A 144179-nucleotide genomic window follows, 5' to 3' on the forward strand; every position below is an offset into this window, starting at 1 on the left:
ATTTTTATGTATTAAAGTTTATTATTTAAAGCATGTATTTAAGATGCTAATTGCAACCATAGGGGGAGGGGGCATTCACAAACTGTTATTGAACTTTGGAAGTGATTTAACATTAAGAATGTACTTAGCACCATCATAAAGTAATGTTAATATATATTGCCTGCATAGAGTCTGATGGAAGTTCCTCCCTGAGTTCCTTCATGATTTTAAAGAATTTGAAACTTCAGAAGAACTATTTAAAAATCAAAGAAAGTTGTGTTATATTTGCAAAAGAAGTAGGGTTTGAAGAAATGGAGAGGGAGGGTGTTCAGAAGCTGCTGTAGTCTTCTTTACAGGACCTCACAACACTGAACTGCAACTTGCAGCTGAGAGGTATGTGGAAGTCCAAGAGGCTACATTATAAGAACTTTCCACTTTCATTTTATATTCAGTCATAAGCGAAACTGAACATCAGTCACAGCACTTGCAATATACTGATTATAGTGCAGAATGCAACCAGATAATCTGCAACACATGGCCTTTTGTTGATCTACATAAATAGCTTCTTTAAGGAAGAGAAGTTAAGTCAACAGCAAAGAAGGAGTTAAAGCACAGAAACTCACAGCCATCTACTTTTGATAATACTTTTTGTTCTATGTCTCTACCAGCTCCTCCACTCTAAAATTTTGATGACAACATATTTTTCTAGTCTCTGTAATTAAGAAACTCCAAGGCCTACCTCTTCATCTTTCAAGCCTTCATTTTACAAAGTTATGAATTTACTTCAATACTTGTTTATTTGTTATAAACGTTATATGTGTTAAAAACTGTAATAACATTTCTATCACAGTGCTTACTAACACTGGAAGAAATTGGTAGATGTTTGGTTTGGTTTTGAGTGGTCCCATAACCATATTTTTTATAGTGACCACTATTATTCTTGTGTGATTTTATATAAAGTGAAGTTTTACGGGAATACATCAATCACATTACTGCAGAAATGGCTTTATATAGGTTGATGTATTTAACTTTTATAAGGACCCTTTATTTAAATATCTTCTGATTTATGTCTGTAGCTCTTATCCATAAATTGATGAATTCCTTATGCCACATTCAGTTTTTGTTGAAGATATTCATATTTATTTTCATTCTCCAGTATGTGATATACCTAGAAGTTTAGAATGTTAAAATCATTTCAAAACTTTCTAATGATAAGCTTAATCTAAATAACTTTACCATGTTCCCATTTTAGGATGATTATATTGCACTTAATTTTTTTGAACTTTCAAATGTTGCAACCACCGCCAAACCAAATTCTTGACATAAGTTTTACCCCAGATAATGTAGACTACTGTATTTGCAATTTTCTAAAGTGTTAGAATGCAGTGAATCAATATATATATATATATATATATATATATATATATATATATAATATATACATATTTATATATATATATATTTATATATATATATATATAAATATGTATCTATATATATATATATATATATATATATATATATATTTATTTATTTATTTATTTATATATATATATATATATATATATATATATATATATTGAAAGAAACACAAAAATGAGGTTTTCTTTACTTGCAAAACAGCAACACTGAAAATTAATATATGTCATCTAGCATTTTACATAAATTATACATCAAAATAATATATGTTGTTAGTTAAGAGATTACAATACTTGGTAAAACAGATATGGTCACCAAGATCTGTACATGTTGCCTATGGCAGATGAGTTACTTTCAGTATATCAGATAGCCCTAACTTATCAAGCTTTTGTTTTCTTTTTTGTTTAAATGGCCAGATTAGTCAACATTTCCAGGCAATTGAAAATACCACAACTGGACAGTAGGGGACACCAGCCTGGTCTAATATTTGAGGAAAATTAAAACAATAAGTGAATACAGCTGTTTGGCTTTATTTCTGAAGAAGAAAACAGCCAAACTCAAAATTCATAAGTTATTTTGGTTGCTTTTCTTATGTAAGTTCAATCTTTTTTCCTGAAGTGTCAGCACTTGACATTTGGATTGCAAACATTTCAAGAGGGAGCCATTTGATAACCATTTTAAATGTCATGACCTACTAGAGCAAGTCCCAAAAAGACAGGCTGAATAGCTCAGTATTCCCTTTTCTCTGAAGTATGATAATATCAGAGTAAGTATATATAAGTCTGGGTAGTGAGGGGGTGGGGCTTGCTTCCTACAGTGATAGTGCAGGGGTTCTTGTCCCACTGCAAATACATACCTACCTACATACATACCTACATACATACATACATACATACATACATAAATAAATAAATAAATACAAATAAAGCAAAACAACAATGTTTGAAATTCTCTCTTCTCCTGCCATTTTGATCTCCTTTTTTGGATATTTTGGCATTGGTCACTTGGAGTCCTGACATTTGCAATCACAGCTATTACTAATCGTATTACAGTTTTACATCCTACTCTAAATATATCTCCATCTCAAACTATAATAACATATTTGTGGATTAAAGACTTTCTGAAAGAAAAAAATTCTGATTATGAGTTATTTGATTATACATGATTTTGGTGTAAAAGATTGTATGTCTGCCAAAGTGAAAAGTGATCATTATAAATTACCAAGACAAAATGCTACAATTATTACTTTTATCTCAATATGCATTAACACAAAGTCTGTCAATTCCCTTTATAGTTAGAATAAAATGTGCACATTACCATATCTCTAAACAAGTAGTAGTCTGAAATAATTGGATTTCTAAAATTTATAGTTTAATTTTAAAGATTCATTTTCATGATATGTTTTTGCATTCAAAATTAGGAGCAATTTTGCTTGATAATGAAGTCCTGTGGAGAAACCTTTGGTTTTGTTTACAAAATTATATTCTATGCATTAAATTATTTAAGCTCAGTATATGATTTGACACAATTCTTATTTTACCACCTTCAAGAAAGCAACCTATTTCACTAGATTTTATCATAACTATATATTTTTCTGGACCGAGGAAACAGATAATTTGTACATTTTTTTAGTTTTGCCCATATATTAAGATAAATTGTATATTCATAAATTGGAAATTGATGCAATTTGTCATTATCCAAGATTACTTAAGTTAGTGATAAGCATCTCAATGAAACTTAAATTCCATTTAATAATGAGAAATCTGTTCATTATTTGCCTTTTTGGTTTGATTTTATTTTATATCATCGCTCAATGGACTTATCTGAAATCCATAACAGAAAATATCTTCAATCTTTGTTAAGTATTAGAGCATACCCATATTCACAGACATTAAGAAATATTTTAGATGGGCACACTTTTTGCAAAATTTAATTTCAGATTATTAGTATATAATATCTGTATTTTTGAATTATCCATTCAGGGTTCCTACAATCAAATTGTATCAACTGAATTAACTGTTTTTGCTTCATGGCTAAATGTCTTTTCATAAAATCAGATAACTATGGGGGGAAAGCCCTCAATATTTTGATTGGGTATTCTATGCAGTCCATATTTTGTGTGCATTCTATGTTTTTATACATTCCCTGGGAATTATTGTTTTTGTGTATATATGTCCTTTTCTGCATATGGTAATAAAGCATTATTCTTTTCATGTTTTTTATTATTAACAATAAAATAAATAGTTTTGGGAAAATGGCACATTTAGAAGGTGCCAATAATTATATTTCTTCCCAAAGAAGGGTGCTGTATCTGTCTTACCTTACATCACCCCACTTCTATTATTTCTTCATTATCAAAAACTCTAGAAAGAGTCATTTCCTGCCAACTCACACTTCATCTTTATTCCTTCAACCTTTTGTATCTTCTAAATGGTGGCTTTTGAAAGGGACACAGTAGTTTACCCAGCGTACTCTCCCTCAATAATCATATTCTTTCTAACCAGAAGCAAGAAAAACCCTTTTGTGCAGTCTTTAGTGACTTGACCAAAACCTTAGATTTAGTGTGGCACCCTTTACTGAATGTCATGAGAACTGACGCTATGCTGAAGATGGAGGAATACTGGTCACAGGAGAGTATCTAATAGCAACAGTCAATAAAGTAGAATGAAGAAAAATAGATACTACTGATGAAGTAGAAATGAGTGGCATTAGTTATTGAAATAGCCACACCTAACAAATATTATGTCCTGCATACTGACAGACAGAAAGTTATACAATACCAAGACAAGTAAACAGAAACTAAAGCAATGTGAAATCAAGACACTTGGATAGTTCCAATAGTAGTAGGTACAACAGGAATAATAAAAGGGGATTTTCTAGTATTTTAAACATGCTTCCAATACAGGTAACTCCATATGAACTGCAGAAGGAAGCAATACAGAGTACATTGAACATGCTGAGAAGAACATTGTAAGCAAACAAAGATATAAGCAATACTAATTTCATGAAATGTAATTATACTCTGACTTAGGAAACTGATCAATTACTTTCTCAGTAAAACACTTGAAATAAAAAGGCAAACATTTTGAAAGCCAAATTAGTTTTAATGAAATAAAGCATCCTTATCCTTAATTACTGACCCCCTACTAGGTTTCTTCTTTAAAATAACCAGGCTTGAACTGATGGGTTCAGTCCTTAGATACCAGCATTGTCAATCTTCTCACACTAAACTGTTAATTACATAAGTATTCTCATTTTGTGACTCTAAAATATTGTATAGAGTTCTGTTTATCATCAAGTCCCAACCCACTGCTCACTAATAAAAGTCTCTTCTTAGCACCTGTCATCAAGAAATCTTCATAAGAAACTATCAGGATAAATTAAACATTTTCTATGACCTATTTCAAGGGTGAACTTCAGCTGTCTAACTAGAGGGAGGTTTTCTTTATTATCTACAGAACTATGCACCATTTTGTTGTAAATTGTCATTGTACTGTGACTGTACTATCTGAGGATACTACTTCTACCATTTTATTTATAGATACACTGATACGTCCATTTTGTAACAAGGCCGGACTTGAGAATGGGCTTATGGGTCCAGCCTAACTTACATAAATAAATAAATAAACTATTCCCATAGATATGTATAAATGTGTTAGTTTCCGAGTGGCACTTCACGTACAGAATTTTAATGAGCAGTTTAAAAAGTACCTTAATTAAAGGATTCTTTACTCCATTACAGAATATTAGTAGCTTATAACGACCTTTTGAAGCAGATTTGTCTATGCTATTAGCTTCTGCAAAAAGTCCTTATCAGCTAATGAAGAAATAGTTTCATAAATTATTCATTTCTGTTGATATTAATTTCTGAAGTTTGCATGTTAATTATTTCATCACTGTTAATTCTAATAATGAAAACACTGCTGTGTGCAAGATTTGAAGATGTGTAAAGCACTGTATACTGTACATTTCATCTGAAACCTGGAATGATTGCATATGAGTTTGTTTGACCAAGTGCTTACAAAGACCTGTGCCATTATGCTGAACAATTTAACTGTTAGAATGGAAACTTTTTCCATTCATTCTTACATATGAAAGTGGGAGCATGATATGAACTCTACACTTAACAAAACAGCACTATGACTACATGAAAGTTGAAACATTGTCAGAATGCTGAATGAATAAGTATATTATTTAGTGGATGAAACTGGAAACTCTGAGGGCATGTGTACTTAAGGCCTAGTTTGTTTGTTTCTGTAATTCCAGAAAAGTATGTCATTTTTTATTGCTGATACTGAAGCAGCCCAGCATATTGTGGCTCAGTGACAGAGAAGGGTGAAGCCACAACTGTAACAAGTGTGACCTGTGTTTGACAAAGGATTTTTGTGACCAGAGGAGCAGGCCAGCAGTGTGGGAAGATGTGAGATCATGCTGCAGCTGTCTGTACTGAGAATGAATGCATCAGGAGTGCTAACATGCTGAGTGACCAAAGGTAGCAGCGATTTGTGTATGTCCTTTGCTAGCACTTCCTGCCTTATACAATTGCTATTTAGGGACAGTAGCAGGTGTCAACAAACACCCCTCTAACTACCGTGTATCTGCCAATAATGGTGACCTCGGGAAGTAGTGTCAGTAATGATGACATTTGTCAGTCAGGCTACCATTTAGAAAGTTAAGTGGTAATGAGCAAATTATGGTGTGGTGAGAAGAGGTTTGGAAGTTGGCACAGCATCATGAGAAAATAATTTATAAAAATACTTTTTTTCCTTTTGCTATTAATTCCACTGTGATGCAGTAAATATGTGCCTATTCCTTGATCAGCTGCCAGCTAAAACTAAATCAGAAGACCACCAGCATAGGTAGCCCATTGGGGAAGACAGAAATCTTCCATTTTTGATGCCAGAGACCTGGACACATTTAATGACTCTGACGGTGGAGTGCTGGATTGTGTTGCATGAGACCATCAAGGGATTTAAAATCAAATCTCATTACTTTGCAACAGAAGGGCTATAAAGGTTTTCAAAATACATCTCACCGCAACACCCCATGGTAAGGGCACGATAGTCTCTGTAGATCAATGTGTATGTATACACCTTTAGAAAGCTATCCAAGGGCTTGCACAAGTGTATAAATACTGAGGATGTGTGAGCCTGACTGCTGTTTTGTAGTTAGCTGTTGAGATGTAAGCATGTATGTATGTAAGGTCTGTCTGTTAACTAGTTTGTTCATATTTAATGATGCTGCTATCCATCCTGATTTGTTTCTATGTATTAAAGTATCTAAATAAACCCCCCGGCCTTCTTGTCATATGTGTTAGAGAAGAATGGGTGGCATATCCATAGGGCATGAAGTTAGAGGCAGCATGGCTAAAATAACTTAAAGCACTTGCTTAGAACTGGAGGAATATACACAAGTGGATCTTCCCTAAAATATGAAAACTTTTCAAAACAGACCAGAAACAAATTTCAGATATTAAAACTTGCTCAGCAATATTTCTTTTTTCAAATTGTAGTGTTCACTGCTGTGGCAGGTTAGCGCTTTGGTTATAAGAATACTGAATATAATCATAAAGCACAAATAAACCAAAGCGTGAGCAGGAACTGGTCACTAAATGGAAAAAATCCAGTCGGTCAGAAGATAAAAAATCCAAACTTTAATCCAGAAATCAACAGGAAAAGAAAATCAGATGAGCGCTTTCGCTATGTAGCTTCTTCAGATCTATTACATATTCACTAAGTATCACTGTAATATATACTTGTTGCAATTCAATAATTAAGCAATTAAATAAACAATCTATTAATTACAGCATTTAAAGAAACAGAGCATTAGGTCATCAAATGTGTATACTGGAGTATGTTAGTGTAAGCACTTGTAAAAAGCAGCAATGGAAATAGAAACATATAAAAACAAATAAATAAATAAATAAATAAAACACACACACACACATATATATATATATATATATATATATATATATATATATATATATATATATATATATATATATATATATATATATATATACTAATGCATAGCCATGAACAAATTACCATGGATCAATACATTAAAATTATGCTGAATTAAGATAAAAAATGAAGATGTCTAAAAGCTTTTTATTATTTGATGTTCCTCCTTTGTCTCAATTTCGGTTTAATTGAGGCCCTTTCATTCAGCCCACAGCCTTTATCGGCTTTTTGCAATATAATCCATTCTGTTTCCTTTCCCTCCGTGCAGGTTTTTATATAACCTCCCCTTGGATTAGGAACTATAACTTCCAATACTTTAAATAAAAATGTGTGTTCAGAATCATGAGTTACAAAGTGCTTTGCCAGTGCATTATGCAGTGTGCCCTTCTTCATATGATATACATGCTCTCTCATTCGGTCTCTAAGTGGGCGATTAGTTTTGCCCACATAGAATGAGGAGCATGATTGACAAATAACTAAATAGATGACGTGTGATGTCATACAATCAGCTTCAGCATATATATTAAATGTCTTCTGCAGATCAGGATGAAAAAATGAATTGTGCTGTCAATAAGTGAACAAAAATTACAATGGCCACATGGCTTAGTGTAACCATCATTCTTATCTTTAGAGCTAAACATGGGATAACAAAGCTTTCTTTTTAAGTTATTCTTATTTTTGTATAGAAATTTTGGTTCAGCCCCAACAATTTGCTTAAGGTCACTATCAACATGTAGAATATCCCATTATTTACCAATCACTTCCCTAAGCTCTGAATAATCAGAGGAGTAATATGTGGAAAATTTAACATATTCTTTATGCTTAATACTTCTGTCAATGATGTTCTTAAAATTTCTAGGTCCAAAATAGTGTTCAGCCCTTGAGGATCGTAATTGATGTACGTCATTTAATTGTAAATTAATTTCAGTAGTGTTGTAACCCCTGTTCATCAATCTATCCTTAAGACCCATTAATTCAGTTTCAAAGCCTTCGTCTAGGGGATTCAACCTAGAAGCTCTGATGGCTTGGCCTCTCATAATATTTTTAAAAACATGAGGTGGATGCATACTAGATCTAAAAAGTAGAGTGTTAGTATATCAGGACTTCCGATGTACCCCAGTGTTTATAAGATTGTTGTCTAGCCTCTCAATATACAAGTCTAAAAATTCAATTTTATATGATGAGTGATGCATGGTGAATTCAAGATAGGGTGTGAGGCCATTCATAGTAGTATGCATGAGTTCAAGTTCCTCTAGAGATCCTTTCCAAAGTAAAAACAAATCATCGACGAAACGTCGATAAAATATTACATGTTGTTTAAACATATCATCACGGAACAAAACATGTTCCTCCCAGTATGCAAGGAACATGTTTGCGTAGCTATTGGCACATGGCGTGCCCATAGCTACGCCTTCTCTTTGCTTATAGATGCTGTTCATAAACATGAAGAAGTTGTTCTCCAATACTAACTCCAAAAAATGTACAATTAGATCAATAGATACAGCAGAATAGTTACTGTGTTCCTTTAAATATTCTGTGATGTAGATTAATCCCAATTCATTAGGAATTACAGTGAAAAGGGATTTTATGTCAAAAGTGACAAAGATATATTCCATTGTAATTGTTACATTCTTTATGCATTCATAAAATTCAATTAGAAATTGTTTGGAATCTCTCAGTACCACCATATTACTATTTAGTACAGACCTAAGATGTTTCTCGACATAAACGGAGAGATGTTCAGTGACCCAACTCCGACCTGAGACTATGGGTCTCATTGGAGGGTTCAATTGGTCTTTGTGTATTTTAGGTTGACCATATATGACTGGTATAACTAGAGATGAAATAGTGAGGTACCCAAACAAATCTTTGTCTATTAAATTGCTCTTAAAAATGTCATGAATTGTATCATGCACATATTTAACAGTATGTTGTATATTCTGTAAGGAAGCAGATTCGTAAAAATCATCCTTTAACATAAATATCATTTTCTCTATATAGTCAGACATATTCATTACAACAATTTTACCCCCCTTATCAGCAGGTCTTACTATAATATTGGGGTCATTCTGTAATTTTTTAAGACTTAATCTTTCTTTGTATGTAAGATTATCTCTTCTTTTAAATGTTTTATTAGCTGTTTTTTTACTGCTATAATAATTGTATAGTTCTTCCTCAGTGAGTTTCATATAGGCCTCTACCAAAGGGTGATGTTTCTACAAAACAGTAAGTATCACTGTATTATATACTTGTTGCAATTCAATAATTAAGCAATTCATTCCCTTCTTCATTTTTTATCTTAATTCAGCATAATTTTAACGTATTGATCCATGGTAATTTGTTCATGGCTATGCATTAGTATATATATATATATATATATATATATATATATATATATATATATATATATATATGTATATATATATATGTTTTATTTATTTATTTGTTTTTATATGTTTCTATTTCCATTGCTGCTTTTTATAAGTGCCTACACTAACATACTTCAGTATACACATTTGATGACCTAATGCTCTGTTTCTTTAAATGTTGTAATTAATAGATTGTTTATTTAATTGCTTAATTATTGAATTGCAACAAGTATATATTACAGTGATACTTAGTGAGTATGTAATAGATCTGAAGAAGCTACATAGCGAAAGCGCTCATCTGATTTTCTTTTCCTGTTGATTTCTGGATTAAAGTTTGGATTTTTTATCTTCTGACCGACTGGATGTTTTCCATTTAGTGACCAGTTCCTGCTCATGCTTTGGTTTATTTGTGCTTTATGAATATTTCTTTTTTGTAAAATATGAAATGGGGCATAGACAACATTATAAATAATATTCACATAAATCAATATGTATGATATTGATAAAAATATTCAAATTACTATGGAAAATGTTTGAAATAAAGTCTGAATTGCATAAATCGAATAAAATGTGGGGAAACGACTGCATTTTCACAAAGCATGTATTGTTCATATTAAGCAAAAATACCTGCATTATCAGAAGTGTATTAAGTGCTTGCATGATTGTGCAGTGTCACAGTAAAGTTATTTCATAAAGTACAGCCATTACAGAGCATATTTCACAAAGTACAGTATTTCGAAGAGTTTATTGTGCATTTGAATGTTGATACAAGCTCACAGAACTGTTTGTATGTAATTAAAAGGATCATATTTTCAGTGTGTTTGTGTATACTTTCTGGGTATGACAGATGGATTTCTAAAACCCAGTGCACTTATGTTTGACTGGAGAGTGTTTGAGCAAGAGTATGACATTTTCATACAGGCTGCATTTTCTGATAAAAATGACCATGCAAAGGCATTTATTCTATTTAATATAGCTGGGTCAGAAGCTATAGAAAGGGAATGCTCATTTGCGTATGCACCCGCTATGTATACAGGAGAGGGGGAAAACCATCATATTGTTCTAAATTTAAAGAAATGTGTGACTCCTAGACAAATGTTAAAACGGAAAGGCACTTATTTTACACAAGGGATCAAAAGCCTGGTGAAACTTTTGCAGCATATATAACTGATCTGAGGAATATGGCTAAAATGTGCAGATTTGGTGACTTAAGGGATGAGTTGATAAAAGACAGACTTGTGTGTGGTATAAAAGATAATGCTGTGAGAAAGATTTTGCTTCATGACAGTGATTGAACTTTGAATAAGGCCATTGAGCTCATAGAAAAGCACACAAATATAATTACAAATGAGAATAGCTCTAGACGGTACAGTGATAAAGTTCATGTTGATAGTATGCAGTAGATAGTTAAAAGAAACAGGCCCAAGCACATGGCAGCAACTGCAGCCCCTGCAGCACTCAATGGTAAACCCCAGAACTTTCCGGCAAATTTCAGAGTCTGTACAGTGTCAGTGAAGCATAAGAGTGAGCCCGCAAGCTCAAAGCATGGGCTCCAACCTAGTTTCATTGCCAACTGTCATAACTGTGGTGGAAGCCATGAATCTAAAAGGAAGAGATGTTTAGCTTTTGGTCAATAATACCATAAATGTTATAAATGGAATAACTTTAAAAGATTTTGCAAATCAAAAGGCCCACATTATTTTATTCAAAGGAAACAGTTTGAGAAATGAGTTGATCAGTTAGACAGTGTTGATGGTATGCCAGTGCTTCATGAAACATTCAGTGCAGTAGATTTAAGGACAACAAATGAAGTATTTTGTACTGTTTGGATAAATGGCAAACCCATAGAGTTCAAAGCTGACATTGGTTCCCATTGTAATGTTATGTCAGCAAAAACATTTGCCAGAGTGTGTCATGGTGAAAGGCTTGATTTGGCAAAGTGTGCAAAGCTTGTCGCTTATGGAGGTAAACAAATTTAGACTGAAGGCTCTGCTGTGCTTTCATATTACTCTGCTGGAAGAAGCTATGACTTGTTATTCTATGTGGTCAAGAGGCATGTCCAGTCATTATTAGGGCTCAGAGACAGTTTGAAAATGGGACTGCTTTCATGTAATAAGGAAGTCCACCATATTAGCTTAAAAGACCACTACTCTAATTTTGCCCAGCACATTTTTTTCTACCTATGCAGATCTTTTCCAAGACAAACTAGGCAAACTTCCAGTTATATACTCCATGAAATTAGACCCAGAGGTCAGTCCAGTTATCAGGCCAGCAGTCCAATTATCAGGCCAGCATGAAAAGTTCCAATAGCCATGCAGGACAGAGTCAAAGCCAAGTTAGATAAAATGGTGTGACAAGGTGTGGTGGTGTGTGTCCAGTTGAAACTCCAACTGAATGGGTATCTTCCATGGAGGTAGCTCATACAAAAAGCTCAGATGACATCAGAACATGTATTGACTCACGAGATTTGAACAAAGCACTAAAAAGACCTCATCATCCAATGCACACAGTCGAAGAAGTCACAGCCTTAATGCCAAATGCCACTATTTTTTCTGTCTTAGATGCAAAGAGTTAATTTTGACAAATTCAACTTGACAAAAAATCTTCATTGCTCACTACTTTTAGTACTCCGTTTGGCAGGTACAGATTTTTGAGAATGCCATTTGGAATAAATTCTGCAAGTGAAGTTTTTCAACATGCAGTGGAGCAAATTTTTTCTGGGTATCCTTGTGCTATCGTAGTAGACAACATGCTAGTAGGAGGTGATGGTGAAACAGAACATGACAGAAACCTCAGAAAAGTTCTAGAAAGGGCACACCAAGTGAATATAAGCTCACTCCACACAAATGCAAATTCAGGCTACAAGAAGTTACTTATAATGGTAATGTATTTACTAGTACAGGCCTATGACCAAACCCTTCAAAACAAATAGCCATTCTTGACATGCCAGAGTGAGTTGTCCAGTGTTCCAATTCCAGAGGAAGTTCCAGATGGCATTCCTTCTCCTGTGATGAATCCAGAAGTTCCTGATATGAGTTGTGCACTGCAGAATGTCTCTGTTTCTAAATTTGGTCCCAGCTGCTATGTTACGAGATATGGTCACATCTCTAAACCATGAAGCAGATATGAAGCAACTTAGACATGAACATTGTGTTTTGTTTCTAATGTATATAGTAATGCATGTCTAACTCTAATGTTGTTTTTCAAAGGGCAATCTTTTTAATAGGGAGAATGTAGATCAATGTTTTATTTTTATTTATTTTACATTTGTTAACCGGGCTAGTCTAGCTGGATATATGTCCATTTTCAGTAGAGGCCCGAGGAGAAAAGCTCCACTCATACTATATTTCAATGGGACAATTTACAGAGTACATAATTAAGTACAAAGTGAATTATCATTTAGTAACATTAAACAAAAAATAAATATACATGAAGTATCTAAGGAACATAGTATAAAAAAAAATTGTTGTTCAGTAAAAAGCATTACAAAAATTGTTGTTCAGTATAAAGCATTATGAAAATTTAGGATTAGCAAGAAGGTTTCAAAAGAAATAAGAAGAAGAGAAGTAAAACAGGAGATAAGAAGGGAATAAAAAGGAGGAAGAGGGAAAGAAGAAATAGTCTGGAGAGGAGAAGGGTAAGAATGTGTATAAGAGGACAGGGGAGAGAGAAAGGAGGAGTAGGTTAGAGCATGAGAGGATAGTAACAGGGCAATAAGAAGTAGGAATAAGTATATTTACTAAGTAAAGTGTAGAGTTCTAGTGGTGGAGGGGAAAGAAGAAATTAGTCAGGAGTCCAACAGGAACAGAGCCAGTGATTTTGGAAATACAGTTTGATTTTTTGTTTGAACAGAGGTAAGGAGGAGGTTAGAGTGATATCAGTGGGTAGCTGATTCCATATCCTTCCTGTAGTATTAGTGAAAAGAGAGTCACCAGCTAGGTTATGGGACTTTACTGATTTAGTCATGAGTTTGGAAGAAGATCGAAGGGAGGTAAGATGAGGTCTTTTTAGTGTGTGCATATACCTTTAAGAAGCTATCCAATGGTTTGTACAAGTGTATAAATACGAGCATGTGCCAGCCTGACTGTCAATTTGTAGTAAGCTGTTGAGATGTAAGCATGTATGTATGCAAGGTCTGACAATTAGCTAGTTTGTTCATATTTAATGATGCTGCTATCCATCCTGATGTGTTTCTATGTATTAAAGAATCTAAATGAAAACCTAAGCCTTCTTGTCATAAGTGTTAGTGACAAATGAGTGACAGTATCCAATGGCAAGCAATAGCTGAAGTTACCAGTATATATCTGCAGCAATGAGACTGAACTGAGGCATGGAATGACCATGTTCTTGCCATTGCATATCTGGTATCAGAAGAACAGGAGAGTTAAATGGTAAAGCTTAAAACGTTTGACTTTACTTTAAGGCAGTCTTTATTCCTAGTAAAAATTAACAGGCAGCATGTAATATCAGATAGCTCCCATAAAGCTTTAAATAAAACCGTGAATCTATAAAAATGAAAAAAAAAAGAATGAAAAAATAATGACGGACTGAGCATCTGTCATGTGCCTTTTCATAGAAGGAGAAAGGCTTAGAGCTTAGTTGTCATGTGACAGAAGTAACCTTTTTCAGAAAGTTTTATTTACTCTAATGGAGAGAATCAAAATGTCAAGCCAAATATCATTCAAAGTGATTTAAAAGGCAACACTGAAATGAGTTATTAATTACAGTAGGCTTAGGAATAACCTTCTGAGAAAGTTGAGTAAAGATATGTTTTAAGTGTCTAAGAGAAGAGGAAAAGACTGAAGACTTTAACACTAATTTTCTAAGTTTTAGGGGCAATATTCAGTAGTTTATAAACATGGTAACCCAAACATACTGCAAGATTAGTTACCACCTCTGAAGGAAGACCTGATCCTAGGCAGTATTTTGAAGTCTGATAACTCCTATAAAACCCCAAGGGAAGTATGTTTGTCATAGCATGCTGAAGACTAGCAACACTAGCCTTTGCACTGTGTGGGCTTGAAAACTGCAGCTTTTAAAACTGTCTGCTCATCTGGCATGACATACTTTCAGTTAGCACTGGGTGGACAAAATGCACTCATGGGGTACTAAGGCTTTTCAAATTTTGGAAAGTCCTATAAGTGTCCGTTTTAATTGCACAAAGGCTGGTATTCATAGTTCGGGGCTTCATAAGTGAGTTATGGTTATGTGCGATTAGCAGCTCTACACTGATATCCAAAAACAGTCGGCTCCCTCTTATCTGGCCCCTCTTTAACCAGCCTCCTCTTTAACCAGCCATCAAATTTCTGCCATAGCAAAAGACTACAGAAAAGGACAACACTTCCACCTCCTCTTGGCTAAATAATGACAGACATTAAAGTGTTAGACTTCATTTTAATTAGAAAAATGCATACTAACACAAATCCTATTATTATAGCTAATTTATAACCTATAAATGATATTTTGTATGCTTTTTCTGATTAACCAGCCATTCCTTTATCCAGCCTAAGGTCTGGTCCCACCGAGACCGGATAATTGGGAGTCTACTGTAAGGTCAGTGAAAGGCATTTGCAATGAATATGGAAAAACAAAGCATTTTTTTAAAAACACCCACACTTTTTTGGAAAACAGTAAGTTTTATAAAGTTCAGCACTATGTACATGCAAATTACTTTGCAAAATCACAAGCTGGTTTTACTTTTCCTTTATTTTTTTCCTTTTTCTCATATTGTGGGAAAGATTGGTTGAATGTAGTCATGCTCGAAATGTTTTAGGAAAGCTGTAGACTACAAAGCAGCTAAGATCAAGACTGATTTTTTTAAAAAAAGAAAAGGGGGTTATAATTTTTTATATAGAGGTATCCTTTTTATGGACAACCTGATGGCTTCATTAAAGAACAGAAAGGGGGTGATAGGAAATATGGAAAAAAGGAAAACACTAGACAAACAGGGGAACACAAAAGGGGGAATATCATACTGGAGGAGGTGGGAGTGTATGGCCATTAAGTTTTTGTCTATTTTTCAAATTATTTTATAACAGGGTAGTGTAGGTGAAAAATAGGGAAGAGGGTGAAGCTGAAAGGGTAAAAAAAAAGGGCTGAGGAAATGCCAGGTGAAATCCTGCTGCACAGAGCCTCAAACATGTCCACTGCCAGATGATGTTGCAGTGGTGGACCTTGATGCTGAGATGGTAGAGGCCTGGGTCAGCACCAACTGGGACAGAATGTCCTACATGGTCAAGAAATGTTTTGACTGACTGAATTCTCCTGTTCATTATCTCCACCAGTACATCTTCAAATAAACTCTGAAGTCCCCTTTCTGTGAGGCTTCTCAGTCTGCCATATGCCAGAGTGCCTGCAGGACTGGTGCCTCCACTATGACCCTGAGAGGACATCGCCGGGCTGGCAGAAGATGATCTGTCCCTAGCCTGGGAGGTACACACCTGGTCACCTCCTGAGAGATTTGAACCCATAAAAAAAAAAAAAACACAAAATAAATGGTAATGAAACAAAACAAGAAAGGAGAAAAGAATGTATTAAGCAAAATAAGAAAAAAAAGAGAGATAAAGGGTGGAGAGTGACAAAACAGAAAAAGCACAATAAATCCACACAATACTGTTTTAATGCAATTCAACACAATATTGAAATGCTGCAGTAAAATGTTTACTGACATAGAACTTGTATATGGGAAGTGCTTATGTATACAATGGGGGTAGTGATTTGGGATGTCCTTTTGTTCTTGGAAAGATTGATAAAAATAGTGCTTGTGCACACTTGTCATGAATTAAAATGACAAGGGCTTTTGACTGTCTGAAGGGACAAGCATTGCTCTCAGATTATGTACTTTCCATACATGGAATACAATATCGAAAAAAAAACTAAGTAATTATTGCAATTAATCAGGTTAAAAATCAGGTTATAAAACATTTCCTTGATCTAAGCCTTCAGTTAGGGTTGCCACCTTCCTTTGTGGCAAAAACCAGAGTAAAGCCACATCCCTTGCGTCACCAGTAACCCCGCCCATCCTACCTAATCTCCCACCCACATTTCGCCCATTTTGTGATGTCGCAATGATATTACTCGCCGGGGAACAACCTCTTTTTTCATTTCTGCTGCCTGCTTTTGGCTGATTTACTGTGCTTTTCTGTAAAAAAAGCATAGTAAATCAGCCGATTTACAAACTCTGATAGTCTGTTTCCTTTTTGAAACAGAATACCGGAGTTTGTACAGTGTTTTCTGGACTACCGGAGAATCCGTTTGATTTCAGGATAGCCCGGAAAAAGACGGAGGGGTAGCAACCCTACCTTCAGTTGCTTTTCTCTCATCTGTGAAGCTATAACAATATTTTCCTAAGGAGTAATGCATAAATGACTTCAAAAACATGTTGTTTTCACTTTTATAGTCACCATTACATTAGTGTAATGATTTTCTATACATACTAAGAAATAGTAAGACAAAAACATTCACTTGGACACTTCTCATACTTACCAGAAGATTCCGCCACTTGATGTAATCTTCTCTTTTGCTGTTGCTAAAGACTTTTGGCTTTTCCCGATTAGGGGTCGCCACAGTGGAACTCCGGTCTGCTCATGATTGGCAGTGGATTTTTACGGTGCCGAGTTGCCAGCCCAACGCCCAACCTTCAAAGAAGGCATGTCCATTCACGCTCGCACCTACCTGCATGTCTTTAACGTCACTCGACCACAGGGCGGGCATGCAGACTCCACACAGAAGGTGCTCCAGCCGAGAATTGAATGGGAGAACCTCTTGCTGTGAGGCAACAACACTAACCGCAGCACCACCGTGGCTATTATATCTAATTTCTTCCTCAGCTATGATTAAAAGAGAGATCACTTTTGTCTACCTGTATTTGAATTTCTTCTATGTGTAAATATAAAAATATAAATATAAATATGCCTGCATTCCTTTAAAACATTAATTCTTTTTTCTTTTCACTTGCATGTGCATACCTGTATGAATTAGTCCAATATTGTACTAATATTTCCTTTCATTCATGAGGATAATATTAAAATATAAAAGGTGTCTTAAATGTTGTTTTTCAACACTGTGTTCTGGTATAGCTAAAGTACAAATACTGAAATGTATCAATCTATGGAAGTGTGCATTTCCTTTCCTGTCTGATTTAATAAGTGATAATAAAGTAAAACATCATATTCTCAGAAAAGTTTGTGCTGGTCATTCACTTGGCACAGAAACCCACACCCCCCTCCCCAACACGCAGTCAAAGGAGTGAGTAGTATGTGAGATTTCAGCCATGTTGTATGTGCAGCTAGAAATACTTCTGAACAAACAACTGTGTTAAGCAACTGTTTTACTTATATTTGTGAGGCCTACACAAAACTGGCTTCATGTAATGTTACATATTACAACTCTTTTCCTGCAATGGTAAAAAATTATAAATGTGTAATTGCAATTCTTACTTCATAAACTTAATATATCCAGTTACAATTACTGATACCTATAAAGTAGTACATGATTTACACAGTTAAATATACAGATTAATATTTTAATAGTCTTATCTGACATTTCTATTTATTATTATAATCTCTTAACACATTTGTAATATTCCTCTTTTATTCAAAGATGCATGTATGATTACAAACTTGTTCCTAATTTCCTATGCATTTCATAATAGCAGTACAACTAATATGTTCAGGTGCACAGCTCTGTCTTTGAAAATGCCTATATTTCTGCAAATTTGTTAACCCCTTTTCTATATATATGACTCAGTTAAGAAAACAAATATTTTACTTACTATAAGACTCTGGCCTTCTTATCATAACCTGGTCTACCTAATCGGCGAACTGGTCAGCCCTACGCTTCTGCAAGCCTTCATACTTCTGATGGCACTGCTGACTGGAGCTAGTTAAACCTGTTAGGGTTGACAGGTGGTGACCCCCAAACTCATGCCAGCAATCAATCTTTTTTCATGTGCTATGTCCCATGCATGCATCTTCTCCAGGTATGAATCATGCAAAAGGGAAGACATGATCAAGGTGTCTTTATCAAACCATCTGGGAGCACAGCTTCATGTCTTCACATGAGCTGTCATCTTTCCAAGAACCAGAACAAAGAATGCTGAAATGTTGCAGTAAGCAGGGTTAGAACCACTGCAAGTTGGGTGTGACATTACCTTAACAAACCCCTTTTTACTAGAATGTTCATTATAGCAGACATTGCTACTATTGCTGAGTTTGGTATAACCAAAATTGCTTTGTTAACTGATTTTCTTTAAAGGGAAACACTTAACTTTCCTTTCTGTGTGTCATAAAAATTTTAAATATATTGTTAATAATTTGCATTAATAATGCTTAATGGTGAAAATTATTTGATTTGTACTCTTAACATCAATATGTGCCATGTAGTAAAGTATAAATGTTATCTTATCTTTCTTTTTCTTTTGAGGTGGGGTGAAATAAATGTCAGTATAAATGTGATTTTTTTACTTTTATGACTTATGATTTCCTTCAGTTGCTAGGGTGTGAAAGAAAGTTTTAGATGGGCAGGGAATGACCTTTAGGTTGTTGTAAATGTAACTTTCAGAAGACTAGATTTTGATTTCTTAAGCTACATACTTATTTTGGATAGTCTATGGCCATTTGCAAATTCCTGCAAAAAGCTTGGTGTAGCTGCAGTGTGCTGTAGACTTTGTAAATCACTGCAGTGTGTCCTTGTCTTTTTGAAATCAGCTCTTTTAACATTGGAGGCATGTTCACAATTGACAAAATGCCAGATTTCACTTATTAACCTCGGGGAAATATTTGTGTACTACTACGATTCATAGAGATGCATATAAATTAGCCTCATTTTTATATGATGCATATAAATAGTCCTGATTTTTCACCAATAAGTTTAAGCATTGTCATATTAATTCACAAAGGTAGGAGGCAAATATACCAGAATACTGCCGACATAGTAAAGTAAGGAAAACTTTTAAAAATTATTATTATTTTGCAAGACACACTTTAAAACATATTTTAATATTGCTTTAAAGCTAATCTGGAATGAATCCTGATGTATACTGTACGTGTTGATACCATTTCCTAAGTGGTGATTTTCTTTGTCATTTTGAAGTTCTATTTCTTGACATTAATTGTGGAATTCAGCAGTGATTATAGAACATGAACATTACAGAAGTGTAATTTACTGATTGTGCATACATGGGAATAACTGCTTTAATTCACTACAAAGATTTGACTGTGCAAAGGGCATGAATAGGTATGTGTGATGAATCTGAGGTTTTGGAACTAATAGTGAGGGAAAAGTACATGACAATGCCAGGGGATAGGGAGAGGTTGTTTTTTTGGTTGACTAGTATGATTGAATGAACTGCAGTTGATTGCACTTTACATGGATATATTGAGATTTAGATTAGTTATTCATATCTGTTTTTCTTAAATAATATTTACTGTGGGTGGCAGGAATAGCTGACCAGTAGTTTGTCCTTTATCAGCTGATTACATCCAGACATCACTGTCACAGTGTTTTACTGTAGCCATTTATGTTTTCCTTTTTTACATTTTTTTTACATAGTACTGATGAAGAATAAGGGATCAAAGCAAAGAAAGAACAAACTTCAGGCATGAGGAAAATCATGTCCTCATAGCAGTACTTAGGTCACATAGAACATTTAGTTTTGGTAAAGGGGAGCTCAGACAAACTGAGACGAACAAGGCCTAGAATAAAGTAGCTGTTGAAATCAATGTAGTTGGAGGCAGAAAGTGAGCAATTGCGCAGTACAACAAAAGGGCAAATGATTAACACCTGGCAGAATGCAATTTCTCATACCACTACAGGGGGCCTAGGAATCTTAGCAAGTTAACAGCAGATGATAGATTTATTTGTTTATTTAACATTTGTTTACCAGGAAAGTACAACTGGGACAGAGCCAATTTTCAGCAGAGGCCCAAGGAGAAATGCTCCAGATACACGTCCTTCTGTCCATCTGTGGGAATGACTATGATACATAAGATGATGTAACAGGAATAATTATAGGTTGTGTGGGCACTGCTCCATCTAACCAATGTCTGCAGCAATAGTTACATTCATCAGCTCATGAAGGTTGGATTAAAATTACTCACACATAGTTATACATCGAGAGAACTGAATGACGACAAGGAATCATATCATTAAACACACCACGATTCTTTATTATTAGGTGAACATTTAAAATCAGCATATAATAAAAATGAAGGCAGTGTGCATGGTAGGTTTCCCACTCACCCCTTTGTAAGTATACTGCACTGTATGTTGTTGCATTATTAGTGGTATTAATGTTTTGTAATAATTTTTTTCTACAGTCAGCATCAGAAACAAACAGTTCAACTATACCATTAAATATGGATGCAGTCAGCAGAAGAATGGGTGATGCTTCTGCTGATGATAACATAGTTATATTTATGAGGTAGCCTGAGGGTAGTGGCAGGTAGTCCCCAAATTTAATAGCAAGGTCTCTCAACTCATAACATTAGTAAATCTGCAGAAAGTGACAGTACAAGTCAAAGTCAAGCTCAGCCTGACATAGCATTCATGATTGTACCGGAGGAACACCCCTGCACTTTTATACTAGTATCTCTACACCCAGAAGAACACTTTGAGGATGATGGCAGACATTCAGAGGCCATGGTGTCCACAGCAACACCTTTACAAAGGGGAGCCCGGCACAGAAATTACTTACAACTACTCCAGGAAAGATGTAAAGTATTGAATGCCCAATAAGAAATGTGCTGTGACATTGCTAGGGCTCAAAGCACTGCCACAGAAGGTCACTGGAAATGGTTAGAGTCCTCTAGGTTATGAGTGATGATTTCCAGCACTACTTTGAACAGGCAGAGAGCAGGGATAATGCCATGGTCACAATGATGCCTTGTATGGTGGCACATCAAACATTAGAGGTCGTGTCCATCCAAATACTAGTTAGGACATGCTAGAGTAAGCTGGACTCAAGCAGCAGGGGACAAGGAATTGTCTGGACATGGTGGCATCATCACATGATACTATTGCTGCTTCTCAAGACAGCAATATCAGTAGTCATAGTGAACAATCACAACACATTTCACAAAGACCATGTAAATGTTCATCTACACCTAGCAGAACCTCATGTTCCAGGTCACAATCACAGTCATGCAGCAGTGTCAGGTCAGTGACAGCAGGATCATCTTCATCAAGTAGGTCACAACATTGGACTAACTCACCTTACAGGTCTCATGGTAGCCCAACGTCCAAATCAGTGGCAACATCACCTGACCTATCAATAGCAGCTGTGTATGACTCATCTGATTTTGAACTATTGTGTTCTTTTATGCGAGCAGAAAGTTTTCGAGTGGTTTTCTATATAGAAAAAGTAACACGTTTTGCAAATGCCTGCATAAATCACATTCAGGCTGTGGCAGTCAAAATATCTATTAAACGTAACTTTATAGTTACAATGTTTGAAAACATAGTGGGAGCCTCTGCAAATGTTATTGCAGACCACACAGTCTTTGAAAGTGAACATGCCTTGGGGCTTATTGTCAATATGCAGTGTCTGAAGTAAAAATGGGGGGTCATTTCCTTTGAATTTACATTTAAGAGTTTTGCTTTTTTTGTAAGAGAAAGGAGCCACACTTAGAGCTTCAGACAGGTCTCTGTTGCTAGTAATGAATTCACAGTTTCTGCAACCTATCTCTCTGATTTTTCATGTGTCCATGCTAATAGGTAGGGGAAGCTTAATGTTCTCTTTGTGTTTGTTGAATTGTTCCTGGTAGTTGTTTGTCTTTTTGGCTTTTCCCGGTTAGGGGTCGCCACAGCGGAACTCTGGTCCTCTAATGATTGGCAGTAGATTTTTATGGTGCCGAGTTACCAGCCCGACGCCCAACCTTCAATGAAGGCACACCCATTCACGCATGTCTTTCGAACACCACTTGACCGCAGGGAGGACATGCGGACTCCACACAGAAGGCACTCCAGCTGAGAATTGAACAGGAGAACCTCTTGCTGTGAGGCAACAACGCTACCGCTGTACCACCGCAGCTTCTGAATTGTTCCTGGTAGTGTTGAATCCAAAACGAATTTAAGGTTGGAATTTGTCACTTCTTTTGCTAAGAAGTTCAGTCAAGCACCTGTCTAATACATGTATTGGTTAGTTCCTGTGAATGAAGTTACTTTAAAAAGTTAGCTTCTTGCACAAAGTTTTCGTCGCTACTGATCAGCCATGACAGTCTGATAAACTGACCCCTTACAATGTTGTTTTTCATAAAAGTGAGGTGTTTATTGGTGTAATCCAAACAGTTATTTTTATAAGTATCTTTTCTGTACACAGTGTAATTTAACAGTTTGGTGTTAGGATCAAGAGTAATTTCTGTATCCAAGAAATGTACAGTATGTCCATAACTAGCAATGACAAAAGAAAGAAACCTAATACTTTCAGACATTTTTTTAACAAAACATTTCATTTCAGTGACAGAGCTCTTCAAAATGAAAAATAAATCATCAATATAACGTCAGTAAAACAACACATTTGAAAAGCCTGCAATGTTTGTGAGTGATACCTTTTTCCAGGCACTTAAAACTAAATTAGCGTAAGCTGGGGCCATTTTAGTCCCCATGGCAACTCCTTTTACCTGTTGAAAAATTTTATTAAAATAAAAAAAAAAAAGTATTAAGTACAATAGAAATGAGTAGGCAAACAGTTTCTATTTTTGTACATGATAAATTAGTGTGTTGTGATAGGAACAGTTTAACAAATGCAAGTCCCTGTTCATGCGGTATATTAGTATGCAGTTGTTCAATATCCAAAGTCATTAGAATACAGTTTGTGTCCTGTAAATCTAAAAGGAACAATTGATTTAAGAAAGCCCAAGAGTCATTTAAGTAATATTGGGTGGACTGGACAATGAGGTTAAATACAAAATCAACAAATTCTGCAATTTTCTCCGTTTTGTTTTGTTTTTTTTTTTGTTTGAGATGATGTGTCAGAGGGGGGGGGGGGTTACCAGAGTTTTTATGGATTTTCAGGATCCCAAATAATTTGCCCAGTGCAGGATTCATGATTCACAGGTTCATAGGTTAATAGGTTGGTACTAGGCTATCAGCCCTAGGGCCTATACAAGCCTAGCCATAACAATTCCCTGGCTATTTCTTCCCACACTATTTACTTCCCTGGACCCCTGTCTAGCAGGGCGACTGACGTGATCCCCAGGGTGAATTTCCTTTCTCCCATCCAATCGTCAAGGTTCCTTTTGAAGAGGGCCAAAGAGGCACTCTGCTTGACATGTATGGGCAGTCTATTCCAGAGTCTGGGGAATCTCTGGGTCAGGAATCTATCTCTCCAGCATGTTTTGTTTATTGTGATGACAAGGTTTAGATGCCAGGAGCATGTGGCTCTGAGAGATTTGGATTTCTTTAAGTGTAGCATGTCCAACAGCTCTGACTTTGACATGGCCTTGTATGTTAAGCAGAGATTACCTCTGAGTAGACGATATGCGACAGAGTATAGCTGGAGTTTTTTAAGGCGGTCAGTGTAGGGCATCTGCTTTAGGCCTGTGGTTCTTTTAGTGAGGTATTTCTTCGGCCTTTCCAGTTGTTGCAGATGTCTTGAGAGGTACATACCAAATGGGGCATTGTATTCTATAATGGGTCTAATGGATGAGTACAGTGGGACAATGACCTCCTTTTTTCTGGATGAAAAGCCCTTAGTGATGAGGTGTGCCACATAGAAGGATTTCCTGACTGTTGTGGCGATGTGATTATCGAAGGTGAGACCACTGCCTACCTGTGTCCCTAAGTCTCTTATCACACTTTCTGTGTTTAGTGTACTGCCACCTATGTGGTAATTCACGGGTACATGTTTTTTCCCAAAGGGGATAACTATACATTTCTTGGCATTGAGCTTGAGCCCATGGCTCTGGCACCAAGCATCTATTTCTGTAAGGCCCTTTTGTAGAGTATCCACATCATTTGGGGATTCAATAATGGCTCCTAGTTTGCAGTCATCTGTGAACTTTGTTAGCCAGAGTCGCTTAGTGTTGGCCTGTACCTCAGAGAAGTAGATGCCAAACAACAGCGGTCCCAGGACTGAACCCTGAGGTACTCCACTTGTCACTTGTCTGGAGCTGGATTTGGAGTCGGCTACTTTTACAGTGTGGGTTCTGTCAGTAAGCCAGTTGGCAACCCATTGGGTGACTTAGAGATTAATGCCCAGCTTAGTAAGTTTATCTATGATTCCAGAGTGGGGGATGGTGTCAAAGGCCTTGGCGAGGTCTAGGTAGGCTGTTTGGACCACCTTATCCATGTCCATGGCTCTGGAGACTGATTCAAAGAAGTCAATCAGGTTCAGGAGACAAGATCGGCCATTCACAAACCCAAACTGGGTGGGGTCCAGTGTTTGAAGGTTGCCAATGTCTTTGTTTATAAGTTCCATGATAATACGCTTCATGGCCTTGCAGATAAGGCTCATCAGACTGATGGGACAGTAGTTTCCGGGATCCAAGGTGGATCCCTCCTTGTGGAGTGGGATAACTGTAGCTCTGCACCACTCAGTGGGCACAAAACCTGAGGTGAGGCTATGATTAAACATGACACTTAGGTGAGGTGTCAGTTCATATTGTAGTTCATGTAGCACACAGCCCAGGATGTCATCTGGTCCCATGGATGCTAATTTCTTAGCTTTGGAGAGTGTGTTTTTTACCTGTGTGGCCGTTATTACCAGAATTTGCAATCTTCCGGTATTCAGATGGGCCGTTTAGGGGGTGAGAGGGGGGGTGAAGTTGGCACTGAATCGATTTGCCAGGATATTGGCAATATCCTTGGAATCAGTATATTTAATGCCATTCTGTTTTAGCTCAGAGCAGATCTGAGCATTGACATTTAGATTCTTGACATAGTTATAGAATGCCTTGTGGTTGCCTTTGGAATATTTGGCAATTTTATTTTCATAACTAGCTTTGGAGGATTTTATGAGGGATCTCAGTTTCTTACTGAGGCTGTTAAGGGAGTTTTTTGCATCCTGGGATTTTCCTCTTTTCTGCAACAGTTTCTTCCTTTTGTTGTAAAGTTTGTTTATAGCAGGGGACCACCAGATTGGCTTCCATTTTTTGGAGGAGAGCATCATGTAGTCATATTCTTTATAGGTAATCAAATTATGTTTCTGTAAAGATAACAAGGTTTTGTCAATAGGCTTAAATTGTTTTAAGACAAAATCGTAGCTGACAGGTTTATAGAAGGCATGGACATTTAAGGATGTTTCAATTTTGAGAATATATTCTTGGTGCTCCACTAGTACTACCCCCGTGCCATTATTTGCTTTCATAATTCTTAAAGATTTGTTTTTACTCAAAGTTTGTAATGCCTGCTTTTCTGTAGGGCTGAGATTAAACCATTTGGGGTAGTCATTGGCACGTATTTGTTTGCGTATATCTCATTCACAAACTTTTAGAAACATTTGTAAGGTGTTGTTGAGGGTGGGGTTATAGCAGCTACTCTTTTTTGGCAAAGCAGCTGAGTGTTGGTTTCCATCTCTGAGGTATCCTCACTGGATTTGTTGTCATCCTGTAGTAAAAGTTTAAGGTTAAGTTTGCATACAAAGAGCCATAAATCTAAGAGTGTCAGTCAGCTGGGCTTCCTGTATAGGTATGAATGCGAAACCTTTATTAAAAGCCTGCATATGTTCAGCAGAAAATGATCTTATGATTAAGTTAATTACAGCACTATTTATTAGTGCTAATTTATTGGACAAAAGAAGCGGGAGTTAGTTCGGTCTGTAATTCTGGGTTTCAATGGTGCATGGAAGTAGTTGTAGAAATCTCTATCCCCATCCACGTCCGTGACCTCTCCCCCATTGTCTCCCTTGGGAGGTCTGTGTTTCATTCAAGTAGTCCTGCTAGTGTGGAGATAAAAAAGGAGATTGGTTGTCACGTTCATTGCTCTCACTGGGTATATTTACCGGATCTGTTCTATTTATTGGTCCATTTTGCTGGTTGAAACATGGAGGGGATAGGTATAATTGGTCCAATGCTCCGGTTTGGTGTAGAGTTGGATTATTCCTCTGGTTCCATTATTGGCTTCCTCTTTTCCAGTTAGACCAATGGTGTTTCAGGGGGTATGCCATTTTGTTGTTATACTGATTTAAGTCTCTCTGTAGTTTATGTTTTTTTCTTTGGATCACAGTAGCTGCATGTCTTGTTAGCCATGGTGACATTCCATCACAGAAATGCATTTAATGAGGAAAATCAGGCTGATGTAAAATAGAGTAGTTGAGTTCTTCAATGTCAGGTTTCAGAGTTTCCATTTGTCATTGATTATTAATGATAAGCACCCTTAAAGTTTGTAGACCTGCATCGTTTTGGTGAAATCTTTATATCAGTTAGAGTCTGAGGTCGTGCGGTTGGGGAATTTGTAGAAGCGTAACCCTTGTGGCACAATACTGTGATGTAAATAGGACTGGAGAAACAAGTTGTCATATTCAAGATTTTTAAAAGTAGTGAGTTGCCTCTCCAGTTTTGAAAATTAGTGAATTGCAGTCGATCTGCGGTGTGGAAGTTGTCCTGGGTTTGCTTGGTTGTCAGTTAGGTTTCCAGAACTTGTGTTCTATAGGAATGGGTTTTCGTTTGCATTGTTGTTAAGAACATGTGAGACATAATCTGTCCTTTGTCTCTTGGCTTGTTGGTTTGGGACATTTGGTTGGGATATGTGTGCACTTGATTGCAGCAATGTATAACTTCTTGTGCTCTATTTGTAGTTTCCTCCAGAGTTTGTAGTGAGATATTTTGTTGGGATGCCAGGATTTGGTTGCAGCGAAGTATAACCCCTTGTGCTCTGTTTGTAGCATCCTCTGGAGTTTGTTGTGGAATATTTTGTTGAGATGCCAGGATTTGATGAAATGAAATAGCACTTCTTGAGCTCTATTAGTAGTTTATTTGAGTGTATTGACTAGCGTTACAAAGGTAGAAGGCACCGTGTGCATGGTGAGGTTGAAAAGAGTTTGGCTACCCGAGCCATGTCTGTCCATAGAATTTTCAGCCAACGTCATACTTGGAAAAAGAAATATACACCAGCAACAACCTTTAGAAGAGACTTAATAACAAAAAAAATTAAAAAACTTCAAATTACCATGCTGAAAAAATAAACAGACTTGGACTAGTAGTTTCATAGGTTCATAGGTAGGTACTAGGCTATCTGCCCAAAGGCATTTATAAGGCTAGCCAGAATGTGTTGGCTGTCACCGCCCCCTTAGATTGGTTCCCTGTGCCTCTGTCCAGCAGAGCCACTGAAGTGATCCCAGGGGTAAACTTTCTGTTGCCCATCCACTCATTAAGCTTTCTCTTGAAGAGTGCTAGCGAGGAGCTCTGCCTAATGTAGATTGGAATCTTGTTCCAAAGCATGGGAAGTCTCTAGGACAGGAATCTATCCCTCCAGCACGTCCTATTTATTGTTGTGGTGAGGTTTAGATCCCTAGAGCATGTGGCTCGAGGGGATAAGGTTTTCTTTAGGTGGAGCATGTCTATCAATTCTGGGTTGGACATGGTCTTATATGTCAGGCAGAGATCACCTCTGAGCAGGCGGTATGCAACCGAGTACAGCTGGAGTTTCTTCAGTCGAGCTGCATAGGGCATCTGTTTGAGGCCAGTGATCCTCTTGGTGAGGTACTTCTGTGGTCTTTCCAGCTGTTGCCGGTGTCTTGTAAGGTACATCCCAAATGGGGCATTGTACTCTATGATGGGTCTGATGAGTGATGAGTAGAGGGGCACAATGATCTCTTTTGATCTGGATACAAACCCTTTTGCGATTAGGTGGGCCACATAGAAGGATTTTCTAACCACTTTGGCAATGTGATTATTAAAGGAGAGATTACTATCTACTTGGGTCCCCAGATCCCTTATTATGTTTTCTGTATTTAGTGGACTACCACCTATGTGGTAGTTTGTGGGTACCTTGTTATTTCCAAAGGGATTAACTATGCACTTTTTGGCATTTAGCTTGAGGCCATGATTTTGACACCAGGTATCCATCTCAGTGAGACCCTTTTGGAGGATGGCTGTGTCAGCCGGAGAGTCAATTATAGCCCCTAGTTTGCAGTCGTCTGTGAACTTGGTCAGCCATAGTCCCCCTGTGCTTGTCTGTACCTCTGAGAAGTATATGCCAAACAGGAGGGGACCTAGGACTGAGCCCTGGAGAATGCCACTTGTAACCGGTTTAGAGTCAGACCTAGCTCCCGCAGCTCTCACCATGTGGGTTCTGTTCATGAGCCAATTGGCAACCCATCTTGTGACATAGGGGTTTATGTTCAGGCTGGTGAGCTTGTCTATAATACCAGAATGGGGAATGGTGTTGAAGGTTTTTGCGAGGTCTAGGTAGGCTGTGTGTACCACCTTTCCCTCATCTATAGCCTTGGTAACTGTCTCAAAGAAGTCCACCAGGTTTAGGAGGCATGATCTTCCCTTAACAAAGCCGAACTGGGTAGGGTCCAGTGTTTGGAGGTTCCCAATGTCTCTGTTAATGAGTTCCATGATGATGTGCTCCATAGCCTTGCATACCAAGCTAGTCAGGCTTATAGGGCGATAGTTTCCAGGGTCTGTTGTGGCTCCACCTTTGTGGAGAGGAATAACTGTTGCTGTGCACCACTCTATGGGTATGTAGCCTGTGGAGAGGCTGAGTTTGAACAGTGTGGTTAGGTGAGGGGTTAATTCGTCTTTGACCTCGTGTAGGACTCAGCCTGGGACACCGTCCAGTCCCATTGATGCTGTGTTTTTGACTTTGGAGAGGGCTATTTTAACCTGAGTGTCTGTGATTTCAGGGACTCTACATTCTTCTGATATGGTTTTGTGCCATTCTGCACTAACTCCGAGCAGATCTGAGCATTGCCACTTAGATTCTTGACATAGCTAAAGAATGCCTTGTGGTTATCTTTGGAGTCCTTGGCAAGTTTTCTTTCAAAGCTTGCCTTGGATGATTTTATGAGGGATCCTAGTTTCTTGCTGCTACTGATCAGGGATGTCTTCCCTTCTTGGGATTTTACTCTTTTCTGTACTAGTTTCCTCCTTCTATTGTATAGCTTGCTTATGGCAGGGGTCCACCAGACTGGTTTCCTTTTCTTGGAGGAGTGAGTCTTGATTTTGCTTGGGATAGCATGATCCATGCATTCTTGTAGGTGCCCGTAGAATGTGTTAGTAAAGGATTTTGCAGCTTGGCAGCGTTATCCTTTAGCATAGGGCTTTGAAACTTTCCACCTTCATCTTAAGTAACGTGAAGTTTGCTTTTGAAAAGTTTTTCATGGTGGTTTCCTTGTCCAGGGGTGGGGGTGGAATGTGGATATCCAAAGTGATTTGTTTATGGTCAGTTCTAAGCAGCGAGGGGTGGACCACCAGTGTGAAACACATGTCACCCATGCTGGTGATGACCAGGTCCAGCATGTTGTCACCTCTGCTGTGAGTGTTGACCAATTGTTCCAGGGCATTTGAGTTTATAAATTCTAGGAAATGTTGGGCAAGGGGGTTAGTACTTGAATAGTTCTCCCAGTTAATGTTTGGGTAGTTGAAATCACCCAATATTAGGGTGTTTGCTAGGACCTTTATGTTACCCATTGTTTTCAGAAATGCAGAATGGGGGTCCTGGGACATGGTAGGTGATCTGTAGCACGCTATAATTTGAATTGCAGTTTTGCCCATTGTTAGTTGCATGTGGATAATCTTTGAAGCATCATGCTGTGCCACTAACCTGGAGGTGTTGGTATCCTTGATGAATATGGATACTCCCCCACCTTTTGTATTTCGGTCCGGGTTCTGTGGCTGAAATGTAAGGTATGAGTTGTAGCCTGGTAATGCTGGGGTGCTCTCTATAGCCTTAAACCAGGTTTCTGTTACTGCACATATATCGATTTTCTCCATACTGAGGAGTGCCTTGAGTATGTGCATTTTGAGGTTTAGACTTCTGGCATTGAGTAGTATTACCCTCAGATTTTTGTTACTTGTGCTATTTACGGTGGTGGTTTTGTCTTTTGAACCTTGCCTAAAAAAGGCAATATGGGGGTGACAACAGCCTTGGCCAGTATTCGAAAGCCTAAGGGTGACAGGTGCAAGTCGTCTCTAGCTAAGCAGCGTGGCTTATCAAGCATGTCATCCCAGACAGACAGACACTGGATCCCCTTTGAATGACACCAGAAACTTAGTCAATTGTTGAAATTGATAATTTTTTCTTTATACTGTGGTATCATTCTTGGTGAGGGCAGGATGCTACTCAGAGTCAGGGTCATACCGGCCTGGGCTACATGATCAAAGAGCTCTTCCATGTCTCTTTTCATGTAGTCCAGGGAGGTACGGCTTAGGTCATTCACACCAACATGGACAGTGACAGAGTCCTATTTGTACTTGTTCTGAAGTGACCTGAGTGCTTGTGTTATGTGGCAGATCCTGGCACCCGACAGGCAGCTAACAGTAACCTTCTCCTTGTTCAGCCTAGTGAGTGGGACACCAGTGTGCCTGACTATAGAGTCACCTATTACTAGTGTGTTGGGTATGTTATTTTGCCTTGAGGGCTGTGATTGTGTGGCACACTGGTTTTGTGAAGTATGTGTTTCATGGTTTGCATTGGGGGGTGGACGTTGCTTGGATGCCTGCTTTGGAGGGCTCTGTTGCTTTTGCAGATTTTTATTTAGAGCCTCCGAGTATGTTTTCATGTATTTACGTGTGCTTTTTACCAGTTCTGGTTTAATGGGTCTATGTGAGAATGGTGGTGTGATGCCAGTATTTCCCTTCTCCTCTTGACTGTCTGATCCAGTCTTGGGTTGAGAGAACTTAGCCTCCACTTTGGCTGTATAATTGCATCTCTCACATGTATTAGTGTTTGGTGGTAGGAGGAGAGGGTTGTCTGTGTACATGAGACTGTTGTTACATTACCTAAAAATGCCCAGATTCACTAGTTGGACTGGAGAGTACACCTGAAACTGCCCTTTGGACATGCCTGGATAGGTACAGTAAACTGTTTTACTGAATGGCTGGTAAGGTCGAATAGAGAACCTTGTCCTTCTGTAGTGCTAGGGTTTATAAGTTCTTGCTATGAGTTTTGAGCAAGTGCTGGGCTGAGAAATGAATGGCTTGAGTGCTTAAGTTGAAAGTTTGTATAGTTCCAAGGGAAAAATTGAAGAGGAGACTTTGTGGAGCCGGGAATAGTTATACCCTAGCTAACTGGCGCTGCCCTGCACGCAAAACCGGGCAAATGCGTTTTTTATAGCAGGGAAATGAAAGAGATAGAAATTAGCCCAAAATGGCCAATAAACTACTACTTTCTGACCTGAAACCACTCCTCCAGGGACAGATAGGCTGCTCAAAGCTCCCCTATCTGACAGGTGAACAGAGAAACTTCATTCTATCTAAGTAAGGTATGGGTAAACACAGAGATCTATAACACAACCCTGAATTCAGCACTAACCTGAAAACTGGACTATACTAGCCTAGAAAGGTGGGAAACAAGTATATATATATATATATATATATATATATATATATATATATATTTATTTTTTTTTCCAGAAAATAAAGCAGATACAATAAAAAAAACAGTTTAAATGTGCATAAAAGATGCTTATTGTAATATATCTGAGTTCAGAATTGTAGTCAATGCCCCTAGTAATAAAGTAGGAAGAAACACAAATACAGTAAAAGCAGATGAATAAACTGCAATTTTATATATATATATATATATATATATATATATATATATATATATATATATATATATATATATATATATAAAACAATAGAAAACGAACAGTCTGATTTAAACAAGTTACCCAATTAACCAGAAAAAAACTCAGAAATGAGCCCTGTCCCAGCAGTCTTCAATCAGACAAGTTCTAACTTCACACTCCCACTACTAGGGTGCAGGGGAACCTTCTCCAAAAAAAGATGGCCTGGATCAGTGCTCAAGTTATACAAGCAAAGCTAGATTCAGCAGGCCTGGATCTGGTCCTATGCTACAGCAACAAGGCGCACCAATTTCAGAAAGAAACAGTTCGAATAAGCAGACACAATAACCTGTGACCAGAAATTCCCAGCTCAGAAGGGCAGAATCCAGCCTCTCCTCCCACAAGAGTGCAGATCACAAACCTTCTTAACGTAAAATAACTGGCCTGGAGCCCAAGTGCTTAAACCAGAACTAATACACTTTTAGAATAACAGACACTGAGCCTTCAATCAGCAATTCCCAACTTTGAAGGATGTAAGCTACCTGTCCTGCCACAACAGTGCAGACCACAAACCTTCTTAATGTAAATCAACCGGTATGAAGCCCAAGTGCTTAAACCAAAAGACTTAGAATAACAGTTACAATTTAATCAGGCTACTACCAAGCAGTAATAACTGCAGTAGAATAAATACAATTGAGTACTTTTAAGAAGAGGCAAAAGCAAAATAAAGAAGGAGGAAACACAAATACAGTAAAAGCAGATGAATAAAGTACGACATTTTTTTGTTAGTAAAGTGCAAGGAGAGAGGAAGGAAGAACCTAAGTGGGTTGGCCTTCTCAAATCTTCTCTCTGTATTATGTAGAGTGAACACTAGACTCAGAATATGATCGCACTGTATTCAGTTAAGTGAGCAAATGAGATGGACTCAGGAGGAGTGTTCAAATAGAGACTTACAGGGGGGGCGGGCAATTCCAGAGCCACCAACACTAACACCAAAACAAGAACAGGGAGGAGGTTTCAGCGCTTTCATCCTTTTATTAGTATCTGGACTTCATCAGAAACATATGTACAAAAAAAATCACCTAATCTTCGACTTTATAGTGTCGATAAAGAAAGGATAAATAAAAGAAAATGATGTGTGCAACAATAAAATTGTAAGTAACCTATCAAGAAGAACAGAAACATGACTAGTGGAGTGGTTATGTGAACCATCTCAAGGAATCTGATATTAAGATTGTCATTAATGCCTGGGGAATTTTCTGCGTTGAGTAAAAGTTGCCATTTTAATTCTCTTACTTTGAGGTAAGAGTTAACATCCCCTACAAAAATATCAACTTGCTCGAACAGACAAGCACAAAAAATGTAAACATTTCAAAGTTCATGCAGTCCACACTATGTTTTGCCAGGGCATTGCTGTAATCTTTTTTCTTATAGCAGCATTGTGTTCTTTAATGCAAGCAGAAACCAAGACAACATCCAGGATCTGCTGGAGTATCCTGAATGCAGAAGCCAGTGAGATCCCCAGAGTGTCCCCAGTCTGTCTCTGGAAGGTTCCCATAACAAGTATAATGATGGCTATACATACGTTGGTGTCCACAGGGATAGGAAGTTCACTCATTTCTGCAGTCTTCTATGGAGGTCAAACATGCCCACTCTGAATTTATCAAGGATTTCCTGATTATCAAAGTTATAATGAATAATCCTTTGCTTATATTTTTGTCTTCTTGGTGGGTAAGTTATGCTGGGCACAGCTGGTTTTGGTCCAGCCAAGACAAACAACTCAGTCTTTGAAGTAGCAAAGCTCACTGCAGTTGATATCATTTTAGTCGACTGTGACTGATAGATTTGGTAATGCTTGTCTTTATACAGCGTATCTGCGGCTAGCATGGAAAAGTTAGAAAAAATTACTATGAATCAAAATGATATAAAACATACTTAATTAGCATATCAGGGTTTACATCACTTCTCATTTACATCTCATTATTTCAGATTTGCATAAACACATTCAAGTTCATTGACATTGATGTAAATGATCACTGTGAATTTCAGCTTAGCTGCGCTTGTTCACAGACTTCCCCGAAAACCTAAATGCATTTGCGTAAATGACTATGCATATAGGCCAAAGACTTGCCATGGATTTTTCTCACTGTACCTTGGAGATGTTGGACAAAACTTTCACAGACTGCATATTGTGAGCCTTTCAATGTTTAAAGTCAGTATGGCAATGGGTGGTTGAATGGGTGGGAGGATGACATGCCTCCATCAAAAAGTGCAAAAGCACCATAGACTTGTATTGTACTATCATCCATTTTTATGCTTACAGTCTCATACAGTATCATGTCTCACACAGTATTGTGTTTGTGTTGGATAATTCCTTGAACCTAGATGCCAGAAGATTTGTTTCTCATAGAACACCATACACAAAAGAGTAAGTAGTGTGGACATCTTATCTTGTACAACATTCGGGTAACATAAAAAATGGTTAAATTATTTTCAGAAACATAAGAAATTGTTAGACCATTTCATTCATCTCCTAGTTGGGGTATTAATTCTGCATTATTAAAATGAAAAAATGGCTTTTATAGTGAAAGGCAGTAATGCATTATGGCACTTACACATTCAAATCTCATCTCTTTTTTGCTGCAGTCTCAAAATGTCATAAATAAAGACAGTTATAGAATTTTAAAACTCATCAGTGCCTGGTATGATACACTTTAGTGTATAATTTTATAACTAGCTATAAAATCACTGCATCATAATCTGATCCATTTACAGCATGAACGCTATAAATATTCTGTCTTACTTCACCTGTGCTACATTGTCATTTACCAAAATATACAGTGAATTTTGTATGACTGGCTTGCAGAACTGTACAAGAGAGTATATTGTAATATGTGTGACACCATGACATTTTTTTCTGGGCAAATCACATAATGTTTTAAGTAAAGATATATTTATTTCTGAAATACATGTCCCTCTTGTATTTTTTTGTGCATATTGATAACTACTTGATGAGTTATAAAGAACAGCAAATTGCTGTGTCTTGCAGTGTCAGCTGCATATAGAGAAATGTAAACATATGTTCACATTTCTGCTGCTGTACATTTTATTCATTATTTGTAAAATGTGCATGCTCTGGGTCACACCACATACTTTCATTCTATTCAGAATACATTGCCACTAACAGTGACGTGACATGCTGGTTTGCATTTATATTCAGAATAGTTGCTGTCACTAAGAATCTGAATACATTGAATCATCCACATGTAGGAGGATCGTTTATGTTACTTTAACACGGCTAGTATTATATCTACACTCCAGACAAAATGATCTGTGGACCTATGGTTTGAACCAGGCATTACAGTTTGACATTATAACTGAAGCAATAATTTGGACAAAAATATGTTTTGTTTTCTTTTGTTTTGCAAAATAAAGTATTTTTTCCATAAGATTTCTTGGAATGAATACAGCACAAAGAATTTAGTTTCATTTCTCCTGGAGGTAATACTTTTGAAAACAGTATACCTAATTACTTCCTCAAATGTATAGTGCGATGTTTCTTTCAATACATTTGTTTTTGCATGGTAAATAGACCTGAGATGAGATCATTAAGAATGCCCCAAACATTTATGGCCTGTGGATAGAATCAAAGAAAATACAGGAAGTATATGAAGCTGTCATTTGCTGAAAAAGCAGTTGAAAGGTGGAACAACCTGGAATTCTGCAGATACATTGGATCCTGCTTGCCAGTTGGCTGTTGAGTCCCACTTTATATGTGTGTGTGTGTGTGTGTGTGTGTGTGTGTGTGTGTGTGTGTGTGTGTGTGTGTGTGTGTGTGTGTGTGTGTGTGTGTGTGCATGTGATTTGGTTATGTATGATGCAACGTACTTCGGACATAATGACAAAATGAACAGACAAAAATAAGATTGAACATACATATTGCCGAATTTCTTAAACATCATACGAGTGAAACCTCAAAAAAGAAAACAATTTCTTTTCTCAATGTTTGCACTAAACCACGCTTATAACACTTAGTCTCCAATTTGTCTGAAAAGTGGAAGTATTATGGGAAAAGTTTTTTAAGGTACAGTGTGGGGTTATGGATGGAGCGCAGGCAGGGTTAGGGTTAGCAAGTATTACTTAAGTAATGCATGCTAACCCTAACCCTGACACCACCTCAACCCTAACCCCACAACGTACCTTAAAAAAGTCTTCCCTTTGCACTCCCACTATACATGACACACTCATATGCACAAACACGTACCAACACATGCTACAAACATAAGATCGAGCCCCTTACTTAACTCTGACCCTAACCCTAAAATACACACAGTCACTTACAAACACACGACACCTACACTCTTACCTAATTCTAACCTAACACCCAGGCATACATACATACACACACTTAGCCCACCCGAAACTCACTCACCAGTTATGATGAAACAGTACTTCATGATATCGAACATTCAACAGTCTTGACCACTCCTTACATTTGTTGAACACAACAACGTTTGACAAAATGTAAGGTAACCATATATATATATATATATATATATATACATATATATATATATATATATATATATATATATATATATATATATATATATATATATATATATATATATATATATATATATATGTCTGTCTACTTGAAAACACTGACATGCCAAAACACCGACGACGAGAACACTGAGACCGGAAGATTGACAACTGAGATGACCGACAGTTTAAAAGCACGAAACATCACATGCCTGACAAACCACAATCCCGGCAATCAACAAAACAAATACCTTTTTCGAAAAACACACACACAACACAAGCACACCAAAAACCTTACAAACCTACACTAAACCTTACATACACAACTATCTATGCACTAACCTTAACCCAAGCCCTAACCCTAAGGTCCATCACTATTGCACACTCACCTAACCCATGCCCTAACCCTAACTCACTTAACCCGCCCCTAACCCTAAAGTCTGTCACTATCGCACACTTACCTTACCCTCACCCTAACCCTAACTCAGTTAACCCGCTCCTAACCCTAAAGTCTATCACTATCGCACACTTACCTTAACATGTCAGTGTTCTCAGCATCGGGCTTTTAAACTGTCGGTCATCTCAGTTGTCGATCTTCCAGTCTCGGTGTTCTCGTCATCGGTGTTTTGGTGTGTCGGTGTTTTCAAGTAGACCCATAGATATATACATATATGTATATATGTATATATATATATATATATATATATATATATATATATATATATATATATAGATATAGATATAGATATAGATATAGATGTAGATATACACATTATGTAGAGCTGCACACTGCCACACAAAAAAAGTAAACACCATGGCATGCTCCCCATGTATTGGCAGTTAGACCTGAAATACATCTTTTGAAACTGCTGGATTTACAAGGTAAGTGTTGAACCTAGAATGTATTGTGCAATAGTATGAATGACCGACATAGACTTGCATGTTGTTACTTGATAGTGTAAGCATGTAAAAGGTGGGAGATTTGTACAGAAATTACCTTAATATGTGACAGCAGAGACTTATTTGACTTATATGTGCCTATTATTAAATAGTAAGCCTCAGGCATCAAAGATTCACACAGTCATACCTCTCACCAGTAATGATGGTCACCGCATGCCTTCAGTTTAACACCATACATTTCTACTGGAAAATTATTAAAGAGAGAAGTTAGAAAGTAATGATACACATTTCAGGTTCCGACTTCATAACCCTCAAAAGATTATTCTCAATAAAGTTGGAAAATGTTGATATTATCAGCTGTCTAACTTTCTAAGACCAATATAAGTCAAAGGTACAATTACCAGTTCAACATCACAAATGCAGATATACTAAGCACTAAGTCAGCTATGCACCCTGAACATCAGACACAGACCTTATGCATCCCTGAATCCAAAAGATATGATACAGGGTATGGCACAGTTATCATCACTTGCAGAGGATATTTTGTGTGTGTGTGTGTGTGTGTGTGTGTGTGTTGGGGGGGGCAGGAAGCCTTAGCTAACATAAAATGTTGCTGTGTGTGTGTGTGAGCAAAAAAGAGAGGTAGACAGACATTTTAATAAACCAGCAAATAGATAGTGAGACAAAATGAGTTTTAAGCTGCATGGCTGAACCATGTAACTGCTGTGTGTGTATCTGTAGGGGTCCTCTAGGTGAAATTGGTGTGTGAGTGTCTGCATGAACACATTCAAGCTGTGTGTTAGCTGTACTTCTTGGTAAGTCAGACACATGTGAGCCGTGCATGGTAGAGTTGGCAGTTCATAGTTATCATCCCTGAACTCAAGACCTGGCCCTGCTAGGAGTTGCACTGGCATGTCCATGCCCATGGTCATTTGCACTGCTGCTACCTGAATGTGATTGATGTCTGCTGGATGGGCTTCCATCACAAGAACGCCCAGGACCATGACCCCATGACCTGCCACATCTGGGTGTGGACAGTTTACCCACTGATGGAGGAATGGAAGTACTGCCACTATGGGACCGTGATTGGGCATGGCCACTCTGACTAACAGAAGATGATGTGGCTGACCTATGCCCATGAGGATGCCATCCTCGTCCAGCAGATATTCCATCACAGACACTGCTCATTCTAATGTGTCATTCATCCAATCCATTGAATCGACAACACGGTGGAGGTACTCATGCATTTCAGCCTGTGCCACATCTACAACCCTAAGCATTTCTCTGGAACACCTATGAGAACACATCTGTGCCTCCATGATGGCCCTAAGCATATTTTGAGTGGTGTGAGATGAGACACTTGGATTAGGTGGAGGATTGACAGCAGGCCTCCTCCAATCACCCTTAATAAGCCTATTGGATGGCACCTTGCCTGCACTTTGGCTACAGCCACAGTCAACAGGCACTGAAGTCACAGTAACCACACTTCCCTGATTATTTTCTCACCCTCCATATGTCCAATATTTGAGGGCTCACTGGAATGGGTAGGCATAGGCCTACTGGATGTGTCTGATGAAATTTCAAGTGATGGCTGTATGTCAACCTCAGTGTCCATTTCAACGCTTCGACTTTGTCTCTGTTTGGCCACATTCATCATCAGAGTCTGCTGATACTCTGACATTAGGTGGCAGAAGTCCCACACTTCCACTGTCAGGATCAACTGTGATAATAAGCAACAAACACAGGAAAAATTAATACCTAAACTACTATATTCCATCACATGCTAATAAAATAGCAGTGCTGCCACTATTAGAGAGTACATCAATACACACAACAGTCCTGAAATTAACATCACACACTAAAATATTTCTTTGAATTGCTCATCTGTACTGACATAAAAATGTTTTTCTTACTATCTCAAATTAGGTTATCGTCTGCATGTCAGATGGTCCCTAATCTCATTCACTCTGGAACAGCTCAGAAAAAGCTGGCTGCTTAATTCCACCATAGGAACAACAGTGCAACCTGAGCTCATTTTCAGAAAATCCATTTCTAATACCATACATAAAACAAATGTTCATAACTCTTTAACTATAAGAGCAAGACTAAAAATGTAAATGCAAAAATTTTTCAGCAGCAGACACTGACTTTTCCAACAGTATAAATGTTGATAGTGCATATCAAAGTAATTATTAAATATTTGGCAAGGAATGCTGATATTGTTTATATTTTTTTACCTTTTTGGAAAAGCAAAGCACAATATCTTGGTCAATGTACCATGCAGATCCATACAATTTGTATTTAATTTGTTTGTATGAATGTCCACTTTAAAATTATACCTTAACCATTACTGTGTCATGCTCATTTATGGAGATATTCACAGAAATATGATTAATATAATATTTCTCATAATTGATAAATAAACAAAGCATAATATCTCATCACTGTGTAGAAGTTGTGCATCTCAATGTCAACTTCAAAATGATGTATCATTTATGTCATCACCATGCTCCCTTGCAAAAATATGGGGATAATAATGAGAAGTATTGGAAATGCATAATTTTCATAATCCTACAAGACTAAACAAACTGTGATATCTGTACATATGTACACTGCACAGACACAGTTCTTTTACTATGTTGTAATGACTAACACTGTCTTCAAATGAGGTATTACTTGGCACACTGATATGCTCCCTTTCAAAGTTATTTACCAAAAGATGCAAAATATCATAATTTCCATAACCTAAGTCCAAAACAAACTTTGATATCTGCACATGTGTACATCATACAGGCACAGCTCTTTTACCATGTTGGAACTATAAATACTGTCTTTAAAATGAGGTATTAGCACACTCAGATGCTCCCTTGCAAAGTTATTTATTAAATATATGAAAAAAATCATAATTTCCATAACCTAAGTCCGAAACAAACTTTGTTATCTGTACATGTGTACAACATACAGGCACCGTTTTTTTACCATGTTGGAACTATCAATAATGTCTTCAAAATGAGGTATTACTTAGCACAGATGCTATATTGCAAAGTTATTTACCAAAATATGAAAAAAAAAATAATTTCCATAATCTGTGTCCTAACTAAACTGATAACTGTACATGTGTACAGCATTCAGAACCAGTTGCTTTACCATGTAGACACATATGATTGCAAATATACACATTCCTGGTGAAGCCAACATACTGCTGAATGGGTACATGTAAAGAGGAAAATCAAGGTAAGGACCACCACTCCACTAATGAACCCAGGACAGGCATGGGACTTCAGTGACAGGCAAGGCCATCTGATCTGTCTGATAGCTGTGCTGGCTACCCACTCAGACAGCTGATACCACTACAGTCTCACGACCTCCTTCAGTGTCAGCAGTCTGCGTTACCTATGCCTTTTCTCTTTACATGTGTTCATTCAGCAATGGACCAAGGGATCAAGTTCTGTATTACTAAGCCCTTCCTGTCATCTAAACTCTACATATGCCTGATAAAAGAATAAAAAAAAGAAGTATTGCAGGATGGTTACTGACATATTAGATTGTACGTGGTAGCACTCTCCTGAAACAGTTGTTCTTTCTCAGCATCTTCACCATCTCCTTACCACAGTTATCTGCCAAATTCAGAAAAATATATTTTACACAACACATTTCATAATAGAGTTTTACTTACCATACTGGTCCTACTTGGTCATGGGTGTTTTCCATTCTTCTCACAAGCTGCATGTTACCAATCCTGCATAGCTCTCTTCATGCCATTGTGGAGGTCAGTCAAGAACAATGCAATGCCCTCCTCAGCTAGGTAAATGCCATTCCTTTTGAACAGGTGAACATCTTCTACGGTGATGCTGTCATGGCAGATTGTAGCTCCACCAACCCTGTGCATCAAGCCATGCATGAAACCATTCTGTAAACGTCTGGCCTTGTACGCTGCGCGTCGACTGTTTGCTGTTTTCCATATCTGTGGAGGAATTATGTCAGACCACACAACATGACAACATGGCCACAACGATTGCAGGGGTTCAAAAATTGCTCTGATTTGAAACCGTAGCCTTCCGAGTGCTTGACTGATCACATCATTCCCTCCAATGTACAGCATAAGAATGTCGGGCTCAGGGTAGATGGAACACTTCTCTTCCAACAAGTGCAGTACTCTGCTCCAATGCATACCACTTCCTGCAATCCAGTATACCTTCACTCTAGATGTGGGGAAGCTCAAGTTGCACTGGTTTTCAGTTACAGAGGCATGGCTGGCAGCCCAATGAATGTAGGAATGGCCTCATACCCAAACTCTCACTTGTCGTTCTCCTGCTCGTGAAGCCCTGTCAGTGCCAGAAGGTGGACAAATCTGCACAGGAAAGAAAATGCAAACAGATTGTTACTGATGTTTGACAGATGTATTGGAAGACTACAACATATATTGATATCATATGCATTACCTGGTTAGCCCATCCAAATCTTCACTCCTATCCACAGGGGGCAGTATTCTTTCCATTAGGTACATAAGTGGTGATGATGCTGCAGAGATACATACCTACCACTCATGAAAACACCAAATTACATACAATGACTGACAAGGGGGCACAGAAAGGGCACATGTAAATGGAAAAAGCAGAGTAAGGACCACCACTCCACTAATATGCCGAGGACAGGCATGGGGCTTCAGCTCGTGGTCATCTGAAGTGTCCCATACCGGTGCTGGCTACCTACTCAGACTGCTGGTAGCAGCAAGGACTCCCAATTGCATGCAATGCCAGCACTCTGCCTTACTTGTGCCTTGTCCATTTACATCTGTCCTTTTGGCAATGGCCATAAGGAGTCAAAGGAGGGAGCTAATGTAAAGCCTCTTGCCTAGACCTACATACATTTACTACACCAGACGGGAGGGAGGCTACATGGAGAGCTAAACCAAGGCAGCCTGTGAAAAGACTAAGACCAACACATATCACTGTAAACATATACAATCTTGGTGCAGCCAACATACTGCTGAATGGGTACATACATTTACTGTACCAGACTGGAGGGAGAGTGAAAGGGCACATCACAAAAGCAAAATATGTACCAAGACTGTTTCTTTTTGCAGGTCACCTTTTGAGGCATCAGAGTGGCACCCTAGAAACCATGCATATCCAGGAAAGCAGCCCAGTGTGGCTGAGCTGAAGAGTTCTGATGTTATATACCTGCACACAGGCACTTGAAAAGCAACACACCAGAAAACTATATAGTGAATGTGTGATGCAGGAAATTATTACATGATACGATATTCAGTTGCAGCAGTTCACAAAAATATGAAGCATATAAGCACAATGAGGACTTGACTGTGTATCACACAAATTGTAAAATGACAGAAAGAAACTGGTGGGGGGTTGGCTTGAAATGACTCCACATAGACAAAAACCCAAATCTGGCTTGTGCATTCATGAATGTGATAATGACTTCTACTTCTGTGAATAATGGTGACAGCTGCTGAGAGTTTTACCTGAAAAGTGATAATGACTCAGTGCTATATTGTAATTGCACTTATTGTTAATGTGATAATGACCTGCATTTCATTACTGCAAAGTTATACATCCTCAGACACAGGTGATAATTGCTGCACATAACCTGTTGAGTATGCATTCATTATATTACCTTGTGCAGCTGTTACATAACACAGACTCAATCATTTGTTAGGAGGAGACCTGAGTAAATCAGAAAAAAATAGTATAACATATGTAGTACTGAGTCATTCTTCCCACCTAAAGTGTATACAGGACTGACAAAGCCAGGAATATTGTCCAAAATACATGGTAGCTCCATGTTGGTCTTTGGTTTGAGGACCACAGAGGCTTTTGTTTTGTTCTGTGACTAACTTTTAGCATTTTTTCCTGTAGTTATTGTATTGCTCTCTTTTGTGAGCCACTGCACTCTACTTGGATGAGATAATCTTATCTGCTGAGAAACTGCTGAAAACAGACATTGACCTAACTCACTGGCATTGACTTTCTTTGTTGCTTTAACATAAAAGCTACTGTACTGCAGATGTTTCATAATTTTGGATATAAAAAGGATATAAAAGGATTGATCTTGCTCTTGAGGAATATCTGTTAGACAATCGTATTACCAATGAAATATATCAATTTTTAAGAGTTGAATTTCCCAGAATGGCTAACATAATAGGTATTCCCAAAATACACAAATGTTTAGAAAAACCACCTTTCCGACCTATAATATCAGGTTCTAAATCTAAGACATTTAATATAGGAGTAACTATTGACCAATGGACCAAACATGTATATCAAAATGTAACACATTTAACCAAAGATTCATGGAATTTTCTTGGAAAATTAACCCCAGATTTATGGGATAGTGGTCTCATTTTTGTTACAGTGGATGTGGTTGATCTTTTTTCATGTATCCCTAAAGAAGTAGGCTTAGAATATTTTTGTAACAGTTTGTGTAAATATTCAGCATTAAGTTGGGATAAGATCAACCTAATAGTTGATATGATGGGATTGGTTTTAGACCATAACTACCTCCAATTTCAGGGGGAATTATTCAGGCAGACTAGAGGGGTTGCTATGGGTGCCTCTTGCGCCCCAGTCTATGCTAATCTTGTCATGCTTAAGTGGGAATCAGAATATATATTTACTAGCGAATTTTTTTAGGATATTGTCCTGTACACCAGATATTTAGATGATTTATTTATCCTATGGAAGGGATCAGTTGATGGCATTAAGAAATTCATTGATTATATAAACAATACGACTGAATTTCTAAAATTTACATTTAGAGTAGAAAACGAAGGGATACCCTATTTGGACACTTATATTAGCAACAATGGTAAGAGTTTTGAGTCCAAAATATATAGGAAAGAGACCTTCTCAAACGACTATTTAGATTATGGAAGTAATCATCCCCCACACATCTTCAGGAACGTGTTCAAAGGCCAATGTATACGTGCTGCACGTATGTCTTCCAGTAGGGCCATCATGGAAAAGGAATTGGACATCATTTATACGATGTTCCTGAATAGAGGATATCCAAAATCCATGTTAGACAATATTGTAAAATATGTGAAACAAGAATGGGGGCTTAAATACCAACCCTTATTAGGTAAATTTCTTATTACAACTAAAAGAACTGATTTGCACAAAGCAGATAATGTATGTGTGATCATGTTCAACCCTTATACTAATCTTGTTAAAGAAATCCTACACAGACATTGGGACATCCTTACTATTTCTGAAAATGTAAGCAGTCTCGTTGGTAATTATCCCAAATGTGTTTTCAAAACATCTCCTAACTTGAAAAATTTACTAGAATATTCCAAAGGAGAGAAAACATTGGGAAACTTCAAGAAAGGAACCACAAGATGTGGCTCATGCAATCAATGCAAGTACATCAATAGTAGTAATGTTATTAGATTAAACAATGTGACTAAAACTTATGTATACAGCAAGACTGGGAACTGTAGCACACAGAGAGTAGTATATTTGGCTACTTGTATATCCTGTTCGGCATATTACATCGGGAAGACCGAAAGGAAGTTTAAAACCAGAATTTATGAACATCTGTATAAGATAAAAAGGAAAGATTATAATAATGCTCTCAGTAAACATATCATGGAGAGAGGTCCTACACATTCTTTTGTATTCACCATTATTGACCAAACTGATGTTTCTATTAGTGGAGGAAACTGGAAAGCATACATAGCTATGTTGGAAAGTAAGTGGCAGATTTTATGTGACGCCACAAATAGCCCAGGACTTAATGACTGTATAAGCATCAAACCCTTTTTAGTGTTGGACTGATCCACATTTTCACACAATTACACATACAACACATATATATACTCATCAATTAGGTTTCAGTCTAGAGTAGGACATGTCTTTACATGTGGCCTTTTTTAGCACTATTCATCTTCAGTCATCATCATTTCAATTATACCCTCCTTTTGAGTGGTTTTTATTTGTTTTTATGCTTGTAATTCATGTATTTTATTTACAAGTAATTATTTTTTACATTGCACATTTATGGACATCGTACTGTTTTCATTAACCATGCATTTTTAATAACATATGTATAATTATTGTGTCTGATGACATCTACAAGTGTTATATTTAATGCATACATATTTAATGTGTCGAGGTTGTGGCAATGGCCCTTTAAAAGAATCACGCTATTTTGGCGCCAAATTGTTTTTAAATGAGAGAATCATTACTGTACAATTGGTTCTGAAGAAGTCTGCCTATTTGCAGATGAAAGCGCTAAACCAGTGTTTACTATTGGAGCTCTGTGTGATTTTAGCCTATTAAAATTATTCCTTTTACATCCTTCTGTTCGAGCTGTGGTTCTTGGTTCTGGCTTCCACATCAGGATTCGGTTATTTTGTTGCTGTATTGGTTGGAGAAAATAATTTTGGGTATTGTTTACTGTGCCAAATATTTTCTGGGTCATCTTGAATGCTTATCAGTTATCTTGTCAGACAAGATAATACTGTTTGTGTTTGGAACATTTACGCAAGCCAAAGCACAGTAATGAGTTGTTTTTTTGGCTGGCTATTAGCTATTTTCTGTAGTACTTATACTGCTCTGCATTGTGTGACACGGTGTTCCACTTGACTGGGCTGTTTTCAATTGAGCAGTGTGCAACAGTGAGGAACTCTCCATTCAAGACCTTGGCTTAAACTTTGACTTTAGCCTTAGTGCACCCTGCACTATCTGACTCACATATCAAACTATGATGCCAACTTCAGGATACCAAGGCTTTCCAAACCTCACCAAAGTGCATCTTGATAGCTTTGTGCTGCACAGAGTTGTAACCTTTGCCTCCCAGAAAAGCCATGAAATGCATCATTGCACCAAGCTGCACCCTGTTGCCTGTCTTACATGACAGAAACAACTATCTCTCATCAACAATTGATAGCACAGGGTTATGCTTTGCTGTTATATGATAGGCCTAAGGTATAACAGATAAATCTACTTGCATCCCAATTTTAATCCATCTGCAAAGTACACAGACCAAATTAGATAAAACTTTCTGGTTAGGATAATATGTACCATCATGGGAGAGCAGCCTACCCTTACACCTCATATTGCCATTTTATTAGCACTAAGTACCTTGAGGCAGTGCACAGACTGCCTCATGTTTACTAGCAACCACTTAATTTTACCAGACACTGATTCAACATGAGAGAGGTGCAGATACTTACTAAAACTGAAAGCTAGTACCTCATCAAAACATACTATCAACACCCACCGGGTTGCCATAACACTAGTATGCCAATCACCAAAAATAGGTATTATTATGATTAGGTGCTTAAGAAGTCTCTCCCTAAACCTCAAAGGCATCTAAGACACAAGCTTTACTCTCAAATTCCTCAACAGCACAAGCTACACTTACATCACCACTAAGCACAAACTTTGCTTGGGTGGGTTACCAAGCTGGCATACTTAAGTCCCAGGCAGGCTACTACACATAAGAATGTTCTTTTCATTGGTGACTCCATAGTGACATATGCAGATACACCACTCATCAGGCTAAACAAAGGAAATAGTGAAGGTGTGTTGCCACTGGGGTGCCATGCTATGGCAGGTTACTATGGCACTTAGGTCCATTCACCCTAGTGTACAAAAACATGGCTGTTGTTTTTGTGGGCAGGAACAACTTAAGACATACATCCCTGGAGTATCTGAACAGAGACATAACAGAATTTTCATCAGTATGTATCTGAGTATGGTATGAAATTAATACTGATCAGCAGTGTAGTTTCACCAAGAATGAAGCCCCAGTATAAACAAAAGATAACTTAATTCCAACAACTGGATAACTTACTGAATTCCTGCCAAGGGGTGTCTGATAAGTATCTGGAAGGGAGATGGCTGACAATCCTGCCTGCCTTGCAAGGGATGGCTTGCACCTTTCTCTTTATGGCTTTGTACAATTGCCAAAACTTTCTCCCCCCTCATAGTGCCTTTTCAGGTACCATAAGTCTGTTACATCCACCAACTGAGCCAAACAAAGTCAGGCAAGTACAAAAGTAGTGCCTACTTGGAGTCTTAACTGCAACCCAGCAGATCAGGGATCAATTAGCAGTCCAGGCACTGGAAGAGGATTGGTCCAATGTTCACTCCTTTCCCTCAGGAAAATGGATGTAAATCTTAAGAAAAAAAAGAATCTCCCCTGATGGCTGCCTAAATGATGGCTCCTGCTGGTCAACTCTCACCTTGATGATTTGAAATTAATGTGCTAACTGTCAATATGGGGGGGGGGCAAAGATGGGGGAAAAAGTAATGCCACTCAATAATAGAAGCATCAATGAGAAACTGCCCTCATTGGAAGCTCTCCTGACACTGAAAAGTATACTTTTCTGTGTCACCACTAAAATATAGTTTCAAATAGCATGATAACAGACTGGGAATTTAAACCCTCTAGTGAAGGTGTCTCTGTTATCAATGACTTGTTTGTCTTTTTGGCTTTTCCCTGTTAAGGGTCACCACAATGGAACTCCGGTCCACTAATGATTGGCAGTAGATTTTTTATGGTGCTGAGTTGCCAGCCCGACGCCCAACCTTCAGCGAAGGCACGCCCATTCACGCATGTCTTTCGGAGGCCACTTGACCACGGGGAGGACATGCAGACTCCACAAAGAAGGCACTCCAGCCATGAATCGAACAGGAGAACCTCTTGCTGTAAGGCAACAATGCTACTGCTGTACCACCACGGCTTAATCTCTGTTATCAGTGACTGTTTCCATATTCCACCATGGTTCTATAACATTGCCTTGAACTTCTTCACATCATAGTAACTATCTGTAAAATCTGGTACAGTATCCTGGCAAACCACAAACCCCGCTTGAATGAGACCCTCAACCCATAAGGCATATCTAAACAAGCTTGCGCCCTTACCATTGATTCCAACACTATTATTATGAGAGGTTTCAATTCTCCATCTACAAACTAGAAAATATTCACTACTACTACAGATAAATATGCAGAACTCCACCTTGACTTTGTCATTGCAAAGTCTCTAGGCCAGATTGTACAGCTTCAAATATGTGCTCCAATTTTCTTGACTTGGTCATCACAAATATCACCATTACCCTCTAGGCCTGTAGTTACCCAATCTCTCATCAGCTATGGCCACCATTCAGTGTTTTGCATGATTAGGACATTACCTAAAATGCACTGAAGACCTACTGTCTTTGGGTACAAATGTAAATAACATACATGATGAGCTGAAGTTTAGGAATTTCCTCTTCTTCAGGGCCCAAAAGCCACACCACCTCAGTTGCTTCTGTTAACTTCAGCGCCTGTATTGAGATATTGTTCGGAATCTGATATAAATACAGCACCAAGTTTAGGAATAAACTTCTGTGATGGAACCCTGATATAAACAAGATTTGTAACAAAATAAAAAAGTCCTCACCAACAAGAATAAACTGAAACCCTCACACTTCACAGTTTACAAGAAGCTGAGTAATTTAGAAACAAAATCAAATATACATACACGGCCTTAGGCATAGGCCAACTAGGGAGCTGCTAAGGGTGCCGCTGCAGCAGAGGCACTTTTCCAGTAATCTGGATGATGAAGGTAGTCCAGGATGTGGGCATTGGGTGGTGTGGGGGTGCTGTGGAGCCCTTTTGCCTAGTGTACCAGTTGAACAAAGGTCGGCCCTGCAAATATACCAAGGTGAACTCTGCCTAGCCAACAAGACCTCAAATGATCTCGTATTGAGCAACCTTCTACATGTCTGCAAAAACAGCAATACCACAAACACATGTACATGAGATCTAATCTGGAGCCACAACATAAACAGAACCTGTTGGAAGGATACATATCTCTTCCAAAGAGTTCATCTTCTCTGGGAGAGATTTATAAACAAAGTAGTTCCCTAACCCTCTTGAAATGCAACTTAGACAAATGGATGAGTAACCATAAATACACACCAGGTATGATGCTGCAATCCTTCATGGAACAGGGTAGTAAGCAGTGGAAATAATTCTACCAATCAACTACCTAGTAATAAAATATGAACCTCCGAAATTCAAATAGTGCAAGCAAATATCTCATGTAAAAAGAAAAAAAAACAGCCCAGAAACACTTGCTTTACATCAGAGGGAGCATTATGGACAGGAAAGTTTGTACATTTTTCCGGTTTAAATTACTAAGAAGGATTCTCTGTAATGTTTCTTGGACATAATTTTTTTCAATGACTGTAGCCCATTAATCCAACATTTTAAATAAGTGACAGAGCCAACATCAAAGTAATCAGTGAAAAATGTAAACATTTAATGTTTTTCTGAAAATAATGAGACTTTCTGAGACCCATAAAGCTAGTTCTGATGGACCTTACTGTTTCCGTCAACAGTCAAACATCCTTTTTGTTGTATAACGTATCTGACTATTTACTTTTTGTAATACTGGGTCTGTGAAGTCCCTAAAGGAGTCTGCCAAAGCACTCCTGAGGAACATGACAGTAACCATTGGGAAGGTGTCCATGGCTCATGATCTGGCTCATGCTCATCGGCAAGCTGAGCAGATCATGAGGGTCAGCCTCCAGTCACCAGTGAAACTGTACCACATGAAGGTGCTGCCCAAGTGGGGGAGGCATGTGATCCAAGGATCGGGCCTCAGGAGGAGATGAGCAATACAGCTGGAATATGCCTTTGTACCAGCACTTTAGTTTTTCTGTGACATGTTGAGGTTTTTGTTTCTATTCCAACAGGAAGCTGCTAGATGAGTGGTGGGCTTGTCTTAGCTGTATTTTGCATCAAGATGGACTGAAACCTTCTATTACACAGGGTATTGGTTCATTGCTGAGAGTGATGGAAGCTTACAGACTGCTGTGCAGCAGGTGGCTAAAAAGGTGGACTATATAATCACTCATTATTCAAGGAGCTACTGGGACCTGCAAACTCTTCCTTGTGTTATTACCTCACAGATGGCCAACACCTACAAACCTTTGAAATAAAGTATACACGCACTAATATCTGCTAGGTAGTGCAACAGCATTTACTCAGTCATCAGGGTTAGAAATAAAGTATACACGCACCATTTCAGCTATATACACTGTCTCATTAGGTATTGCCGCAGGGAGGACTACTTATTTAGCAAAAATAACTGGTCTTTTGCAAATGCTAGTAGGTAGTAATCTGCTACAGACCATGTCACTCCTTTAGTGTATGTACAAGAAGTAAATGCTGGCCTAATGCAACTGTTAACATATATTGTCTGAATGTTTGAAAGGTATTACAGGGCACAATTCTTTGCAGTGAAAACTTACCTTATTGTAGGTCTAAGGAAGATTTCAATTGCAGCTGTACGATAGTTGCCTTTCAGGGTTTCCAGCTGCAGGATCAATTATCTCCGGTCTCCTGAAACAGTGCACAGAAACAGTCTGTCGCAATAGATGGAAGGATCCAGTAGCAATATAGCAGATCACAGAAAAAGAAAGGGAATTGATACTGGAGGACCCTCCCTTTATTGTGAAAGAACAAAGAAAACTTAGGTCTTGGGGTGGAGGTGTTAGGCAAGTGGTGGCTTGGATTGCAAGAAGCTGATAGGCTGCCACCACTTGCTTCCTGCAACACATACAGAATCAGCTTGCTGTGATCACAAGCAGATACACAATGCATGGCAAGCCAATTTTCTCGTAAAATTTAAATAGGAACCTGATGTTACTCCACACTGAAAACTAAATTGAGAAGGTACCTGATAAAGTTCAGGTACTTTTTCAACTTAACTTTTAACAGTGTTGAGCTAAAACTTGTTTGCAAATTTACCAGCACATGTGGAAGGCACTCGGTGGAACAGCATACATTTTCTAGCATCTGAGAGAGCACTCGGGTGTAAGCACTAAGGCGCACTGAGAAGGTACTCGGGGTTAATGAATTAAGAAGTTAAGCAAAATGTAAGGACAACAACATCACAATTAACAGTAACACAGGTGGTAATACTTTTACCCATTTATATGTTCATTAACTACACTTTCAACAAGAACTTGGATGACAACTCCAACCTAAGCTAATCAATCAAAATGTGTTATCATCTGTAGCAATCTTCAATCCCCACCCCCCCAGAAAAATTTATTGTGAAACAGAAGTAACATATTGATTTAAATTGTTTTACTATATAACAGTATTCAACAAGTGAGATACAAAAGCCTACCTCGAAGCTCCTCCTGGGACATGCTTGCTGTCCCTGAAACAGTAGCATCAGTGTCAAGGACATGCTGCACTGCACTTTCCTGGAAGCTGTCTGGATCCCTGACAGTGGACAGAAACTCTTTATTTGCTGTTAGTGGTGCCTCTGTAGCAGGCCTCCCCTGGTATCCATCTGATCACTGTCCACTGCAACTGTTATCCTCTGTGTGACATATCTCCCCATCCCCTTTTAAACAGAAAGGCACCATGTTGCCAGAAAGTGTCAACAATTACCTGCTTTTCAACATCAAGAAGGGTGGTTTTCAAGGATTGAGATGCCTGGTGACATAGTCCTAGATGTTCTAAAAGACAACAGATGGATAATACACATAAGTATCACATAACTACAAAATAACCATTCCCAGATAAAACAGAAAAGGTAGCATTTCAGTATTACCCATTGGAGAGACATAAAATAGTCTAGAGATTTGAAATATGAACAACAGGCTGGATGCAAAAAAGGGGAGTAACAATAGCAACATATCCTTGTTTGTGCCATAACAGAAATGTAGCTTTGCTCTCCCCCAAAAAGAACAGGCAAATGACACATTTTGCTAACAAACCATCTTTGAAATGCTAGAAGTGCTATCAAATGAACTGTCCCTGAAACATGTCTACAGATTTAACATAGAACATTCCATTTTAAGGTATTGACAATAATGTATACCTGTGAAATGCCTTGATAAACATGCCCATTGCATCAGTACACTTCTGACTGATGCATACAGTAAAAGTGTAAAAGCCTTTGCTTCAGATTTTTCTTAATTACTTTCCAGCGTATGCAGTATGTAGCTGACAAAATGCAAGCATACCTTCTCAAGTTTAATGATCCTCTGTACAGATATAGTCCAAAGTAATAGCCTCTTTTCTTTGTTCTCCACATAAATAAGTCTCCTCAGTTTTCCTAGCTAAATGATTGCCTTTTATGGTGTAGATTCACGGCTGTTAGCATGGTGAAGATGCAAATCAGGTGTGAACTCATTAGAATTGCTGAATCCCAAATACTTGGCTCCATGTAGCACATGTAAACAGTGCAGGTACTCCCTCAGTGTTTGTTTGTAATGGATTGCAAATGTGAATGATTATTGGTTGGGAGACGGAATATACAACAGCACTGCAGGCTGCCATACATCCATTGGGTGTTTTAGGTTAGACTTACAAAATGTTAGCTAAATGGTTGGAAATGAAAGTAAGCAGCACACAGTTCACAGGTTCTGTTTTTTATCATCCAATTTCCCCTTCATTTGTTGGCAACTGCATAGGATATTATTGCCATTTAATATCCTGACACGTGCATAGGATATTATTGCCATTTAATATCCTGACACGTTGTAAAGATAATGCTATAGACTGGCTTACAGACTGTATGTGATTACTGATCAGATAAGAGAAGAAAGACTAACAAACACAGAGAGGTAAGACAGACCTGTATATTTGCAAGCAATAGTCATAACTGGTTGTGTGATCAACTAGTGCACTACATCCAAAAATAAATATACAAATAATAGTTGCATGGTTTCACATTACTGTAGATGATGTTGAAGTTAGTTGTATGCAGAATGATTTCAGCTCCTTGCTGCAAAGCTGCTTGTGTGGCAAAGAGGGATAAGCACTCTTCCTATATTCTGAAGGCTCATTGGAGTAAGAATTCAAATCTAGACCTATGTAGAAATATCTCATGTGTACCAACATTTTCTAGTGTGTATGCCATAGATTTCTTTTCCTCATTTCAACTACTTCTCTCTTTCATGTGTACCAACATTTTCTAGTGCATATGTCATAGATTGCTTTTCTTCATTTTAACTACTTGTCCCTTTTTTCTTTTGTTTTTTTTTTGGGGGGGCAGTGTTTGTGTGATGTGCTGCTTAGCGCAAACACAGGAAACGGAGAAAATGAATGTCAGGTTTGGCTGTGCTTACTTCAGTTGTGTGAAATGAACAATTGGCTCACCCCGGAAGCAGATAGAACACCTGCAGACAGGACTTATACAGCCAATAATTGAAAATGGATCATTCAACTAATATTTTTGGATACAGCGCAAACCCGCTAAGTGGTGTTGCACAGTGATTAACACAGAGACCTTAAGAATGATTAGCAAATTACGGAATGTCATGTAACTAGTCATGTTGCAGCAGTTGTAAGTGTAAAGCTAGAGTACAGATGGTTCTGGGTCCTATTATAGGGTCTGCAACCTATTGTGACAGTGTAGTTTATAGAAATAAACTGAAAAATAGACAAGAGTTATTTCAACATTCTTGTGGCAACAGGTGTGAGTGTAGGACTGCCATACACATGGTTCTGAGTTTTAATACAGGATATTTCATACACTCTTACTGTTGTTCCACTTCCCATTATATTCACTCTCACTTATGAAACTTTAGATAGTGGATCTGATATGAATTACATCTATGAGGGATAAGACACCATTATTGTGCTTTCAGATGTATGACTGAGGGAATACTGTGTACTATAGTTCTGTAAGTGTAATTCTGCTATCTGGACTTGTCTGAGCTTCGCAGTTACCTAAGACACACACACACAACTGGATTTATATCCAATAACCTTGTCAATTCACACACATACATGTGTAGCAGCTCATGCCATCACCTGCATTTATGAATGATTCCAGATATGTCTGAGCAGCACGTCTTCTGTGCAGAGATGGAAAATCAGTGCTATGGAAGAAAATGTTTCATCCCTTATGCAAAGGTTTGAAAAAAGGCCTAACAGTGAATGTACTTTCTGTGACAGCTGAGGAAGTTCAATTTCCCACAGGAACTGCTGATTCAGTTTTACACAGCAGTCAGTGAGTCTGTTCTCAGCTCATCCATAACAGTGGAGTTTTGGGCTCTGTCTGTTCATGACAAAAATAGGTTACACCGAATAGTCAGGTCTGCCTAAAATATCATTGGTGCAGGGTTTGCCCTCCTTACAGGACATGTACTATTCCAGTGTCATAAAAAGGGTAGGGAAGATCACTGACCTTTCACATCCAGGCCACCATCTTTTTGAACTATTACCATCAGCCAGGCATTATAGATTAATATGCACCAAAACAAGCAGATATAAGAACAGTTTTTTCCACAGGCCATCAAGTTCATAAACAATTAACTCAGGTTATTAGGTCAGGGTATTCTTTTTTTTCCTAGCCTCCGAGGATTCTGCAGTATTGTTTACATATTAATACTTGTTTTTTTCAGAGTTTATTTCAATATTTCTTGCACTGAGTTGCACTTTGCACCTTGTATGTATATGTATGTTTACTTTTTTGTCTTGTTCTTAATAGTTGTATGTATGTCATTTGTCTTGTTCTTAATAGTTGTACATATGTAATTTATGTAATTCATACTTGGAGAGTCACTGAAACCAGAGTCAAATTACTTGTATGCATGCATACTTGACCAATAAATGGGATTCTGATTCTGAATGAATCCCACAGTGCAAAAATTAATTTTCTCAGTGTATAAAGATAAAAAACAACTTAATAGTTACCTTCCAATTTCCAATATATTTTTCTGGCTACATCAGTAGACACCCCTCAAATTAAGGCCAAGTGTTATATTAACCTTCCAGCCAGCTTGGCACTGCTGCTCTCCGCTTAACATTGCACAAACTCTATTGCCATCATTGCATGTGTTTGGGCACTCACTGAGGAAGGCTGGTATAGCTGAAACCGGTTTGCTTTTTGGGGGGTTTGGGGGCTTTTTTCCCCTACCCCTCATGGATTTGTGTTTTTCATGTTTTTGCCTTTGAGCCTATGTATTTATATTAAAACTTTTCTTGTTCCACACTTTGTGCTGGCCATTTCTTTTTCAGAATGAGTTTGCGCATTACCAGTAAATGCAATAACTAGATAAATGGAACTGGTGAGAAAGCACCAGTTTCTATTGTTCTAGTTTGGCTGGTAGACATGGCTGGCATTAGAGGTTAAGTTACCAGATTTAGGGCACAGAGGTGGGGTATCCAGGAGTCCAGGATATTTATTGGACTCCTGGTAAAGTACCACAGCCAAAGGCTTCTGCAGGGAGACTATTCAGGCTTTGAGTACAAGTCTAAGGTGTGTAATAGTTTGGCCCAGGATGTATCCAGTGCCACTGGTATCCCACACACTGGAGACCAATGTAGGCATCATTTTAATGACCTACACAGGAGAAAAAGTGATATTCTCAATCATTGGTTGGAGGAATTTGAGACTGCAAACATCCCACAACTGTGTTAGTATGACATTAAGAGAGTACTTGTAAGAATTAGAAAGCTAAATATAGTCAAGACCGGTATGCATAGTGCTCTTACGTTCTTTTCTGTTTTTTCCTCAGCTGCCACTGAGCATGAGTTCAATCTGCAAGCTCATGCTGCTCGATTGGAGAGACTGAGGGAAGCAAATAGTATGTATGCAACAGAAGAGAAGTGCTATTGTAGTATTAAAAGTTAAAGATAGCTGTTTTGGTCTTTTATGGAGTATGGAGCTGTATCAAATTGAGCTTGCATACTCCAACTGTAAAAGCAAGTATGCATGCATTAGTCTGTAGCACAAACCAATTGGAAAAGTTGAATATTATACAGTAGTCAAAGGTTGTGGGTTCAAATACCACAATTCACAACTATACAATACTTTTATTTCTTCAAAAATATTTACATTAAATTAAAGACTCTATACTAGTGGCACAAATGTCCTGCTGTAAGTTGTAATCTGTATAACTGGAACACACAAATATGCAATATATGCACATTTCAAAGATTACTTTCAGCAATCTGTAGTATAGTGTGTATCTGTTAGGATGTATAATTAAATGTAATACTTCAGATAAAAGAGTTGTATAATTGTATTAATGCATTGTATGTCACATATGATGGTACTAATTTTATCTCTTTTTTTTCTCTTGTTCCAACCCTTATCTCTCTTTTTATTTTGTATTATGCCTAGTCAAAATGTCTCCATGTCATCCATGTGTACTACATCACAAAATGCTATATAGCACAGTGAGGTAGGCTAGCCCCAATAGATCAGACTGCCCCCACTCCACCACAAATGCCCAGCATGTCTGGCAGCCAATCTGGCAGTACTGCATCTGCTGCCCTTGCACTACCTGTGCTTTCAGGCAATAAGGCAGTACTATTCTGGATGCTGGTGCAGTGGTACCCTCTTGGAGCCGAGGTAGTGATTTCATCACCTGCAGTGAGTTGCCAGGGATAGTGCATAGAGTCATGCTCAGCATCATTGATGTACACCTATGGTGGATGGAGAGGCTGCTCTCCCTCATGTTCCATAGGAGGAGGAGGAGACCTCAAGCACTACAATCACCTGCAGAGTAAGAAGACAATGATGACAGTCCAGTGGGTGAGGACTCGATTCTCACTGTCTCCAAGCTTGATATCCATGAGCCTGTGTTGTCTCCTCCTTCACCCCAAGCATAGTGTCCCTTAACCTTTTGTATCCATCACTATCCCTGTCTCTTGTCTTGTATGTTTGCATTCACTTCCTCACCTACCCAACTTACCTGACCCAGACATACCTACATCCCTTACTCAGCAGTCCTCTTATACTGAATTAAAAAAAAAAAAAAGAAAAAAAATGTCATCCCATGCATAGCTCTCCATTTCACATACGTGCCTTCTTGACACAATTAGTTTGGTTCAGTTGGCTATACAACATAATTGCATTGTTGTTACCCCGCTTTGTGGAGGTGGCAGTCCAAATTCAGTTAATATTCTGCACATATTTACACCAATGAGCAGTGGTGATGATGAGCAGTGGTACAATGTTGTGGTTACCTCCCTACAATGCCTCTTAACCCCACTCTGCTATGCCAACAAAGAGCAAGACATGTACTATAAAGAATTCATGTCATTGCATTATCAATATTTATGTAAATTTTTTTTAAATTATTGGATACACATGGGTTCAAACCCAGTATTGTCTGGGCTCAAAAACATATGTGTCAATGCATTTACACCTGCTGCCACAGAGTCAGTTAAGCAGAAGATGTGTTCCATTGACTCAGTACTAACTCTCAGATTTTTCTGAATGAGTCTCACACTTGCGCACTGTTTAACTACGTGCAAACATGGAAAGTATTGAAAATGTTTATCTTGCGTGTGCAAACACTTTGCCAACTGTCACACAAACCCACTCCTCACCTCACTATGAAAAAAGTAAATATCATTATGTATTACTGCTGTTTACTGTCCATTTCCTGTCTATGACATGAAATTACTTGTGGAAACATAACAAACTGAAGGTACTATCTAACAATATCTCACATATATACAATATGGCCATGTGTTGCCTCCCCTCAGGCACTGCAACCCTGGTGTCTTAGTACTTTTTCCACACATATACCACCTACACTACAGAAATTAATATCAAATGTTGCATGATATGCAATGCACATCAAGTTAGTAAGATGCAGAACTAGAACAATTGACCCATAACCCTATAAATCCTTATCTGCAAGGCTAGGGAAGAAATCAACATGGACCTTATCCACAGGGATGTAGGTGAATTTCAATATACTTGACCTGGCACATTTTGGTGTTGTCAAGGGTAGTTCTTGCTTATTAAAACTAGTGGACTTCTCTGATACTGACCCCAAAGACCTGGATGAGGGATCACAGGACATACAGCCTATGATGAGTTATTCAAGGCCTTTGACACTATCCCCCATACGGGTATCACAGAAAAAAATCTCCCGTTTGGGAATTAACCAATCCATTGCTAGATGAATAGCCAACTTGCTCACCAACAGAACACATACTGTCAAAGTTAGGGACTGCCACTGCGCTACTAGACCACTTACCAGTGGAATATCACAAGGATCTGTGCTGGGACCTCAACTGTTTAGAAACTATTTCTCTGAAGTCGAGGCAATGGTAGATGGCCTGTGGCTTACCAAGTTTGCATATGACTGTCCACTGGATGCAGTCATATAGAGTCCCCCAACAATGTTAACGTATTACAGAAGAGGCTGACACAGACAACTGATTGGTGCCAAACTCACAGACTGAATCTTAAAGCAAAAAAATGCCTCATTGTCCCCTTTGGCAATGAAGTACCCCTGATAATAGTGATATCCACAGTACCTTTCTACACTCAAACACAATGTTGCAAGATTTGAGAACACATGTTGACAGCAATCTACACTTCAATCCCTATGTGTCCATAGTGGTGAGGCACACATTCTACATTGTGCCCTTCATAAATAAGGCCATTGCATTCAAGACCAGAGAGGTCATAGCTCTGTTGTACTCTACTCTTATCAGACCACTAATTGAGTACAATTATCTATTTGGTCTGTACCTCACCAGACACCTGCAACAACTGGAGAAAACACAGAGGTCTGTGACCGGGACAATCCAGGGCCTCCAAAACATGACATCCATGGAAAGACTGAAAGACCTGTCATTGTACTCAGTATCATGCAGGCAGATGACAGGTGAACTATGCCTGTCCTACAGGGCAGTCTTGGACCCTGCCCTACTGGAAATGTTGTTCACATGCAAATCAAATGGAACAAGAGTAACTTGCTCCAGGGATCTCAACCTAGCTAGAGACATAAACAGAACATGCCAGGGAGACAGATATATACCCCAGTGATTGCCACTACTCTGTAATAGGCACTCACTGCATGTGAAGCAGTACTCTTCAATGACCCTATTCAAGCACAACCTTGACAACTGGATGGGTGATTGCAAATTCACCCCGGGGTGGCACCTGTGTCCCTCATTGATAATGCCAGTTGGTGCTGATCACAAAATTGCCCTACTAACAATCACCAATTAACTATGTTCAACGAGGGTACTTGTATTTTACAAAGTTAGTCTTGGAAACACCCTAAAGCCATTAGGCTAGTAACCTCCTATGAACTTATGAAGTTATGAACCTTAGCAGGCCTCCCAACATCTTCTCTCCAACATGCCCTGATGATGTCATCCACTATACGTTGATCTGCAGTCTTATAAAAGTCAGATTTGTGCCATGGTGCTTGCATAAAGTACTGAGTTCTGTAGCCTGTGCACTTAGATAGGTAGGGGTTCTGTTCTCACTGCAGTCAACTGTGCATGTGTGTTTCTAGTCAGTAAAGCATAAGTCTATATCCTACAGTTACCCCTCCAATCCCATGTATTGGCAGCATTTTGATACTTGCACATCCCTACACATCCATTTCTTGCAGGCCTCCCAATATCTTCTCTCCAACATGCTCTGCTGATGTCATCAACCATAAGCTGACCTGCAGTCTTGTAAATGTCAGACTTGTACCATGGCATTTGCCTTAAATACAGAGGTCTGTAGTCTGTGTACTTAGATAAGTAGGGGTTCTATTCTCATTGCAGTCAACTGTGTGTGTGTGTGTGTGTGTGTGTGTGTGTGTGTGTGTGTGTGTGTGTGTGTGTTTGTGCTCTTTCTTGACATGACAGAAAGCCTTTTACATCAGCATGTGGGACACTGTTATTACCGTATTCTCCTCAACAGGCACTGCTGGTGTAATCATCTATATCTGATATGCACTATTCCCACCAGGTCAGGGTCAGAAACTGGCCTGAAAGAAGTTACCTCATCCTGTATGATACAGATTACAATGACATGGCTTTCAGTCTATCCACATACACATCATGATGTTTTTTTAGGCTCTGTGTTTTTTTTTTTTGGTGAGAAACCCTTGTGGTCTCTCCAGATGCTGAACGTGTCTGGTGAGGTACATGCAAAAGAGATCATTATACTCTATTAGTGTTCTGATGGGGTTTGAGTACAGTGGTGTCATACAACCTTAAGTTCTGAATATGATGGCATAATGTATGAGGTGCACAACCTAGGCTTCCAATACCAGTGTGGACATTTGGTTATCAAAGTTCAGGTTGATATCTACATGTGTCCCCAGTGCTTGCATCACTGGGTTTCAGCATAGCAGGACCATTGTCAGTGTTATAATTAGCATGGAATTCCACTTTTCAGAAGGACAAAATAAAGACACATTTCTGCATTTATATGTAGATCATGTGGATTTGTCACCAATCATTTGTCTGTGTTAGCCCCTCCTGTAGTATGTTATCATCATTGGTGGACTGAATAATTGCACCCAAGATGCAAGAATAAGCAAATTTGGAAATCCAAAGGCCAGATAGTTTAGTCTGAACTGTTGAGACATAGATTTCAAACAGTAAAGGACCAAGTACAGATCTCTGGGGTTCACCAATGGAGACAGGTCTAGTGGTACAGGTTGATTCATCACCTTTCACAGTGTTTGTTCTGTCGGTAAGCCAATTGTTTACCCATCTAGTGACATAAGGGTTAATCCCCAGCTGAGAGTGTTTCTGAATGGATACCTGAGTGGGGAACTGTGTCAAAACCCTAGGCCAGATCAAGATAGTCAGCATGCACTGTTTTACCTATCACACAGAATCAATGGGCTGTGACAACATCACAGATCACCTATGGCTTGACTCAACACATACACTTTCCTGATATGGTTGAATATACACTTTAACACACCCTCCACATAGGCTATGTTCCTGTAGAAGACTGTACATCAACATGCATTCATCCAAGTTGGGGAGGACAGCACACGATGCATGCACATCCTGACTCAGCTGTGAGGTAGACCAATATGTCATCATGGACCTTTTCTAGTAATATGCCGGTTGTGTGCAACAGACCTTTATGAGTTCTTAATGCTACATCATATCTGTCATATCTGGTAGATGCCCTCAAAGAGGTCATTTAGGGCATGCATGATGATAACACTATCTTCCTGTTCAGCTTGACCAGGCCAAGGCATTTGACACAAATCCACACTGAGGTATTCAATCAACATTGTCAGATGTGGCCATAAACAGCTATATCACCAAATGGGTAGACCAGTGGATCACATACAAGGCATATAACTATGTTGACATGTGTGAAGTGACCTATATCTCAGGTCCACTGATCAGGTCTGTACATCAGGGCTGTCTGCTAGGTCCTTTCCAGTCCATTATTTACATGATGGACATCACAGATAACATCTTTACAAATAACCTACACACTTTGTGTCCATACTTCTCACTAATACAATAAGCAGATGACTCCACTATTATCTCATGCTCTGATAACCTTCCTCATCTCCTTGCTCTTACTCAAGATTCCTTCCTTTCAGTCAAAAAACGGCTGACCAATAATCAACTACTTTTCAATCCTAAAAAAACAGAACTTCTACTCTTCCTCCCCAAATTGCAAAAATACCTTCACAGTATCTTCTCTTAATAATAATAAACTTATCTCTGTTGAACCACAAACTAAACTTCTGTGTCTAATCATAGATGACCAACTAAAGTTTGACATACATATTCAGTAAGCAATCAAAAAGACCCACCAAAAATTTGGTCTCTTATACAGACATAAAAATACCTCACTAATAATGCCAAAAGTTCTGTAGCACAGACTTTCCTTCTCCCAACCTTACTTTATGCAGCCCCTATTCTCACCAATTTTCAATCCAATCTATTAGTTAAACTTGAAACCACCTACAACAAAGTAGCCAGATTTCCTCCCAACCTTCACTTTCGCTCTCACCACTGCATAGCTTTCAAAAATCTACAATGGCTTGAGCTACATAACCAACTACTTCTTCTCCAACTCCACCTCCCTGTCTTAAATCAATCCTCTCATTGTTCTGCCCTCACGGACCTCATCACTCACTACTCTCCTAAGCATAACCTATGCAGCACAGACCTACACCTCTTAGACATCTACAAACCTAATACAAATATTGGCAAACTTTTATACAGTTACTCCATTGTCAATGCATGGAACAAACTTCCCCTTCCTCTAAGAACAAACGGCAACTTCCTTAACTTCAAACAACTTCTAAACGACTTATTTAGTAATTCCTGGACCTGTCCTTGTCCCACTCCCACCTAAAACTATTACCTGTCCTCTTCCACTTCCACTCTGAGCTCACACAATTTACCACAACTACTCATTTAAGGCCTTTATGATATTCTATCAACCTTGAATTTCTCTCTCGTAGCAATTGTTAGATAGACTATAACTTTTTATATTATATTTTATATACTTAATATGTACCATGGCTGTTTAAAGCCTCAGTATTACTCTTGTAATCTAACATATTCATTTATACATTGTTTTCTGTTTCTCCTGTGTATATACACTTGTTTGTTAATATTGTATGATGTTTTGTTTTTGTATTTGTTTATGTGTGGAGCTTTTCTCCTGGGGTCTCCACTGAAAATGGGCTCTGCAGCCCAGTCAGACTAATCCAGTTAACAAATGTCAAATAAATGAAATAAATAAATAAATACACATCCTTTGTCCAAACAGCTGCCTGAAGCACTACAGGTTGTAGGAATCATTGACTTCAACTGTGATATTAGTGTAGTACAGACAGTACCAAAGGTTGCTCCACAGCCATGACAACACCTGCAATGGCAAGAAAACATGGGGGTTTGTTATGTCAGGAAAACAAACACACAATGTAAGTATAATGTGGACATCACACCCTATAATCAGACCAATAGGTATGTTACCTGTGTCCTTATGTAGATGGATAGTGGAACATCCACCAGCATGTTGTCACAGTGCTGACTACTCCCTTGTATGTAACACAAGTACTGAGCATGTGAAGGATATCCACATCAGAGGCAATAATACCACCATAGTTCCCAGCCTACACCACACCAATAACAGTACAATGCACCCTTCTTCATGTACCTTTCTACACATCTTCTACTGATGTGTAACTGAAATGTATCGCCTTTATCATAGCGAGTTCCCACACAGTTTATTGGCCATACCTACTCTTCTTTTTGTGGCATAAACATTACTGTCGAATGGTGCAGAACCCTCTTCAGTTTGTTACACCAGATGCAAGTGTGCCACCTGTTCTGGTGATGCATACAGTACATATATAGGTATTTGACAACATTAATGGTATGGATAACATCCATGACAGTCTGGACTGTGCTCTCTCTCTCTCTCTCTCTCTCTCTATATATATATATATATATATATATATATATATATACACCATGCACACCAGTTAAGTAGCCTACATTGATCATAGTGTTGCATACAGGTAGAGGAGTGTTCCTCCTAACACCTCCAGCAGATTTTACTGTGCCAGCACAGTGTGTGTGATTTCCTTCATAGAATGTGGACCTATCATAATAGTTGTATAAGTGTGTTTGAGCAGAATCATTTCTGATCATGCTAAATCACATATGTTATGTCAGAGGCATGGAATTACTGGTGGTATTATTCTGATATTGTCCATGATTGTGGTTGCTTCTTTTAATGTTGTTCATGAGGCTTTACCTGTGTTGCACTTGATGGAGACCTCTGCTGAGATTACACTCATATTCAGGCAAATGTGTTTGCACAGCTTCATAATATGCACCCTACCCAAATTATATGTCAGATCTCTGACAGATGTCCTCTGCACTATTCATGTAAGGATGATTATCTCACACAGACATCCTCCCCACTATTATGTCACCTTGTGCGACAGTCACATAATACACATTTTCACTGTGCACTTGATATTTGATTGGTGTTGCTGCTACAGCCATCTTCCATTGACATGCCCTCATCTGCTGTACATTAGGTTGTTTCATCTGTCCTCTTTCCTTGTGTTCATTCATACAATTCATCTGTGTGCCCCTATTCAATACATACACTTCCCCTGAGTGTTTATTTTACATGACAGTCCATGTACGCTTAAAGGTCATTTGTACAGCTTTGGTAGAAAATTCCAGAAATGGGATTTTACAATACTCTGCACTGTAGATACACACTGTCCTGTACTGTGTTTGGGCCATGTACTTAACATTCATACCTCTCAGTTGTCCAGATTTTCACAGAATGTCCAGGTGTGTTCATTATCAAATTTATAGCTTTCTGCCATAGCACTGGGATAATCTCAGGACTGATGTGGCTCAATATTGCATACATTTGAGTTTCAGACTTCAAATCCTTCAGAACATGTATCTTAACACAAATCCTTGGTTATTCCAGTACATTTCTATAGGACAAATATGTCAAGTATGTCACTATTTCTGGGTCATTGTCCCCCCGTTATGTTGGCCTTTGTCCAGATGTCGTGCACTAAGAGAGTGAGAGCTATCTGTGAAGCCCTGGTGATCATTGTGGCATTCCGTGCAAATCCATAGACCGTCAGTGCTGTGATTTAAATAGGAGTGCTATCCATGTACACTGACATGGTTTCCTGGCTGTCAACAGTATTGCCAGCCACAGAACTCTGCTTATTTATGTTTAAACGTGGTGTGTGGCATGAATATGCAATGAGCGCTGCTCATACCTCTCAGTCTCTTAGATCAAGAAATTTGGACAAAGCCATGAATAAAAGTGGGACAAAGGCCCAAAAATAGGAACAATTTTAAATATTGCTCTTACAAACCTGGAAGGTTGATAGAATAACAGAATGCATTAGCATGAATTTTCTGAAGGGTATGAAGTCTGAAACTCAAATGTCTGTCATTATTTTCTAACTTCAATCTTTAATGATTTGCCAATAATTTGCCAGAAAACCACAATTTTATGAAAAGCAGACCAAAAATATGAAGCAAAAATCCAGACATCCTGCAAAAATCCATGCAGTTGAGAGGTATGGTGCTTCTGCTTATCACTCATCACCGCACACACATGTAAACTCCATGTAGGCTTCACATGAAGCCTATGTGGAGTTTATTGAATTCTGGGGAATGTTTTTAATGTTAGTTTTGTTTCAAATTTTGCATACTCCAAGGAGGTTGTTTCTTGGTGCATATGTGGTAATGTGTCAACACTGACTTTGTCAATGTTTTGCAGTCAACATTTGAAAGGTTGATGTATGGGTGACTTGACAAAAGTGAGTATACCCATATAGATAACACACAGACACACACATTGATGAATAACCAGACAGGCTGTATAGCTATGTGATGGGGAAATATGTTCACCTGCTGCCTACAATAACTGATTTTTACTAAATATTGTCACTGATTCTTTGCATAAAATTGCTGATGTGAACAAAAAATCTGGACTTCATTTTTTCACTCAAAAATTGGTTTATTTTCTTTGAAGAAGACTGCCTACCATTAAAAAATAAATGAAATGTCCTCCCCTCCTTAAATGAAGCATTTATTTCCTGATTGAATAACAATAAATAAAGACTTATAGCAGGTTATGTCAGTCATTAGAGATTAAACAATTAAAGTTGCCATTCTATTAACATCTGCAGTATCCAACATAATTTACAAGCTCTAGAAACCCTTGTTGACCATTTTAGAAAGAATGTTGAATTATCTTAGACGTAGCAGCAATGGCTAGAACCACATATACCTTGACATTTTTAGTTTTGTCACTTTAAAAACAGCCTCGAAATAAAAAAAAAACCCTTTTCCTAGGCTTAGGGGACATTAAGTATGTTAAAATTGTATGTTAATTGCATTAATGAAATATTTTACTGTAAACAAATGAGAAGAATGAATAATATTGTGAAGCCATAAGTGAGACTGCATTGTACTTACATGAATGAAACCCCCAGCTTCCCTAACCATTTAATAATAAGATATAGTTAACCATTCCATTTCCTGAGTGATTTCTCAGTGCAGTTTATCTCAGCATTTTCCTAATGGTCTATAAACATTTAATTAGAAATCTCAATGAAAGCAAATAATCCCAGTCTTCATTTTTTTCTTGCAGAAATTTTTAAAAACAAACAATACTGTCTGAAAACTAGATGCATTTATGGGCAGTGATAACAGTAAACAACAGTGATCTTCCAGTTTGTTTATGTATTTGTTTATTTTTACTTGTTGGCAATTGGAAGTGGAGTGGGGGTGGCAGCTCCCTATAAGAGTAATACATTTAAATGCATTACCTTTGGAAAGTATTTTTTTCAGTTTTCTTGCAATTAAAGCCAGAAGTATGAAAGAGTGTATCTCATCTGAGAACACAGGAGAAAACTGTGTAAATGCAAAAAGTATCTATATGCTCAGTTTTAAATAAACACTGCTACTGCTTACTATTCATCATAATCAAACATCAGAGCTGCAAATAGTGGCTAACTTGATGTGGTGGTGGTGGTAGGCAATGTGTGGGATCAAAGGCCAGTTAAAAACATACTGTTGATATGATATATTGGGGTATCACTGTAAATGTGTGTGTGTGTGTGTGTGTGTGTGTGTGTGTGTGTGTGTGTGTGTGTGTGTGTGTGTGTGTGTGTGTCTGTGAATGACAGAGAGAGAGAAAGAGTTGAAATACAATATTGTGGCAGTTGTTTGTTTCAATTTCATCACAATCAAGCATCAGAGTTTACAAAGAAAGTGACTGCATGGGAAGAAACAATGTGTGTGTAGAAGTGAAGGGCAGGTACATGACCACTTTTAAAACAATCTTTGCCACCTCTGGGGGTGTATAGTGTATGTGTCTGAGAGCAACAGGTGTTTCACTTTCTTCTGAGTCAGACTTCAAATGTGCAAACAGAAATTGTTTTGTTTTTTTGATGTAGCAAACTATGTATGAAATTAGAGGGCAGTTACATTATTGCTTTTAAGTGGTCATTGCATGGTATGTTTGAAGAGCACAAAATCTATGTCTAAGAGCAACAACTTAAAATATATTAGTTTGCCAGATATTAGAAATGTACACAGAAAAATGGCTGTCTTTTTTACTACAAGCATGCTATGTACAAAAGCAATGAGCAGCTGCATAAGTGCTTTTACATGGGTTTCGGAATGGGCTGCTAGAGAATGGAGTCTATTTGCTGCATTAACTTTCATCTCAGACATTTCAGGTGGATATAGGCATATTGAGTGTGAAAGTCTGATCACTACTGTCACTTGATCACAATTAAACATTCATTGATCTGCCTTTTCAGTTACAGAGCATTTGGTTGAAAGAGTGGTGGATTCCAGAATGAGACACCTGGATGGAACATTTTCAGCCGCCATTCACCTGAAACAGTTTTGCTGAAAACCAGTTATAATGATTCCGAGTCTGCCTTTTTCCTACTAGTGTATGAGCAAGAAGTTAGTATATATATAATCTAGGGATTTTGTTAGTGTATCCCGCATGGTCATGCAGGGGAATTTCACCCTGCAGAAAAGCTTTAATTGTGAATAGCTGAAATTGCTTTTCAGTGCAACCATTTCATAACAGTATGATCCACTGAAACTGCCAACAATGAGTCAACAAGAATCTCTGCAGTGTATGTGTCTGAGGAAAACTGAACATTACACTTTATTTAATGACAATCTCTATAACTTTTTCATGGACAAAGACGGTACAGCTTCTAAGAAAGACCATGCATCATTACTTCATTTTGTAATGGAAAATTCAGTGTTGCTCTCAATAACATTTACTAAAAAATGTCAAAATGTTTAAGAGATGTTATCTTGTGTTGACAAATTTCAAATAGACTTGCTTGGCCTTTAGAATGTGTCAGGCTACTAAGCTGAATTATAGTCCATTTCCTTCTTGTTTTTGTATATGACTACATTTGGAAGTTACATAATGCAGCCCTTGTACAAATCATACATATTTTCCAGGAAAATATTAAATTCTGAAACTGCACACTTTGCATACCAAAACTCTGTTACTGCGTAGGACAGTGGCCAGCATTCATATTTAGCAGCCAGCTGTACTGAAGTTCTTAATGGTAAAATTGTAACCTTAAATGCATTTTGCACCCAAGTAGCATGCTTTAATTCACAAAAAGCTTACTAAATATTCTTATGGAAAACTAATAAATGTTTTTTTGGTTTTTTTTTACACAAAGATAGTATATAACGGGTTTCAGACATATTCAATTTTTAGTCTGATACATTTATTACATTTGGTCTCCATTTCTATTTACTCTCAGGTTTCCATTCCTGCTTAAATAGTCCTTTCAGGAGTATCGCCTTCTCAAAATAAATGAATAAAGAAAGAAAGAAGGAAATAAATGTACACTGTCTAGATTTTGACTTGAATTTTCAACCTGTTTACCAGAGCTAGTCTGCATTGTGATGTATATTTTGAAAGTGGATATTCTGTAATGTCCGAAGTATGTTACAGGCTGCTAAAGTCCCCTCTCCTAAAAAATCAAAACATGGCATGTTCCCCAGAACAAAGAGACCTTCAGTCTGCATCTAATAACATGCATTTAAACTAGACTAACTCTAAAAAAGTTCAGAACTAGTTGCAGACTGTTAAGGACCCCCCCCCAAAAAAAAAAAAAACAGTATCCAACGTGGATATCAGTTTGCAACCTGTTAGCCCCACAAAAGAAGTCTCCAATCTACTTTGTGATAGATGCTTTGAAACTGGACTAACTGTAAAAAGCTAAAGTGGGTTATAGGCTGTTAAGAACTTGCACCCTGTCAAAAAGGAAAAAAAAAATGAGACTTGAATTTGCTATTTATGGAGATCTCCAGCCTGTGTGTTAATGTATGTTTTAAAACTAGACTAACTGTAAAATGTAAGCAGTGCAGAGCAGCACATGTTACCACGTAACATTCTAATTGGTTCTAATCAGTTGCTCGTTAACAATGCTTGCTACCTGAACTGCTGGGAAACCCAAAACAGCCCTACCATTGCATTATAACCTGCTACAATATTTATGCGTTTTTTTCATAAATTTCATGAGCAACAACTGTGGAGTTTGTGTAAGTCAAGTAGCACAGATGAAGAGAAAATAAAATGATACGAAATCTGTCATTGGATGTCTCACACATAAACCTAGGGTAAAACTTTGTTATGCTAACAGATCACTAATATAGTTTTATGTATCTAGACTGCCTATTGAGTAAATGACAAACCAGAAGCAAATCTATGATAATTATAGCCACCCTTATAGTACTATGAAGTTGTAATGAATGACTTCAAGATCTTAAGATTTTACACAAGGGACTGATTTGCTGAAAAGCAGACTAATTGCTTTATTCCTTAATGAGGAAAATGTGAAATTAATGACACAGATTGTGTTGAATAGAAATTAGGTCATCACTTCTAAAAAATATTTTAGCATAAATATAACATGAATCTAACAGTTTTCATGAAATGGCAAGAATATGTACAGATCTGCAAGTTATTTCTCATGTCTGCTTTCTACAACAGATTATGTAAAAAGAAAATAAAAGCTTCAGACCTGTATGCTTCAATACTGAACATCATCACATCTATTAACAATGAATTTTCCATAGCCTATTATTGACAAGGAGACCTGGTGGTGGAATGAGGAAGTACAGGAGAGTATACAGAGGAAGAGGTTGGCAAAGAAGAAGTGGGATTGTCAGAGAGATGAAGAAAGTAGACAGGAGTATAAGGAGATGAGGTGCATGGCAAAGAGAGAGGAGGCAAAGGCTAAGGATAAGGCATATGAAGAGTTGTATGAAAGGTTGGACACTAAGGAGGGAGAAAAGGACCTGTACTGATTGGCTAGACAGAGGGACTGAGCTAGTAAAGATGTGCAGCAGGTAAAGGTGATAAAGGATAATGAGGGAAATGTACTCACAAGTGAGGAAAGTGTGTTCAGATGAAAAGAGTACTTTGAGGGGCTGATGAATGAAGAGAATGAGAGGGAGAGAAGGTTGGATGATGTGGGGATAGTGAATCATGAAGTGGAATGGATTAGCAAGGAGGAAGTTAGCAAGGAGGAAGTAAGGATAGCTATGAAGAGAATGAAGAATGGAAAGGCTGCTGACCCAGATGACATACCTGTGGAAGCATGGAGGTGTTTAGGTGAAACGGCAGTAGAGTTTTTAACCAGATTGTTTAATGAAATCTTGGAAAGTGAGAGGATGCCTGAGGAATGGAGAAAAAGTGTTTTGGTACCGATTTTTAAGAATAAGGGTGATATGCAGAGCTGTAGTAACTACAGAGGGATTAAATTGATCAGTCACAGCATGAAGTTATAGGAAAGAGTAGAGGAAGCAAGGTTAAGAAGGGATGTGATGATTAGTGATCAGCAGTATGGTTTCATGCCGGGAAAGAGCACTACAGATGTGATGTTTGCTCTGAGAGTGTTGATGGAGAAGTACAGAGAATGTCAGAAGGAATTGCATTGTGTTTTTTTAGACTTAGAGAAAGCATATGACATGGTGCCTAGAGAGGAGTTGTGGTATTGTATGAGGAAGTCAGGAGTGTCAGAAAAGTATGTAAGAGTGGTACAGGATATGTACGAGGGTAGTGTGACAGCGGTGAGGTCTGCGGTGGGAGTGACAAATGCGTTTAAGGTGGAGATGGGGTTACATTAAGGATCAGCTCTGAGCCCTTTCTTATTTGTAATGGTGATGGACAGGTTGACAGAAGAGATCAGACAGGAGTCCCTGTGGACTATGATGTTTGCAGATGACATTGTGATCTGTAGTGAGAGTAGGGAACAGGTGAGGGAGACCCTGGAGAGATGGAGATATGCTCTAGAGAGAAGAGGAATGAAGGTCAGCAGGACTAAGACAGAATATATGTGTGTGAATGAGAGGGAGGATAGAGGAATGGTGAGGATGCAAGAAGTAGAGGTGGCGAAGGTGGATGAGTTTAAATACTTGGGGTCAATAGTTCAGAGTAACAGTGAGTGTGGAAGAGAGGTGAAGAAGAGAGTACAGGCAGGATGGAGTGGGTGGAGAAGAGTGTCAGGAGTGATTTGTGACAGACGAGTACCTGTAAGAGTGAAAGTGAAGGTCTACAAGAGGGTAGTGAGACCAGCTATGTTATATGGGTTGGAGACAGTGGCACTGACAAAAAGGCAGGAGTTTGAGCTGGATGTGGCAGAATTAAAGATGTTAAGATTTGCACTGGGTGTGACAAGGGTGGACAGGATTAGGAATAAGTATATTAGAGGGTCAGCCCAGGTTGGAAGGTTTGGAGACAAAGCCAGAGAGGCACGATTACATTGGTTTGGACATGTGCTGAGGAGGGATGCTGAGTATATTGGGAAAAAGATGCTAAGGATGAAGCCACCAGGTAACAGGAAAAGAGGAAGGCCTAAGATAAGGTTTATGGATGTGGTAAGAGAGGACATGCAGGTGGTTGGTGTGACAGAGCAAGATGCAGATGACAGGAAGAAATGGAAACAGGTGATCTGCTGTGGCGACCCCTAACGGGAACAGCCGAAAGAAGATGATGATGATGATGATTATGTTGAAAAATAATGTTGCTTATCTTTCTGACAAGTTGCTTTTCGGAGCTAGCATTAAATCAGATGAGATTGTATCCAACCAGTCTGTAAACTAATATCATGAAGTTGTATACATGGATGCAGTACTAATGTCCAGTACAGATCTGCTCGGCATGAGATTCTTTAGAAATGACTAAATGTCAGTATAAGCAACTTTCATACTTTAGGGTCCTTGACATTTTCTTCCTATTTTTTTTTTACTGTGCAGTAAATAAACAAGAGGCCAGTGTTAAAGTCAATGAAGTGGGTAGGAATGAAGCAGAAATTTGAACTTAGATGGAATTTGTACTCAAACATACAGTAACTGTAGTTTCAAGCCATATGCAGCAGTAAAAGCTTGGGCTGCCGTGTATACACCAGAACATATCAGGCATGCCAGAGTCCTTCTGAGAGCTGTATGTGTTTGCATATGCATGCACGTCAGAGGGAACACTGCTTGCAACCCTCATACAGCCATTTCTGATATACTATAGAGCATTGTTCCAGCAAATAACTACTTATATCCTCCCCACATTTCTTTATGGTGGTCCCATCGTTACTACCCCTCATGCATCACAAAAATCAGAACTTAAACAATGCTATAACAAAGTTACTAAATTTGCAGCAAATACCCCAATCAAAACCCACAACTGTATAGCACTAAAAAGAATAAATTGGTTAGAACTACTCCATAAACTAATGTATATACAGCTTCTTACCACATATAAAATTATCCAAAATCCATATGCTTATCTAGCACTAAATAATACTCTATGCAACTATGTTTCTTGTTAGTCATTATGATCCAAAACTGCTGTCTGTCTACAAACCTATCAAATCTGGTGGGCATTGTCTGCACTCGTACCATGTTGCTAAGGTCTGGAACCCCTTATCTCTATCCATCTGGTCAATACCTCCCTCCCATCCATCAAACCCATTCTGAAAGACTTCCTAGCCAAAAGCTGCCTCTGTTTCTGCTCAATGCAAGGATAAACTATATCTCTAAATGTGGACAAATACCTGTTTATACCCACATCTCCTTATTCTCCCTTCTTCACTCCTATCCTTACTTCTGTCTATTTATGTCCCCTGGCTTTCTCTCTAAATATACCATAAGCCTGCTTTTCTCTCACTTTGTATTGCAATTCCTATTTGTATTTTACTAACTTACTTTTAATTTCTCTATAAACTGGCTAAAATGTCTCTAACTATTAAATCATTGTCGTATAAGTTGTATCTACTATTAACCATTTTTTTCATATTATTTCTAATTTGATGTTAATTATTTAAATTGTAATTGTTTTGTATTAGTTTTAAAGACTGTAAAATTATTATTCTTAAAATGTTTTGTAATACTTTGGAGCTTTTCTTCCCAAGCCTCTGCTGAAAATGGGCTCCTACCCAGTCGAACTTTCCTGGTAATCAAATGTCAATAAATAAATAAATTTAGATAAACACTGCCAGGAAAAAACTTATACTGATAACTGCAGATATAAGTATGTTTACAAAACACAAGGTAGCCTAATCATTAATTGGAGATCCTGGCTGCAGTGCAGCCTCCTTCTTCAGAAACAAAGTAGAACTGTAAGGATTATAGGCTGATTTTGTTTTCTATTAGCAAACAAAATCCTAATACCAAAAATTAACCTAACAGTTCTACTCACGCTGATTGTTTCAAAAGGCAGAAAACTGGCTTTAATTGGTTATTTGTTAAGATGCTTAACTTAAAAGACCCCATTCCACTATACCTTAGTTCCACTCTTCTTTACTTCTCACCCTACGCCCATTTCACCCTCCTAAGTATCCTTACACTTATGCTCATCCCATCATTACCACTCCTCGTGCATATCTACCACTGATCTCTAGAACGTGAAATTGACATGATACACTTACATTTCACTATGGGATGATCTGCAGACTGGCTTTCTGTTTAGGATTTCACATAGCTGACTCATTTAACATCAATTAGTTGGACTTCGGGGGCCTGTGGTGTGCTTTCAGTGTGTTTTTCTAGCTTTACCCATTGCATTGTCATGGTGGAGTTTGTATATATAATTTAAGGATATAATTTAAGGGGCTATGGGGAGACCAAGCCCTTCACATAGGAGTCCTGAAGGCTTATCCTCTTGCAAGAAGTGATTTTTGTTTGTGTGTTTTTTTCATGTTTTTTGAGAAACAACCCCCGCTTAAATTCACCAATCATATCCCCCCAGGAAACTAAAGTAACACTACTGCATTTGTAAGATTCCAAATCAAAACATAAGATATCAATACAGGCAAGAATTCCACAAATTATACTTACTGTCACACATATCCAGTGAATTTTCCTCATCAGGTCTGTTCCTTATAATATCAATCTCTCTCCCACTACTATTTTGACTGTAAAATAAATAGCTTAACTTAACTAGTTATCTGCAACTGTATTTCAACAGCCTTTAATAGCATCATTATCATTTCAAAATTTCCCCAAACTCCACCATTATATGCACATCAAAATCTGCATCCCCAAAAATTCCAGCTATGCTCCAACCACTTTTTGGAGCAGTGACTACTCATTTTTTTCCACCTTCATGTAATACTTTATTGATACCCTTTGACAATCATCTGATTTTTGATAACAGCAAATAAGGTTTGGAAGCAAACCATTTTGTCCAGGGACATCTTTGGTGTTTAGGGGTTATGCAGAGATAAGGGGGGTTAGGGACGGTAGAAAGGGGTTGGGGTGTGAGGGGAGGTTGGTAAGGTTAGGATGAAAGGGAAGGGGTGAGGTGCAGCTATGGAAAGAGAAGGGTTAATTTAATAAGGGAAAGTTGGGAGGAAGTGATATAGGGGTAGGGATGGGCTTAGAGGTTTTTATGTGAGTGTAGCTTTGAAAGGGACAGATTTCAGCGTGTTCTTGCTTGCTACAGTGGCAAGTTACGTAAGGTTGGCTTTGGCTGGTAGTTGTATGCCTGTGCAGAGGTAGCATGGTGGAGGTTGGTAATGTTTGTTACCTTATTATTATGTAACTTATTATTATGGGAGGGTGGAAGTCTTATATTTTTTCCGTGGTTGGTGATGCTAGTAAATCCATATCATCCTGCTTGTTATTTATTTTATTTTTGTAAATGTGCATAGACACTATGAGTACAACTTCTTTTAAAGAAAGTATGTCCTGGCAAATTCTGAGAATATTCTTCTGTTTATTTTTTATTATATGTTACTTCAGCAAATCCATTTTTATCATTTGTAGGTGACTTCTATCTTTTTTGCAACTACATAAAATGTCAGTTTTCTTGTGCTATAATAACTTTAATGAGTTCAATGAGAATGGTTTTATTTTTGGGATAAGAGGCAGTGAGTATAGAGATCAACATCTCTTTAATACACATTTGTATTTATTATCTTCATTAGAGCAGTAGTCGGTGGTGGTGGTGCTTTGATGCTGCGGCTTTTCATGTTGCTTATGGGGTTGTTGTTTCATGGGCTGGGAGCTATTCAGACTAATGGTTACCCCACCACACATGTGAGGCGAGGTGCCAACCATTACAGAGACTAGCATGGATGTGCTGATGGTTAGTCAGGGGGAGGCATTTGCTTTGTGCTTAACAGGTCTGCTTAATACCTCTCAAGTGTACCTCATTGTATGAGTGGGTACTATGAATGTACTTAATTTGGAGTTTTAAGCCTTAAAAAGTTCATGTCCTCATAGTGGAAGGGTCTGTCACACAGTCAGTGTAAGCAAGTTAAGTGACATCCATGGTAAATGAAATGAATCATATTAATTCGTTAAACAATTTTTTTTAGATGTAAAACCAGCAAAATTTAAGGCTCGATGGTTCCATCTTTTGACCTTCCTAGCTGATGTATGGCAGATGTGGTTGGTGTTAGTAAGCCATTAGTGTGGTCCACATTTTGCCCAGTTGTTCCACATTATAGCTATGGATAGGGACGGAGGTATATATAACAGTAGGCAAAGTTCCAGAAGTGGGGATAATTTATGTTGTTGCTCTTACAACCTTAGAAGTATGAATTTTTGGGTAAGATGTAGCTAGGGACTCGGATGGCTGTCATTACATTACTTGTGGATGATTTGCTGTTGATATGTCAATGGGTGTTGTGGTCAGAGTGTGGTGAAATTTGTGAAGAGTGAACCAGGGATGTGAGGCAATAATCTGAGCATTCTGCAGCAATCTGCAAAGTTGAGACCTATGGGCAGGGGGTACATAAAATATATAGATAGCTAGATAGCTAGATAGATAAATATATATATATATATATATATATATATATATATATATATATATATATATTTATACAAATAATAATAATGTATGTATATATGTAGAGCAATGGCTGAACAGTAAAGGAAGAAATAATATAGGTTTATAGGTGTGTACTAGGCTAATGGCCCTGGAGCCTTTACAAGTCTAGCCGATAGGATTACTCTGGCGTCGTTTTACCTGACCTTGGTTCCCAGTGCCTGTGTTGAGTAAAGCCACTGGAGTGATCCCTGGGGTGAATTTTCTATTTCCCATCCACTCATCAAAATTTCTTTTGAAGAGGGCCAGTGAGGTGCTCTGCTTGACATGTATGGGAAGTCTATTCCATAGCATTGACAGTCTCTGGGTTATGAACCTGTCTCTCCAGCATGTTCTGTTGATTGTGGTAATGAGGTTGAGGTCTCTGGACTGTGTAGTGCAGAAAGATTGGGATTTCTTTAGCTGTAGCATTTCTAACAGAGCTGGGTCAGACATGGCTTTGTAAGTCAAGCAGAGATCACCTCTAAGTAGGTGATATATGACAGAGAATAGTTGGTGTTTTTTTAGTCTGTCCATATAGGACAAATGTTTAAGGCCTAGGATCCGCTTTGTGAGGTACTTTGTGTCCTCTCCAGTTGTTGAGCGTGTTTACTGAGGTACATGCCAAATGGGGCATTGTACTCAATGACTGGCCTAAGGAAGGAAGAGTAGAGGGAGACAATGAACTCTTTCTTCCTGGGTGCAAAACCCTTAGTAATGAGATGTGCCACACAGAAGGACTTTCTGACCACAGTGGTGGTGGTCAAAAGAGAGGTCACTGTCAACCTGTGTTCCCAGATCTCTTATAATGCCTTCTGTGTTCAGTGGACTACCATCAATGCGGTAATTTTTTTCCAAAGGGGATGACGACACATTTGTTGGCATTGAGCTTCGTTGGTCTCAGTGAGGCCTTTCTGTAGGATGTCAACATCACTTGCGGAGTTAATAATAGCTCCCAACTAGCAATTGTCTGTGAGCTTTGTCAGCCCGAGTCCCTTTGTGTTGGCCTGGACTTCAGAGAAGTAGTTATAACTCTGTAGATCGGGTGTTTTAAGGGGAAAGCAGTGGTGTAGCCCATTGGTTAGATTCCACAGAAAGTCCTGATTCTTTTAGGTTGACCTGTGCAGAAGGAGAGGTTTTTTTTCCTTCTCACCCTGTTCGTTGAGTCTTATTGTTAACTTTTCTTTTGGCAGATGGCTGATGTGCAGAACTTGTGGCAGTGATGGGAGGCCATTGTTTTGCAGTCAGAAGAGTTGTCTCAAGATTTACCAAACAGTGGAACTCCGGCAACTGAAGAGCCTGGTGAGTCCAGTCAAAAGAGGAGAAGGCAGGCAGCAAAGAGTAAGTCGGTGGCCCAAGGGAAGCAGGCACAGAAGTTGAGAGATGCTATCACAGTGAATGCTGCTTTGCCAGAGATGGTTTGCACCTGGCACCCCTAGGCTTTCAGCAGCTGGCAAAGGGTCTTGCCTCCTCCATAGCGGCTTTTTTTAGGCAACTTCTCACAAACAACATTACCTATGTGAAATTAGCCAATCAGAACAACATAAGGGTCATGCTGATAAATGCTAGGAGCTTAAACCAAAAACTGAATTCCCTGGAAACAATTTTATCATTAGAAGATGTAGATGCCTATGCAGTCACAGAAATCTGGCTTAAGGCCTTACAAAGTGCCCCGGTCCTGCAAGGCTACAATGCCTTCCACACCTTTAGACCACAAAATGAATGTGTGAAAATCAAAGGAGGTGGTGTTTCAATCTATATTAGAGATAAATTCACCTCACGTCTAGTTAGACTGGACAACTCCATGGTGTTACTCCAGGCCCAGGTTTACGGGGTAGACCCCCATTCAAGTCCTAGCCAGTTATAGATCCCCCTCCATGAGTCATGATGCCCATGAAGTTTACTTAACCAAACTGAAGACAATCCAAATTTTACAGAACACACTGGTTATGGGGGATTTCAAGTATCCCAACATCAACTGGGAGACCTACTGTAGCCCAAACTCGCTAGCAGAAAAGTTTCTTGACTTTGTGAATTAAAATGCCTTGGGGCAAATTGTCCATACCCTGACAACAGGAATAAACATTCTAGATCTGGGCATCACCAACATGTCAAACAGGTGCACTGCTACAACTGTTGGATCCTCATTAGTTAAAACTGACCACAAATCAGTCACCTTCGAACTGACACTAACACTGGAACTCACAAAGGGTGAATTTAAACTAAAAAACTTCACCAAGGCAGACTATACCCTCGTAGGTGAAGGTATAAATGCATTCCAAGCCCCACCCCAAGCTGAAAGTGGTAACTATGCAGACGCATACACTAAAACCCTGTGCAATCTCTTACATAAGTGTAAAAACTCAGCTGTTCCAGACAGAACCAAAGCCAGAGAACCAATTAAAATCAGACTGCCATTGTGGACTTCCAGTATTAACAAACTCTACAATAAACACAAAAAATGTGCTGTCCAGGAAAACAAAGAGAAGGACCCAGCAATGGAAAAGCACCCTCCTCAGCCTTAACAGGCAAATAAGACAAAGTGTCAAATCCTCCAAGAGCTCCTTTGAGAAAAACCTAGCAAGTACTGCCAAGGATAACCATAAGTTTTTTTACAGCTATGTAAATAACCTAAAGGGTAGTACCCAAGCATGTGCAGAACTGCTGGCCAATGGTTTCACACACACTGACCCCACAGAGATAGCGAACCTACTAGCAGATAGGCTTGGTGAAAATTTCACTCCCTTATCCCCTCCTAACTTACAACAAACCCTCCCCCAAACTTTCCCCCACATTACATATATGAAGAGCAGGTCCTCAAAGCCCTGTCCAAGGCAAAGAACACAGCCTCTGTAGGACCAGATGACATCCCAAGCTGCCTTCTAAACAGGCTAAAACATAAACTAGCATGAACTAGCATCACCACTAAGAACCCTTTTCAATCATAGCCTAACCAGAGATGTTGTTCCTGTGGAACAGCTGCACTTATTCCCCTCCACAAAGGTGACATATCAACGGACACAGGGAATTGCACATCCATAAGCCTGACCAGCCTCATCTCTAGGGCCATGGAACATATCATTATGGACCTCATAAATAAAGATATAGGTGATCTCCAAATCCTGGATCCTACCCAATTCGGCTTCATGAAGTGTAGATCCTGCCTGTTAAATCTGGTGGATTTCTTTGAAAGTGTGCCAAGGCCATTGATGAGGGCAAATCAGAGCACACAGCATATCTCAATTTGGCAAAGGCTTTCATCACAATCCCACATTCAGGCATTACTGATAAACTTAGCAAACTGAAAGTAAACCCCTTCTTTGTAAGATGGGCTGCCAACTGGCTCAAAAACTGGCCACACACCATCAAAGTGAGTGTCTACACATCAGCTAGCAGACTTGTTGCCAGTGGGGGGGGGGGGGCACAGGGGTCAGTGCTGGGCCCCCTACTGTTTGGTATATACTTCTCAGAAATTCAGGTCAAAACTAAAGGGTTGTGGCTGACCAAGTTTGCAGACGACTGCAAACTAGGAGCAATCATCGAATCCCCAAATTATGTCGGTATACTCCAGGAGGGTCTCACACAGACCAATGACTGGTGTATTAGTCATGGTCTCAAACTAAATGCTAAGAAATACATCATCATTCCCTTTGGCACAAGAAATGTACATTCACCTATCAAATTAATAATAATACACTAAGTACCCATGAAGTGGTAAGGGACCTGAGATCACAGGTCGACTGCGACCTTAACTTTGACCACCACATGTCTACTGTTGTAAGGAAAGCTTTCCAAGTAGCTCACTTGATTAGTAAAGGCATCCCCTCGAGAGCAAAAGAAGTTATAACCCCTCTATACTTGGCACTTTTCTGGCCCATAATTGAGTATAATGCCCTATTCAGTAGTTACCGTACTAAACACCTACAGCAATTAGAGAGACCTCAGAGGTTTCTAACAAAGAAGATCAAAGGGCTCCAGCATGTGCATTACACGGACCAACTAAAACCTGTCACTATACTCCATAGCATATAGACTTCTTAGGGGAGACTTATGCCTGGCCTACAGAGCAAACCAAGACCCAGACCTATTGAACTTGCTGCATATCTGTAAATCAAATGGGTCTACGACTACCCATTTCTGGGACTTAAATATGGCCTGTGACTTAAATAGGACATGCTGGAAAGACATATTTATCTCCCAGCAACTGCCACATCTTTGGAACAGGCTACTAATTCATGTGAAACAGAGCACCTGTATGACACTGTTCAAGAGGAATTTGGATGTGTGGTTGGGGCACCATAAATTTTCACCAAGGATAGTGCCTACAAGCTGCCTGGACTTGGGCAGTCATAACAAAACGCAAATCTTGGGTACAGTAAAGTCTCACTTAACCAGCACCCATGGGGATTGGTAGATGCTGGTTAAGTATATGTTCCGGTTGCTTGATATATGCTTTGCGATTTTTTATTGTCTTGTATACCAACATATAAGCCAATCATAAATCATGAAGCAGAGCGTCTTCTGTTCAATGTGTAACAGCCCACTGTTCTGTTGGCTCATATGCCTCTTCTGTTCAATGTGGAACAGTGGGCTGTTCCGCATTAAACAGAAGAGGTTCCCCTCTGGGATTTTTGATTAGCCCGTATGCCGGTATATGAGCCAATCAAATGCCAATTACTTGAGTATGCCGACATATGAGCCAATTAAATGCCAGTTGCTTGAGTGTGCTGGTGGCTTGCATCCCAGATAACGGGGATTTTACTGTATTGACTAGTACTTCTACGGTATTAAATTGGGTTGAAATGGCTGGGCTTAAAATGACCTCTGGGTAGATAGCCTAGTAATGTCATATGATCCTATGATAAAAGGGGGTAAAAGCAAATATAATTTGGAAAGGATTAGTAAGTTGGTACAGGTGGATTTAGCACTTTGGTTGTCCTTATTAGAGTAGTTTAATGCTGTTTCCTTTTGGCAGATGGATTGGGTTGGTCAAGGGGAATTGCAGTTGTTTACAGACATGGCAGGGGGTATTGGTATGGGAGTGTTTTTTGATGGTGAATGGTTTGCAGCTTGTTGGCTGGCAGATTGGAAGGATGAGTGGAAGAAGGATGTTGCATTTTTGGAGATGATGTCAATTTGGGAAGTGTTGGTGGTTTGGCAGGAAGAGATGAGGACAAAGAGGGTTAGTTTTCATTCGGAGAATATTGCAGAGGTGTGAGTTTTTCAGGTTAAGTTAGTGAAGTCTGAGTTGTTATTGGTAGTATCACATAAGTTAGCTTTGTAGAGTTTGCTGATGATTTTTTTCCTTCACAGGTATGCATGTAACAGGTGTTAAGTGTGGGATTGCTGAAAATTTGTCTCATTTTCAGTTTCCAGGTTTCAGCAGTTAGCTCCGAAGGCAGTGGGTGAGCTGATGGTGACACCAGACTATATGTGGCAAATTGGGCTGAAGTAACCAGGCAGTTAGTGCAGAAATCTTGGGCTGCATCAACCAGGAAGGTGATGGTAGGGCATTACATGATTTTGATAAATTTGTTTTACAGCTGCCTGAGAAAGAGGGAGTTTGGTTGGAAGAGCTATTACGCAATTCTCAGCTCGGGAATGGGTGCAAGGTAAGGCAGTGGAGTCAGTCAAGGTGGACCTGGCCACAATCAGTATATTTACTCAGGTGGCAGGATTGTATGATTTCACTAAGTCCTGGAAAGTTGCTTGTATGTTGAAGGGATGGAGTAGATTGGCAGGTGTGAATATGAATAAGAGATGACAGTTGGTAAGACAGGTTTTGAAAGTTTTATTGTTGGTTTTAACTTTGGTGGCAGAGGGTTCAGGAGAATATACTTTGTGGGGGGACCTTGTATTTATGGATGTATTATTGAGCATTTAGAGTGTCAGAATTGTTAGGGTCACTAGGTTGTGGGGATGTCACAGAATTTTCTGTGGCTGTGCACATTTGGTTGAATAGATCTACAATGAATCAGTTAGGGAGGGGCATGCTGATAGATCTTGGGAAAAAACAGGAATGATTGGATGTGTTCAGGGGGTTGGACTAGGAGATTACTGCGGACCTGTGTGAGGAGCCTTCAAGACTTGTTTTTTTAGTTGAGAGTGGATAAGGTGATAATGGGTAATCAGTTTGTATATGTGATGAGGAGAGCTTCTCATTTTATGGGGTTTTTTGGGAGAGAGGATTTCTACCTATTCCTTTCACATAAGTAGGGACTTGGATTTAATGAGGGAAGGCAGATCAGTTGAAGTTATTAAGAGGGCAGGGCATTGGTCTTCAAATGCCCTTTTGTCTTATATTAGATAATTGGTTAAAGTGTTTTGATTAGTATTACTTTTTTTTTGTAGATAAGCAGATTGTCATCCTGGGCCATTCACATATTCATTGGGTGGTGAAGAGGGCTGCAGTTAGGACAAATGGCACCAACTTGGGTTTGCATCGCTTCAGGTGGTGTCATATGGCACAGTATTAGAGGCATCAGGTGGAATCATCTCATGGAGGAGTTTGCATTTATTCAGTTATGGACAGTGCTTCCTTGAGTATTGGTGGTACATTTTGGTGGATAATGATTTGGGTATAATTACAAAGTGGCATTTGATTATTTTGAAGAGGTTATATCTGGGTATGTGCATTGTGTGGTCTGAAATAGTACCAGAATTATTTTGGAGGAATGTTGCTAGTTTTATGGCTTTAGAATGGGCTTGGTGGGTTGTTAATTGTCGGCTGGTGAGGCAACTGGTTACTATATACATGCACAGAGATTCCTGAATTTTGTAAACACAACTGTCCTGGACCACATAGTCAATACACCAACCAGGGGTGCAACCACACTGGAGCTGGTCCTCATTAATATGGTAGAGTGCTGCACACCCCCTACTGTAATGCCTTCCCTGGTAAGGTCAGACCACAAAATGGTCTCCTTTGAAGTAAAAATAAAACCTGGACCCCCAGCTCAACTGGGAATATTCAGGAACTATTCTAAGGCTACCCTCCTACTATTAAGTGAGAACCTGGCAAAATGTCCAACCTCTATAAATCCTGAGAACACTTCTGCCTATGCAGAACTCTTCACAGAAACCCTGTACAAGTATGTTAATAGCTGCATAGAGACAGCTGTACCCACCAGGAAGAAGTACAGAACTGTCTCAAAAAACAAGCCACTCTGGTGGAATCACAAAATCAGTCAGGTGTATAACAGGAGGAAGAAAATCATGGCAAAAATTAGGAGGTGCAGTACCCAGAAGGATAAAAGCACTCTCATCAAACTAAATGAACAACTCACAGGACAAATAAAGTCTACCAAAGCCAAATTTGAGCTAGGTTTGTCCCTTAGGCCAAGGACAACCACAAAGCATTCTTTAGCTACTGTATGTCTGCAACCTCAAAGGCAATACATAATTGTGTGCAGAGCTGATTGTAAATGGAGCCACCTATACTGAGCCAAAAGATATATCAAACCTCATTCAGCTCCAGCTTTACTCCTGTCTCTCCTCCTCAATCTTCCATCAGGAAATATCATAGGTTCATAGGTTCATAGGTTTATACTAGGCTATCTGCCCTAAGGCATTTATAACCTAGCCCAAAGTTTTGTGGCTTACGCCACCCCTTATGTTAAAAAATACTGTGCCCATTAGTTTGTTGTGCCTCTGTCCAGCAGTGACACAGAGATGATTCCCGGGGTAAACCTATGATCTCCCATCCACCGGTCAAGATTTCTCTTGAACAGAGCCAGCGAGGTGCTCTGCCTCACATGGACTGGGATTTTATTCCACAGCTTAGGGAGTCTCTGGGTGACAAATCTATCCCTCCAGCATATCCTATTTATATCCGTGCTAAGGTTTAAGTCGCTTGCTCTAGTGGATCTGGTAGATTTGGATTTTTTGAGGTGGAGCATGTCCATTAATTCCGGGTTGGACATGGCCTTGTATGTCAGGCACAGGTCACCTTTGAGCAGGTGGTATGCGACTGAATAGAGTTGGAGTTTCTTCAGCCTGGCAGCATATGACAGATTTTGGAGTCCCTTCATCCTTTTGGTGAGGAACTTTTGGGGTCTCTCCAATTGCTGCAGTGTGAATGATTTTGCCCTCATCTATTGCTTTGTTGACCTTCTCAAAGAAGTCCACCAGGCTGAGTTGGCATGATCTGCCCTTGATGAAACCAAACTGGGTTGGGTCCATCATCAAATATAACTCCTTCTACTATCACTAGGGAACAAGTCCTTAATGCTCTCTCTAAGACCAAGAACACTGCATCAATGGGCCCAGACAATATCCCAGGATGCCTTTTACATAGCATGAAACATGACCTATCAGGGCTTCTGGAATTACTATTTAACTGTAGCCTCCAAACAGGCTTCATGCCTCATGAATGGAGAAAGGCAACAGTCATCCCACTGCACAAAGGTGGCCCACCTATACACCCTCGAAACCATAAGTCTCACTAGTCTTATATGTAAAGCCATGGAATGAATTATACTGCGATAATCAACAGAGATATAATAAACCTCCAGACACTGGACCCAACCCAGTTTGGTTTCATCAAGGGCAGATCATGCCAACTCAACCTGGTGGACTTCTTTGAGAAGGTCAACAAAGCAATAGATGAGGGCAAAATCATTCACACTGCCTACCTTGACTTGGCTAAGGCATTTGACACAATACCCCACTTGGGTATTGTTGACAAACTCAAGAGGTTAAGTACAAACCCATATGTCACCCGGTGGATAGCCAACTGGCTCACAGACAGGACCCAGGAAGTTAGAATTGGGGAGTCTACCTCTACAAAGACGCCATTCACAAGTGGAGTCACTCAGGGATCAGATCTTGGACCACTCCTTTTTGGCATTTACTTCTCAGAAGTAAAGGCCAATGTCAGTGGTCTGTGGCTGACTAAATTTGCAGATGATTGCAAATTAGGAGCTGTCATTGAATCTCGCACTGACACAGATGTTCTCCAGGAGGGGCTCACACAAACAAATAACTGGTGTCAGAGCCATGGACTAAAACTAAATGCCAAGAAATGCATAATAGTATCCTTTGGGAAATCATCCATCTCTGGTAACTATCATATTGACAGCACACCCCTTACCCTGTAGTCAGGGACTTAGGGACACACATACATAGTAATCTAGCCTTTGATCATCACATGTCTACAGTGGTGAGGAAATCATTCTATGTTGCACAACTTATAAACAAAGGTATAGCATTTAAGTCCAAGAAAGTCATTGTTCCACTGTATTCTACATTCATCAGACCTATCATGGAGTACAATGCCCCCTTTGGTATGTACCTAACCAGGCATATCCAACAACTGGAGGTCCACACAAGAATACATAATATGTCCTATGCAGACCGCTTCAAGGCCCTATCCCTGTATTCTGTCTCTTACAGGCTTTTGAGGGGCGATCTATGCCTGGCATATAGGCATTGTTAGACCTCACTCTGGTGGACCTCTTGCATATCCACAAAACAAACCAAAACAGTACCAGAATTACCCATTCTAAAGACTTAAACTTTGCCTGTGATATAAATAGGACCTGTTGGAGAGATAAGTATGTATCCCAGAGACTACCCCATCTATGGAACAGGGTCCCCATCCATTTGAAGCAGAGTTCCTCCCTAACCCAATTCAAGTGCAATTTGGACAATTGGATGGGAAACTGGAAATTCATCCCTAGTTTGGCACCTATGTCACTAATGCAAACAGGTAACATGTAAATGGTTCATCTCCCAGGCCCATGCTTACACTTATCAAGGATATCAAAGCTTGTCAGAGATTTGGGATGCATGTCTAGGCTTAAAAAGGCCCTTGTTGTCATTAGCCTAGTAAACACCTATGAACTTTGGGTATTCAGATGATAGAACATAGGGACTTTGATGACAGGGACCCAGTTTGCTTCAGACAGGATGATGTACACCTGAATAAATTTGGTTTGCAGCTGTTTAATGTAAACGTAGATTTATTTTTGGAGGGTTTAGTCAAAGTCCTGTAGTAGGTAAGGGGAACAGACTGAGTCAGGATGGTGGGTGGAGAAGAGGGGCAGGCTTGTCCCTCTTCTGTTCCCTTTCTGGTGTTGGGCGTTTGATGCAAGGAGTTTGGGGGTTGAAAGCGATTGGTAGGATGCTGCTTTGATTAGAAAGAATAAATGAGCGGTGGTGAGGCTGTTGTTTATTCAGGCAAGGTAAGCAGTGATACCCTGCCCTGATAAATGGTTAAAAGGAGGTTTGTTTTGTGATTAATACATTGAAATGATGCAATAAAGTTATGTTATTGGAAGTTTAATAAAGGTCGTCAATTGTCATTTGGGCATGCTGTGTTTTATTGAAGGGGATTGGGACAATTAAGGTTTGGAAACAAACCAATTTGTGCAGGGACATCTTCGGCGTTTTGAGGTTATACAGAGATAAGAGTGGGGTTAGTGATGGTAGAAAGAGGATGTGGGGTAGGAGGAGGTTGGTAAGGTAAGGAAGAAAGGGAAGGAGTTAGGTAGATCTGTGGAAAGAGAAGGATTCATTTAATAAGGGAAGGTTGGGAGGAAGTGTGGTAGGGGTAAGGGGGGGCTTAGAGGTTTTATATGCGTGTAGCTGGGAAAGGAATCAGATTTAGGTGTGATCTTGCTACTACCCTCTCTCCCCTTTTTTCAGGATATTTTGGATTTGTTCACCATTGTGGTTGGGTGCTCAGAGGGACAAGAGGGCTGGGCTTGTCCCTCTTCTGTTCCCCCTCTGGTGTTGGGTGTTTAATGCATGGAGTTTGGGGGATGAAAGCAAGTGGTAGGATGCTACTTTGATTAGTAAGAATAATTGAGCAGTGGTAAGGATGCTGCTTATTCGGGCAGGGTGAGCGAGGATACGCTGCCCTGATGAATGGTTACAATGATGTTCGTGTTGCGTTTAATAAATTTAAATGATGCAATAAAGTTATGTTAATGGAAGTTTAATAAAGGTTGTGAATGTTATTTTGGTGTGCTGTGTTTTACTGAAGGGGATAGGGGCAAATGTTATTTTTGTTTTCCAATGCTTTCTTTTTCCAACCTTGGTTAACTACAATGGTTTAGTTACTTCTTTGTCTTCCTTCATTTATTTTATTGCATATTTCTCAAACTTTGGTGGTAGCTAGGTTCTCTTTAAGCTGTTCTCAATATTTAATCACTTTTTCTAACCTTTGTTCGTGTTAGCTCTCCTCTCTCTTCTTTTTTTTACCAACTGTTAGTAGTAACATGATTCTTTAATTTTTTCTCTGTCTCTCTTTTTTTTGCATACTTCTCTAGCCTTTGGTTGCAGGAAAGGCTCTCCTCAGTTGATATTCAACATTAGTGGCGTCTACTTAACTCCGCTGGTAAGGTTAATTTACCCCCTCCTTTTCTTCCTGTGTTTAATGTCTGCAAAGACTCTTTTTCTAAGACAAGGTTTATAATATCTAAAAAATAAAATGTATAAGTTGTATCTATGATATTAAAGAGTAAAGTCTGGCATTACCATGATTTCATTGCAATTTTCTAATGCTTCTAGATATTGTAACACTGGTTATGGAAAATTTGTATGTGCCTTTAAATGTGTACTCGTACAGTATATTGCAGTGAAGAACATGGTGATATACTCATAGTTACTGGCCAAATCACAAAGTCCTAACTGTCAATTAATACATTATAAAAGGGAATAGTCTGAAGGAAGCCCTAATGCACTGAGTGGGAAATAGCCCCATTGGGAATAGCCTGTGAAACGTAAAACCTTTTTTCCTTTTTTTGTGAAGTTGAAGGTTAGGCTTGTGAGTGCTCTGCGGCTTTGTACTTCCTGTGTTACAAGACAGCCTGAAGGTGCCATATGAACTGAACATTTTTAATAGAAACTTATTTCAGTACTGTCTGCTTTCTTTTAAAACTGCAGAGCAAGGTGGGATATTAACTCAGTTTATGGATTAATGAAAAAAGTTTATGTTTACATGTGTCCTGCTTCCAGTGTCTTTTTGGAACTAGCAATATAAATAAGATTAAAACAGATTTTAGGTACAAAATGCTTAATACAGCAAACTGTCAATACTATAAGTAGTAAATATAAAAAAATACATGTGGTTAATTTGTTTTTTGCAATAGGACAATATCTAATTTACAGTGTTCTAAAAATGCAGTACCTTCCTCCACTTCACTTGGCTAAGCCTGCTCACATTCAATGAATGAAGAAACATAAGGTTTAAGTTTCCCCATTTCAAATGGGACAAGGTTTAGGACAAACTTGACATGGTTTCACAATATTCTCACGCTAATATCTGGTGATCTCAAGAAGGAGATAGCTTTATCTTCCTTTTATAATATAATTTTCTTAGGCAGGGCATCCTCCAATCCTCAACACCCAAAACTGAATAACAGTGATGGCATTCAACAGTAACATAGATTTCCAAGGAAAAGGGCAAAAAGTTACCACCCTAACCTTCATAAAATAAGAAAAATACAGCAGGAGAATCCTAGATTCCCCAAGATCACTTTCCAGTCACAAAGAGAATACATGTGTCCAATTACTATTCACTTCTGGAAGGATCTCACATCCTTTAGAGATATTTCAGTTTTCATCAGTAACAGCTTTAACTACATATAATTAGCATATATATCACAAATTATAGCAGATTTACAATTATACACTACAAGTGATACAATTTGCATCAACATAGAAAGAAAGGGACATCTAACTGAATGTTTTTTATAGATTGTAAAAGGACATTGGGGAGTGTCAATCAAAACTTACTCCTCCGGAAACTGAATTTGCTAGGCTTTGGTGACAATCTTTAACATGGTTTGAAAAATACTTTACTAAAAGAAACATTGGATTACTGTTCGATAGCCAATATTCAGCATTAGGAAATATCAAATAAGATGTACCGCAAATTATCTCACAATCACACTGCTACAATCTTTAGTAACATTGTATGTTGATGATATTATATTCTTACATTTATATTCCAAACATCAGGTATTACAAACTCAGCTACAAGATGTCAGCTGTGAATCTGGATAACCCACAATTGCAATTCCTTATACACCAATAAAACACATCAGATGCATTTGGAAATATTATGATTAAAATTGACAGACAATATCTACTTCTGTAATCCACAGTGAAAAAAAAAAACATAAATTCAAAAGTTCCAAAACAGAAATACTTGGATCAGAGATGAGATTCTATCCTCTCCTTCAAGGAGCATGTTCAGCTAATGGTTGATAAACTGACAACATAGTTAAATTCTCGATGGTCAGTTGCAAGAAATATACTAATACCTAAAATGGAATATGTCATTCCAATCACTGATTCCAGCTTTAGTCAAAGTACTCACTAATACAAACCATTATCAGCAAAATACATATATTCACAACTCTAGCAAACAACACAGAACATTACTATATTACATTACAAAATATGTATTGCCTCCTTGTTAGATCTAGTGCTGACTTCATCTTCACTCCCTAACCTTCTGATTCCTCCATCACAGATACTGATCATCACTGATTCCCATCTGTGACTGCTTAACCTTACAAAGCCCTAAGTATGTTAGAGTAATATGAGAAATAAAGTCTCAGTAAAATCATTCCAGCCAACTGGAATAATCTTCTGCAGAACATGAGAAATTAATCAAAATACTCTGCCTTTAGAACAAATTTGACAGACTACTTAAAACATATCAGTCCTGTAAATGTTTTATTGATCATGTACAATCAAATTGAAACTAACCCTAGCATTCTTGGTTCTATGACAAAAACCTCTCTGTGAAGATTTCCTGCTTCATCCTTCTCATACTTTAATAACTCAAACCTTCTTCTTCTCTCACACTAATTCACTCAATGTTTCTAAACACTCCCCTTTCCCATTCTCAAATACTCTTCCCCATTGTCTTTGCTACTTCCTTTAAACATATCTTTTTTTTAAATTCTCTGACCTTATCAAGTCTTCCCTAAACCACTTTTATTGACTTTTCTTGTTTTCCTACTTTGCTTAACACCATAATGTGCCTTGTGCATTAATAACAATGCATCAACTACTAAGGAATAATCTATTTGTTTTCTTGAATGAATACAATATTTTATTGTGTTACACTGCTGCAAATATTTTATACTACTTAGTTACCCTTCTTACACTGTGTTACATTGTCCTGCTATGATGTATATATATTCATGCTGTTTTATCCATTTGTATACAATGTTGACTCTTGCTATTCAGTTTTCTGCCGCTTACCTATGTTGTAACATTTAACATTAGTATATTCCATAATATATAATATTAACTTCTGCTATTCTGTTTTCTGCCTCTTGGCAGAGGTCATAACTGAAAAGGGTTCATGGATCAGCTCACCTACCCAGTTAACAAGCAAATCAAATAAATAAATATATAGCTAGCTAGTTATATAGCTAGATGGAGAAATAGATAGATAGATAGATAGATAGATAGATAGATAGATAGATAGATAGATAGATAGATAGATAGATAGATATAGATAGACAAATATAGATAGCTAGATGATAGATAGATAGATGATAGCTAGATAGATAGATAGATAGATAGATAGAGAGATAGACAGATAGATAGATAGATAGATAGATAGATAGATAGATAGATAGATAGATAGATAGTAAAAAATAAAAATATAAATATCACTTTGCAACTGAAAACAAATGCAGTTTTATTCAACTAATGGAGACAATTGGTTGTCATGACTTTTTGTTAATTCTTCCCAGAGCTGACAGGCTCTCAGTTATTCATATCTGTCAAATTGCAACATATTCACACCAAGTCCAGCAGACCACACAGGTAGTGATTAAACCTGAAAGAGAAAAAAGTTGCAAAATACTGTGTCTTAATTTGATTAACTATATTATTTAAAAAATGAATCACTAGTCTACTACATAATCAGTTCAGGTTAATCCTTATATTTGATCTCATGGAAAAAAGTAATTGATTAATAGAATAGAAGCAAAGAGAAGGACTTAGGCAGGAAAGAAGGAGTGTGATGAAGAAGAAGAAGAAAAAGAGGAAGGGGGAAAAATATGCAATCCTTGGCATAACCCAAGCCAATTATCTAATTTGTCCACAAGTCTTGTTTAATGCCTTCATGGATACAGAACACAGCCAATGTCACAGCTGTGTATCCATAGTAAAGTACAGAGGTCTTACAGAGATGAATAAGTGCCTTGCAGTTGTATTTTACCTGATATGACTTTCACATCCTCATAATGAAGAGAATGTAGGTATGCCTCAAAATCATAGACAGCAGATGTTAATCCCACATTCCAGCCAAGCAAGCAGTCACCTGCTGAGGTATTTGAGAAGGGAGATGTATCTGGCTGTCACTCAGTATATATTATATAGTTATAGCAATTGCACAGGCCCTTTGAGTCATGCATGGATTTTGAATTTAAATCTTGCGGCTTACAGTTCTTCAGTACTAGTTGCTTACTTGTTGTTGATTGGGCAGGCAAAATCATGACTAGCTTTCAAAATATGATTTAACTATTGCTCATTAAGACATTACAGCAGCCCTGGTTGTTTTATAAAGCCCAAATGGAATATGGGTCTTTAACCAATTTCCCAACCTTGGGGGTTAGCACATACAATGTACTATGATAGCATATTGAAGCTTTAACCCCATGTTTTGAATTATACCAATCATCAATCTGACTTGTTTATGATATCCTATGACTAGTTTTGATAAGTCATGATCAAAAGTAGTTTTAGCTCCATCTCAAAAGAATGGTAATCATTTATAAATCAAGCAACCATTCAATAAAATGTCTGGAGTTTTCTGTAAGCAGATTTTCTACCAATGGGCCAGTGCCCTTCGAATGTCAAGTTTAACAAGCTCTTTCTAGAGTATCTCAGTCAGTCAATTTTACAAAAACTTAAAGACATAATTTCCTTCAGCATTATCTTGTACCCCAAAATTTCATATTTTAAAACAGCTATCTATTTTCAAGCTCATAATTCATGAGTAATAAAGGTAGCAACTGTTTACTCAAAACATTGATCCAAGTTTCAAGTTCTTACAAATAGAAATAAATATTATTTATCCCTTTCTTGAAGTTGTTGAAATTTTGTTTCATGTATTGACATCTTACAGGACTGTTCATGATATGTTTGTTATATTAATTCTTTAAATTTTAACAAGCCCATGAAATGTCTGCATTGACCTGTTCTACCCCCCCCCCCCCCGCCATACTGCTCAGACAACTGTCCAGACGCCATGTCTGATTTCCTGGGGCTTGTGAACTGACTCAGTTTGTTAATTCTGAACTATTCTGACTGACAGCACTTCACATATTAAAGCAAACTTGTCCTGGTGCTCTCTTTTTTTGCTTCTGGATAACATGCCAAGTTTCAGCCACCAACACAGTCTAAAGTTAGGTCTTTTGCAAAGAATAAAGATTGTATTGTAGACAATATCACATCTTGCTTTCTACTCACATCTTAACATACCAGAAGTTCTCTGTGCTGTAATTTTCATAGTTGTAGCATCCTCACTGAAGTGTAAATTTATTGTCATCAGTGGTATTTAAGTAGCTTTCAAGAACATTGACATTTTAACTGTCCTATCTATGAGGTATTAAGTATCTGTTCACAAAACACTATTAATCATCAGATTTCCTGAAACTGGCAAATTCAAACCCGGTTCTGCCTTATGTAGATGCATATCTAAAAAACAGTTCAAACTAATTCCCTGGCTAACCCTGAATTCCAGTACTGGATCTGAAACCTGCAAATGTTCCAAAAATAATACCAATGTGAATCCAAGGCAGATTTATTTCAATTCTGAAGTCAAAACAAGAAACAAAACAATGCATGTAAAATCACAGGCACCCAACATCAACATTGGAATATATAAACCATTTATGAAACAGAGAGGCAATGTGATACAGCAGATGCAATTGCTGCTTAACACCTCTTGTTTCTCTCCCTCTGTTCCCAGCCAGGATGCCTTCTGTGTGGAGTCTGCTTGTCATCCCAATGTCTACATGGGTTTTGCTGGATGTTCTGGTTTCTTTTCATATCTGATATGCAGGCTGCAGATGAACTAGTGATCCTTTAAATTGTCTACAGGTGTGCATACCATGTGTGACTAAAGGTGTTTTTGCATTCTGAAGTAAACTGCCATTTTATCCATCATTTTTCCTCTGGATTCTGCACACTGAATGAAGCCACAGGCTCCGGGTTCATGATGACCCAGAATTGGATATAGGAGGTATCAGAGAATAAATGAAGAATGAATGAACAAATTTATAAAACATTCTGCATGAACTAAGCAACTTAGCGATAAAAAAAATAGAATTGAAATGGAGATAATGTTATATGAGCCCTGTGATGTGACTAATAAAGAAGCTGAATAAAGTTGTAATACAGGAACACAATGACATGCTAATATTGATCATAAAGCCCTTGCAAATTAAATACCTCACCTAAATATAGTAATGTATTGAGGTCTTATAACATTACATAATATACACTGCTATGATGACACAGAACTGTTAAATGTAATTATGCATTTATTTTAATGTGTTAGAATGTCAAAATTAAAAATAAAAAATAATTTATAAATAAGTATTATAAAATGAAGTCTATGACATAGTACTTAAGGAGAAAAGGAACAGTGTATAAAATGAGTCTCTTATCGAAGTACAAAATCAGTATAATATAGCCATTGCAGCTCTCTGAGCAGTGTTTGTTGTCTGTTAGTTTACCACCATGACAGCTGCACAGTGCCCCTCACACAAAATGTATTTTTTATTTTGATATTCATTCAATTTTGAGCTTGCACAAACTCAGACAGAAGGAAGAAAGTGACAAAAACCCAACATTCACATTCAGTTTTGCTAGTCAAACTGCCATTGCAAGATATCAGTGACTTTCTGGTAATGATGTTCGGAGTATTGATCAACTGAGTAGTTATTTTTAAATGGAGACTATATAAGCTATGACTAGATATATTTTACTGAAGATGATTTCTTTTTATTCTATAATCACAGAGGAGACGGTCATAATCTGAGCTTAAAAAAAACAGGGCCACATATGCTCTTACTTGTCTGTGTACCTGTCTTGAGCTTAGTTGACAAATTTCCATGTCTGGTTGTTTTAACATAGGTGAGGGACTATCACTCATTAGCTAGTTTGTCTCCTATCAACAAGGGGTGTGTAACACAATAATATTGAGAAGGCCTGCTTCTTTGGCCATGATGGCATGGCTCTGATTAACACATTAGGAAAGCATAAGGCTTCATGAACAGTGTCTTAAATGGAGGCTTTATTTAGACTGGTGTAACTGCTCCAGCTGTGTTGTGCCTTAAATTAATGAAACCAGCTCTGTAGAAGCATTGTGGAACCTGCGTTGTACATCCAGGTACAACAACTTGCCCACAAATACACTTCTATCTTTATATTCTCACGCATTAAAATGAAATAGCTTATTATATTAACCAAATCAAAACCAAAAATCAAGGATTTCAATAGGCTATTGATGCTAATATCAATTAAGTAAAACAAAAATGCACAAGGCTGTGAATTTTGTGATTTGGCCGCTTCACTTATAATAGACAGAATAGCTTGCGGAATCAGAAATGATCAGCTAAAGGGAAAAATCATTTAACACTGGAAAAATCAACTAAACCACTGAATATTCACCTCAAAAGTATTACAGAAACATTGTAGAAGAGCTAGAATTGTGCAAAACTGAGACTGTATATGTAAACAATGTGGGCATGAACCCTAGAAACAATTAAAATAATGCAAGTCAAAACAAAAATAGAGATGACTGTGTGGAATTCAAGATGGTACCTGGCTGTCAAGAAGCAAAAAGAGCAATAGCTTCTGCAAATGTTGTGGCTTTAGATATAAAAGGGTTCATTGTAAAGATAAAATCAAGTTTGTGAACACTGGAGACAATAATAAATTTATTAGAGTGTCCTTGAAATGGAGCAAATGCAGCAGCAGCATGTTTTGGAAGCAAAGGAGCAATCAAAACTCCAAATGTTTGTGGACATAATTGAAGTACATTCATTCAGCACAGCATACAGTAAACATAATATTATATTCAGAGATGGCCAGATTGATTGCAAAAGCATTTGTAAGGCTGTGAATGAGAGCAAAATGGAATTGCAATTGGAAAGCCATGGAATAATGTCAGTACACTTATAGTTAAACTGGGTACTGATACAGAATGCAGTATAAATGCTGAATCTTCCTATAAAGTATTTAACTGCAAATTAACGTCTGCACCTATGTTGCTGTCTTATCCTTGGCATGAGCTAAAGCCATAGGTACAAGTCTGTTTGAGATGTGTATATGAAAATAAAGAATACAAGTTATTGTTTCAGATATTTGCTTTGCAAAAAACAACTACAGGAAATGTGTTTCATGATCGCTCTTGTTGTAAGTTTGATGATTATAAGTAAAAGCTTTAGAACTACAGAAATTTAGGCCTACAATTGACATATTTTCAGAGGAATACTTTTTCTTTGAGGTATAGTGACATCACAGCATATTTATATAGCTGGGTTGTGGAGATACAGCCCTCACACTGAAAGATACAATAGACGTTCACTGCAAAAAAATTAGATTTTGTAGCTTAATACTTTGTGCAGTTAATCACACTCATCTTTTTTTTTTTTTTTAGTTTTAGGATATTGACTGTCAAGTCTTGAACGTACACTAAGGTGCCTTTACTCAGGCATGCTTGTTTGGCTTTTTGGAATTATACACCAAATTCATTTAATCCTGGTAAAAATGCAAAGTGTTATGCAGGCCTTAAGGGTAAAGATGCAGAGTACAGTCAGAGTAGTCAAAATATGCATTCTATTGATACTGTACAGTGTAATTGGTAAATGACTCCTGAAATTACTATTTTGCATTATTGCACAAAATTAAAAAAAAAACCTCCCTCATCACTAAACATGGATGTCACATAAGTATTGTAAGAGAGGTGTTTATTTAAGATTAAGCCTCGAGCGTGAGTTATTTTGAACTAGGATAAATCATAAGTCTGGAGAAAAGATCTAAAACATCTCAATGGTATATCTGTGGCATGCTTCTTAAAAAGAATAACTGGATAAATTCAAAAACAATGTGGCGGTGAAATCAGTGACATTTTTTTTATTTATTTTTTTTAATTTATTTTACATTTGTTGACTGGGCTAGTCTAACTGGATATATGTCCATTTTCAGTAGCGGCCCGGGGAGAGAAGCTCCAAGCATGAACAGTGACAAAGTTAACAATATATAAAAAGACATGTAAAATCACAATACAGAGGCAGCATTGGTCAAAAGAAAAATTATAATAATAAAATTATAAACTATAAAAATTATACTAAAAATTATACCACAAAATTATACTAAACACAATAGTAGGTATGAGCAAACCCCAATTAAGAGAAAAAAGCCCTTATATTTTATCCTCTTACTATGAAGAAAAGAGTAGTAACTAGATTTGGAGGCATAGGTTAGAGGAGTAGGGAATGGGGTAAGAGCAGGAAGGGGAAAAAGATATCAGTCTGGGTTAGCACATGGACAAAGCCAATGAGTTTTCAGATGTTCTTTAAGATGTTTTTTAAATAGAGAAGTAGAAGCAAGGATTGATAATTCAGAAGGAAGTTGATTCCAATTTTACCTGCTGTGTTCGAGAAAAGTGAGTCACCAGCTTTGTTCTTAGCTTTAATTGAGGAAAGTAGGAGCTTATTAGCAGAGCGTAGGGTAGCTAGATTTTTATATGGTGTAATCAGATTAGTGAGGATAGGGGTGTTGTTGGGGTGGTATAGGATCTTTTGAGTGATAAGTAATTGTTGACAGAGTATATGGTTCTGCAGTTCTAGCCATTCAAGTTGTTTGAGGTTGAGGCAGTGGTGAGTTTTAAAGGGGGAGCATGTAATGAATCTAGCTATGCTATTATAACAGGTGGAACGTTTGGAGAGATTGTTTTTAGATAGGTTAGTATATATAGCAGAGGCATAGAAAAGGGTAGAAATTAGGTGGGTCTGGGCAATAGTTTTCCTGGCAGAAGGGGTAAGGAAGGGTTTAATTCTATAGAGGGTATCGAGTTTTTTAACAGACTTTATGGTGGAGTTGATGTGGTCATCGTAGTTGAGATGATTATCAGTTGTTACACCTAGTAGGCGGGTTGTAGTATCTGGGGTTATGTTGGTAGCATTGTTAGAGGTTACAGAAAAGAATGGATTAGGTGATTTATGAGTTGGAGTAAAAAGCAGTAGTTTTGTTTCTTTGGGATTTAGGAGGAGGCAGTGTTGCATAAACCAGTTTTCAACATTATGAAAAACAGTTTGGGTGAGGGACTGGAGAGAGGCTATATTCTTAGATGTACAGATTAAGGTGGAGTCATCTGCATATTGAATGCAGGTGGCTTGAGGTATGTTCATGTATAGATTGTTAATATATAAGGGAAAAATAATAAAAATAAATATTACTGTTATAAATGTAGAGAGTTGCTAGAATAACTGGTTTTTGCATGCATTTTCTAAGGGATGTAGTCCCAGGGATTCATTAACAAGTGTGTACATGTTATGTTAAGCCTACACGTTTTGTTCATGTTAGTGTGATGAGCAGCAGTACTCATTGAATATGCAAGTGGCTAAGCTAACCTACGCAATAAGCAGCACCTGATCAAGGTCAGGAATACCTGCTAGCAACTACACCAAGGTGCAGAGGCACTCAAGAACACAATATACACAACCATTTGTAAATAAACTTCACTTCAGTAAGCAAGCATACGTGGGCAACACAATACAATGCAAGGGCAACCTGATGTACAAAATTAAGAGAGAGCGTGAGCTTAACAAGTAGCGTGTATTTATACATAAGTAGATTAATGTACATACACCACTAATTAAAATGGTTGACACTTATAGGAGTAATCATGTCAACTTAGGATGCATCTACATAATAAAAAAGAAATGCTGACAACAAGACATGAGATGGACACAGCTACAGTGTGACAAAGGGATTTAATGTGGTACATGTAAAATGATGTTAAACTGCAGAGGTAAAATAATATGTGGCAAGGAAAGTAGATACATTAGGGGATACTGGATGCAGTGCAGGTAGTGCACATCAAGTGTGTATCCAGAAAGTTATATGTTGTAACAAACAGTATCCTGTTGCCCCCACCCGCCTATAATTAAAAAAAAACACTCAGCTCTCAAGTTGTTACCCCATGCACTTCAGAAGGGATACTTTGTTGAAACGTGTTGGAAGTTGTAAAAATAAAATGGCTATTTTGCAGCTAAAATTGTGTTAGCAGAGCATGTGTTACATAGGAATGTACACTATGTAATAATTTAGACAGTTACAAATTTGCACTGTTTCCACTATACATTTTCTCAGACATGCTGAGAAAAATTTGTACTAACAGGAATACACTGAGTATGCCTTGCTACACCAATGATGCAAATGTAAGAACATTCACTGTCATTGTGATATACACTGAGTGAGAAATCAAAGGAAATAATGTACATACACATGAATGATGTTAGAAGATACATACAGGTTAAAGATTTGTGACTGTTGCATTGCCTTATGTGTATGATGGAAACAATAATGAAGTTGTAAAATCAGTGTACACACCTGTAATAATGGGGAGATAATGAGAAGAGTCCAGGACACCTGTGAAGTCATTGCAGCGATAATATTAACTCCTGAGAAAAAAGTGTGTCAGCAGCCGACATGTTGTGAAGGGTAGAAAGTGTGTCTGTTCATACATGCTGAGTGTGTAAGTACTGCAGTCCAGAAGAACATGACACATATACATTAACTGCCACTTTGACCAGCATACTGTATTAGCACAATATTGTTCTGTTGTCCATACTTAAAGTTGTCTAACTACAGCAGATGAGAGATGTACATACTTGCAAAATGAAGGGCATGGTCATGTGACATATAGTAACAGGCACATAAATCAAGGCAAAAATCATGTATACTCATTCCCTTGTCAACTGGGATGGGTGTGTAGGATTGTCAGTGTTTCATTGTGTAAAGGATATATGTATGTATGATACAAATAGCACAAATGGATAGGTAGCCCATATAAGACTTTGGCCAAACAGACTTACATACCAGTAGTATTGTACAATGATAGCTACAGGGGAAATATATTAACTGCAGTGTCATAGTTGAGTATGATGCATTTATGTGAGTGTAATCAATCATGTAACATGAGTCCTTCTTGCTGTAACTGACACAACATACACACTGAAATACTGAAATCTACCCTCGTACACATGTGAATGCAGTATAGCATCATATCCTACATTACATTTAGCCCTGAAGTGAACCTTGTTAAGTAATACTAGTATGACAGTACAATAACATAAATGACAAACCTGTCAAACATTTAATGTGTATTAGTAAGTGAACTGTTGACACTTAGAACTGTATACTGGCCTCTTACAAATATTGTTATCCTCCATGAGTACATAAATAGCTCGATTGCATGGACATTGACAAAGTTAACCTGCTAAAGGCTACATATATTACTTCCTGACAAAGAACAAATTTAAAACCTTTCTCATGACATTGAGTACTTAATGTGCTTTGTGGTAAATGGCAGACATCTGCTACATCATTAAACTGGGCATGCTCATAAAAAGTACTGCAATGACTACAACAATATCAACTACACACCACAAGAAATGCAAGAAAATGTCATAAAATAGGTCCTTTGCGACAACTTTACAACATGGCACTGCGACACTGCTAGCTCAGCTGTCTGGAATTTTGTAAATAATTCTATGTAATTTGTGAATATTGATTTGATTTATACAGAACTGTATGCTATGTACTAAGCTTCAAGAATGTAACCACAACATACCCTGCTGGAACATAGAAGATTAACTTACAAAACTTCAAGAAAATAAGTTGAAATTAAGTGCTTTACGATGTGCTATAAAAGTTAGCTTCAATGCAGCAAGAAGACATGCCCTGGGAATCATTAAGCCCTGCATGAAGTGCAGGAATAGTGCAGGAGCTGCTGCACATAATATGTCCACTGAGCGATTCAGCAAAGGGCTCCCAGGACGTGCACAAGTGCTCCTACACTATTCCTACACAGACACCACTGCCTTATGCTAATTACCTCATTTTCTGGTGAAAACCATGCAAATGAGGTGAATTAGCAATTCAGCAAGCAGCCAGGTGTTCATGCAAGAATAGTGTGACCTGCAGAAATGTATTCAGTTACTAGCTGAATACATTTCTGTAAATGAGAAAACGGAGGCATGACAGCTTGAAAGAAAGCATGTATTATATTTAGTAGGCATGCCAATGGCCAAATATATGGCCATTGGCATGAAAAATAGTTTAAATTATTTTAAATAAAACTTTTTTTTTTGGCCGATCTCGGCTGTTTAAGCATAGGGCAGCGTCGTGCAAACACAATCGTGCCAAAAATAAAAAAAAGGGGGGGGGGCATTTTTTGCAGAAATCTGCATTTTGCCATTATAGCCAATGGCATACAGAATGAAAACAATACCAGGGAATAGTGGCTGCTAAGTGGAAAGGCTCAGTGTAAGTGTGGTAACTATGGATTAAGGCAGTGGTGTATGCAAATGAGGGGAGTTATACTGATTCACAGATTTCTTCTAAGTGTCAGACTGCATCTAGCCATGTAGGTGCTCCAACACCACTGTGTAGACAGGAGGAACAGCTAACATGAAAAGGGGGTGTGTCATGCTTGCTGTAAGCACATTGGAGCTCAGTGGCTCATGTTTGCCCTTAGCTAAGCACAGCTAAGGAAGGGTGTGTGTCTGAGGCTGTATTTTCTAATGCCGTGAAATGCAGAGTGTGTTCGCATACAGGGAGTTCCAGATCTGCTTAAAACGGTTTACTTTATCTAAATGGGTGTGCGTGGCACGCACTGGGCCTAAAACCAAAAAAAAAAAAACCCCAACCAAAATAGCAGAACTGTTTACAATTGAGCACCAGGTATATGCGGCACGCATCTGGGCTTAAACAGGGAGGAAATGGGAAGGAGAAACAGCAGAAGGAAGGCAATCAAAGAGAACTACCATAGCTGGCAGGTGGAATGTATCAGAATCAGCCAATTACACAGGCAGCAGCCCAACACAGTACTATCAACTATGCTAACACCATTCAGTCTGTTTTTTCTCACAAACTTTACACCACTGGTGTACACATTTGGGGGAATTTTAAACTGACAAATCTAACAAAACATGTTAAAGGGGCTGCTGTCACTCTGATCTAACAGTATGTGCTAGAGACTGAGGGTAGTGAGGAGGAAAATGCTGACAACCAACTCAGACTGAGGAGAAGAGTGTTCAGACCCAGGTTAACCTACCAGGGGCTACATAAGCTGGAGATAGTAGAGTGTACAGGGTGGACAGGGACATACTTCAGCAACTTGTTGAGCTGTGCTGGCCTCGCCTCAGATCGAGATCCAACAGATGGGAACCCATCCCAGTGGATACCATTGTATGTGAAGTCTTAAGAATACTTGCTACAGGTACTTTCCAAAGACCATCTGGGGATATAATGGGGGTCTCACAGGCATCTTTGTAAAGGATACTCCACCAGTTCCTGAATGCCATGTCACCACATGCTGCTGAGCACATTTACTTCCCCAGCACCCATGAGGAGAGGACCAGCAATATGCATCTCTTCCACAATGTAGCAGAATACCCAGAGGTACTGGGTGCCATAGACTGCATGCACAGCCACATCAAAGCATCACCTGGTGACCAGGGTAGGGTCTACCTAAACCGCAAGGGGTTCCACTCCATCAACTGCCAGGTTGTGTGGGATTATCATGAACATGTCTGCTGGCAGCCCTGGAAGCTATCACGACTCCCGCATCTGGGATTAGTCACAGCTGTACCAGTCATTTGTCAGTGGGGACATCCCATATGGCCATCTGGTGGGGGATGCTGGCTATGCACTGGAGCCATGGATGATGACACCCATCAGAAATGCACATGCACCCACACAAGAATGCCATAATGAGGCACACACACAAACCAGGATCATTATAGAGCATGCGTTGGGGATGCTCAAATCACAGTTCTGCTGCCTTGACATATCTGGTAGAGCCTTGCAGTACTCTCCAGTCACATGTGCACACATGTTCATAGTATGTGCCATGCTACAAAATATGATCCTGTGGAAACAGCTGCAGCAGAAGCAAAATGGGGAAGGGTCACAGAGCCCACCCCACCATTGCTTAGGTATCCACAGGCACAGATAGACTCAGAGGAGGAATATCCTGAGCCTGCCCCTGCAGACAGATGGAGGCATTCCCAGTATGCCCTGGCCTTGGTAAAGAGGCAATGCATAACACATACACTGACTCTGTAGGGGACCAGGGACTGATCTCTCTCTCTGACTTGCACACACAGTAAAATGGATGCCAAACATCACACAAACGATACCTTACCATGTATAGGCAGTGCACTGGGTGCATCCAACATAGTCAGCTCTCAAGCACCATCTTCACAACAGCCTAAGCCACAAGGTAAACCAGTCTCCTTTAGAAAATAAATGAATGGAGTGGAATGTTCTCATAGCATATCTACGGTATTGATCAAGCATGCAAGGGAATGGGGTGCCAACTGGGATAGCAGCAGACAACTGACAGCTCTATGGGACAGCAGGAAGTGTATCCCCAGTACTGGCCTACCCACACCATGCAGTAGCACCATAGTTGACAGATACCACTGCAGTATATGTGGTGAGCCAAATAACTGGGTGGGGGTCATAGGTCACATGCATGGATGTCAAAGTAGTGGTTCCATACTCACCCCCAGCCTCACCCAGCAGATCAGTTGTAGAAAACCATACAGAAATGTCTGACAAAGGTCCCCACATGGTGACATCCATGAAATCCGCAACTACAGAAAGTGATACAGTGATATCACAGCAGGTCTGGCAGTGGCAGTATGGCTTTAAAAGGTAAGAAGTCTGAAACTACAAATGTTTATGCCAGAACAATCTGACCTGTGGTCAATACTATTATGCCTGTAGACTCAAAGATAAGGCACACCACTATGCTGAATGGGACCAAAATGTTAAGCAAATAGCAGTACAGTCTCTGCAAATGTGTATTGTGTACAGATGTGACCACCCCCCCATAGTCCCATAGAAATGCAGTAACATGTCCCTAGCCTTAAGCAGCATCCTGCCATCAACTAGAGTGATGCCTCAACACAAGCAGAAAGCAATTGTTAGCAACACCTACAGTTAACTTATATGGTACCATCCCAGAGTTGTCTACTGCCAGCAGCCTGGGGACATATAGCATCAGAATGCACTACCTTGCTATAGATGGCCTGCATCTGTCACACGTGGCCTACGGGTCTCTGGCAAATGCTTATGCTTCACCCACAGTGCCTTGTTAGGGAATGCCATGGGGTCCATAACACCATCATAACTCAGTCTACAAAATGCAAAATGTCAGAGAGCCAGAAAACTGGACAAACCATGAATAATGGGGGTGAAAAAGGTCCAAAGAGAAAGACACCTTTGAAATACTTTTCTAATAATGTTATAATGTTGATGGAATGATTGTAGTAGCATGGAATATCTGATGGGTATGAAGTCTGAAACTGCAATGTCAACTGTCAGTAATATCTGATTTCAACCCTGAGTGACTTGCAAAACACGTGTCCTTAAAAAACACACTTGTTTGGATAACCAACAAGATATATGAGTCATGGATGTGGACATTCTGTGATACTCTGTACAGTTGACAGACAGGGCTAGGAGTCTAAACATGGGAATGCACTCATTGCCTGCAGTCCTAACCCTGGAAGATGGTGACATATCTGCACCCACAGAACCCTGGCCCACAGCCATGGGGAGTGACATACTCTTCCCTGATCACTCATTCTGTGCAACATCCTGACCCCAAAATGTGGCCATCCGAGCAAAATGAGGTGGGCCATACATATATGTGAGACAAACACACACCTCCAGGCTGGCCAAACAGTCTGACACACACACAGGACCCTCCAAGAGCAGTCAATCATTGAGAAGTCCCCAATGCAAAATACTGGTAGCTATAGGCAAACATATGTGACCCAGGACACTCCCCCCACATATCTTATCCCCTACAAATCTATCCATAATCTGCCTGTCACCTTGATCCTGTCTAACATATGTTACCCAACTGTGGACTGGAAATCAGACCAGGTCAGAATGGAAATGCACAGCGATTCCACCATTGTAATATATCACCAAAGAGCTGGACTGTTTCCACACCACCAGCAGTCAATTGCTTGTAGGCACACCTCGCAACAGCCTGGATTGTGCAAGAATGTGCAACATTTGACCCATAATCCTGGTGTGTGCATCATCCATCCTGTGTTTCTCTTGTAAATCACTATGATGATCTGAGGAAGTATGTCACAAGGTACTGAAACAATAGATGACAATGTCAAACGTCATATATGTTAGATGTCTGCTAAAACAAGCCCTATAACCCTAGCAACACATACATAACTGAAAGAAATAGTCACACTCACTGTATGCCCCATTGTCCCCTCATTTTGATAGACTATCTCAAGACATCCTGCACCAACAGGTTAAGAGATATGGCTGTAGCACAAAACAAACCAGACTGGAGTACAACAATCCCTGGAATTGAGTCCCACACGTGCTATACAAGGTCACACTGGGCATGTTATACACTTAGAGAAATGTCAGTAGGATGTAGGAATGAACAGGTCTACCCACCCAGTGCACTTCACCATTTCCCCACCTTAGCAGTCCTGAAGATGTCTGTCACCATAGAAGTCACTTTCATCAGGTCTCAGGCCTATAAACTCTGTGTGTGTGCGATAACTGCATAACACCATAGTACAAATTATTAGTTAGGTAGGAGTTCTAATCTCAGTTCTGGCAAATGTAAACATATGTGTGTGTGTGTGTGTGTGTGTGTGTGTGTGTGTGTGTGTGTGTGTGTGTGTGTGTGTGTGTGTGTATTTACAAGTAAAAGCTTTTCGGTCCATTCAATCCCAGTACACTTTCCCTTTCCCTACTATAGCAGTATAGCACAAATAACTACTAAGGTAGGAGTTCTAACCTCAGTCTTGTCAAATGTAAAACTGTGTGTGTGTGTGTGTGTGTGTGTGTGTGTGTGTGCGTGTGTGCGTGTGTGTGTGTGTGTGTGTGTGTGTGTGTGTGTGTGTGTGTGTGTGTGTGTGTGTGTGTGTGTGTGTGTGTGTGTGTGTGTGTGTGTGTGTGTGTGTGTGTGTGTGTGTGTAAAAGCTTTTGGGTCCATTCAAACCCAGTAGACTTTCCCTACTTTAGAGGTCCTGCAGATATCATTCACCTTAGAAGTGCCTTTCTTCAGGCTTCAGCTCCGTAAGCTCTGTGGCACATGCAATAAGTGCCTAATACTATAGTACAAATAACTAGTTAGGTAGGTGCTCTAATCCCAGTTCTGGCAAATGTGTGCTTGTAAGTATGTACATGTGTAGTTTAAAGTATTTTGTGGCCTCTCTCACCTAATACATTACCCATTGCCATACTTTACAAGGGCTGGTGATGTTCCTCACCTTAGAAGCACCTTTGGACAACCTTCACCCTATAAGCTCTGTGGCATGCACAATAAATGTGTAACACTGTAGTAGCAATAAATAGATAGGGGTTCAAATCTTAGTCTGGGCAAGTGTGTCTGTGGGTGTGTGTGTGTGTGTGTGTGTGTGTGTGTGTGTGTGTGTGTGTGTGTGTGTGTGTGTGTGTGTGTGTGTGTGTGTGTGTGTGTGTGTGTGTGTGTGTGTGTGTGTGTGTGTGTGTGTGTGTGTGTGTTTGCGTATGCAAGAACAGTATCCTGTCTGTGGGGGGGTTGTTGTGTTTGTGTGAGAACCATATCCATTGGGGCATGGGATTTGCTACTCTTTGCTGTTGCCCACCCAGTACATGTCCCAGTGTCCACATTACAAGGCCTACAGTTGTCATCCACCATAGAAGGACCTGTAGACACTCTGCAGCCCTATACGCATTGTGCCATGTAAAATAACTATGTGACAGTATGGAAAAGATAACAAGATAGGCTACCCATCTAATCCTTGGATATCGCTCCCCACTCAGGAATCATACACAAACATAGTAAGGTAGGCAGCTACATCTACATCAGTATGTGGCCTGCAAACTGGCTCACAGATAGAACCCACAATGTGAAAGCAGCAGATTCCATGTCAGACTGCTGAACACTCATGAGTGGAATCCTACAGGTTGTGGACCTGGGTTCCCACATGTTTGGGATCCACACCTCAGAGGACCATCCTAATACAAAGGCACCATGGGTAACATTGTTTGCAGATGACTACAAGGTGGGTGCTATTATTACCCCCCACGTGAAGTTGACATCCTTCACAAAGGCCACTCTGAGACCTATGACTGTTGTCAAAACCCTGGACATAAGCTCAATTCCAGATGATGTGCTGCCATCCCCTTTGGGTATGACATGGTTACCATAAAGCAATACACTGATAGTAGTCCACTGAACACTGATGTTGGTATAATGGAACTTTGAACACAGGCTGACAGTGAGCTATATGGTGATCACCACAGTGCCAATGTCTTCTGAACGTCCTTCTATCTGCTATTTCTCATGACTCAGGATGTTGAATCTGGGAAGTAACAGGACAGTGTTTCTCTGTACACACCCAACCGTAGGCCAATCAATGTGTACTATGGCCCATTTGCCATGTGCCCCACTGGACACCAGCAACAACAGGAGAGGCTGCAAATGTACCTCAGAAAGAGGATCTTAGGTACTACACACCTGCCCCATGTGGACAGACTCCAACAACAGCAATGAATCTCTGTCTCATATTGGCTACTTAGGTATGAGCTCTGCCTGACATACACAGCCATGTCTGACCCAACCCTGTCAGGAATGCTACATCTGAAGACACCAATCTGTCCAGACAACATGCTCCAGATACCTCAACCTTATCCTCACAATCAATAGGACATGCTGAAGGGACAGGGTTACAACCCAGAGACTGGCCATGCCATGGAATAGACACTACATACATGTCAAGCCGAGTACATCACTGGCCCTCTTCAAGAGCAATCAGGAGGAGTGGATGGGGAATAGAATACCCACCTTGGGGATCACTCCAGTGACTATACTCAGTAGACACACTGGGGAGTATCGTCAGGTAGCATGATGTCAGAGTATTGCTATGGCCTAGTCTTGTAAAGCATCCATAGCCATTTGCAATGCACACAACTATGACTCTTTGAAACTGTTAGAGTGTGCTCAACAATATACTAAGGTTGAAAGTAATTTTGCTGCAATTATGCAACATAAATAATGTATAAGATAAAGCTTGCTTAAATGTAGAAATAGAGTTTAGTAATATGTAATCAGCATCCATACTAAATTACCATGGCTTGGAAAAGGAATCTGCTGAATGGACATTTTTCCCCTTACAGACTCAAAACAGGATGTATGCAAGAGCAAAAATACAAAATCTGCTTTTAAAGAATGGACACTTTTCCCTTACAGACTCAAAACAGGATGTATGCAAGAGCAAAAATACAAAATCTGCTTTTAAAGAATGGACATTTTCCCTTACGGACTCAAAACAGGATGTATGCAAGAACAAAAATGCAAAATCTGCTTTTAAAGAACAATGGCATGTTATTCTGCATGGAAAAACAGGATAACAGATGTTTTTTATACAAAGATCCAAATAAAATACAGGATGTTCACACTGTCAGAAAAGCTGATCTCTGACAATGTGTTTTCTCAAAAATATGTTTTTCTTCATAAAAAACAGGATATGCTTATCAGCATTGACATAAGAACACATGTTTCTATACACAGATTCAAATAGAATACAGGACAATGTGTTTCCTCAAAAATATGTTTTTCTACATGGACATCAGGACACTGTTACAGGATATTCACACTGTCAGAAAAGCTGGTCTCTTACAAGACATTGTTAAACAAGGAAGCTTAGTATTGTTTCTACAGGATAAGCAATTCTCCAAAATATGTTTAAGAAGAGTATATAAAGAGCTGTATAAATCCAGTTGTTTAGGGATATGGTAGGAACACATTTGGTGTTCTGAGGTAAATGTTATATCTCTCACATCATCTGTACTATATGAGAAGTAAAGTTGGAACAGTACTTTTAAGCTGCAACGTGGTTTTGTTTGATTTATTATAAAAAGTTATTTGTTACTGCTCTTTAAAGTTGATGCTGCAAAGTATATTCTCTCATCAGTGTATATTCTGCAAGTTTCTGTATGCAACAGACTGTGAATGCAAATATAATCAGACTTTGAATTTTAGCAGAATCTAGCCAGCAAGACTGAGTGTCATAAGAACACTGCAAATCCATCACACCAAGCAGTAAGCAGCTCCATGTAATTTTTCAATGGCAAGCTAGCCTGCATTTGAACCTACAATCTGCATTCAACCACAGGAGGAGTGATGGTAAGCCCTGCAGAGGGTCACTTCAGTTAAATTGCAGTAACTAACATTTGTACGTATGTGTCAATTCTGAACAGAAGTATTCCAGTTTATGCAGCTTGCAGTAGTACAGTTTTTTAGACGTCTACATCCGGAGTGAGACTGAAGTTCCAGTCGCAGTGCCATAATTTCGCTAAGAAAAGGGGAATATCCACTAGCACAGCAGTCCGCTGCCTGTTGTGCTTTCCCAGCTTCTCAAGTGACTTTGAAAAATTTCCAGCCATCTGCAACAACAGCCTGTAGATCATTCAGACACAGAAGAAGATGACAAACAAAAACATGAGGTGTGTCATATTGCATTTGATAATAAAGGAGAGGATGAGTGGATTTCCTTACAATAGGGATGTGCCCCCCCCTACTCTGGTATCTTTCCTGACTACCTTTAAAAAGGGTCGAGATGGACGACCACTGATTGATATTTGGGTAGAGGGGTCACTGTGGAAAAATGTCTTAATAGACACAGGAGCAGCAGTATCTGTCACAAACAGACAGTTACCAGTAAATCCTATAAAAAAGGTTTGCATTTCAGCATTTAATGGCACAGGATGCTATGCAGTGAGTAGCCAAAATGTGGACATAAAGTTTAGTCAAGAGGGACAAATATGGAAGGGTGCATTTTTAATGCATCCATCTTGCACAAATACCATTATTGGTATGGACATTCTAGGACCTTTAGGCATAGTAATTGATTTACCTAATGAAATTCTGTGGATGGGAGACAAACAACAAAGAGAGGAAGAGCAAAATACAGGTTGCTATGCAATCTCTCTACCTGACAAACCTGAAAACCTACAGGCTATATAAATACAGACAGTGAGGATGTATGGAAGCATTTACAACAGCAATTCCCAAATCTATGGTCCAAGGGTCCCAGTGATTGTGGGAAACTAGAAAGCCCAGTAGGAATAGGAAGTAATCAGGACTATATACCACCTTTTCAAAAACAATATCCTATTCCTAGGGAAGCAGAAGAACATATGGAAAAATGTATTGCAGAATGGGAAAGAGAAGGGATTATACAAAAGGGCAACAGTCCTACAAATTCACCAATCTGGCCAGTTAAGAAAAAAGATGGTAGTTATCGTCTTGTTATTGATTTACGAAAGGTTAATCAATATACCACTCCTAGAGCACACTTGATTCCAGGAGTCCCAGAGTTGGCTGCACATATTAAGCCACAAAGTAAGTGGTTTACAGTAATAGATTTAGCAAATGTTTTTTTGCAGTGCCACTCAGGAACAAGCATTGGCCAAGATTTGCCTTTACATTTAAAATCCAGCAATATGTTATGACAAGGTTACCACAAGGGTTTCAAAACAGTCCAGTTATTTTTCATCAGACAGTAGGATCCATTCTACAACATTTGGAAAAGGATGACTCAGTAATACATTACATTGATGATATTTTAATTCAGTCAGAAACAGTAGAGGAGCATGTACGGCTTCTTAAGAGAGTTTTCATACTCTACAGCAAGCAGGGTTTAAGGTTAAAAGTGAAAAATTCAGTTTATGACACAAAAGTTAAGTTTCTAGGTACTATTATAAAACCAACAGGAAGATCTCCTTGCCCTGTACGTGTACAAGGTATTTTACAAATGGAAAAGCCACTGACTATAGCAGACTTACATAAATTCATGGGAATCATGAATTACAATAGGGAATTTATAGAGGATTATGCAGCCGTGGCTGCTCCCTATACAAAATGTTACATGAACAAAAGAACTCCACCTTTTAGAGTGGGGATCTCATGAAGAGGAGGCATTTTCACAGATAAAAATAAAACTAGCACAAGCTACACAACTAATAGCCCACTCCAAGGTTACCATTTGTGTTACAAGCAGCAGCAGGAAAAAATCACTGTCTGTGGTACTACTACAGGAATGGCCACATGGTAGTGACAACAGAATGGAAAAACATTACGCCCAGTCACTTTCTTTAGCAGAAAGATGACTCCAGTGGAATTGGGTTACCATCCATGTATACAGCAGTTATTAGCCATTTACTGGGGTATTAAACAAACTGAATATTTGACCGTATTTTCCAGCATTATAGTACAAACACCACATCAAGCTGTAAAAGCTTTGATAGACAGTTTTGAAATGAATAAAATTACAGATGGTATTAGTCAGGCAGTCTTTGCAAAATGGATGGCACTTTTTGGAATGAAAACTGTTACTATACAGACAGGGGATAAATACCATTTGTCAAACCATATGGGATATGAAGGAAAACAGCATAACTGTTTAGAAAAGATAATGTCACCTGACAATGTCAATTTTTAGCATCTGATTTTGATCACTTTAAGCCATCCATCTTTGTGGATGGAGCACGATATTGGGACCAAGGCAGATACTGGACAGGATTTGCCATAGTTCCAGAGAATCCACAATTGGGTTCTCCTGAACTAATCAAGTTACCAGGGCATATGTCAGCTCAAAGAGCTGAACTGGAGGCAGTATTGTATGTGCTAAAGTATTACAATCCTATTAACATTTTTTCAGATAGTGCTTATGTAGTAAATTCTTTAAGACTACATATGGAAACCTGGGTAAGACGAGGATTTGTGGATAGTGTAGGTAAACCATTACGGCATGCTGAAGTATTAAAAGACATATATAAAGTTATAACAATGTCAAAACAACAAGGACAGTATAGCATCTTAAAAGTAAAAGCACATCAAAAGCCAACCAGTGAAACTTACAGATTAAATGTGTTAGCTGATACCTTGGCCAAACAAGCAGCACAAAATGGAAAAGAACTTCCAGAATATGAGTATGCCAATGTAGAAGTTAGTGTCTTAAAAGAGCTAGATAAAGAGTCAATAGAGAAAGACCTTGTAAATATACAAAACAACAGGGCTTAAAAGAAGAAACTGATCAGTGCAGATTGGTAGGTATACCACCAAAGGAGTACTATGCATACACGACCTCCAAAGGGTTACAGTTGCCATATGTACCATTTTAGTTGGCACGCCAGTTGGTCAAGTTAAATCACCAAATACTGGGCCATATAGGAACTGATAAGTTATGGGCAGTTGTAAAAGAAAAGTATTGGAACCCAAATTAAAAAAGGTCTGCAAACTGATTATAGAAGAATGTTTAATCTGTCTTCAGGTAAATGCTAAAAGCAAAAGGCCTCAGTTACATCGAGTACAGCCAGGGGATGGGCCATGGTATGCAGTTCAAATAGATTATGCAGGTCCATTACCAAAAACAAAGGGAGGTTACAGATATCTACTAGTAGTAGTGGACGTCTTTTCAAAATGGGTAGAAGCAATTCCTACCAAAACCATGACAGCAAAGGCAACAGCAGAAGCCTTATGGAAAAATATTTTCTGTCATTGGGGATGGCCACGGGTTATAGAGTCAGACAATGGCCCACAGTTTGTTAGTGATCTCATTAAACAAATGTGTAATTTGTTAGGCATACAGCAAAGGTTTCATGTACCATACCATCCACAATCTAATGGCATTGTAGAACGATGAATTGGACGTTAAAAGAACGCCTAAAAAGGCATGCTTGGAAAAGGGCAATACATGGGTACATCATCTGCCTGGTATTTTAATGGGTATTCGAGCAACACCAAACAGCAAAACAGGTATTTCCCCATATGGAATAATGACAGGCCGCAAATGCCCATACAATTGCCATTTGATCCAGATTTACCTAATGGTAGGCCCATGCTAGAAATTAGCAAACATCAGGAATGGCTAAAACAACTTACTAGTATATGTGACTATAATGCAAGGAGCAAGCGTTCCATCTATGGAAAAAGGTGCCAATAATACCAGCTGAAGAAAACCTTCCTGTGGAACCAAAGTATTGGTAAAACATTCCAAATGGAAGGACCATGGGCTAGCAATTGGCAAGGCCCTTTGAAGTAGTGGAACAAATTGGACCATTAGTGTACAAAATCAAAGGAAAAAGAAAAACAGAACAATGTTGGTACATAAAGATCAACTAAGAATGATAAAAATAGTGAACAATGTAAATCTGATTAAATGTATTCTTTTGTAGGTTTCCAACAGAGAAAACCCTAATGAAATTGACATGGTTTAAAGTGCATCCTTTTGGAAATCCAGTTTTGGATGACCAAAGGCAAAATGATTCAACAATGGAATTTCTATTTAAAGGATGCTTTTTTAAATTGATAATAGCTATTATACTAACTATTATTGTATTGCTTAGTATTAAATTATACTTACAACCTGTTAATCAAACTGTAAAGTTACATAAGAGAGAGAGTAAAGAAATGTGGAAAAATGAACAAGACTGGTCACCATCTTTTAACACTTTCTTAGCAAGACAATGTTGGTATGCAAAAGCATGAATGTTTCTAATTGTTGGGTATGTAGTTTAATACCAAAAATAACAGGGTAATGCCTCTAATACCTATTCCACTAAATTCTCTTAGTAGTTGGAGAGTATTAATAAATGAAACAGGAGATCAAGTTATAAATGTACAATTACGTAAAGCAAGAGTACAGTTATATGCTATAGTACAGGGATCACATGTTTTCAACAAAATGGAACTGTTCCAGTGGGTAATAGCAATTGTATTCAAACAATTGAAATGATAAATTTTCACAACCACATACCAGTACGTGGAGTATTTTCACATGGTTTTCCTATTTTAATACCAATTAAGGGTCAGTTAATATTAAGTGACACAGCAGTATTTCACTTTTCACAAAATGACAAAATGACTGTAAAACTAATATTACATGTTGGAGAAGTAAAACAGATAAAAACTTTACAGTTGTACATGATAAAACTCCTACTATGGGGCAAGTAAATGGCAGTCTGGTAAATAGCAGTGTTGCTCTATCAGATGGGTTATATTACATCTGTGGTAAATATGCTTATAAATGGTTACCAAAGGGATGGGATGGCACCTGTTATATAGGATTAGTGGTACCAGCAATGCATCATGTAAAAGAGTTACCAAAAGGAAACATTAGGAATACAAAAAGAAAAGGGATATATTACCTGTAATTGAAAGTCCAGAAAATCCAGTAGACACCTTAGATACATCACGTATATATCATCAAAATCTTGATTATATTAAATTAAAAGATATGGATTTAGGAGATGATGTAATCTCTGGAGCAGGTATTTTCCTTGGTACGGGCTGCAAAAGCCATCTGGGAACTGAGAAAACTATCTAAACTAGTTGAGGTATTGGCAAATGCCACTTTCAATGCAGTCCTTGACATTACTGTCGAAATGACAGCAATACGAACTATGGTTTTGCAAAATCGAATGGCATTAGATTACATATTAGCATCACAAGGGGGTACATGTGCTTTAATAGGAGAACAGTGTTGTACATTTATTCCAGACAAAACAGAATCTGTAAAAGCACATTTAGAAGTGATTGCACAAGTGTCTCAACATACTAGAAAAACTGGAATGATGACTGGAGTGAATGGTTTAGTAATCTATTTACAGGATGGACAGGAACAATCACTGTATTTTTAATTTCTTTTATTGTTATTGTAATGCTTGGTTGCATATTATTTACATGTATTAAAGTCTGCTTAGCAAAAGCTAGTCAAGTTACTGTTGTTAATTGTCATAATGAAAAGTATTACCAAATAATGCTGAATTTATTTCTCTAGTTTAAAATAAAAAGACGGAATTGTTAGAGTGTGCTCAACAATATACTAAGGTTGAAAGTAATTTTGCTGCAATTATGCAACATAAATAATGTATAAGATAAAGCTTGCTTAAATGTAGAAATAGAGTTTAGTAATATGTAATCAGCATCCATACTAAATTACCATGGCTTGGAAAAGGAATCTGCTGAATGGACATTTTTCCCTTACAGACTCAAAACAGGATGTATGCAAGAGCAAAAATACAAAATCTGCTTTTAAAGAATGGACACTTTTCCCTTACAGACTCAAAACAGGATGTATGCAAGAGCAAAATACAAAATCTGCTTTTAAAGAATGGACATTTTCCCTTACAGACTCAAAACTGGATGTATGCAAGAACAAAAATGCAAAATCTGCTTTTAAAGAACAATGGCATGTTATTCTGCATGGAAAACAGGATAACAGATGTTTTTTATACAAAGATCCAAATAAAATACAGGATGTTCACACTGTCAGAAAAGCTGATCTCTGACAATGTGTTTTCTCAAAAATATGTTTTTCTTCATAAAAACAGGATATGCTTATCAGCATTGACATAAGAACACATGTTTCTATACACAGATTCAAATAGAATACAGGACAATGTGTTTCCTCAAAAATATGTTTTTCTACATGGACATCAGGACACTGTTACAGGATATTCACACTGTCAGAAAAGCTGGTCTCTTACAAGACATTGTTAAACAAGGAAGTTTAGTATTGTTTCTACAGGATAAGCAATTCTCCAAAATATGTTTAAAAAGATTATATAAAGAGCTGTATAAATCCAGTTGTTTAGGGATATGGTAGAAACACATTTGGTGTTCTGAGGTAAATGTTATATCTCTCACATCATCTGTACTATATGAGAAGTAAAGTTGGAACAGTACTTTTAAGCTGCAACGTGGTTTCGTTTGATTTATTATAAAAAGTTATTTGTTACTGCTCTTTAAAGTTGATGCTGCAAAGTATATTCTCTCATCAGTGTATATTCTGCAAGTTTCTGTATGCAACAGACTGTGAATGCAAATATAATCAGACTTTGAATTTTAGTAGAATCTAGCCAGCAAGACTGAGTGTCATAAGAACACTGCAAATCCATCACACCAAGCAGTAAGCAGCTCCATGTAATTTTTTCAGAAACCATGGATCTCAGTACTGTCAAATGTGTGTGTGTGCATTAGTGTGTCTGAAAGTGTTTGTGAGTGTGTAAATATGTGGGTGAAAGTAGTTGGTGGCCTGCCTCATCCAGTACAACTACCATTGCTATACCTTGCAAGTGCTGTAGATGTTATTCACTATATAGGTAACTTGGGACACTCCACAACCTATACACTCTGTGGTGTGTGCATGAACTGCATAACACTATAATAACAATAACCACATAGCTAGAGGTTCTAATATGAGCCCTGGCAAATAAATGTGTGTGTGTGTGTGTGTGTGTGTGTGTGTGTGTGTGTGTGTGTGTGTGAGTGTCTGTATGTGTGTGTGTGTGTGTGTGTGTGTGTGTGTGTGTGTGTGTGTGTGTGTGTGTGTGTGTGTGTGTGTGTGTGTGTATTGTTTTGTGTAAGTGTGTAGGTTACAGTATTTTGTGGCCTCTCTCACAAAGTACATCCCCAGTTGATTGATGATATCCTTCACCTTAGAAGTAGTTTTGGACAAGTGGCACCCCATAACCTCCATGGCATGTGCGATGAATGCATAACAATATAATAACAATAAATAGATAGGTAGGGGTTCTACTCCCAGTCCTGGCAAATGTGTGTGAGATAAGAGTATCGTGTGTGTGTGTGTGTGTGTGTGTGTGTGTGTGTGTGTGTGTGTGTGTGTGTGTGTGTGTGTGTGTGTGTTTGTGTGCAAATGACATCCATTGGATGGGCATGGATTCGTATTTATGCCATGGTACACATAGTACACATTCATAAGTCTACTGCCTGAGGTCTGCTGTTCACATCAACCATGGTGGTATCTGTAGACACTCTTAAGCCCTATGAGCTATGTGCAACAGTATGGAATAGTATGGTTCGAATAACAAGATATATTGGTGTGCTAATGCCAGTACTGGCAAGTGTGTGTGTGTGTGTGTGTGTGTGTGTGTGTGTGTGTGTGTGTGTGTGTGTGTGTATGTATTTGCATTGGTGTGTAGAGCAGTGTTTGGGAGTGTGTACACTCATGTGTGACAGTAGTATGAAAACTGTCACACCAACTACACCACCCATTACCATACCTTACAGGAGCATGTGATGTTAATCACTATATGTGTATTTCTGAAACACAACACACTATGAGCTCTGTGCCCCCTGTGATAACTATTAACACTGTACCACCAATAACTAGATGGGTGGGGGGTTCAAACCTAACACTGGCAATAGTGATCGTGTGTGTGTGTGTGTGTGTGTGTGTGTGTGTGTGTGTGTGTGTGTGTGTATGCATGTATGTGAACAGTATTCTCTATGTGTTGCATCAACACGATGCCCTCTGTGTGTGTGGTGTTCACAAACCTTTGGTGTGCGCCACCCAGTACACTTACCATTGTCCACTGTACAAGAGCTGCTGACATCAGCCACCATGCACTTACCTGTATACACCCTCAGCCCTATCAGCATGTGGCACATGCAATAACTGTTATGCAGACCTGTTAATTGTGTACAGCTGTACCCTGGAAATGACACAGTCAATGTGTTACCACACTGCCATACCCCTTGTAGAAAAGGACTGCAGGGCTACATCCTCCTGACACACAGACACCTAGAACACAAATAGAATACATTATGGAGACCACAGTCAGTCAGTGTTAATAACAGCAATAATGCATCACAGCTGGACAGCTACACACTCTGATGTGTAACCATTAAACATGCTGGCTGACAACACTTTACACATTATATTGCTAAACTGTACTAAATTCACCCTGTGCATCAGAACCATATTAGCATGTCCCTGCATTGCCAGAGGCCTGGGCTGAGCTAATTGGTTGACATCATGTGTGTGTGGTTAGGGGGTCGTGTATTAAATGGGCTGTGCAGAGGTGGTGTGTGTAAGTATGGATGCGCCCTAACTGTGATGGTGATGTGTGTGTGCGTGTGTGTGTGTGTGTGTGTGTGTGTGTGTGTGTGTGTGTGTGTGTGTGTGTGTGTGTGTGTGTGTGTATGCAGACAGCTCTGCCATGTTGCTGCCCTATACAGGGGTATGTCAGACATCTGCAAATCATACATGGCAGATTCAGCCCCTGACAACCCCGATTGTGCCTCACTATGCCTATCATCATTGTCAGAGTCTGGAGAGACACTGACATCAGTCTCCACATGGGAGGAACCCTGACCCCCATTGCCACCTGTGAAGGGATGACAATATATTTAATTTAATAACTGTACAGTATGGTTTACCTCCACACACACACCCTTCACCGGGCATTGTGTATGAGGTCAGTAGAGCGATGCCAGACCTGCTCATATGTTCAACTGTGCAGGCCAACATCATTTACCCCATGGACAAGAGTGTTTCACAGGGCGGTCCTCTCCCACAGATCTTGTGGCCCCCTGCTGAATAGTACTGCATGCTGTTGGGTAACAGCTTCAATGATAATTGCTGTTTCTGCCTCACAGTCTTGGCCTTTGCATTGCACCTGGAAGACATAAACAGGAGAACACGTCACAAGACCTCATACAGTTGTCAAATTTCACATCAACAGTGGATATCAGTCACCATCACTCACAATTACACCCTAATCCTCTAATCTATTCCAACAATATCAGCTTGCATTGCACTCCCGGCTGTGATGTGTCATATTCCCCCCAGTGATGGACAGTTGATTACATAATCCTCTATTCCTCATTCATTTCCATGTAGAGGCATGACAGTGGTTATCTTCCATGTGGATGGGGTGTGGATGATGGCAAGACTGTATTTGACTATAGTGTATGATGGAGCTGTGAGCACATGCCTGAGTTCATGTAGGAGGCAGAGAGGGATGTTATCATGCACCATGGAGACTTGCTGTTGTTGCCATCAGTAGGCAATATGTACATGCTCACCATAGATGAGGGGAGGGGTGTGGTTGATGTGCATATCCCGCTACACAAATGGGGGGACAGGGTGGTGATGTTCCCACCCAACCTGTCTGATGTAGGTTTCCTGTAGCCATGGCATGTGTGTATGAGGTGTGCTTTACCACCAGTACAGGGCAAATTGTATTGTTGACTCTGAGACTGACAACATATGTGATTGGCCTTGGTGGCATGGATATGTCTGATTTTTGGTCATAGTTAGCCTTATAGGGAGTCACCTGTGAACTTACATGCTTGCTTATATAGAGGTGGACTTGCTTCCAAGTTGTTGCCTGCACCTATATGTCCCTGTACAACCAATATAGCAACCTATTATGTAGTTTGTGTATAGCTGCTGTCCACCCAAGGGGTTTACCTTACCTTGGTGGAGGCTGGTTTTACAGGTGAGGTACTGCTAAGTCCATACAGCTACAGTGGATATAAAGTGTACACACCCCTGTTGCAATGCCTGGTATATGTGCAATTGAAACATGACAGCACAATAACTCATTTCAAAACAATTCCCACCTTTAATGTGACCTATAGCCTGTACAATTCAAATGAAAACATAATCTGTTCTGTGAAAACATATGCAAATAAAAATCAGTACAATAATCCGGTTGAATGAGTGTGCACACCCTTAAACTGATACATTGTGTAAGCACCTGTTGAGATGATTATAGCATTCATTCATTTTGGGTTGGAGTCTAACATCATGGCACATCTTTACTTGGCATTAGTTGCCCACATTCCTTGCCACAGTGCTACAAATGTGTCAATTTGTGAGAACATCTCTTGTGCACAGCCCTATTCAGGTCAACACACAGATGTACTCTTGGATGTAGGTCTGGGCACTGGCATACACATGCCCAATCTGTACTTTACATCTTGTGACTCCCTTCCTTTATTGATTGGGATGGAAGCCTGAGGTCATTGTCATGTTGACAGGTAAAAATCCCTCTTCATCTTCAGCTTTCTAGCAGATGACTATAGGTTTTATGACAAAAATTATTTGAACTGTTCATAATTCCCTCCACCTTAACTAAAGGCCCAGTTCCAGCTTAAGAAAAGCAACCACAAAGCATGATACTGCCACCACCATGCTTCACTGGGGGGATGGTGCTCTGTTTGTGATGCAAACTGTTGTTTTGGGCCAGACATACCTTTTAGAATTGTGGGTCAAAGGTTCAACATTGGTCACAACAGACCACGACACATTTTCCAACATGCTTTTAGGAGACTTGATGTAATGCTTGACAATGTTTGCTTGGCTCTGAATGTTTTTCTATGTATGAAAAGGCTTCCATATTGCTACCCTGGCTCATATGCCAGACATATGGGGAATACAGAAGATTGTTTACACATGTAGTACACACCCAGGACTTGCCAGGCATTCCTGCAGCTCCTTCAGTGTTGCTGTATGTCCCTGGTCAGCCTCCTTGTCCAGTTGTCATCTTGTTGTTTCATTACTTTTGGATGGACATCCAGCAATCAGTGTCACTGTTATCCCATATGTCCTCCACTGTTTGCTGACTGTCTGCATTGTATTCCATGGTATATCCAGTGTTGTGGACTGTTTTTCTACTCTTCTCCTGACTGATGACTTTCCACATGGAGATCCCTTTGATGCTTTGTAAACATGGCTTTTGCTTTAGCAGGCAACTGGGTAAATGTCAAATAAATCCTAGTAGGACAGCTGAACATTATTTGTGGGTAATCAGAGTCTCTTTAATTGATGGCTTGTGTGTACCCAAGAAGACTGAATGCTGTGATTACAGCAAGAGGTGCATCAACAAGGTATTACCCTATGAGTGTGCACATGTATGCAGTCAGCATATAGGTTCATAGGTTCATAGGTAGGTACTAGGCTATTGGCCCTAGGGCCTATATAAGCCTAGCCAAACGGTACCCTGGCTTTTGCCACCCAAGAAAATTATTTTCCTGTGCCCCTGTCAAGCAGAGCCACAGAAGTGATCCCTGCCTTAGGTAAATTTCCTATCTCCCATCCAATCATCAAGATTTTTCTTGAAGAGTGCTAATGAGGAGCTTTGTTTGATATAGCTAGGTAGTTTGTTCCAGAGTATGGGAAGTCTCAGGGACAGGAATCTATTCCTCCAGCATGTTCTGTTTATTGTGGTTACAAGGTTTAGGTCCCTAGTGAGTGTAGCTCGAAAAGATTGGGATTTCTTTACATGGAGCATGTCCAACAGCTCTGAGTTTGACATAGTTTTGTATGTTAGGCAGAGATCGCCTCTGAGTAGGCGATATGCGACAGATAAAGCTGGAGTTTTTTGAGACGGTCTGTGTAGGGCATCTGTTTGAGACCAGTAATCCTCTTTGTGAGGTATTTCTATGGCCTTTCCAGTTGTCGTAGATGTCTTGTGAGGTACATACCAAGACGTGCGTTGTACTCTATAATGGGTCTAATGAGTGATGAGTAGAGGGGAACAATGACCTCTTTTTTCCTGGATGAGAAATCTTTTGTGATGAGGTGTGCCACGTAGAAGGATTTCCTGACTACTGTGGCGATGTGATTATCAAAGGAGAGACTAATGTCCACCTGTGTCCCAAGGTCACTTATCACACTTTCAGTGTTAAGTAGACTACCACCTATGTGGTAGTTCATGGGTACAGAGTTTTTACCAAAAGGGATGACAATGCACTTTTTGGCATTGAGCTTGACGCCATGGCTTTGACACCAGGCATCTGTCTCAGTGAGGCCCTTTTGTAGAATGTCCACATCATTAGGAGTTTTGATTATGTCTCCTAGTTTGCAGTCATCTGTGAAGTTTGTTAGCCAAAGACCTTCTGTGTTAGCCTGTACTTCAGAGAAGTAGATACCAAACAGGAGAGGACATAGGACTGAACCCTGTGGTACTCCACTTGTCACTGGTCTGTAGTTGGATTTAGAGTTTGCTACTTTCACAGTGTGGGTTCTGTCAGTGAGCCAGTTGGCAGCCCATTTTGTGACATAGGGATTTATACCTAGTTTAGTGAGTTTATCTATAATTCCAGGGTGAGAGATGGTGTCGAAAGCATTGGCGAGATCTAGATAGGCTGTGTGAACCACCTTACCCTCATCTACGGCTTTGGTGACCACTTCAAAGAAGTCTATCAGGTTTAGGAGACATGATCTGCCTTTTATAAACCCGAACTGAGTAGTGTCCAGAGTTTGGAGATTACCAATGTCATTGTTTATAAGTTCCATGATGATACGTTCCATAGACTTGCAGACCAGGCTCATCAGGCTAATGGGGCAATAATCCTTAGGGTCCATGGTGGCTCCCCCTTTGTGGAGTGGGATAACTGTTGCTGTGCTCATTCAGTGGGCACAAAGCCTGAGGTGAGGCTATGACTGAACATGGTTCTTAGGTAGGGTGCCAGTTCATTCTGTAGTTCATGTAGAACGCAGCTTGGGATGTTGTCAGGTCCCATGGATGCTGTGTTCTTGGCTTTGTAGAGTGTTTTTTTACCTGTGCAGCCATGATTACAGGGACTTTGCATTCTTCCGGTATAGTGATGGGACCTTGAGAGAGGGGTAAAGTTAGCACTGAACCTATCTGCCAGGATGTTGGCAATATCAGTTGGTTCTGTATATTTAGTGCCATTGTGCTGTAACTCAGAGCAGATCTGAGTGTTGCCAATAAGATTCTAGACATAGCTATAGAATGCTTTGTGGTTGTCTTTAGAATCAGTGGCGATTTTGTTTTTGTAACTAGCTTTGGAGGATTTTATGAGGGATCTCAGCTGCTTACTGAGGCTGACCATGGAGTTCCTCCAATCATGGGATTTTAATCTTTTTTGCAACAGTTTCTTTCTTCTGTTGTAGAGTTTGTTTATAGCAGGGGACCGCCAGATTGGCTTCCTTTTTTTGGAGGATAGCATCTTGTTTCTATTAGGGATTGCACGATCCATGCACTCGTGTAGGTGCTTAAAAAGTGCAATTGTATAGAATTCAGCAGTCATCCCTCTATTGTCCGTCAGCATGGGTGTCGTGAAATTTGCCATTTCTGTCTTAAGAAGCGTGAAGTTGACTTTGGAAACATTTTTTACAGTGCTTTCACTAATGGTGGTGGGGGTCGGGGTGGGATGTGGATGTCTAGGGTGATTTGCTTGTGGTCAGATCTGACCAACAAGGAATTGACCTCTTGTGTGGAACACCGGTTGTCCATGTTGGTAAGGACCAGGTCTAGGATATTTCTGCCTGTGGTGGGGGTGTGGATAAGTTGATCCAAGGCATTGGAATTTATGAATTCCAGAAAACGTTGAGCACAAGAGTTGGTACATAAGTAGTTTTCCCAGTTAATGGTGGGTAGTTGAAATCGCCCATTATTGGGGTGTTAGGTTGTACACTAATATTTTCCAGTGTATCAAGAGATGAGGAGTGGGAATCCTGGGGCACAGTGGGGGATCTGTAGCAAGCTACAATTTGGATTGCGGTCTTGCCCAGAGTTAGTTGCACTTGAATAATCTCGGATGCATTATGCTGAGCAACTAGTCTGGAGGTGTGAATATCCTTAATGAATATGGACACGCCTCTGCCTCTAGTGCTTCGGTCCAGGTTAGGTGGCCAAAAGGTGTGGTATGAATTATAGCCTGGTAATGCAGGGGTGCTCTCTGGAGCCTTTAACCAGGTCTCTGTCACTGCACAGATGTTGATGTTCTCCATTTTAAGGAGTGCCTCGATTGAGTGCATTTTGAGGTTCAGACTTCTTGCATTAAGTAGCATTACCCTCAGATTTTGCTTGTTTGCACCTGTTACGGTGGTTAATTTGTTATTTGAATCTTGCCTAAAAAATGCACTTTAGGGGTGGTAAGAGCCTTAGCCAGTATCCAGAATCTCAAGGGTGACATGTGTAGGCCATCTCTGGCAAAGCATCGTTGTTTGTCGATAATGTCATCCCAGGCAGACAGATACTGGATCCCCTTAGAATGACACCAGAAGTTTAGCCAATTGTTGAAGTCAATCATTTTGTCCTTGTACTGTGGTATAATTCTGGGTGATGTCAGGATGCTTCTCAGGGCTAGGGTCATACCTGCCTGGGCTACAAGATCGGACAGCTCCTCCATGTTTCTTTTCATGCAGTCCAGGGATGTATGTCTCATGTCATTCACACCAACATGGACAATGACAGAGTCATATTTGTACTTGTGGAGTGACCTGAGTGCATGCGTTATGTGGCAGATCCTGGCACCTTACAGGCAGCTGACAGTAACTTTCTCCTTGTTTAGCCTGGTGAGTGGAACATCAGTGTGCCTGACTATAGAGTCACCTATGACTAGAGTGTTGGGTATGTTGTTATGCCTTATGGTCTGTGCTTGAGTGGCACACTGAGTTTGTGGGCTATGTGTTATTTGGGTTGTGTTGGGGGGTGGAGGTCACTTGCGTTTCTGCTTTGGAGGTCTCTGTTGCTTGGGTAGATTTTTTTGAGAACCTCCGTGAATGTAAGTGTGTGTTTTGTGTTTCTACGTGTGTGTTTTGGTGGTGTAGGCTTTGAGGGACTATGTGATGAGTGTGGTGTGGTGCAAGTGTTTACCTTCTCCTCTTGACTGTCTAGTCCAGTCGTGGGTGAAGAGAGCTTTGCTTCCAGTTTGGCTATATAAGTGCATCTCTCACAGGTTGTAGTGTTGTGTGGTAGGAGGATAGGGTTGTCTGTGTACATGAGGCAATTACTGCATTGCCCCAAGATGCCCAAATTCATCATGTAGACAGGAGAAAACACTGGGAGCTGACCCTTAGACATGCCTGAATAGGTGCTTATTTATTAAGTACTAAAAACCATTTTCCTCTAGACAAGTGAGGAAAGTTGAGTGCTGTAGTTATTTAGTGTTAACAATGAGTTCTGAACAAGTGCTGAGCTCAAAGAAACAGATTTTAGTGCTGAAGCTAAAACACTGGCTAGTTCTAAGAAACAAAATTAAGCTAGAAGGCTTTCCTCCAACACAAAAAGGCTTGGGGCTCATAAGCTTACAAATAGTCCTGGATATAGCGAATCTGTATCTGGACTAGACGACTTACAGGAAAGGCAGGAAACAGGCTTAAAAAAAAAAATATATATATATATATATATATATATATATATATATATATATATATATATATATATATATATTGTTTTTATAGTACATATGTTATGTTTAAATTGTCTTCCCTACCAGATTTCTTTGTTTTCAAATAAAATTGTACAGGTTATGGGTCATATTCAAGGTGGAAAACATTTTGAAATGATTATCTGTGGTCTCATTTTCATACAGCACACAAAGCTGGCATTTCAACAGGGGTGTGTACACTTTTGATATCCACTGCATATAGGTGTTCATATAGCTGTTAGTGGTAGGCATGGACAGGGGGTCATGACACAGTTGGACACTTCTCTGATTACAACCTGATAATCATGCCTATTCTAGTACCCATATCAGTGCCAGGACAATGCAACAAGAAGTAGCTATATACATTTATGTCTGTTGTATGCACTGAAACTGATATTACACACATGTACAACATGCACAACCTATTTATCTGACTGCTTGCAACAATGTAATTTGTTTTGTGCCTTCCAGCTGAACATACACATGCATACATGTGTCCAGGTGATACATGGTATATATTTATGTTCTATGTCAGCATGGCACACTGTATTTATTGTCTTGCTGCTCAGTCATACCTCTCAACCTGTTATAGCAGGACTTCTGGATAATGGCACACATACATGGGTGGCAAAGGCACATCAATATTGACACTGTATTAATATAGCTGCAACATACATAATTAAGTTGATTGCACAGTAGGCTTTGACATCACACTGATAACTAAGGATGATGTCCAACAGTCATAACTAGGCTATTATGTTACAATGTCATTGCTCACAGACTTGCCAATGGTTTGGCTGTCATAACATGACTGCATGTGTATGTGACTACAGATGTCAGGCACAAATGAGCTTACTGGCCAGCAGAACACTGTACAATTCAAGGGTATGAATTCACTACATCACATGCAGTTCAACACACACTTCTGCAGCAGTACTTTCATATACACATGCTCTATATAGTTCTCTTAGATTTACAAGACAAACGTGTATCATACTCATATTCACAGGTAACATATGGATATGTACAATATCCTTGTAGCTGGCCTAGCAGTGGCATAATCAGTAATGTTTGAAAGACACTCCAGTGGTTGTCATGTGTGACCTGTCCTTTCCTGGGGTGAGTCAGGGTTCTGAGCTGTGTTCTATGTCACAGCAGAGAGAGCCAGATGCTATGGCCATAGATGCTGTTCAGCAGGACATCACTACAGCAAGTCTTGTTGAGACATGATTCTTTCAAACTCCTATTTATCATTATTAGAAAACACATACTACATTCAATGACATGCTTACTTGTTTCACATACCTTTCTTTTTTTACAGCGCAGTGGGTTATATCACAAAGTTGCTCCAGTTCTTTTTGTTTGTACACTTTCAACTACTGGTAGATAGCTGGTTTGAATAGGTGGCAGCTTGTCTTTTGTAGGTAATGCTCTTGACCAGGTGATGGCCTGTGCACCAACTGTTTTCACCACTTGCTAAATGCATGCAGAGTAGCTGTGTAGTTCTTCCAATAGCCACTGTCATGACAACACACTCCTATAATTGAGCACTTAATGTGGCTGTTATCCCTTTACCTTGCCTGTGAGGAAGACATCCTGGAGGTGTGTGAGTTACAGATTGTTACAGAGAGCAGGTGGGAATAACTCTTACAACAAGACTTGTGGAGACAGGCCAACTAAATGGTGGAGGAGGTTTCAGACTTAGGGACAGAATGTGAATATTGCTGTTATATGGTTTGAATACTGCTAGTTTTACAGGGTTTGTGTGTACATGCTAGTTCTGCATGGATTTCAGTCTGACAAAGTTATGCGTCTGCATAACTCTCAACTGTAGGGCTATCCACATAATGGCCAGAGGTTTGCCTGTTATGTTTGGTCTGTTACCCATACAGATGTTATCCTCGGCAAATCAGTGGCATACTCTGCTGATTGCTATCAGTAAATGGCAATATCCATTTGTGTTTTTGACTTCATATCCCTCAGAGAAGATATATTGCAACCAACCTTGTAACACCATCAACTTTCTCAGTGCATAACAACAATATTTCAGATATGGCTTTGTCCAGATGTCATGCAGTAAGAAGTTGATAGGTATAGTCTATCATTATTTAGTGCTGTCATTCCTGCTCTCATCCCAGTGAGGTTGTGGAATCTCACACAAGTTGTGGGTTGGGGCCATACATATGAGTGCAAAGGCTGGACAACATGTGGACCCTGTACAGGCAAGAGGTTGGTGTGTGGAATAGTAAGCAAGACATGTTTTACTATTAGGCTGTTAGAACATGTGACATATGTTACTAATTAGAAGGACAACAGGTCTATAGTTGTAAATCTTCATACATTTAACCATGGGAACAGTGATGTGTTTGGAAAAGGTCTGTTTCTCAGTTTGATAGAACACTTATAACAGAACCATTGTTATGTAAAGAATCAATTTACATTGTAACATTTGATACTTTATCCCTTAGAAGGTTAACTGAGGAGTGTAATTGGAGGCTGTTTAATTAAATACATAATTAAGTGTTAATTGCTTCTTGTATTTAAGGCAAGTATGTTTTTTAATGTTGTAATATTTGAAGGCAAAACACATTAAAACATTTGTGTGGATTACTGGCTGGTTGTTTTTCATTTTACTATCTTCAGTCATTTCAGTTATATTGCTGAAAGTTCGGTGTATGTCTGGCCATTGTGTATGGCCTATCCTGGATTTGTACCAGCATACTGTGTACTTATTAGTTGTACTGTGTAGGGGGGCAGCAGATGTCAGTGGCATGGGTGCCTTTGTATCATTACCAATGTGTTTCTATGTTAATAGTTATTGACAAATAATGTATCTCTCTCTCTCTCTCTCTCTATATATATATATATATATATAGAGAGATAGATATATGTGTATCATTTGAATCATTTCTGATTCCAGTGTTCATTCCCTATGGTAAACTGACTGTACTGAATATGTTTGATGAAACATCATAAATGTTTACAGGTTCCTGCGTTCAAGACCTGTAAGGGCTGTTTTTTTTTTTTGCTGCTGGGCAAGTGTGCATGATTTCCTTCACATAACATGCCTATATGTGCTGTCATCACAGTAAAAAGGGTGTGATTATACTATATAAGACACTTGTGTATACATGGGTGGTTTCACATGTTATATGTACTCACACTTCCATTGTACACCAGCTGCACTACTGTGGTGACAAAAATAATTTACCGCACATATTACTATTAAATAGTGCTTTTAACACTGCTTTTCTATGTAAAATGTGATTGCCTGTTTTAGTACTTGAGCCTTGGTGGATGTCAGTTTGCACTCAAAGACAGCTGTAGGGTACCTCACATGTGATCTTATTTGCTTGTGTCTGTGTATCTCTAGTTATTGTTAACAGACTGTCAGGATTGTGTAAAAGTATAGTGTGTATGTTCTTTGGGTTGTGTAAGGTGGGGAGTACATGTGAGTGGCATGGACCCTTTCTACCTGACTGTTCATGCTGCTCTGGTCGGGAACTCTGGGGAATGCCATCAGTAGATACTAATATCCCTGTAGTGCATGTTATCTTTACAAATGCATGTACAGAGCCCTAGAGATGGACTTGGGTAGTGTTATGTCAGTCTGCTGTAGTGTGGACAGTGCTTGGAAGCTCAGTGCAGTTTCCCTGCAGTTCTGTTATGTCCATATATTCGTACGATGTAAAGTTGTATGGCAAATACCTTTGGTCTGCTCCCCATCACTGTTGTGTATTCCTGACACATCAGTGGGATGATGTGATGATTGAGGTCACTGCATAATAAGGAGTACTTGATCTCCAGACTTGTGATATTTCTGTCAATACATGTTAGTAGCAACAGTGTTAGTACAACTTTCTCAGCTTATCTACTCATGTAATTTGGATATGTCTCTATTGTCATGCCTTTGTCCCCCCACTTTGTCTGGCTTGTTCCAGATTCATTGCATTAAATGGTTCTGAGCATACTTCTCCACTGCCAGGTTGCTTGCAGAATGTCCAGGTGTTTGGCCCATACTTTGGTTCTGTTCCACAGTTTATTTGTATTTGTCTGGGAAATCACTGTTATGATCCAAGGATGTATGTCATTGAATAATGACATACAGGTCAGTTCCCATCCTCATATCCTTCTGAAGGTTCTGCTGATACACACCCTGTTGCTATACAACTGTTGAGTTATGACAGCAATATTATGATTATGTCCCTATATGTGGTCCATTTCCCACCATTTGTACAGCCTTTGTACATTAGTCCTGCACTAAGAGGTTGATAGTTATGTTTCTGAGGTATGGCTGCACTGCATGTTAAATAACTACATACACACACACACACACACACACACACACACACACACACACACACACACACACACACACACATAATATATGTGTGTGTGTGTGTGTGTGTGTGTGTGTGTGTGTGTGTGTGTGTGTGTATATATATATATATATATATATATATATATATACACACACACACACACACACAAATATATATATATATATATATATATATATATATATATATATACAATTATTCCTTTTTTGATATCCATACATATGTTTATATAACAATATATATGTATATATTCTATACATATTTGTTTTATATCTATAGCTCCGTATATCTTATGTATATACTTTTTAATATTTATCAATCACCATGCACATCTATATGTGTATATTTATATATATTAAACATGACTGATTCCACAGTGTTTATTTCCTACTATGTTATACCTGTACTGAATGATATATTGGAAAAAAAACAGCCCTCATTATTACATCTCAGATGGTGTAGTGATAAATTGCTCTGAGTATGGTGTACAAGGTCTTGGGTTCAAGACTTGGCATGGCTGAATATTCTGTTACTGGGCAGAACAGTAGCTGATGGAGACAGGGGGATTAAGGCAGTTTTAAGTAGTTGTAAATGGGTTTGCATGATGGTAAGTGGTGCCAACACACAGTTAAATGGGAAACTGCTTAATCTGTATTGGCATCGCTTAGCATCATGCATACTCAGTTACTACTGCTTACTGTCACTTTCTCCTGCTTACCTCCATGCTAATTTCTTTAAAAGAAAAAAAAAAAAGGGTGATAGGAAAGTGGGGAAAAAGGGGGCACGCAGAGGGAAAAAGAATGTGACAGATAGCTAAGGATGTGCGGGATTGGTGTAGGGAAGGTTCATAGCTGTCCATTTCTGACACAGCAACAGCTGTGCATTTGTACAACACTTGGAGGTGAATTTGGACACTCCAACTCCTGAGAGAGGTGAGGACAACAATAATATATTGTTAAGCCATTTATACCAGATTACTTGTGCTCAGTGAACATGTGTGCAAAATGAACAGCTATGTATGGGATGAAATTTGTTGTGGTAACAGATTGCCCTTTTTTGTTTTTAAATAAGGTGAGCGTGGGATGTTGGGGAAGGATAATAGGTAAATTTTGGGAGGTAGGTTGGGTAGGACGACAGACAAGACAGACAAGACAGCAGACAGGGGTGTTATATGACACATGTGGGGGGAAAACAACTTGGACAGGGAGAGTGGTTGGGAATCGGATGCCCATGAGTCCCCAAATGGATACAGTGAGACTGAAGTCCCCACCCATGGGCAGTCACCACTGCACCTTCATGGCTCCAAAGGTGGCTGTGCTGGGGCTGAGCAGGAGGGATAGGCTGACCCTCAAGATGTGCCACCCAGCCCTCAAGCTGGTATAGCAGATCTCCAAACACCTTTCAAAGCTTGCTATACACCAATTCCTGGACCTGACGATGGGTGACAGTGTCCTGTCTGCTCCTGCTCCCGGGAGGTGATGGGCCCCATCCCCTGAGGTAGTTCCACCTGAAGGTGGTGCAGGACCAACAGATAAGGAGGTCCCAGGTTGGGTCTCAGATGTGCTGGGACTTGGTGCCATGACCAGTTGAGACAGGACAGGTGGATCCACTGGAATCTGCATTCCAAGACATGCTATGGTATTGCAGTTTGATTACATATGTTGGTTAGTCAAGATAAACACATTCTAGAATTAGTTATAACAGCATGCATAGGTATTCCCATTAACCCAAAACAACAGATTTGGAGCAGTTGCATAGCAAACAGAACACATGCATATATGGAACCATAGTGGGCATTATAATGGCATGCAGGTTATATTGATAGCAACAGGCCACCAATTATAGTATTTGAACAGGAAACATTAATAGTCAAACATTTAAATATTTGTAGAACAATAGAACACATATCCCAACAGTAGGTTTGGTGAAAAATATACCCATTGATTTATGTGGTTAGATTATTAGTGCAGATAGGGTGGGGGAGAAAGAGAGATGTTTATTAACAACTGTATAGGCTTCAGTTGCTCACAACTTTAATGATCATTGCTCTAATCATTACTCTCCAGGTATTATCTCACTTTACATCGACCTATGGCCTTGGGTTGGGCAGTGATATGTTTGTACACAATGTATAATTACAGCCTTTTTACAGCTAATTTATACCTTTTCTTACCTGGCAGACCTGTGGAGGAAATTACTGTTAACACTACCTGACTGTTTCTATCCATATTCACATGGTCAAGGTTACATATGTGCTCTCATTGTGTGTGTGTGTGTGTGTGTGTGTGTGTGTGTGTGTGTGTGTGTGTGTGTGTGTGTGTGTGTGTGTGTGTGTGTGTGTGTGCTACTGCCATACTCCACCTTGATTTCTATTGGTCAACCTGGGTGTTGGCGGCAGTGGCCAATAGCTGTGACAGCGTGGCACTTGAGGGACATTTATTGGAGGACAATACTTTGTATATGTACTTATCTTGCTGTCATTTGCAGCCTTGGGCTTGGAAAGTGGGTGTTGTACACAGTGTATAATGACAGCCTTCTTACAGCTAAGATATACCTTTTCTTACCTGGCAGACCTGTGGAGGAAATTTCTGTTAACACTACCTGACCGTTTTTATACATATTCACATATTCCTGGGTGAAAATATGCGTACAGCGTACAAACACTCCCAGAATTCGAACTGTGCCTGTTTGTGCATAAAATAGAACAAAGTTTGTGTTTTATTAGAATGAGCTATTGAGACACTGCTGTCTCTTATTTGACTGTTTTCTGCCTAATACTCTCTTGGTTGTATAATATGACCTTGTAATTCTGACATTCATGCATGGGAGATAGTTTTTATGCTGTGTATTCATACTTTAACATAGCACAGTCTGGAAAACACTGGTTAACTCAACATTGCTATTCAGGTATCAGATCTTGGTGCATGGGACATTTCATATAGTTAATCTCCTGTTTTACAACTCCACAATATTTGTCAGATGGGCTGTCATTTTTAATGCTTTCAGAGCTATAGTTGCTGTGCAGAAACTGTACACATTTCTATTCATACCACCACATACCAAAGTAAACACGACCAGTCTGGGGTTTTGAATTTTATTGACAGGTACTGACACTTTTATGGATATATACCCTGTACATCACTATCGCTCTGCTAAGGTCTCATTTATTCGGTACAAACCATACCCATTTTTAAATACTGACAGGTGACATTCTATTCCTTTGTATTTATTTGCCATGAATACTACAAGTTTGCTTCATATTCACCAGCCTCACGACACAACCTTAGCAGCCTTCTAGCATGGGCATCCATGTTCGTTGCCCTCTCATCTGCAGCTGTACATGTGATAGAGAAACATTTATGCATAACTATCTATCACATACACAGGCTGGACTTTGTAAAACACATATTGAAAAAAAAATATATATCTGCTTTTACTGTATTTGTGTTTCTTCCTACTTTATTTTGCTTTTGCGTCATCTTAAAAGTACTCAATTGTATTTATTACGGCTTGGTGTATCTCATTCTAAGCCTTTTAGTTTAAGCACTTGGGCTTCAGACCAGTTGTTTTACATTAAGAAGGTTTGTGGTCTGCACTGTGGTGGCAGAACAGGTAGCTTACATCCTTCTAAGTTGGGAAATGCTGATTGAGGGCTCAGTGTCTGTTATTCTAAAAGTATATTAATTCTGGTTTAAGCACTTGGGCTTATTTTACATTAGAAGGGTTTGTGGTCTGCACTCTTGTGGGAGGAGAGGCTGGACTCTGCCCTTCTGAACTGGGAATTTCTGGTTAAAGGCTTATAGTGCCTGCATATTTGAACTGCTTCTTACTGAAATTGGTACACCTTGTTTGCTGTAGCATAGATTAGATCCAGGCCTGTTGAATCTAGCTTTGTTTGTATAACCTGAGCACTAATCCAGGCATTCTTTAAAGTATTCAATTGTATTTATTACTGCTTGGTAGTAACTTGATTAAAGTGTAGCTATCATTCTAAGTCTTTTGGATTAAGCACTTGGGCTTCAGACCAGTTCTTTTACATTAGGAAGATTTGTGGCCTGCACTGTGGTGGCAGGACAGGTAGCTCACATCCTTCTAAGTTGGGAACTGCTAATTGAGGGCTCAGTGTCTGTTATTCTAAAAGTATATTAGTTCTGGTTTAAGCACTTGGGCTTCAGACCAGTTATTTTACATTAAGAAGGTTCGTGGTCTGCACTCTTGTGGGAGGAGAGGCTGGACTCTGCCCTTCTGAGCTGGGAACTTCTGGTTAAAGGCTTATAGTGCCTGCATATCTGAACTGTTTCTTACTGAAATTGGTACACCTTGTTTGCTGTAGCATAGACTAGATCCAGGCCTGCTGAATCCAGCTTTGTTTGTAGGCTTGTTGTTTGTTTGCTAGTTATTTCCCTGAAACGCTAATTCCACCTAAAACGCGGCTTTTCAGCACTTCTGTGGATCCCTAGTGATATCTGCATTGCTTACTGTACTTATTTCCTTGTTTCACTTGAAAGAAAGTTACTGTTTGTCATTTTTGCATTTAAGTTACCTGTAACATATTGCATTTAAGTTACCTGGCACTTGCCCACTAAAGCAATTATATAAGTCAGCACTAAAACATTAAAAGCACTACACCCTCACAAGCTCCCCTTGAGTACCTTGTTCCCCATTAGCCCTTTTTTTTCAATTATAAAGGAATTCCCGATACTATTCTAGCATGTCCAAAGGTCAGTTGTCAATCTCCTCTCTGGTCCAGCTGGTGAATCTGGGAATCTGGAGGCAATGTTACAACTGCCTCATGTACACAGACAACCCTCTCCTCCTCCCAACAAATTCCAACACATGTGAGAGATGCAACCATATAGCGATACTGGAGGCTAAGCTCTCTCAACTCAGTACTGACATAACCAGTCAGGAGGAGAAGGAAACCACACTCACTACAATTCCATTCTCACATAGACCTACCACGACAGCAAACCAAACACATAAACACACAAAAACATACTCGAGGCTCTAAATAAAAATCTGCCTAAGCAGCAGAGACCTCCAAAGCAGACACCCAAGCAACCGCTACCCCAAAACAAAACACGTGCAACACATAGCTCACAAAGCCAGTGTGCCAACAGTCACAGCCCTTAAGGCTAAACAACACACCTGATACACTTGTAATAGGTGACTCTATCATCAGGCACACTGACGTCCCGCTCACCAGGCTGAACAAGGAGAAGGTCATGGTGAGCTGCCTGTCGGGCGCTAGGATCCACCACATAACACAAGCACTCAGGTCACTCCAAGGCAAGTACAAATATGACTCAGTCATTGTCCATGCTGGTGTGAATGACCTGAGACATACCTCCCTGGACTACATGAAAAGAGACATAGAGGAGCTCTCTGAGCATGTAGCCCAAGCTGGTATGACCCTGACCTTGAGTAGCATCTTACCCTCACCAAGAATGATGCCACAATATGAAGACAAGATGATCAATTTCAACAATTGGCTTAAGTATTGGTGTCATTCAAAGGGGATCCAATGCCTGTCAGCCTGGGATGACATGCTCGACAAGCCACGATGCTTCGCTAGGGACAGCTTGCACCTGTCACCCCTGGGCTTTCAGATATTGGCAAAGGCTCTTGCTACCCCATAGTGCCTTTTTTAGGCAAGGCTCAAAAGACAAACCCACCTCCATAAGTATCACAAGGGATAAGAAACTAAGAGTAATGCTACTCAATGCCAGAAGTCTAAACCTCAAGATGCACGCACTCAAAACTCTCCTTAGCATGGAGAACATCGATATCTGTGCAGTAACAGAAACCTGGTTCAAGGCTCCTGAGAGCACCCCAGCACTACCAGGTTATACCTCATACCATGCTTTTCAGCCCCAAAACTTGGACCGAACCACAAAAGGAGGGGGAGTATCAATATTCGTCAAAGATACCCACACCTCCAGGTTGGTGGCACAGCACAAAGCATCAGAGACTATCCATGTGCAACTAATAGTGGGTAAAACTGCCTTCCAGTTTATAGCCTGCTACAGACCACCCTCCCAAACCCAGGAAACCCACTCGGCCTTCCTGAGAACACTGGAAAATATGAAGGTCTCTCCAAACACCATTATATTGGGCGACTTCAACTACCCAAACATAGACTGGGAGCATTACTCTAGCTCCAACACCCTAGCCCAAAGGTTCCTAGAATTTATAAACTCAAATGCTATGGAACAACTTGTTACCACTCCCACAAGAGGGAAAAACATACTGGACCTGATCATCACCAACATGGGGACTCTATGCTCCAGACCAGAAGTGTATCCCTCATTGGTAAGATCAGACCATAAACTAATCTCACTGGATATTCACATCCCGACTCCACCCCCTGCCCTGAAATCCACAGTGAAAAACTTCTCTATTGCAAATTTCACACTCCTCAAAACTGAGCTGGAATCCTTCAAAGCCCCTGGGCCTGTGGAAAATATGGCCCAGACCGCAGAATCCTTTATAAATGCATTCTATGAACACCTTCAGGAATGCATGGATCATGCAATCCCAAATAAAACCAAGTCACAATCCTCCAAAGGCAGACGTCCTGTCTGGTGGACCCCAGCCATAAACAAACTATACAATAGAAGGAGGAAGCTACTACATGATAGAGCAAAATCCCAAAAAGGGAAGGCATCTCTGATCAGTATTAGCAAAAAACTACGGGCACTCATAAAATCGTCTAAGGCCAGCTTCGAGAGAAAAATTGCACAGGACACTAAGGATAATCTCAAGGCTTTCTTTAGTTATGTTAGGAACCTGGGTGGGAATTCCCAGATATGCTCAGAATTAGTCCAAAATGACAAAAAATACACCAAACCCAGAGACATTGCCAACATCCTAGCTGACAGGTTCAGCACAAAGTTCTCCCCCCCCTACCAAAAGGGCAAATATCTATCTCAGCAGAGTGCTGCCCACCTGACATTTCAGATGCTCAGGTAAGAGCTGCCCTCTCCAAAGCAAAAAACACAGCATCAATGGGACCAGATGGTGTCCCGGGCTGCATCCAACATGAACTCCAAGAAGAGCTAAACCCAAACATAAAACTACTGTTCAATCTCAGCCTTACTACAGGATATGTACCCAAAGAGTGGCGTACAGCTACAGTGGTCCCTCTCCACAAAGGTGGTGCCTCAACGGATCCTGGAAACTATCGCCCCATAAGCCTGACTAGCTTGGTCTGCAAAGCTATGGAAAGGATCATCATGGACCTCATAAATAAAGATATTGGGGACCTACAGACACTGGATTGTACTCAGTTTGGCTTTGTTAAGGGCAGATCCTGCCTCTTAAACCTGGTTGATTTCTTTGAAACAGTCACTAAGGCCATTGATGAGGGGAAGGTGGTCCACACAGCCTACCTGGACCTCGCAAAAGCCTTCGATACAATACCCCACTCGGGCATTATAGATAAGCTCACCAGCTTAAATATAAACCCCTATGTCACTAGATGGGTTGCAAACTGGCTCAAGGACAGAACCCATATGGTTAGAATTGCTGGAGCCATGTCAGACTCCAAACCAGTTACAAGTGGCATCCCACAAGGCTCAGTCCTGGGACCTCTCTTGTTCGGTATATATTTCTCGGAGGTACAGGCCAACATGGAAGGACTGTGGCTGACCAAGTTTGCAGATGACTGCAAACTGGGCACCATAATTGACACTCCAGCTGACACAAGCATCCTCCAAAAGGGCCTCATAGAAACAGACAACTTGTGCCAGATCCATGGCCTCAAGCTAAACGCCAAAAAGTGTATTAGTCATCCCCTTTGGCAAAAACAAAGTGCCCACAAATTACCACATAGGTGGTAATCCATTAAGTACAGAAGAAGTAATTAGGGACCTGGGGACCCAAGTTGATAGCAATCTCTCATTTGACAACCACGTGGCCAAAGTGGTTAGAAAAACATTTTATATAGCCCACCTAATCATGAAGGGATTCACATCTAGATCAGGGGAGGTCATCATGCCTCTTTACTCATCCGTCAACAGGCCCATAATTTAGTACAATGCCCCTTTTGGGATGTACCTTACCAGCCACCTGCAGCAACTGGAAAGACCCCAAAAGTACCTCACCAAGAGGATCAAAGGGCTCAAACAGATGCCATATGCTGCCCGGTTAAAGAAACACCAGCTCTACTCAGTGGCATACCGCCTGCTCAGAGGCGATCTGTGCCTGACGTATAAAGCCATGTCCAACCCGGAATTAATGGACATGCTGCACCTCAGAAAATCAAAATCCCATCGAGCTGCGCGCTTGAGAGACTTGAACCTCAGCACTGAAATAAATGGGACATGCTGGAGGGACAGATTCATAACTCAGAGGCTCCCTTCACTCTGGAATAAAATCCCAGTCCAGGTTAGGCAGAGTCCCTCATTGACTCTCTTCAAGAGGAATCTTGATGAGTGGATGGGAGATCGTAGGTTTACCCCGGGTATCACTTCTGTGTCACTATTAGACAGAGGCACAGTATACTAACCTCAAAAAAGGGCATAGCAAAATTATTTTAAAATGGGTGGTGAAAGCCAAATACACTCTGGCTAGGCTTATAAATGCCCTAGGGCAGATAGCCTAGTATGAACCTATGAACCTATGATACTGATACTTAGACACAGCTGGGGCATTCCATGCCCATGCATCTTGGACCCTCTGGTCCAAGACCTCCCTCTTCATACCCTTCAAGTCAGTGGTGCTGGACCTGCTCACCAGAATGAGGGATGCCAGTGGCACTGGTGAGGATATGTGCAAGATGGTCCCAGGCCTCCACTTTGTATTGGGAGCCCTGGTACTTGTCCTGTAGCAGTCTCCCTTCATGGTTTTGTACTAGGAGTCCAACCATGACCCTGGACTCCTGAATGCCCCTGCGCTGCACCTGAAAGCACACACCTTCACCAACACTAGCCATAGTGCCTGCTGTGATGAGCTACAACTGGTTATGGGCTGTATTCCCACCTGCAAGGTTTAAATAGGGCTGATTTCCCACACTTTGCCGTGATTGGATGGTTTTGAATATGCCGATCTATGCTAAGCAATGGGCAAACCCACTTAGCACAGGTAGCCATTGCTTAATGGGGTAAATGCTAAGCACTGGTTACCAGTGTGCAAATCCACTTAGCTACGCTAATTATTGCTAAGCATACACATTTAAGCAATGCTTACTCAGGCTAAGCATACCTGAGCAACACTTAGAGTTATTCAGCTTTCATTTTATGGACTATCAGGATTGTGGGGTTGATTTCTTCTTAATGGCAGCTTATGATGTGTATGTTTCCTTTCCCTAACATCCCCCTATGTGCTTTCATTACATTATATTCTTTTCTGACTATACTGTATGGGACACTTGTGTTTATATGGGGGTTCATGTTTGTACTACACTGACACTTCACATTTGGACTTGTTACACTACCCTGGTTAACAAATATATATTATTCACTACTTATTTATAAAAAAGATACTTTTACTGCTGTTTTCACATATAAAAATGAATGGACTCCATTGGGGCTCAAATGGTGAATGACTGTATACTAGGCAAACACTCTAACCACTACGCTATTTCACTTTGACTGTTTTGACTGTATGTTTCTATTTAGATCCTTTGGATGTTTCAGCTATGCTATGTACAGCTGCGCAATGCACACACCTGCTCAGCTATGCTTAAACTTTATTGAGGACAGAAAAAAAAATAAAATAAATGTGTTTTATTTTTATTTACTGTAGGGGTATGCACATTGATTTCTGCATGTTAGGGCAGGACATCTGGACAACTACATCATACCTGGGGAAATTGGTTTAAATGTTCCTCTCAGGAACATGCTTACTTATTTGGTATGCCAGCATGTACACTGGCATACCATTCTGGGCATTATCTGTACTGGACCATTGCGGGGGGCTGTGCTTTTGTGTGTTTTTACTGTTATTTTGTTTGTGGACACTGTTATGTTATGATAACCATGTCCATGGACACTGTTATTGCTTTGGGATTGCCATACAGCAATTCTAGAGTGCAGGGGGGGTGTATTATGAAAGCAATGCTCGGACACACCCCTTGTGCTTGTACATGGACCATGTCTGTGTAGAGAATACAGCAACATGCCTTCATTAATATCAAAGTCACACTGCTGTTCTACATAGGCACGATCCACTCCATGCAGGAATAGTAGCACTATTCCTGCACAAAGTTTAATGAATCCAAGGGATGATGTCTAGAGGAAGAAGTTTTTTTCTATTGTCTTGGAGAGAAGTAATTACTAGGTCTAAAGTGTAAAAGTGTTTAATTGTTTAACAACTTCCATTTCGCAGCAAACATCTGAGGGATGTGTATTTTTAATACAGAAATGTTAGTTTCTGTTAGCATGGGAACTGAAGGGAGGTAATAAAGAGTAATGTCATCCAAACTGACCCACTAGTAATATTTGATAATAATTTAAGAACTCTCTCAGAGAGAGACTTTGCATTTTGTATTTTGTCTTTGACCTGGAAACATGCATCATCAGCACTTCTGCCTGCATGTTGTATGTAAGTAAAGCTTATGGCATAGTATCTCTTTTAGATATGGATAGGAATATATTAAAGATTAGTTTAGATGTTTTCTGTATTTATTTGAGACTGTCCTGCAATGTTGTATTAAACTATTTCCTGTGATTCTGAACTCTGAAGTATCTGTGTTGATTGAGTATTGTCTTGTTCTTTTATTTATTATTAAATATATTTAAACCCACCTTTGTGGCTGGTTTGTTTAGAGATATTTAAGCTCTTAGAGTACCGGCATATGTATTTGGTGACACTGAACAGGCCATTCCTAAATAGCCTTTCTCTTGGTCACGCTTACCATTTGGATTTATAGTAACATCACACAGTAGGATTGGTCACCCTTTAGGAAGGGCCTTAAAGTAGCGGATAAGGGGTTCTGGTGGCAGTGATAACTACCTTATGGTCTGGGCAGAAGGGGTAAATGTGTGCCAGCCTTTCCCAGGTGTGTGTTTGTGTATAAATCAAATCTCAGTGTGTTTGTTTCAGCTACTTGGGCAGGGATACAAAGCACTGGTTGGCCAGAGAGAGTGTTGAGAAGACTTGGATTGGAACCCTGGCTAAGGACTCAACCCTATAGCTGTGCCAGTGGAATGTCTTATTGGGGATTTGAGGAAAGAAGGAGAAACCAGCCCCAGACTGACTGTGATCTCTTTGTGCTCTTAAGGGAAATTGTAGGTTAGTGTGTATGTACTTGTCATCCGCCCATTGTGTACGTCCCTCACTGTTGCCAGTGGTGAGGATTGAGGCTCCTTGATTACTGAGCCAGTGCAGGGGTGTTACAGGCACACATCAAGAAATGATGAATAATCCATTATTGCATGTAAAGCACTATATTGTGAAAATAATAATAAAAGGTATTTGTAAATGTTTGCGTTAAGACATAGAATACAGATCAGTATTTTTGGTGAAAGAAATAATGCCAGTAAGTATTGTCAGACATACTCATCAGTTACATCTTACCAGACTCAAGCACATGCCTGAAGTCAGATCTTAGAAAGTGTTGCATCAACTGTTGACATCACAGAATGAAGCATGTCTCCTGTCTCATGAAGAACACAATTAAAGGGTTTACATCAATATCTTTTTGGATTGCTTATGACTCCCCTAACATGAAATCTGACATCTAAAAAACTGTGTACTTGTTATTGTGCCACTCCTGCCTGTTAAACTTGTCTGACAGACATATCTTGACAGACTCAAACCCTATGTATTATGCTGTACACTACAGAAATGTGTATTAACTGCATCTGCCAAAGAAGATAGTAATGAACAGATTTTAGCTCTCTTGTTCCTTTATTTTCCTATGGAACTTCATCAGAAAACATTAATTAAAAAATAATCCAGCTTAAAAAACCTGCCATGAGCTATGTAACTCTGCAAACCAATCAAAACCCAAAGATAAAAGTAGTCATTAATCTTTGTCTTTTCCCGGTTAGGGGTCGCCACAGCAGAACTCCGGTCCGCTAATGATTGGCAGTTGATTTTTATGGTGCCGAGTTGCCAGCCCAATGCCCAACCATCAGCAAAGGCACGCCCATTTACACATGTCTTTTGGAGGCCACTCGACCATGGGGAGGACATCCAGATTCTACACAGAAGGCACTCCAGCCGAGAATCGAACAGGAGAACCTCTTGCTGTGAAGTAACAATGCTACCGCTGTACAACAGCAGATACTATAAAATTAGTCATTAATATTAAGTCTAAAGATAAAATTAGTCATTAATATTAATGTTTTGTGATGAAGTTTCATAGGAAAATTAATGTTTTCTGATTGTTTCATAGGAAAATAAAGGAAAAAAAGTGCTAAAATCAGTTATTGTAGTTCTTTTTAGTTCTCATGTTAGCTAATTCCTTGGCTCTGTTAAGTTTTTTAGTGTCACATTTATAATGTTTGTTTTTTTTTTTTTTTTTTGTGGTTTCCCTTTCAGTAATGGACAGATGTCAGAAAGGATACACCAAGGTGTGAACTAGGAAAAGTTTTTGATGGTCATGTATCCAATAAAAATTATTCTGGGGATCAAACGCATTTAGCAATGCTCCAGTTCAAAGAGATGTGATTTAGCCATATTGGTGTTTGTTAGGCAAGCCATGCTTGTCTCTCAATATTGTTTTGCTCATACAGATTCCTGAATTTGAACCAATGTTTGTCTGACTACACATGCTATAGGTCAGTATTAACTGCATGTGGCACAGGAGAATTCACACTGCATGAATCACAGTAGACCTACTTGAATGGCATTAAATCATCAATGTGCTGAAAGGCCTATAAACAAAACAATATTTTTCACATCACTACACACACTTGTTGTCCTTCGCTGGAACTGAGCAGTTGCCCGTGTAAGCCTACAATCTACAGATCTGTGTATTAACTGCACAAGCCACAGGTGAAATCTTATTGTGACTGAGACAGAACATATTCGAAGGCATGGTATCGTCCTTGTAGTGCAAATCAGTTGTTTTGAATTATAAGTAATGCAGGCATCCTCTACCACTATAATTGTACACATTATAACCATGATGGATATCATTCATCCCTAGCACTAAATATGCACACACTGATACTACTCAGTCAGTGAGAGTTTCAAACATCTACCTAAGTACACAAACTACTGGATAGTGTATTGACTTCATGTGCCACAGGAAAAGTCAGTATATATTTGAAGATATGACATCATAATAGCGCTGCAAGGAATATGTTTGTGTGGCTTTGAATTGTTTGAAAAAGTGGTGTGATTTGTCTCTTTGTCTCAAACTCTTGCATGATGGTAGATGTACCCAACCACATATGTTGCATAATCCAGTCATCCAGTCAGGTTTGTGACTGTAGAAGAACACACATGCACAATGCTTACCGAATGCTAAATTCAAACTTATGCCTTGTTAAGTCCACAAGCTAGAGAATATTGTATTACTTCCTGTTGTGATAAGAGAGAGCTTACTACAAGGGTAAAAGAAATCACATTTGAACAAATGGGCTCATCTGGGTTTAATAAAGCAGTTGTCTAGGTTAAATGGACAGAAACTAGTGGAAAAGCGAGTTAATGTCTGGATTTGAACCAACTACCTAAGATTACAAGCTAGAAGGCATTGCATGGATTGCAAGTGCCACAGGTGAAGTTTGATTATAACTGTGCACATCTGAAAATATGTTGTTTTTCTAGGGTGATGTGTGTGCTAAAACCATTGGGAGAGCCCACTCCCAAAGCCATTCCTACTCAGCACTAAAGACCCACACACAATCATTCTAGTTCCATACTACTGGATTCTAACCATCTACCAATGAGTTACACAATTTTGAGTACACAGTATCAACCACAAATGCCACAGGAGAAGTGTGATCATAGTCGGCCTTACTACCGGCAAACTAGGAAGTACCCTAAGCACCACTCCAGCTGGGCACTTTTCCAGTATTTATTTGTTTATTTTTTTGTAATTAAGAAATTGTTTCTTTAAAATGTGTTGAATTAATACAGAAAAAAATGAAGAGTAAGAGAAACTGTGAGAAAAAGGAAGAAAAAAGTAATTTGAATGGTGTCGGTAGACCAGGATGAGGGCACTGGGTGGTGTAGGGGGCGATGTGGAGCCCTTTTGCTTTGGGCACCAGTTGACCAAAGGCCTGCTCTGAATGTGATTACAAGAGTGAGATACTGCACATTTGAAAAGATGACTTCATCTGTGTATTGCAGAGAATATTTTTGTTTTAAATTGGAAAAAATGATAGGAGACCCCTCCTCTGCTTTAAATGTTTCTCCTAAGTTGAAGTGTTCACATCAGAAGTGTAGGCAAACCCAGTCCAATCTAGCACTGCAGACACACACACACACACACACACACACACACACACACACACACACACACACACACACACACACACACACACACACACACACAGCACACACATGCACACACGCACGCACACACACACACACACACACACACACACACACACACACACACACACACACACACAGTCTCTTCTGCTTTTATGCATGCATTTAATCACACATGCAAGCAGAAACATAAACACACACTGTTTTTCTGTTTGAATTACTTTTTGACATTGGCTAAACAGCTAAAGCTCTGCTTAGTGAGTATAAAATAATGATAGCTCAATCAATCTTTCTCTCACTCTCATACATGGATACACTCTCACACACAGACATAAACACATACACACACAGTTTTTTTTTTCTTTTACACTTGCTAAACTGCTGCTTAGTTAAGTATAAAATAATGGTGGCCATTAGTTTTTTTTTTCAGTCCAAGCTCCACGGCAGCTTGATATGCTGCCGTGAGGAGGCAGACTCATTTTTCAGTGGGCATTACCTGTGGATTAACACCTTGCTGGAGAATGTTCTTTCTCCAATAAGGGTATGCTCTACAGGTTGTCCATTCTATAATATGGTGTACTGACCATGTTAATGATGGACAAACGTAATAGTTATGAAACTGCAGATTGACAAGCAAGCATTCCTGACTGTTCAGCTTAGGATGATTGCATGCAACTCTTCATCATTTAATGTCTTATTGTCAATGTTTCCCCTTGCTTGAACAATGTACAATATAAATAAAAA

Source organism: Protopterus annectens, chromosome 1.part0 (assembly GCF_019279795.1).
Source record: "Protopterus annectens isolate FY-2018-M chromosome 1.part0, PAN1.0, whole genome shotgun sequence".
In the NCBI taxonomy this organism is placed as follows: Eukaryota; Metazoa; Chordata; order Ceratodontiformes; family Protopteridae; genus Protopterus; species Protopterus annectens.